We start from the raw sequence: 117642 nt of genomic DNA, 5'->3' as shown, positions 1-117642 counted from the left end.
GATTGGAGGGTGTACCTTACGAGAATAGGTTGAGTGTATTTGGCCTTTTCTCCTTGGAGCGACAGAGGATCAGACGTGACCTGATAGAGGTGTGTAAGATGATGAGGGGCATTGATCATGTGGAGGGCCAGAGGATTTTCCCAGGGCTGAAATGGCTAATACAAGGGGGCATAATTTTAAGGTGTTTGGAAATCTGTACCAAGGGGACGTGGAGGGTGGAGACATCAGGGGTAAGTTTTTTACACAGAGGGTTGTGAGTGCCTGGAATGACTTGCCAGGGATGGTGGTGGAGGCTAAAACATTATGGGTATTTAAGAGTCTCTTGGACAGGCGCGTGGATGAAAGAAAAATAGTGGGTTATGGGGTAGTGTGGGTTTAGTACTTTTTTTAAGGATTATATGGGTCAGCACAACATGGAGGGCTGAAGGGCCTGTACTGTGCTGTAGTGTTCTATGGTTCTATGGGATGTCGGGTAAGTTTTTCATTCAGAGAGTGGTGGGTGCTTGGAATACACTGCCGGCAGCGGTGGTGGAAGCAGATATAATAGGATCTTTTAAGAGCCTCTTCGATAGGTATGTGGAGCTTAGAAAAATAGAGGGCTATGCGCTAGGGAAATTCTAGGCAGTTTCTAGAGTAGGTTACATGGTTAGCAACACATTGTGAGCAGAAAGGCCTGTAATGTGCTGTAAATTTCTATGTTCTAATAATCAAGTGCAATGCCCACACTGGTGCCACAGATCCCATAACACGTGGCAATGCACAGGAGATACAGCAGCCAAGCAGGCTGCTGCAGGAGATGTGCATCTACATGTTCCTGTCCAAGCTGTGTGTAAAATTACACCTCTCACATGGCCTACCCTACAGGACCTAATATTGGCCCAAAGATCTGCCCGACTACAGGAAAAACTTATATGGGGCAAGGTCAAATGTGTTCTCAACTCCAAAAGTGGGTAGTGGCACAATGATGGGCATCTGGTTTGCCCCCAGAGTCTCCTACATGCCCTTGTTGGCATAAGTCACGGAAGGGGGCATGTAGGAAAAGGAGGTATCAAAGATCAAGTCACAAACAATGGTTTGCACCACATTTAATGGCACTGGACAAGGTTGTCAAATTTACCTAACGCATAATAGAGGGAAATCACCTGCTACATTTGACCATCAAGCCCCGGCAGAGGCTCCTTCTGCCAACCTACAGGTTGACTTTGTGCACATGCCAGCTAGTGGAGGGTTTAATATTTGTTAAAGTTAAAATCTGTCCTGAGCCTTATAGGCTCACCAGGCCAGTGCTTATGCCGGTTTTTGTGGCATGAAGCGATTGAGAGTACAAAACTCCACCCCAGATAGGTCGTCAGTCTATTGTGAGGTTATCCCCCAGCATTTTGCTGGTACCCATTTTTAGTTGGGTGGACTGGAGCAAAGTGTGGTTAAATGCCTTGCTCAAGGATACAACACGCTGCCTCGGCTGGGGTTCAAACTCATGACCTTCAGATCGCTAGTCCAACGCCTTAACCACATGCGCCACACTTCAATATTTGTTAGTAATAGTTAATATGTTTTCAAAGTGGGTGGAGGCCTTTCCGGATCAAAAGGATGATACCATAGTTAGATTGGTTGATTGGTAGGAGACAGTGAGTGGGAATAAAAGGTTCCTTTCCTGGGTGGCTGCAACTAACTTTGGTGTTCCACAGGGGTCGGTGTTGGGACCACTTCTTCTTATGCTGTTGTTACAAAACTGTAACTTTTTAGAAATGAACCAGCAGCAAGAGATTTCATGCTGAGTCAGATTTTAATGTTAAAACCACTATCTTTATTAGCATCTACTTATAATATAGTAACTTAAAGTAAACAAAAGTTAATGATGTTATGCATGTATATGTGTAATCATCAAGCTTAGGAATAGTTATTAAAGTCTTAAAATGGTAAAGTAGAAAAGTTCAGTAATCCATGAAATAAGTGAGCGAGGGGAGTGAGTAGGCAATTACAAAGTCTTTTTCAATATTTTTATTAATTACTTGCATAGACTAATACAAAATACATTATGATATTATGGAAACAGAAACAAGGTTGATACTATATCTATGTATAGTAAGTTAATCATAATATTGAAAAGGTATATTTTATTCTAATCTAAAGCAAACTCAAAACCCCATAACAAAAAAAAGAGAAAAAAACAGCTGTTTGGTTAAAAGAAAAGAAAAAAAAATCTTGGACATATAGTCGTAAATTCAAACATATAGTAGCCATCATCATTGTTGAACAAGTCGAAGATTGTGAAAGTAGTTCCAAAAAGGTCCCCATAATGTGAAAAAATCGTCTCTAGGTATAGAAATAGAACACCTAATCTTCTCTAGATTTAAACATGACATAACATCAATCAACCAATGAGCATGAGTAGGTGGAGCAGCATCTTTCAATTTAAGCAACAAAATTCTTCTGGCTAAAAGAGAAATAAAAGCCAAAATATGCAAATCATTTGGTTTAAGAGTAAAATAATTTCCTCCAATAATGCCAAACAAGGCCATCAGAGGATTGAGTTTAAAATTTACTTTAAAAAGCTCTGAGAAAGTTTGAAATACTTCTATTCCAAAATTTATCAAGCTGCGGGCAGGACCAAAACATATGAATTAGAGAGACCTCTTTGACATTACACCTATTACAGTATAGAGAAAAATCTGAGTAAAAATGAGAGAGCTTATCTTTAGTCACATAGGCTCTATGAACCACTTTAAATTGTAAAAGAGAGTGACGTGCATATAACGGAGAGGTGTGAACAAGTTTAAAAATTTCATTCTAAGTATCCTCATCAATTGAAATCTGTAGGTCTTGTTCCCAGAGATTTTTAATTTTGTCTAATGGAATGTTTCTCATTGCCAACAACATACTATAAATATTAGAAATAGATCCATTATGAAAAGGTTTCAGAGTAAAAATTGTATCAATTAAATTCTTATCTGGACATTTAGGAAATGTATGAAGTTGAGAACGCAAGTCTCTAATTTGTAAATATCTAAAAAAGTGAGCTTTACGTAGATTATATTTAATAAATAGTTGATCAAATGAGGAAAGACTATCTCCAACAGATCCTGAAAAGATTTAATACCTAGTCTATTCCACTCTTTAAAAACTACATCAGTCAAAGAAGGTTTAAAAAAATAATTTGAAAATATGGGACTAGAGAGTGAAAAACCAAATATCCCAAAGAGGTTTCTAAATTGTAACCAAATCCTGAAAGAATGTTTAACTACATAATTAACAGTTAAATTACTTAAGGATAGAAGAACTGAAGAACCAAGAAAAGAAATAATAGAAAATTTATTAACTGAATTAACTTGTGAAGAGACCCAAACCAGACAGTCGTCACGATTAATATAATATAACCAAAACGTAAGGTAGCATATGTTGACTGCCCAGTAGTAAAACCTAAAATTGGGTAGGGCTAATCCCCCATTCTTTTTCAGCTTTCTGAAGGTGAACTTTGTTTAATCGGGGGGTTTTATTCTTCTATAAATAAGAAGGTATAATTGAGTCTAAAGAGTCAAAAAGGATTTAGGAATAAAAGCAGGTAGGGCTTGAAATAAATATAAAAATTTAGGCAAAATATTCATTTTAATTGAATTGATATGTCCAATCAGCAATAAAGAAAGAGGAGACCAGTTTGATAGTACCTTCTTAACATATTCCAAAAGAGTGATAAACTTTCTTTAAAAAGAAATTTATAATTCCTAGTGATTGTTATACCCAAGTAAGTAAATTGATTTCTTACAAATTTAAAAAGGAAGGTCAGAGTTGACTGATACCAAATTATTCAAAGGAAAAAGTTAACTCTTATGAAAATTAAGTTTATATCCTGAGAACTGACTAAATTCAGAAAGAAAAGAAAGTACTGAGGGTAGAGAGGACTCCACATTAGAAATGTAGAGCAAGTCAGAGCTCGACAATGTCAATCAAAAAATAGCGGTGGCAGAGACTCAAATTGAGAAGGTGGAAGATCACATTCAAAACGTGGAATGGATGCTGAGTAAGACAATAAAAATATTAAATCACCAAGAAGGTAAACTGCTTGACCTGGAGGGAGGATCACGGTGGAAAAATATCAGAATCTACAACATTCCCGAAGGAGCAAAGGGCTCGTCTGTGAAAGTTTGTCAGAAAGTTACTGCAGGACGCGCTGGATCTTCCCTCGGCTATGGAGCTGGAAGTCGAAAGAGCCCACCACGCGTTAGTCCCGAAGTCTACCCAAGATAAGCCACGCTCAATAATAATTAAATTCCTTCGGTACAACACCAAGGCGGAGATTCTACGAAGGGCCTGGGGTAAGAAGAGAATGTTTTTAGATGATAAATTAATATATTTTGTCCAAGATTATCCCCCTGCGGTCCTGCAGAAATGCAAAGAATACTCTGAGGTAAAGCGAGTACTAAAGCAAAAAAAGATTAGATTTCAAACTCCGTACTCTGCTAAACTTCGAGTGTTTTATGACAACGGGACGTGGTTGTACCAGACAGTGGAAGAGGTGACTACAGACATGAAGGCCAGAGGGTTGCCCATCAGCGTGACCAAAACAAGGGAAAGCCTGGCTGAGGAATTATACCGCTCCACTTGGGAAATAGTGCGAGAATCGATAAGACAGGAGACGGGAGGAGGCCGAGAGAAATATATCAGGAAAAGACTGGAAGTTTCCCAAAGACAGTCCTCACTCACTTCAGAAGAGCCATAAGGTTTGGGTAACTTTAAAAATGTTGAGAAGCTAAACGGAAGCAAAAGTAGACGGTGATATACCTATCTCGAGAAATACTTATTATAATGTGGATTTGATATTACTTAGTTGTTATCCTTTATTCGCTCACTTGCTCCTTTTTCCCCATCAAAATGAGAATATATATATGTGTGCATATATGTGTATTTATGTAATATATGTGTATGTGTGTATATATAGATATATATAGTGTGTGTGTGTGTTTATATATATATATATGTATATATAGGAGGAGTACACAGGGAAATCTCTTCTGTGTAATGGATTTGTTCACTGACTTTTATGAATACTGCAATGGGTGCCCTCAACTCACGTAGGAGGGGTTATCCCCAACAGCAAGACATTTCCTCTAGCTCAACACAGGGTCATCTACTAGAGACCTCAGCCTTGGAATCACACGTTCATTGCCATTTTTGTTATTATTTGCGTTTCTTGGTTCTTATTTGCTCAGGGAGTAGATCGATTAAGTTTTATTCTAATTTCAATGATACATTGACAGATAAATACAGATGGCTAAGGACAAGGTAAAATTCATTTCTTTTAATGTCAGTGGGCTATTAAATCCAATCCAACATAAGAGAATTTTATCCAAAATGAAAAAAAAGAACAAGCCCATGTAGTATATTTACAGGAAACTCATTTAAGTGATAATGAGCATAAAAAACTAAAGAGAATGGGCTTCACTAATCTGTTTTTCTCCTCATATAAATCAGGACCTAGGAGAGGAGTTGCTATTCTTATCTCAAGTAAGCTAAATTTTGAAAAAGTATTCAAAATGGGAGATAAAGAGGGCAGATATATTCTGGTAAGGGGGAATATAGACGGAAATTCAGTTACTCTATTAAATATATATGCACCCCCGGGAAGTGATACTGGTTTCTTTCAGAAAATTACTGATATTATGGAAATGGAAACAGAAGGTCTCCTGATATGTGGGGGAGACTTAAATTTACAATTACAACCAAACCGAGACTCTTCCAATAGAAAAACCTATGAAACAAAATCTTTGCATAAGAAAGTTAATACACTTTTTGAGGATGTTGGTTTAATTGATATATGGAGGGACCTTTTCCCCAGCAGAAGGGATTACACTCATTATTCGTCTCCCCATTCTGTATATACAAGAATAGACTATTTCATAACATTTGGAAAAGACAAAGACAAAATAAACACCTGTGGAATTGGGACAATAGATGTAAGTGACCATATATTTATCTGTTGATTTTGACCTACAACCAAAGAATACTATTTGGAAACTAAATTCAAGTCTGCTCAATGATCCGTACTTTAAGGAACAAATTAAAAAAGAAATTGTTCTCTACTTAGGATTTAATGATAATGGAGAGGTATCACCTCCCATTTTATGGGATACGCTGAAGGTGGTCTTAAGAGGGAAAATTATAGCGATATCTTCATATAAGAAAAAGATAAGGAATAAAACATCAGAGGAATTACAAAATAGGCTGAAGGAACTAGAGAAAAAACACAAATTGAATTTGGCACAGGATACATTAGGGGAAATTAAAAGAATTAGGAATGAAACAAATAATTTGGCTACGCAAGAAATCAGGAAAAACTTAATGTTTCTGAAACAGAGACATTATGAAAGTGGATCGAAATCTATGATAATACTGGCGTGGAAACTGAAAAAAAAGATAACAGAAAATACAATTCATAGAATTAGGGACCCAAGAACGAAAATGATAAAAAATAAGCTAAGTGAAATTCAAGAAGCTTTTTAAGTGTTTTACAAAACTCTATATTCCGAAGATCCAGGGGGAAGCATAACCCAAATTGACACCTTCTTGAATTCTCTAGAGTTACCCACTTTAAGCGAAGAACAAAATAGAACGATGACTGCTGACATAACTGAAGTTGAATTAAAAGCTGCAATTAGTAGGCTTAAATTAAGCAAGTCACCAGGATCAGATGGGTATACGGCAGAGTGGTACAAAGAATTTAAAAATGAGTTAATTCCTGTTTTACTTCCCACACTGAACTGGGCTCTAAAAAAGACACAAATGCCACCCAGTTGGAAGGAAGCGATAATCTCAGCTGTACCGAAAGAAGACAAGGATAAAATGGAATGCGGGTCATTTAGACCAATATCCCTTCTTAATGTAGATTATAGGTTATTTACCTCCATCATGGCCAAACAATTAGAGGAGTTTCTACCCATACTGATACATAATGATCAGACAGGTTTTATACGACAACGCCAGACTCAAGACAATATACGAAGGACACCACATTATGGATCATATACAAAAAAATAAAATCGAAGCCATAGTGATAAGCATGGACACTGAAAAAGCATTTGATTTGGTTAATTGGAAGTTTCTTTGCAGAGTTTTACATAGATTTGGCTTCCAAGACATAATTATTAAAACTATACAGACACTATATGACAATCCTACTGCTAGGATTAAAATCAATGGATATTTATCAAATAGTCTTACCCTAGAAAGGGGCACGAGACAGGGTTGTGCATGGTCACCACTACTCTTCGCGTTATATCTGGAACCATTAGCTCAATACATCAGACAAAATGAAGATATCAGGGGAATTACTATTAAAGGGACAGAGCATAAATTGGCTTGTTATGCGGATGACATTTTGATCTATCTAGGGCAACCAACATACTCTTTACCTAAATTGATGCAATCCTTTGAACAATATGGTCAATTATCAGGATACAAGATCAACATAGATAAAACTCAATTACTTTCATATTACTATAGCCCACCAAGAGAAATTGAATGTCGATACCCCTGGGCATGGCACACAGAGTCTTTCAAATATTTGGGCATCATTATGCCAAAAGATTTGGCAAAATTATCAGAATGTAATTATCAGCCTTTATATAAAAAAATTAAGGAAGATGTGGCAAGATGGAACCTGATTCCTTTTTTCAGTCTCAGTTCAAGGATTGAGTCTATTAAAATGAATATACTGCCCAGATTGTTATATCTCTTTCAGACCCTACCAATAGAGATTAATCAAAATCAATTCAATGAATGGAACAAGATGCTATCAAGGTATATTTGGCAGGGTAAAAGGCCTAGAGTCCGTCTCAAAAGTGTGCAATTAGCAAAGGAAAAGGGGGATGGGGTCTACCTTCTCTTAGAGATTATTATTTTGCAGCACAGTTGAGAGCTGTGATATGTTGGTGTAACCCATCATATGACGCTCAATGGAAAAACATTGAGAAGCGAGTACTTCCCATCCCCATACAAGCAATTTTGGCTGATAACAACCTGCAAAGGTACATAAATACTATTGATAACCCATGGGTGAAATTGACTCTTAAAATAAGGAAAACTATTATAAAAGAATATAATCTAGAGGGAGATATTGCAATTCTTAAATGGTGTGCATATGACTCAGATTTTACACCAAACAAATTGGATGCTAGATTTAAGGACTGGACAGCTAAAGGAATAACAGTTCTTTGCAACATAATGAAAAAAGGAACACTGTTCAGTTTTGAAATGCTTAATGAGAAACACTTATTAGAAAAACAAGATTTTTATCGGTATTTACAGATGTGACAATATGTTAGTAAGACGCTTAAAAATGTAACCATGGCAAATACATGCTTGATAGAGCTCTTTAGAAAAGCATATAATTCAGATAATGGTAGTAGAATCATTTCAAGCATGTATAAGGGGTTGTCAAATCTTAAAACACATTCGACTTCATACATTAAATCAAAATGGGAGAAGGAAGGAGGGATAATTATATCTGAGGAAGAATGGACAACAATATTGAGATATCAATGGAAGTGTACCATTTCACAGAAATGGAGGGAGTTTGGATGGAAAAACTTTGATAAAGATATTTTATTACACCCTCTCAGAAATCCCATTATGATAGTAACCTCTCTGTTTGCTGGAGAAATTGTGGAAATCAAAATGCAAATCGTTATCATATTTTTTGGGACTGCCCTGTTATCAAAACCTATTGGAGGGGGATACACAATGCCCTACAAGACATCTTTAAATGTGAAATACCCTTGGAGAGTAAGACCATATATTTTGGATATATACCTCAAGAATGGTTGAAAAGAGATAAATATTTAATGAATATACTGTTGGTGGCTGGTAAAAAGACTCTTACTAGGAAATGGTTATCACAGGAGAGCCCAACTTTAAATACATGGATGGAAATTACAATGGACATTTACAAAATGGAGAAGATAACAGCATCTGTTAATCATAAGCTGGAACAATTTGATTCATACTGGGAAAAATGGTTTAACTACATAATGCCTCATAGGCCTGATTTTATTCTCACAAATCAATGAATCTGTTGTAAAAAAAAAAAGATCACTCCCTACTTGTACATAGTTCTTTCCTTTTGCTTGATTTTTCTTTCCACTCTTTTCTATAAGTGTATACCTCAGATAAATACTTTGTGGAGATCTGTGATATATATGATTATGTGATATATATGTACAATGTCTGAAATACATCTTATGGAAATGTTTGTTTGATGAACTTCAATAAAAAAATAAATTACAAAAAAAAGACACTCCAGGGGGTTGGAAGTATAAAGGGACTGGACATCCATAGTGAAAATGAGAGGATCGGGGCCAGGAAGTTTAAAGTAACTTGGAGTATGTAAGTGTCAAGGATGTAAGAGGAAGGGTCTGAACCAAAGGAAATAATATAGACTCGATATATGCAGACACTAGTTTAGTGGGGCAGAAGCAAAGGGTCTTCCTGGACAGTCACTTTGTTGATCTTAGGTAGGAAGTAGAAATGGGAGGTGCAGGGTAGGGAGATTGGTGACAGTGGATGGAGATCTCCAGAGTCCATAAGGTCAGTGATGGTGCAGGAGATAATGGCCTGGTGCTTCTTAGTAGGGTCCTATTCAGAGGGTAATAAATAGGAGGTGTCTGAGTGTTGTTCCCTGGCCTCAGCAAGGTAGAGGTCAGTCCACCAAACTACTACAGTACCCCCTTTATCAGTGGATTTGATGATAGGGTTTGGATTAGTGCAGAGGGAGTGGAGAGCAACACTTTCAGAGGGAGTGAAGTTGGAATTGAAGAGAGGAGTGTTTAATGTCAAGACGGTTGATGTCTCGTCAGCAGTTAACAATAAAAAGATCCAGAGAGGGCAGAAAACCAGAACGTAGTGTCCAGGAGGTTGAAGACAGGAGAAGGGTTCTTTAGTGCAGACTGGAGAGGCCTTGCCAAAAAAGTAAGCCCAGAGACAAACGTGAAGGAAGAAGAGCTTGGCGTAATGGTGGGCGTGGGACTCACTGAGGTGTGGGTACTGGGGGACAAAAGTGAGGCCCTTACTGAGGACAGAAAGTTCTGCCTCAGGGAGGTGAATATCAGTGGAATTGTGAATACCCAGCTCAGATAAGAGCTAGGATCAGAGAGTTACATAGAGTATAGAACATAGAAATCTACAGCACATTACAGGCCCTTTGGCCCATAATGTTGTGACGACCATGTAACCTACTCCAGAAACTGCCTAGAATTTTCCGACCACATAGCCTTCTATTCCACGTTCCTATCTGAAAGTCTCTTAAAAGACCCTATTGTATCGTGCCTCCACCACCGCCACCGGCAGCCCATTCCACACACTCACCACTTTCTGGGTAAAAAAAAATACCTCTGACATCTCCTCTGTACCTACTTCCAAGAACATTAAAACTGTGCCCTCTTGTGTTAGCCATTTCAGCCCTGGGGAAAAAGCCTTTGGCTATCCACACGATCTATGCCTCTCATCATTTTATACACCTCTATCAGGTCACCTCTCATCCTCTGCTGCTCCAAGGAGAAAAGGCCAAGTTCACTCAACCTATTCTCATAAGACATGCTCTCCAATCCAGGCAACATCCTTGTGAATCTCCCCTGCACTCTCTATAGTATTTACATCCTTCCTGTAGTGAGGTGACCAGAACTGAACACAGTACTCCACATGGGGTCTAACTAAGATTTTATATAACTGTAACATTACCTCATGGCTCTTGATCATGAAGGTCAATGAATCATACACCTTCTTAACAACACTGTCAACCTGCGCAGCTGCTTTGAATGTCCTATGGACACAGACCCCAAGATCTCACTGATCCTCCACACTACCAAGAGTCGTACCATTAATATTATATTCTGTCTTCACATTTGAGCTACTGAAATGAACTACTTCACACTTACCTGGGTTGAAGTCCATCTGCCACTTATCAGCCAGTTCTGCATCCGATCGATGTCTTGCTGTAATCTCTGACAACCCTCTGGACTATCCACAATACCCCCAGCCTTTGTGTCATTAGCAAACTTACCAACACACCCTTTTACTTCTTCATCCAGGTCATTTATAAAAATCACAAAGAGGAGGAGTCCCAGAACAGATCCCTACAAAACACCAGTGGTTACCATCCTCCATGCAGAATGCAAACCATCTACAACCACCCTTTGTCCTTTGTGAGCAAGCCAATTTTGGATCCACAAAGCAAGGTCCCTTTTGGATCCCATGCCTCCTTACTTTCTGAATGAGCCTTGCACAGGGAAGGTTATCAATTGCCTTACTGAAATCCATATACACTACATCCACTGCTCTACCTTCATCCATCTGTTTTGTTACATGCTCAAAGAATTCAATTAGGTTCGTAAAGCAAGACCTTCCCTTGACAAAGTCATGCTATCTCTATTCAGATTATGTGTGATCAGGATTGGTTGTGTCTGAGGGTAGAGGAGTGTTGGGGTGTTCCTGGAAGGTGTAGTGGGAGGAAGATGGATGCAAGAACTGACAATGGGGCCTGGAGTCACGGTATTGCAGAATGACAGTGGGGAGAAGGGGAGACCCGGCTTCCAGCGGTAGCACGTAAGGTCTCGGCTTGGATGTACTGTCGGTCATGGTCCAGGCTGGAGTTGGAGTTGGAGGTTACTCAGTTATAAGTATGAAGGTCTGTTCCGGGGTTGTTAGAACCAGCATTGATAGCGATGGAATCCTGGTTCTGAATCCAATAGAGATTGTTGTAATCAGAGTTGGCAGCCTTAGAGTCCAGAGTCGTCAGGGCTGGGAATGGATTCGGAGGGATTCGTAATTTGGGGTGTCTGATGGTATCGATGAAGGGTCTTGGCCCGAAACTTCAATTGTTTACTCTTTTCCATAATGCTGCCTAGCCTGCTGAGTTCCTTCAGCATATTGTGAGTGTTGCTTTGGATTTCCAGCATCTGCAGATTTTCCTGTATTTGTGGTATCAGGCAGCAACACGGATTCTGGTCTGGGAGCGTTCATGGCCACTGGCGTTGGAGACTGGGGATTCTGTGGCATGCAGATGGGATATTTTCCAATCCTTGCTGGACCTGAGGAATGCGAAAAAATGCCGATTGGAAGTGTGGATCAGCGGAGGATAAAGTAGAGAGAATCTTGGTGCTGTGCCAGCAACGCAGACGGGGCCACCAGGTATCTCCTCATGAAAGTGTGGCGCGTAGAATGCAGAAGAGAAGCAGTCAGTTGAATGTGCATAGCTGGGGTAAGGAGAAGCTTGAAAACGGATCTGGAAGCAATGTGGCACAAGATGGTGGTGAAGAAAAGTGTATTTCCTAGCACCAGACCTGAACCAAAGCCGAAACTCCTGCGAAGTGCTGATTTTTATTGCACACTTGCTGACCTGTGTGTGTCAATCTCTGACTGGCCACTGTTCAAATGCCACATAAGAATATTGATTGGTTTTGTGGGATTGACAGAGGGGAACTAGTTGCTTGGTAAGTATTGGTAAGTAGTCCTGCTTCTTTTTACACTTATAACTTTAAAAGTATTGTTAAATAGTGTGATAGTTAGCTGTATTGGGGCAAAGAGTTCTTGCATAACTAATACTAGTACATTAAATTAACTATATAGCATGGAGCAGGTGATGTGTTACTGCTGCGAGATGTGGGAACCGGTGGACCCCATTGAGGGACACGGCGACTACATTTGCAGCAAGTGTTTGTTGCTCGAGGAACTCCAGCTTCATATTGATGAGCTGCAGTCCGAGCTTCAGACACTGCGACACATCAGGGAGGGGGAGAGTTACCTGGACTCTGTGTACCAGGAGATAGCCACACCTAATAGATTAACTAATGTAGATTGCAGTCAAGCACAGGATGGTGTGGCTATGAGTGAGGCAAGTAGGGGAATCCAGGAGGTAGGGCTGGAGGAGATGCAGGCCTCGCTCTTGTCCAACAGATTCGAGGCTTTAACTCCCTGTGAGGGCAGGAGCGGGGACTGTGGGGAGGATGAGCAACCTGCCCGTAGCACCGTGGGGTGGGGGGCCATTCCAGAGGGGGGAGTCAATAGAAATGTTGTAGTGATAGGGGACAGTATCGTCAGGGGGATAGATAGGGTTCTCTGCAACCGAGAGCGAGAGTCCCGAAGGCTATGTTGCCTGCCTGGTGCCAGGGTTAAGGACATCTCTTCTGGGCTGGAGAGAAACTTGCAGTGGGAGGGGGAGGATCCAGTTGTCTTAGTACACGTCGGTACTAATGACATAGATAGGAGAAGGAAGAAGGTTCTGTTACAGGAATATGAGCAGCTAGGGGTCAAATTAAAAAACAGAACCTCAAGGGTAATAATCTCTGGATTATTACCTGAGCCACGAGCAAATTTGGCTAGGTTAAATAAAATTAGGGAGTTAAACACGTGGCTCAAAGTCTGGTGTGGGAGAAGTGGGTTTTGCTTCTTGGGACACTGGCACCAGTACTGGGACAGGAGAGAACTGTTCCGGAGGGACGGGCTTCACCTGAACCGGGCTGGGGTTAGTGTCCTGGCGAATCATATAACTAAGGCTGCAGAGAGGTCTTTAAACTAACTAGTGGGGGGGGGAGGATTCTAGAGAGCAAATAATTAAAAAGACAATGGAGAAGGTAATGGATGTAGGTAAAAGTGGAGGAATAAAAAGACAGAGTGTGTCAGGAGGGGAAAGAATGTACGGAGATAAGCGTAAAGTTGTACAAAAGGAAAAGGTAGGAAATAAGTGTCAAACATATTTGAAAGTCCTTTATTTAAATGCACGTAGTATTAGGAATAAAATTGATGAGTTGACGGTACAAATAATTACGTATGGTTATGATATTGTCGCAATTACGGAAACATGGCTGCAGGGTGACCAGGACTGGGAATTAAACATACAAGGGTATTCGACAATTAGGAGAGACAGGCAAGAAGGAAAAGGAGGTGGGGTGGCTATGTTAATAAAGCAAGAAATCACTGCAATAAAGCGAAATGATATTGCCTCAAAGGATCAGGATAACGAAACAATTTGGGTAGAAATAAGAAATAGTAAAGGGAAAAAAGCAGTGGTGGGAGTAGTCTATAGGCTTCCAAACAGCTGTAACTCAGTTGGTTGCAGCATAAATCAGGAAATAGTTGGGGCTTGTAATAAGGGAACAGCTATAATTATGGGGGATTTTAACTTTCATATTGACTGGACTAATCAAGTCGGACACGGCAGCCTTGAAGAAGAGTTTATTGAGTGTATTCGGGATGGGTTCCTTGAACAATACGTTACTGAGCCGACAAGGGGGCAAGCAGTCTTAGATCTGGTCCTGTGTAATGAGACAGGACTAATAAAAAATGTCCTAGTAAAGGATCCCCTTGGAATGAGTGACCATAACATGGTCGAATTCCATATTCAATTAGAGGATGAGAGGGTTGGATCTCAAACAAGCGTACTGAGCTTAAATAAAGGAGACTATGATGGTATGAGAGCGGAATTGCTTAAGATGGATTGGGAAAATAGATTAAAGGGTAGATCGGTAGGCGCTCCGAAGATGAAATAATTGGTTACTTGGGGAAAGAAATAAATATATATACTAAAGTTATTACGAACTCCGTGGAGCATGTGGGGATCTTCTAATATCCAGGCATTCCTTTTTTTTTCTTTCTTTCTTTTTTCTTTCAATAGGGATGTTAGGGGGGAGGGGGGATGGGTAACACATATTTTCTTTTTCACACACTTTTATTCTGTAACTATTTGAAAACACAATAAAAAAAGTTTTAAAAAAAGGGTAGATTGGTACTTGATCAGTGGTGTATATTTAAGGAGTTATTTTACAACTATCAAGAAAAATATATTCCACTGAAGAAAAAAGGGTGTAAAAGAAAAAATAGTTATCCGTGGCTAAGTAAAGAAATAAAGCAAAGTATATGACTAAAAAGAAAGTTATATAAGGTAGCTAAATCTAGTGGGAAGATTGAAGATCGAGAAGCTTTTAAAGATCAGCAGCAAATAACAAAAAGATTGATTAAGAAGGGGAAGATAGATTATGAAAGTAAATTGGCGAAAAACATAAAAGCAGATAGTAAGAGTTTTTATAGTTACATAAAAAGAAAAAGGGTGGCTAAAGTAAATGTTGGTCCCCTAGAAGATGAGACTGGGAAATTAATGGTAGGGGACATGGAGATGGCGGAAACGCTGAACAAATATTTTGTATCAGTTTTTACAGTAGAGGACACTCAAAATATCCCAACACTGGATAAACAGGGGGCTCTAGGGGGAGAGAAGCTAACTACGATTCAAATCACCAAGGAAATGGTACTTGATAAATTAATGGGACTGAAGGTGGATAAATCCCCTGGACTGGATGGCTTGCATCCTAGGGTCTTAAGGGAAGTGGCGGTCGGGATTGTGGATGCATTAGTGATAATTTTTCAAAACTCGCTGGACTCGGCAATGGTCCCGGCAGATTGGAAAAATGCTAATGTAACTCCTTTATTTAAAAAGGGCAATAGACAGAAGGCTGGGAATTATAGGCCAGTTAGCCTAACATCTGTGGTTGGCAAAATGTTGGAATCGATAATTAAGGAAACAGTAACAGGGCATTTGGATAAACATAGCTTAATAGGACAAAGTCAGCATGGCTTTACAAAAGGTAAGTCATGTTTGACAAATTTGTTGGAGTTCTTTGAGGACATAACATATAGGGTAGATAAAGGGGAACCAGTGGATGTGGTGTATTTGGACTTCCAAAAGGCATTTGACAAGGTGCCACACCAAAGATTATTACTTAAGGTAAAAAATCATGGGATAGGGGATAATATTCTGGCATGGGTGGAGGATTGGCTTTCTAACAGAAGACAGAGAGTTGGGATAAATGGTTTATTCTCAGACTGGCAGTTGGTGACTAGTGGTGTTCTGCAGGGGTCGGTGTTGGGACCCCAACTCTTTACAATCTATATTAATGATTTGGAGAAAGGGACTAAGTGCAATGTATCGAAGTTTGCTGATGACACAAAGATGGGAGGGAGTGTAATGAGTGCGGAGGACATTGAAACCCTGCAGGGGGACATAGATAGGCTGAGTGATTGGGCAGACATTTGGCAGATAAAATATAATACTGACAAGTGTGAGGTCTTGCACTTTGGCAGGAAAAATAATAGAGCAAGTTATTATCTAAATGGAGAGAAACTGGAAAGGGATCTGGGGGTCCTGGTGCAGGAAACACAAAAAGTTAGTATGCAAGTGCAGCAGGTGGTCAAGAAGGCCAATGGAAAGCTGGCTTTTATTGCTAGGGGGATGGAGTATAAGAACAGGGAGGTCTTACTGCAGTTGTACCGGGTATTGGTGAGACCACACCTGGAGTACTGCGTACAGTTCTGGTGTCCATATTTAAGAAAGGACATACTGGCTCTCGAGGCAGTGCAGAGAAGGTTCACTAGGTTAATTCCGGGGATGGGTGGGTTGATATATGATGAGAGGTTGAGTAGATTGGGACTCTACTCATTGGAGTTCCGAAGAATGAGAGGCGATCTTATTGAAACATATAAGATTGTGAAGGGGCTTGATCAGGTGGATGCGGGGAGAATGTTCCCAATGATGGGTGAAACTAGGACTAGGGGGCATAATCTTAAAATAAGGGGATGCCGTTCCAGGACTGAGATGCGGAGAAATTTCTTCACTCAGAGGGTAGTGGGGCTGTGGAATTTGCTGCCCCAGAGAGCTGTGGAAGCTACTACACTCAATAAATTCAAAACGGAGATAGACATTTTCCTGGATAAAAATGGCATTAGGGGATACGGTGAGCGAGCAGGTAAGTGGACATGAGGCTAGGTTTAGATCAGCCATGTGATCTCCTAGACCAGTTTTCGATAGCCTGGATGGGTCGGAGAGGAATTTTCCAGATTTTTTCCCCGGGTTTTTTTTCCCCAGGTGATCACATAGGTTTGGGCGGGATGAATAATAAAATAAAATGGGCGGCATGGTGCCCTGTTGGTTGGCACTGTTGCCTTGTGGGATTCGGTGAAAACTAGAGTTAAGATTAGATCAGCCATGATCTTGTTGAATGGCGGAGCAGGCTTGAGGGGCCGATTGGCCTACTCCTGCTCCTATCTCTTATGTTCTTATGTTATGAACTAGTGCTTGCAAACATGCGGAATCTTATCCATTTATACTGTAATGCCCTGGTTCATATTTTTACTGTTATAGAAACAAAGCAGAACACAGAAAACCTACAGCACAATACAAGCCCTTTGGCCCACAATGCTGCACCTTTCCTCATTCCCTGTCACGCCCACTGTTGAACTTGAATGCACGCGAGGTCATTACGCACATAAAGTCATTACCCACGCGAGGTCATCAGTCGCCTAAACGCAGTGATACCCTCGCGCCAGGGATCATTGGTTGGCCTCAGGTAACCGGCGGCCTCGCGCGGGCAGCGAGAAGTGCTGTTGCTACTGGGCAAGAGCGTGGACAGATGAGCGCCACCTCTAAACCTGTTTACCACACCGAATGTTCGTGGGGAACCTGGTGCTAAAATATTCACCGAATTTAGGCTCAGGGTTTCGTAAGTAGCAGAACAGCTACCTCGCTGCGATCTACTGAAAGTCATCCCTCGAGCCAAACTTTTGTCAGCCGATAGATCCTACCTACCTACAAGGGGGTGGGCACACGTCCTGTCGCACTCCTCGCTCGGTCGGTCACTTTCTCTAGACTGCGACCGTGGCAGCCCCAGTACGGGGACCTCCGGCCTTTACCTTGTCCTCTCACTGGTGTGTTGCAATGAATTTATATGTTCATAAGAGGAAAATATGCACTGTGTGTTTAATATCCAAACATTACTTAAAATGTTATGATGCTACTGACTTATAAGTGAGTTATAATTGACTTATCACTATATTTATGCGAGGAAATATGCGCTGTGTGTTTAAAATTAAATTCATTAGATAATCCCTTTTAGAAACGAAATTGAGTGTATTAGCCACTTATAACTGACTTGTAGTTGACTAATCACCTACATTCCGGTCGTGATTAACACCCCCACCCCAACCCCATCGGCCAGTCCGCAAGAATGTTATCAATATTAAACCGGTCCGCAGTACAAAAAAGGTTGGTGACCCCTGCTCCACACTACCAAGAGTCTTACCATTAATACTATATTCTGCCATCATATAGTGACCTACCAAAATGAACCACCTCACACTCACCTGGGTTGAACTTCATCTGCCACTTCTCAGACCAGTTTTGCATCCTATCGATGTCCCACTGTAACCTCTGACAGCCCTCCACACTATCCACAACACCTCCAACCTTTGTGTCATTAGCAAATTTACTAACCCGTCCCTCTACTTCCTCATCCAGGTCATTTGTAAACATCACGAAGAGTAGGGGGTCCCAGAACAGATCTCTGAGGCACACCACTGGTCACCAACCTCCATGCAGAATATAACCCGTTTACAACCATTCATTGCCTTCTGTAAGCAAGCCAGTTCTGCATCCACAAAGCAATGTCCCCTTGGATCCTATGCCTCCTTACTTTCTCAATAAACATTGCATGAAGTACCTTATCAAATGACTTGCTGAAATCCATATACACTACATCTATTGCTCTACCTTCATCAACGTGTCTCGTCACATCCTCAAAAAATTCAATCAGGCTCGTAAGGCACGATCTGCTTTTGACAATGCCATGCTGACTATTCCTAATCATAATATGCCTCTCCAAATGTTCATAAATCCTGCCTCTCAGGATCTTCTCCATTAATTTACCAACCACTGAAGTAAGCATCTGTGGAAGTTGAAGAAAGCTGGGATCATCCCTGAGTCCAGAAACCCTTATGCGTCTCCAATAGTGGTAGCTAGGAAGAAGAATGGGAAGGTACAAATACATGTGGACTATCGGACTGTGAGCAGGTGTATAGTCTCCGACCAGTACATGGTCCTAATAATTGAGGATGTGCTGGCCTGTCTGAGTAGTGGGAACTGGTTCAGTCTGCTGGACTTGAGGAATGGGTATTACCAGATCCCCATGAGTGAGGCTGACAAAGAGAAGAGAACATTCATACGTCCATTGGAATTCTTCCAATTCAAAAGAATGCCCTAAGGCGTATCGGGAGCCCCTGCGACTTCCCAGCGTGTCATGGAGAAGATGGTGGGGGATATGAACTTGCTTGAGGTATTGGTGTACATGGATGATCTCATAATGTTCGAGTGCACCTTGGAGGAACATGAAGCGAGGTTACTGAAAATGCTGGACCGTCTGAAAGCTGAAGGATTAAAACTTTCCACGGACAAGTGCCAGTTCTGCAACACATCTGTCACCCTTTAAATCAGCTTCTATGCAGCTACCCTCCCTTGGGGATGAAAGGAGAGGATGGTAATGATTATTATCGCCCTTCAGAGCTTTTTGGAATGAGATGGCATACAAAGTGTGAAGAGGCCTTTCAGTTGCTGAAGGAGATGTTGCCGAAAGTGCCAGTGCTGGCTTTTACAGACCCCCGATCGCTGTATGTATTGCATACAGATGTAGCAGAGAGGGCTTAGTGTCATGGTCCCGTCTAGCAATCCCCAATCTTGCTATTACCTCCTTAACTGGGCCTTAATCCCTTCATCTGATTTCAAATCATTCCCAGTTCCACTAATTACAGCACACCTGGTTCCCATTAGCGAACATAGGATAAAACTCGGGCATCACAGCTGTGCTTTGCCAGTTCGTTGGTCAACTCTAGTGTGAATAAACCTGATTCCTATTCCTGATTCCTTAGAACTGTCGGTTGTAAGCTCCGCATCATTTCCTGGATACTCTACATAAACCTTGTCTCCGTGTAAAGACTCTCCTGGATACTGGTTCCCAGTTCGTGACGGTGCTAACGTCTTACAACTCTGCCACCGTGCCTGTGTCCTGCACTTGGGTTCATCCTCAGCCTCATCCTTGCAGCAGAATGAACTGGCCAAGAATGAACCCAGTGGACATGGACCCCATGCAACAGGCCCTCGCCAGCCAGGGCTACCTACTGGGCACCCACGACCAACTGCTCAGAGAGGTCACGGAAAACCTTCGTACGCTATCCATGAATGTGAGGAAGATCAGTGAGCAAGTTGTCCAGGTATCGGCTTCCTTTACTCTGTCACTTCCAAGAACCCTGACTGACGAAACCGCGCAGCCTGCTATGGCTACGCCCCTTGGATTGGCAACACAAACCCCTCGAGAGCTGTATGTACCCTAACCAGAACCCTATGCTGGGCCTTCTTATTACAATAGTCTTTGGTCTTTAAGCAACAGCCATGTATGTACACCTCGGACAGATCAAAGATTGCGTACATCATGGGGCTGTTATGAGGGGATGCCTTGGCATGGGCCACCGTGATCTGGGACAACCGACCAGAGGTCTGTTCCTCCTTCCCCTCCTTCATCTCTGAAATGAGGAAGGTCTTCAAACAGCCCATTTGCGGTAAGGACACTGCTAAGCGCTTGCTAACTCTCTGTTAGGGTTTGCGAAGCGTAGCAAAATACTCCATCGAGTTCCAAACATTAGTGGCCGACTCTGGGCGGAATGACAAGGCACTACGAGAAGTGTTCCAACAGGGCCTCTCAGATGAGATAAAAGATGAACTGGCAGCAAGGGATGACGCGGACAGCATTGACTCTCTGATCTCTCTAGCCACCATGCTAGATAATCAACTTCGAGAGCGTCTGAGAGAAAAGACCAGTCACCCCGCTCCTCAGGTCAGTCCACATTGACCTTACCATCTTCAGCCATCCTTTCCCCAGCCGCTCCAAGTATAGCTCCTGCTCCAACCGTCCCCACTACCCTGGAGGAGGAACCAATGCAGCTGGGATGGAAATGTCTCTCCCCTGCTGAATGACTTCGGAGGCAGAGAGCTGGGGATTGTTACTATTACAGCCAGCCGGGACTTTTCCGGGATACCTGTCCCCTGCAACCAAAAAAGGAGGGGATCCTGGTGAGCCAGGCGACACTCCCTTCAGTCCCCCAGACCCAGATACAGATCCCGGCTACCATGAACTATCAACAACAGTCCCTGTCCCTATCCACCTTGGTGGATTCCAATGTCGAGGGATATCTGCTGGATGAGGACATAGCCTCCTGGGCTGGTGTACCTCGGGAGCCATTAAATACCCCTCTGGAGGCCCGGGCACTGGACAGAAAACTGCTGGCTCGGGTTACCCACTGTACGCCACCCCCGACCTTGATTCTGTCCAGAAACCATCGAGAGGAGGTAGGATTTAATCTCATCCATTCTCCACAAGCCCATGTAGTTCTATGATATCCCTGGCTAAACCACCACAACCCCTACATCAACTGGTCTACCGGGAGGGTAGCCAGCTGGAGCCCATTTTGCCACCCCACCTGTCTTCAGTCAGCTCAATCCCCTAAGGAGGCTACCGCAACCTCGCCTGTCTTAAAACCCCTTGACTTGTCCAGAGCCCCCGCAGAATACCATGACCTGGGACAGGTATTCAGCAAACAACGGGTTCATTCCCTGCCTCCGTACTGCCCGTATGATTGCACTATCAACCTTCTCCCCGGGGCCTCGTTACCCACCAGTCGTTTTTGTAACTTATCCCAACCAGAGAGAGAGGACAGGGAGAAATACATTAGTGAGTCCCTCACAGCGGGCATTATTTGACCTTCATCCTCCCTAATAGGCGCTGGTTTCTTCTTTGTAGAGAAGAAGGATGGGTTGCTTCATCCCTGTATTGATTACCGAGGCCTAAACAATATAACAGTTAAAAATAAGTACCCACTACCCCTCATTAACTCGGCATTTGAACCACTTCACGGAGCCACCATCTTCTCAAAGCTGGACCTTCATAGCACCTACCATCTAGTCAGGATCAGTGAGGGAGACGAGTGGAAGACGGCCTTTCATACAGCTTTGGGCCTCTTCAAATACTTGGTCATGCCATTTGGCATCACCAATGCCCCTGCCATTTTTCAAGCCCTAATCAATGATGTGCTGAGGGATTTTATTAATCGCTTTGTATTCATCTACCTAGATGATATCTTCTAGGTAGACAAATATTTTCTAGCAGCCCCCAGAAACACATTCACCATGTCCGTCTAGTCCTCCAGAGACTGTGGGAGAACAAGTTATTTGTGAAGGCGGAGAAATATGATTCTACGTCCCTTTGGTCAGCTTCCTGGGCTACATCATCGAGAGTGGGCAGGTGAGGGCAGACCCCGAGAAGATCCAGGTGGTGGAAGAATGGCCTAGACCCATGACTGGCAAGCAACTTCAGCGTTTTTTGCAAACTTTTATCACTGATTTATCAGGGATTACAGTCAGGTGGCGGTGCCCCTTACCCGACTTACCTCGCCTACAATACCTTTTTGTTGGGATTCTGAGGCTGATTCGACATTCACTGACTTGAAGAGATGGTTCACAACCGCTCCCATCCTGGTCCAACTGAACCCCTCCCGTCAATTCATTGTTGAAGTTGATGCCTCCAACTCCAGGGTAGGAGCAGTTCTGTCCTAACAATCAAATCCAGATGAAAAGCTTCATCCCTGTGCCTTTTTTTCTCGCCGACAGTCCCCCGCCGAGCAGAATTATGATGTGGGGAATCGGGAACTACTGGCAGTCAAGCTAGCATTGAAGGTGTGGAGACACTGGCTGGAGGGGGCGGAACGCCCATTTATTGTTTGGACTGATCATAAGAATTAGGATATATTCAGACCACCAAATGTTTGAACTCTCGCCAGGCCCATTGGGCATTATTTTCAGGACAGTTCAAGTTTTCCCTCACATACAGTCCAGGGTCCAAGAACAGGAAGCCAGATGTGCACTCCTGTGAATACGACTCCAGGGAGGACACTTCCAGCCCAGAGACTATCCTCCCACCATCCTGTGTGGTGACAACCCTCACTTGGGAGATTGAGTCCATAGTAAAGGAAGCCCAACGGGATGACCCTGACCCCTGACGCCGGCAATGGACCCACCGATCGCCTTTTTGTGTCTGATTTCGTCAGATCTCAGGTTCTCCAGTGGGGGCACACATCTTGGTCGTCTGCCAGGAGTGATTGGACACTGGCTCTCCTGACAAGACACTTTTGGTGGCCTTCCGTGGAGGCGGATACCCGTTCCTATGTCTCTGAATGTTCCGTCTGTGCCCGTGGAAAAGCCTCCCATCAGCCACCTGTGGGATTACTTCATCCCCTACCTATCTCTGGTCTTCCTTGGTCACACATCGCCCTAGACTTCATCATCGGTCTACTCCCTTCACACAATAACACCACCGTACTCACCGTGGTAGACAGTACACTTTGTAGCCCTCCCTAAATTCCCTTCTGCTCAGGAAACCGCAAACCTTCTCGTCCGCCAGGTCTTCCGCCTCCACGGAATCCCCGTGGACATTATCTCCGATCGAGGTCCCCAATTCATCTCGCAGGTATGGAAGGCCTTTTGTCAAGTCTTAGGTGCCTCGCTCAACCTGTCATCCGGCTTCCATCCCCAGACGAAAGGGCAAACGGAACGGATCAACCAGGACTTGGAGGCGAAGCTACATTGTATAACAACCAAAAACCCGTCTGATTGAGGTGCCATCTGTTCAGGCCCATATCGATCGGTGCCACGAGGTTTGGGAGGACACATGCATGGCCCTGCTCAGATCAGCCAATCGCAATAGGAGGATTGCCGATCAACACCGGACCCCTGCGCCTGAATATCGACCTGGGCAGATGGTGTGACTTTCATCCAAAGACATCCCTCACAAAAACGAGCCTAAGAAACTCACCCCTCGCTTCCTGGGACCTTTCAAGGTCGAAACTATCATCAACCCTACAGCAGTCCAACTTAAACTACCAAGATCTATGCATATCCACCCTACATTTCATGTTTCCCAATTAAAATCACTTTCCGTCAGCCCCTTGTGTCCTCCAGCTGAAACCCCTCCACCCGCTCTGATCATCGACAACTATCTGGCATACACCCTCCGGCGGCAACTGGATGTGCGCCATCGGGGCAGGGACCTCCAATACCTAGTCGACTGGGAAGGGTATGGCTCAGAGGAGCGTTCCTGGGTTTTCCGCTCCTTCATCCTGGACCCCTCCCTCATCCAAGACTTCCATCGGGATCATCCGGACAAGCCTGGAGGATCACCAAGAGGCTCCCATTGGGTGGGAGGGGTACTGTCATGGTCCCATCTGGCAGTTCCTCATCTTGATATTACCTCCTTAATTGGGCCTTAATCCCCTCATCTGATTTCCAATCATTCCCAGTGCCACTAATTACAACACACCTGTTTCCCGTTAGCAAACAAAGGATAAAACTCGGTCATCACATCCATGCTTTGCCTGTTTGTTGGTTGACTCTAGAGTGAGTAAACCTTGTTTCCTGATTCCTAAGGACTGTCAGTTCTAAGCTCAGCATCATTTCCTGGATACTCTATGTAAATGATGTCTTTGTGTAAAGACTCTGCTGGATAAGAGCCCATGGAATTACAGGAAAGTTACATATGTGGATAGAGTGTTGGTTGATTGGCAGGAAACAGAGAGTAGGAATAAAAGGATCCCATTCTGGTTGGCTGCTGGTTATCAGTGGTGTTCTGCAGGGGTCCGTGTTGGGGCCACATCTTTTTATGTTATATATCAACGATTTGGATTATGGAATAGATGGCTTTGTGGCTAAGTTTGCTGATGATACAAAGATAGGTGGAGGGGCTGGTGGTGCTAAGGAAACAGAGTCTGCAGAGAGACTTGGATAGATTGGGGGAATGGGCAAAGAAGTGGCAAATGAATTACAATGTTGGAAAGTGTATGGTCATGAACTTTGGTAGAAGAAATAAACGGGCAGACTATTATTTAAATGGTGAGAGAATTCAAAGTTCTGAGATGCAACAGGATTTGGGAGTTCTCGTGCAGGATACCCTTAAGGTTAACCTTCAGGTTGAGTTGGTGGTGAAGGCAAATGCAATGTTGGCATTCATTTCTAGAGGAATAAAGTATAGGAGCAGGGATGTGATGTTGAGGCTCTATAAGGCACTGGCAATACCTCACTTGGAATACTGTGTGCAATTTTGGGCTCCTTATTTAAGAAAGGATGTGCTGATGTTGGAGAGGGTTCAGAGAAGATTCACTAGAATGATTCTGGGAATGAGAGGATTAACATATGAGGAATGTTTGATTGCTCTTGGACTGTACTTTTTGGAGTTTAGAAGAATGAGGGGCAACCTCATAGAAACATTTTGAATGTTGAAAGGCATGGACAGAGTGGATGTAGCAAAGTTGTTTCCCATGGTGGGGGAGTGTAGTACGAGAGGACATGACTTGAGGATTGCAGGGCGCCCATTCAGAACAGAGATGCGGAAAAATTTTTTTAGCCAGAGGGTGGTGAATCTGTGGAATTTGTTGCCACAGGTGGCAGTGGAGGCTGGGTCATTGGGTGTATTTAAGGCAGAGATTGATAGGTATCTGAGTAGTCAGGGCATCGAAGGTTATGGTGAGAAGGCAGGGGAATGGGACTAAAAGGGAGATTGGATCAGCTCATGATGAAATGGCAGAGCAGACTTGATGGGCCGAATGGCCGACTTCTGCTCCTTTGTCTTGTGATACCACTTCCCCATTTGCAACAGTGCTAACGCCTCACAGCTCTGCCTCCATGCCTGTGTCCTGCACTTGGGTTCGTCCTCAGCCTCGTCCTTGCAACACTTAGGAGGTGCCATGTATCAGGATCAGGACACATGGTTGAGACCTGTCATGTTTGTCAGCTGGTCTCTGTCACCCTCTGAGTGAAATACCCCACTCACAAATTGGAGATTGTGGCATTGAAATGGGCTGTGGTGGATAAGAAGATTGGCTATCAATATGGTGCCAAATTTGAGGTGAGGATGGGCAACAACCCATTAACTTGTATCCTGACCTCAGTGAAATTGGATGCCATAGGCCATTGGTGGTTGGTGGCATTGTCTGCCTATGATTTCAGCCTGAAGTACTGGCCAGGGAGTTGTAACATTGATGCCAATGCATTGTCCTGACATGCACATAAAAGACTGGACAGGGACAGACAGTAGGAGGGTACTCCTGCTCCTGGAGTCAAAGCTATGTACCAGCTTTCCATCATAGGAAAGGCAAAGACAGAATTGACAGGTATATCATTTGGGAGATTCTGTTGTTGCCATTCCACAAGCTCACTGCAACCTGACTGCTCTGAAGACAAAGTATTTGCCGAATTGAGTCCAAGGGAAGTGGCAGCCGCTCGGTGAGATGACCCATGTATTGGTACTGTTTGGTCAGTGGTTGCAAAAGGGGACAGGCCCAAGCAGACAATATGAAACACTCTGCAGTGTCTCTACTACTGAGAGAACGGCTCAGATTGGAGTTGAGGAAACAGATCCTACATCGGATGATATCACCTCCAGACCAGCCTCAGCGTTCCCAGCTGGTTCTGCCTGAGAAGGGTCGGAGGATTGTGTTGAAGTCACTTCATGATGATTCTGGACATTTTGGGGGTTGAAAAGACATATGGATTGCTCAAAGATCAGTTCTACTGTGTGATGAGATCTGAAGGATTATTCAATATGGACTATTCCTTTAAAGAGAGAGAGCAATGAAAGCCTGTGAGTTGCCTTGGAAATGGCAAGGCGGAACTATGTGATGGACAGCTGATGCTCAGCAGTTGTGGAATATATACAAGGGCAACTGGCTTCGTAATCAGACACACACCAGACACACGCGGAAGACACTGACGAAACTGACACTGGTTGAGCTTTGTGTGCCCACGCCAAAGGTAGGGTTTTTGCTCACAGTGTGGACAAAGGGGTGACCGGTGGAAAGCTATCAGTGTGTTTAACCCTTGCCTGGGTTGATAGCTTTACCAAGTGAAAAAGGCACTCTCTTTTGTGTGGTCACAGTCGGTGACTTGAATAAGTTTCAGGAGCAGGAGGACGATGTGGAAGATTCAACAGCATCGGCACTGGGAAGATAAAACATCTCTCTCTGCCCCTCTGCCTCTCACACTCTCTCTTCAACCTACTCAATTCAACATCCAGAACTGAACTGACTTCATACCTATACTGTCATAAGACTGTATCATTTATCACCTGACCTGGGAGAAGTTTGGGAACTTTATTTACTCACTTATATATGCACATACTCTGCTAACCTGTTTGCCTTATCTTGTTTTATATTACTTTATCACTTAGTTACTAATAAAATAGTGTTTATGACAGAAGACTCAGACTCCAGGTGTGTCCATTTCTGCTGGTCCTTTTTAACCTGTTACGGAGTACGTAACAACAGGCCCCAAATGAAGCTGGAGGTCGAAGAGTACTGCAAGTCATGCATTCAATGTACACAGAGGAAGTCACTGCCTACGAGGGCCGCTCCATTGTACCACCTGCACAGTGCGGGGCCACTTGATCTGGTGTGTATGGATTTCCTGTCAATAGAGCCTGATGCCAGCAACACAGTGAATGTCTTACTCATTACTGATAACTACACTAGATATGCACAAGCCTTCCCTACCAAGGATCAAAGGGTGTCCACTATGGCCAAAGTGTCATGGAAGAAGTATTTCATTTATTATGGCCACCCCAGGTGGATACATTACGATTAGGGACGGAATTTCGAGAGTAGGCTCATATGATGTTGTGGCTATCACTAAATTGCAGCTGAAGGATGGTTATAATTGGGAGCTGATTGTCCAAGGTTACAAGTGGTATCAGAGGGATAGGAAGGTAGGCAGAGGGGGAGTCGTGGCTCTACTGGTAAAGAATGGCATTGAATCAGTAGAAAGACGTGACAGGATCAGAAGATGTGGGTTGAGTTAAGAAACTGCAAAGGTAAAAGGACCCTGATGGCAGTTAATTGCAGGCCTCGCAACTGTGGCTGGGAGGTGGACCACAGATTACAACAGGAAATAGAAAAGACATGTCAAAGGGGCAATGTTATGATGGTCACGGGAGATTTTAGCTTGCAGGATGATTAGGAAAATCAGGTTGGTAATGGACCTCAAGAATGTGAGTTTGTTGAATGCCTAAGAGATGGCTTTTTAGAGCAGTTATGGACATTGCTGGTGTTCCTTTCCAATTGGGGCCAGTGGCACTTGATATTCAGTCAGACTTTTGTGTTTGTTGTGGATCTATCAGAGCTGGAATTTATGCTCCAGATTCTGTACAGTTGCACTCACACTTCCATTTAAACCATGACTCACAAAAATATAGGTCAGAGGGCATGTAAACAGGGCCGCAAAAGTCACATTTAATTAAATAATAGAAACTGAAAAATTGGCAGAATCAGTATTCAGTCCTGATTTAATCATCTCTCTATGTTTCTGTACAACTCAGTCAGCCTGTGGCCTGAATGATTAAATAATCTGTATGAATATTAACAGTGATATGTAAACAGGATAAAACCCACCATCAAAATGCTGGAGGAACTCAGCAGGCCAGGCAACATCTATGGAAAAAAGTACAGTCTACATTTCAGGCCAAAACCCTTCAGCAGGACTGGAGAAAAGAAGCTGAAGAGTAGATTTGAAAGGAGGGGGGAGGAGAGAGAGAAAAGCCAGGAAATAGGTGAAACTAATTTCCCATCCCCTTGTCCCTCTCTCATGTTATCTCCTTGCCTGCCCATCACCTCCCTCATACCCCTCTTATCCTTTCTTCCATGGCCTTCTGGATCTTTCACCAATAATCTTCTTCGCTCTTTGAGTCTGACCCTGTGGTGCAGAAGGATGGGACGGAGAAGAGGAGAACTGTCGTCATTGGAGACTCTATAGTCAGGGGAGCAGACAGGAGATTTTGTGGACATGAGAAGGACACCTGCATGGTTTGTTGCCTCCTGGGTGCCAGGGTCTGGGATGTCTCTGACCGGGTGCATGACATCCTGGTACGAGAGGGAAAGCAACCAGAAGTCGTGATACATGTTGGGACCAATGACATAGGCAGGAAGAGGGATGAGGTCCTGAAGTGTGAGTTTCAGGAACTAGGCAGAAGAATGAAGAACAGGACCTCAAGGGTGGCATTCTCAGGATTGCTGCCAGTGCTACGTGATAGTAAGAATTGGAGGAGATAGTAGCTGAGTGCGTGGCTGAGGAGTTGGTGAAGGGGGCAGGGTTTTTAGATTTTTGGATCATTGGGATCTCTTCTGGGGAAGGTGGGACCTGTACAGATTGGATCAGTTGCACCTGAACTCGAGAGGGAGCAATATCCTTGCAGGTAGGTTTGCTAGCATGGTTCAGGAGGGTTTAAACTAATTTGCAAGGGGGATGGGACCCGGAGCGATAGAGCAGTGAAAGAAGTGCATGGAGTAAAGCCAGATCTAACATATAGAGAGACTTTGAGGAAAGAGAAACAGAATAAAGGGTGTAAAGGTAGTAAGGTAGAAGGGCTAAAGTGTGTGTACTTCAATGCAAGAAGCATCAGGAACAAAGGTGATGAACTGAGGGCTTGGAATTATGATGTAGTGGCCATTACAGAGACTTGGCTGGCACCAGGGCAAAAAGGATTCTCAATATTCCTGGATTTCAGTGCTTTAATAGGGATAGAGAGGGGGGAAAAGAGGAGGAGGGGTGGCATTACTGGTCAGGGATACTATTACAGCTGCAGAAAGGATGGGTAATGTAGCAGGATCCTCTTTTGAGTCAGTATGGGTGGAAGTCAGGAACAGGAAGGGAGCAGTAACTCTACTGGGGGTATTCTATAGGCCACCTGGTAGCAGCAGAGATACCGAGGAGCAGATTGGGAGGCAGATTTTGGAAAGGTGCAAAAATAACAGGGTTGTTATCATGGGTGACTTTAACTTCCCTAATATTGATTGGCACTTGATTAGTTCCAAGGGTTTAGATGGGGCAGAGTTTGCTAAGAGTGTCCAGGATGGATTCCTGTCACAGTATGTTGTCAGGCTGACTAGGGGGAATGCCATACTAGATCTAGTATTAGGTAACGAGCCGGGTCATGTCACAGATCTGTCAGTGGATGAGCATCTGGGGGACAGTGATCACCGCTCCCTGGCCTTTAGCATTATCATGGAAAAGGATAGAGTCAGAGAGGACAGGAAAATTTTTAATTGGGGAAGGGCAAATTATGAGGCTATAAGGCTAGAACTTGTGGCTGTGAATTGGGATGATGTTTTTGCAGGGAAATGTACTATGGACATGTGGTCGATGTTTAAGGATCTCTTGCAAGATGTAGGGATAAATTTGTCCCGGTGAGGAAAATAAAGAATAGTAGGGTGAAGGAAACATGGGTGACAAGTGAGGTGGAAAATGTAGTCAGGTGGAAGAAGGCAGCATACATGAGGTTTAGGAAGCAAGGATCAGATGGGTCTATTGAGGAATATAAGGTAGCAAGAAAGGAGCTTAAGAAGGGGCTGAGAAGGCCTTGGCGAGTAGGGTAAAGGAAAACCCCAAGGCAATGTTCAATTATGTGAAGAACAAAAGGATGACAGGAGTGAAGGCAGGACCAATTAGAGATAAAAGTGGGAAGATGTGCCTGGAGGCTGTGGAAGTGAGCGAGATCCTCAATGAATACTCCTCTTCGGTATTCACCACTGAGCAGGAACTTGATGACGGTGAGGACAATATGAGTGAGGTTGATGTTCTGGAACATGTTGATATTAAGGGAGAGGAGGTGTTGGAGTTGTTAAAATACATTAGGATGGATAAGTCCCCGGGGTCTGACGGAATATTCCCCAGGCTGCTCCATAAGGTGAGGGAAGGGATTGATGAACCTCTGGCTAGGATCTTTATGTCCTCGTTGTCCACGGGAATGGTACCAGATGATTGGAGGGAGGCCAATGTTGTCCCCTTGTTCAAAAAAGGTAGTAGGGATAGAGATAGGATCTATGGGCATTTAGAAAATCATGGTCTGATCAGGGACAGTCAGCATGGCTTTGTGAAGGGCAGATCGTGCCTAACAAGCTTGATAGAGTTCTTTGAGGAGGTGACCAGGCATATAGATGAGGGTAGTGCAGTGGATGTGATCTACATGGATTTTAGTAAGGCATTTGACAAGTTTCCACATGGTAGGATTATTCAGAAAGTCAGAAGGCATGAGATCCAGGGAAGTTTGGCCAGGTGGAATCAGAATTGGCTTGCCTGCAGAAGGCAGAGGGTCGTGGTGGAGGGAGTGCATTCGGATTGGAGGGTTGAGACTAGTTGTGTCCCACAAGGATCGGTTCTGGGACCTCTACTGTTCTTGATTTTTATTAATGACCTGGATGTGGGAGTAGAAGAGTGGGTTGGCAAGTTTGCAGACGACACAAAGGTTGGCGGTGTTGTAGATAGTGTAGAGGATTGTGGAAAATTGCAGAGAGACATTGATAGGATGCAGAAGTGGGCTGAGAAGCGGCAGATGGATTTCAACCCGGAGAAGTGTGAGGTGGTACACTTTGGAAGGACAAACTCCAAGGCAGAGTACAAAGTAAATGGCAGGATACTTGGTAGTGTGGAGGAGCAGAGGGATCTGGGGGCACATGTCCACAGATCCCTGAAAGTTGCCTCACAGGTAGATAGGGTAGCTAAGAAAGCTTATGGGGTGTTAGTTTTCATAAGTTGAGGGGTAGAGTTTAAGAGATGCAATGTAATGATGCAGCTCTATAAAACTCTAGTTAGGCCACACTTGGAGTACTGTGTCCAGTTCTGGTCGCCTCACTATAGGAAGGATGTGGAAGCATTGGAAAGGGTACAAAGGAGATTTACCAGGATGCTGCCTGGTTTAGAGAGTACGGATTATGATCAGAGATTAAGGGAGCTAGGGCTTTATTCTTTGGAGAGAAGGAGGTTGAGAGGAGACATGATAGAGGTGTACAAGATATTAAGAGGAATAGACAGAGTGGACAGCCAGCGCCTCTATCCCAGGGCACCACTGCTCAGTACAAGAGGACATGGCTTTAAAGTAAGGGGAGGGAAGTTCAAGGGGGATATTAGAGGATGGTTTTTCACTCAGAGAGTGGTTGGTGTGTGGAATGCACTGCCTGAGTCATTGGTGGAGGCAGATACACTAGTGAAGTTTAAGAGACTACTAGACAGGTATATGGAGGAATTTAAGGTGGGGGATTATATGGGAGGCAGGCTTTGAGGGTCGGCACAACATTGTGGGCCGAAGGGCCTGTAATGTGCTGTACTATTCTATGTTCTTTGCTTCATCCCTCCCCATCCAAGTTTCACCTATCATCTGGTGTTACTCTCTCCCCTCCCCCCACCTTTTAAATCTACTCCTCAGCTTTTTTCTCCAGTCCTACCGAAGGGTTTCAGCACGAAACATCGACTGTATTTTTTCCTTGGATGCTGCCTGGCCTGCTGAGTTCCTCCAGCATTTTGTGTGTGTTGCTAGAGATTTCCAGCATCTGCAGATTTTCTCATGTTTGTAAGACCCACCATCAGCGGCTGTGAATATACAGTGCCTATAAAAAGGATTCATGCCCCCCCCCCCTTGGAAGTTTTCATATTTTATTGCTTTACAACATTGAATCAAAGTGGGTTTCACCCCCTATATTAAGCTGTTAGGCAAAACAAGAGTTATAAAAGTAATTACAAACATAAAACACAAAATAATGATTGCATAAGATGGATACAAGAAAATTTTCAAGTCACTGAATATTCCTTGGTGTACAGTTAGAAATCATCAAGAAATGGAAAGAATATGGCACAGCTATAAATCTGCTGAGAGCAGGTCGTTATTAAAAACAGGTGACCGTGTAAGTAGGGGACTGGGGAGTGAGGCCCCAATAGACCTATGACAATTCTGGAGGAGTTACAAGCTTCAATGGCTGAGATAGGAGAGACTACACATACAACAACCGTTGCCTGGGTGTTTCACTAGTCACAGCTTTATGGGAGAGTGGAAAAGAGAAAGCCACTGTTGAAAAAAACACATAAAATTTTGACTAGAGTTTGCCAGAAGCCATGTGGGAGACTCTGAAGAGTTATGAAACCAGAATTGAGCTTTTTGACCATCAGACTAAATGCTATGTTTGGCGTGAACCAAACACTGCTCATCATCAAGAACATACTATCCCTACCGTGAAGCATGGTGGTGGCTGCATCATGCTGTGGGGATCCTTCACTATAGCAGCCCCTGAAAGGTTTGTGAAGGTAGAGGGTAAAATGAATGCAGAAAAATACAGGGAAATCCTGGAGGAAAACCTGATGCAGGCAGCAAGACAATGACCCCAGGCATAAAGCCAAAGCTACACAGGAATGGCTTAAAAACAACAAAGTTAATGTCCTGGAGTATCCAAGTCAGATTCCAGACCTCAATCCAATTGAGAATTTGTGGCTGGACTTGAAAAGGGCTGTTCACTCATGATTCCCCCATGCAATCTGACAGAGCTTGAACAAATTTGTAAAGAAGAATGGGGGGAAATTTCAGTGTCTACATGTGCAAAGCTGATAGAGACCAATCCACACAAACTCAAGGCTGTAATTGCTGCCAATCCAACAATTGATGAAGGCCAATGCACCATATGCTTTCTTAACTGCAGAGTCAACCTGCACAGTAGCTTTGAGTGTCCTGTGGACTCAGATCCCAAGATCCCTCTGATCCTCCACACTGCCAAGAGTCTTACCATTAATACCATATTCTGACGTCATATTTGACCTTCCAAGATGAATCACCTCACACTTATCTGGGTTGAACTCTATCTGCCACTTCTCAGCCCAGTTTTGCATCCTATCAATATCATGCTGTAACCTCTGACAGCCCTCCACACTATCCACAACACCTCCAACCTTTGTGTAATCAGCAAATTTACTAACCCATCTCTCCACTTCTTCATCTAGGTCATTTTTAAACATCACGAAGAGCAGGGGGTCCCAGAACAGATCCCTGAGGCACACAGCCAGTTGTGAAACCTCAAGAATACGTCCCATTCCCACAAAGAACTGTAGTCAGCCTGTAACTTCAGGTCAGGGTCCTCAAAAGAACCCAGAAAGGGATAAATAGAGATATTAAAGATGGAAATAGAGATGTTTTTGAAGATGCAAGCAACGGAGTCCCCTTTAAGTGCCATTTACCCTTCTAAGCTCCGCCTTCTATCCTTGGGAGTCCTTGTGCAGGATACCCTTAAGGCCAACCTGCAGGATGAGCCAGTGGTGAAGAAAGCAAATGTAATGTTGGCATTCATTTCAAGGGGTATAGAGTATAAGAGCAGGGATGTGATGTTGAGGCGATATAAGGGATTTGTGAGACTACACTTGGAGTATTTTGTGCAGTTTTAGGCTGTTTATTTTAGAAAGGATATACTGACATTGGAGAGGGTTCAGAGAAGATTCACAAAAATGATTCCAAGAATGAAAGGGTAGCTGTAGTAGGAACGTCTGGCAGCTCTTGGGCTGTATTCTCCGGAGTTCAGGAGAATGAGGGGGAAGCTCATAGAAACATTCCAAATGTTAAAAGGCTGGAACAGATTAGATATGGCAAAGTTATTTCCCATGGTAGGGGAGTCTAGTACAAGAGGGCATGACTTCAGGATTGAAGGACGTCCATTTAGAACTGAGATGCGGACAAATTACTTCAGTCAGAGAGTTGTAAATCTGTGGAATTTGCTGCCATGAGAGGCTGTGGAGGCCAATTCATTGGGTGTTTTTAAGGCAGAGATAGATAGGTTCTTGATTAGCCAGGCATTAAAGGGTATGGGGAGAAAGCAGGGGAGTGGGGATGACTTGAAGAAATGGATCAGCCCATGAAATAAATGGTGGAGCAGACTCTTTGACAGACAGACAGACATACTTTATTGATCCCAAGGGAAATTGGGTTTGTTACAGTTGCACCAACCAAGAATAGTGTAGAAATATAGCAATATAAAACAATAAACAATTAAATAATAATAAGTAAATTATTCCAAGTGGAAATAAGTCCAGGACCAGCCTATTGGCTCAGGGTGTCTGACACTCCGAGGGAGGAGTTGTGAAGTTTGATGGCCACAGGCAGAATGACTTCCTATGACGCTCAGTGTTACATCTCGGTGGAATGAGTCTCTGGCTGAATGTACTCCTGTGCCTAACCAGTACATTATGGAGTGGATGGGAGACATTGTCCAAGATGGCATGCAACTTGGACAGCATCCTCTTTTCAGACACCACTGTCAGAGAGTCCAGTTACACCCTCACAACATCACTGGCCTTACGAATGAGTTTATTGATTCTGTTGGTGTCTGCTACCCTCAGCAGCCTGCTGTCCCAGCACACAACAGCAAACATGATAGCACTGGCCACCACAGACTCGTAGAACATCCTCAGCATCGTCCGGCAGATGTTAAAGGACCTCAGTCTCCTCAGGAAGTAGAGACAGCTCTGACCCTTCTTGTAGACAGCCTCAGTGTTCTTTGACCAGTCAAGTCAAGTCAAGTCAAGTCAACTTTTATTGTAGTTTCGACCATAACTGCTGGTACAGTGCATAGTAAAAATGAGACAACATTTTTCAGGACCATGCTTTACATGACACAGTACAAAAAACTAGACTGAACTACGTAATAAAAAAAACACAGAGAAAGCTATACTAGACTACAGACTTACACTGGACTGCATAAAGTGCACAAAAACAGTGCAGGCATTACAATAAATAATAAACAGGACAGTAGGGCAAGGTGTCAGTCCAGGCTTCGGGTGTTGAGGGTTAGGGTTAGGGTAACCCTAACCCTTCGGGTATTGAGGAGTCTGATAGCTTGGGGGAAGAAACTGTTATATAGTCTGGTCATGAGAGCCCGAATGCTTGGGAGCCTTTTCCCAGATGGCAGGAGGGAGAAGAGGTTGTATGAGGGGTGCATGGGGTCCTTCATAATGCTGTTTCCTTTGCGGATGCAGCGTGTAATGTAACAGTCCAATTTATTGTCAATTCGTTTCCCCAGGTATTTGTAATCCTCCACCATGTCCACACTGACCCCTTGGATGGAAACAGGGGTCACCGGTGCCTTAGCCGTCCTCAGGTCCACCACCAGCTCCTTAGTCTTTTTCACATTAAGCTGCGGATGATTCTGCTCACACCATGTGACAAAGTTTCCCACCGTAGCCCTGTACTCCGCCTCATCTCCCTTGATGATGCATCCAACTATGGCAGAGTCATCAAAAGTTCTGAAGATGGCAAGACTCTGTGCAGTAGGTGAAGTCCGAGGTGTAGATGGTGAAGAGAAAGGGAGACAGGACAGTCCCCTGTGGAGCCCCAGTGCTGCTGACCACTCAGTCTGACGCACAGTGTTGCAAGCGCACGTACTGTGGTCTGAATGGCCTACTCTTGCTCCTATATCTTATGGTCTTAAGTTCAAGATGAGCTCCAACTTGTGCACATTTGAGTGTTTATATAACATGGGTCCTTTTTGTTTTTCTTTATTAACCCTTTAGTTAAGATTCATAAATGTAATTCCTTTAATCGTATGCAGCGTACTGTCTGTTAATTCGTGGCAATAATTTGTAACAGGGTAGCAAATTACACAGCATCCACTCAAACCGGGCTTTGGGGCGGGAGAGCCATCTCACTCACAAGAGTTTGGTGGGACCTGAGAGTGTTTTCCCAAGACTTACGCAGCCAAGGAAACTTGCGGGTTTCAATTCTTACTGTGGAATGGAAATGACATTAAACAATATTGATTTTGTACCTTGAATGTGTTGTGTTTGACTAGATGTACTGGGTTTTGTACTTTGGGATCCTTAGAGAAGCGAGGTTTCATTTAGCTGTACAGATGTGGACGGTTGAAAAACTGTGAACATGCTTGAATGGTATCTTGGGTACCCAGACTACTCCGCGCTTTAGAAATCGTCGTGAGTAACTCTGCGATCAAGTGCGCAGAAGCTACTTGTCGCAGGTCGCAGATTGCGCATGCGGTCCGCTCACTTCCTGAGGCTCTGCTGTGGTAGGCTGTACATCTTGCTTTTTTTTAAACATTCCTATGAGTTATGAACTGTTCCAAATTTTATCAATGAGGGCTATCTTATAATGCTTATAAGACATATGTCTATAAGAAGCAATAACGGGAAGTGACATGTGTTTGTATGAGCCGTATGAGTAGTGCTTGTTACAGAGATCTTTGTGTGCGCGCCAACGTTATGCTGATTGGCATCAAGCTTTAGTATGATTTCAGTTACAAGGTGGTGAACTTTATAGTTCTGAAAATATTTTTCAGTCGAAGTTCTGTGCAAGGCAGTCTTTGGCTTACACTTGGCTTCGTGGGAGAAGACAGAGTAGTAGTAGGGGGTTGGCTGTTACTGGAGGCCTGTGACTAGTGTGCGCAGGGATTGGGGCTAGGCGTTGTTGTTTGTCATTTACGTCAACTGTCTGGATGATAATGTGGTTAATGGATCAGCAAATTTGCGGATAACACCAAGGTTGGGGGTGTAGTTCACAGTGAGGAGGGCTGTCATGGCTTGCAAAGGGATCTACATCAGCTTAAAAAAAATGGACTGAAATGGTAGATGGAATTTAATGCAGTTTGGTTTTGTACTTCAAAACAGAGGTTTCGCACTTCGTGGTAGGACCAACCAGGTTAGGTCTTACACAGTGAACAGTAGGGTACTGAGAAGTGTGATAGAACAAAGGGATCTTTGCTCCATAATTCTTTGAAAATGGTGTCACAGGTAGATAGGATGGTAAAGAAAGCTCTTGGCACATTGGCCTTCATAAATCCATGTAGTTGAGTACAGGAGATGGGATGTTATGTTGATGTTGTATAAGACGTTGGTGAGGCCTAATTTGAAACATTGTGCAGTTTTGGTCACCTACCAACAGGAAAAATGTAAACAAGGTTGAAAGAGTACAGAGAAAATTTACAAGGATGTAGCTGGGTCTGGAGGACCTGAGTTATGAAAGATTGACTAAGTTAGGATAGTATTCTTTAGAACATAGAAGATTAACATGAGATTTGATAGAGTTATAGAAAATTATGATGGGTATAGACAGGGTAAATGCGAGCAGGCTTTTTCCACTGAGGTGGGGGGGACTGCAACCAGAGGTCATGGGTTAAGGGTGAAAGTAAGAAGGGCTGTGAGAGTGTGGAATGAGCTGCTAGTGCAAGTGGTGCATGCAAGCTCAATTTCAACGTGTAAAAAAAGTTTGGATGGGTATATGGATAGACCATAAGACACAGGAGCAGAATTAGGCCATTCAGCTCCTTGAGTCTGCACCACCATTCATTCATTCATGGCTGATCCCAGATTGCACTCAACCCCATACACCTGCCTTCTCACCATATCCTTTGATGCCCTGATTGATCAGGAAACTATCAACTTCTGCCTTAAATATACACATGGACTTGACCTCCACCACAGTCTGTAGCAGAGCATTACCCAGATTCACTACTCTCAGGCTAAAAAGATTCCTTCTTACCTCTGTTCTAAAGGGTTGCCCCTTAATTTTGAGGCTGTTCCCTCTAGTTCGAGATAACCCCACCATTGAGTGGATGTGGGGAGGATGTTTCCTATCTAATCCTTTCAACAGTTGGTAGGTTTCAGTGAGGTTCCCTCGCATTCTTCTAAATTACGGTAAGTACAGGTCCAAAACTGCCAAATGCTCCTCATATGTTACCCCTTCATTCCCAGTATCATCCTCATGAACCTCCTCTGGACTCTCTCCAATGTCAACACATTGTTTCTGAAATATGGGGCTGAAAACTGTTGACAATACTCCAAATGCAGCCTGACTAGTGTCTTATAAAGGCTCAGCATTATCTCCTTGCTTTTATATTATATTCCTCTTGAAATAAATGTCAACATTGCATTTGCCTTCTTTACCACAGACTCAACCTGTGAATTAACCTTCTGGGAGTCTTGCACGAGGACTCCCAAGTCTCTCTGCACCTCTGATGTTCGAGACTTCTCCCCATTTAGATAACAATCGGCATTATTATTCCTTTTAGAATATAGAACAATACAGCACAGTTCAGGCCCTTCAGCCCACAATGTTGTGCTGACCCTTAAACCCTGCCTCCCATATAACCCCCCACCTTAAATTCCTCCATTCATCTGTCTAGTAGTTTATTAAATTTCACTTGTGTATATGCCTCCACCACTGACTCAGGCAGTGCATTCCACGCACCAACCACTCTTTGAGTAAAAAAACCTTCCTCTAATATACCCCTAGAATTTTCCACCCCTTACCTTAAAGCCATGTCCTCTTGTATTGAGCAGTGGTGCCCTGGGGAAGAAGCACTGGCTGTCCACTCTGTCTATTCCTCGTAATATCTTGTATACCTCTATCATGTCTCCTCTCATCCTCCTTCTCTCCAGAGAGTAAAGCCCTAGCTCCCTTAATCTCTGATCATAATGCATACTCTCTAAACCAGGCAGCATCCTGGTGAATCTCCTCTGTACCCTTTGCAGTGCTTCCACATCCTTCCTATAGTGAGGCAACCAGAACTGGCCACAGTACTCCAAGTGTGGCCTAACCAGAGTTTTATAGAGCTGCATCATTACCCTGCGACTTTTAAACTCTATCCCTCGACTTAGGAAAGCTAACACTCCATAAGGTTTCCTAACTACCCTATCTACCTGTGAGGCAATTTTGAGGGAATCTGTGGACATGTACCCCCTTCTGTACTTAGACTCTCCCACAAAAGGAAACACCCTTTCCACGTTCACTCCATCAAGGCCTTTCATCATTCAATAGGTTTCAATGAGGTCAACCCTTGTTCTTCTGAATTCCAGTGAATACAGGCCCAGAGCCGTCGAATGTTCTTCACATTACAAGCCATTCAATCCTGGAATCATTTTTGTGAATTCAAAGGCAACACGAGTGAATCTGCAGATGCTGGAAATAAATAAAAACACAAAATGCTGGCAGAACTCAGCAGGCCAGACAGCATCTATGGGAGGAGGTAGTGATGACGTTTCGGGCCAAAACCCATCATCAGGACCATTTCCCTTCAGCCTATCACTTCCCAGCTCTCTACTTCATCCCTCCCCCCACTTCTTATACCCTCCTCGACCATCCCATGTTACTTCACTCCTGATGAAGGGTTTCGGCCTGAAATGTCGTCACTACCTCCTCCCATAGATGCTGTCTGGCCTGCTGAGTTCTGCCAGCATTTTGTGTTTTTAATAATTTTTGTGAACCTCTTTTGAAACTTACAGTTTCAGCACATCCTTTCTAAGATGAGGGGCCCAAAACTGTTCTCAGTACCCCAACTGAAGTCTTTCTAGTGCTTTATAGTCTCAACATAACATTCTTGCTTTTATATTCTAGTTCTCTTGAAATTCTACATAAAGTCCACAATCTTCAAAGGGATTCTAGCACTAAACACAGCCTTCCACCCACCCCACTCTCCACTTTCAGTGGGGATCACTCTCTCCAAGATTCCCTTGTCCATTCATCCCTCCCCACTGATCTCACTGCTGGCACATCCCTGTAATTGGAACATGTGCTACACCTGCTCCTGCACCACCATTCAGAAACCCAAACAGTCCGTCCAGGAGAAGTAAAACTTCACCTGCAAGCCTGTTGAGATCATCACCTGTATCTGGACAACACATACAAAATGCTGGAGGAACTCAGCAGGCCAGGCAGCATCTATGGAAAAGAGTACAGTCAATGTTTCGGGCTAAGACCCTTCATCAGAACTGGAGAAAAAAAGATGAGTAGTCAGAGTTAGAAAGTGAGGGGAAGGGGTAGGGTAGGTGATAGGTAAAACTGTGAGGGGGGTGGGTGAAGTAAAGAGCTTGGAAGTTGATTGGTGAAAGAGATACAGGGTTAGAGAAGGGGGAATCTAGTAAGAGTGGACAGAAAGCTATGGAAGAATGAAAATGGGAAGAACACCAGAGGAAGGTGATGGGCAGGTAAGAAGATAATGTGAGATGGAAAAGGGAACAGGGAATGGTGAAAGAGGCATGGGGCATTACCGGCATTTAGAGAAATTGAAGTTCACGTCATCAAGTTGTCAGCTACCCAGATGGAATATAACGTGTTGCTCCTTCAACCCGAGTGTGGCCTCATCACCACATTGGAAAAGGCCATGGAATGACATGTCAATTGACTGTATCCAGCGCTCGCTGTGTGGCCTCCTCCACATTTGGCAATGAATTCCACAGATTCATGACACTCTGGCTGAAGAAATGTCTTTTCATATCTGTTCTGAAGGGACATCCTATTTGGAATGTGTGTCATCTGGTTCTGGTGCTGGACTAACCCACGACAGGAAACATCCTCTCCACATTCACTCAAGAGATTATAATGCAATTGTCTCCTCATTCTTCTAAACTCCAGCAAGTACAGGCCTGGTGCCGTCAAATGCACCTCATATGTTAACCTTTTCATTCCATAAGACCATAAGACAAAGGAGAAGAAGTCGGCCATTCAGCCCATCGAGTCTGCTCCACCGTTTTATCATGAGCTGATCCAATCTCCCCTTTAGTCCCATTCCCCCGCCTTCTCACCATAACCTTTGATGCCCTGACTACTCAGATACCTATCAATCTCTGCCTTAAATACACCCAATGACCTGGCCTCCACTGCCACCCATGGCAACAAATTCCACAGATAGAAACATAGAAAATAGGTGCAGGAGTAGGCCATTCGGCCCTTTGAGCCTGCACCGCCATTCAGTATGATCATGGCTGATCATCCAACTCAGAACCCTGTACCTGCTTTCTCTCCATACCCCCGATCCCTTTAGCCACAAGGGCCATATCTAACTTCCTCTTAAATATAGCCAATGAACCGGCCTCAACTGTTTCCTGTGGCAGAGAATTCCACAGATTCGCCACTCTCTGTGTGAAGAAGTTTTTCCTCATCTCAGTCCTAAAAGGCTTCCCTTTTATCCTTAAACTATGACCCCTCGTTCTGGACTTCCCAACATCGGAAACAATCTTGCTGCATCTAGCCTGTCCAATCCCTTTAGAATTTTATACGTTTCAATAAGATCCCCCCTAAATCTTCTAAATTCCAGTGAGTATAAGCCTAGTCAATCCAGTCTTTCTTCATATGAAAGTCCTGCCATCCCAGGAATCAATCTGGTGATCCTTCTCTGTACTCCCTCTATGGCAAGAATGTCTTTCCTCAGATTAGGGGACCAAAACTGCACACAATATTCTAGGTGCGGTCTCACCAAGGCCTTGTACAACTGCAGTAGAACCTCCCTGCTTCTGTACTCAAATCCTTTTGCTATGAATGCCAACATACCATTTGCCTTTTTCACCGCCTGCTGTACCTGCATGCCCACCTTCAATGACTGGTGTACAATGACACCCAGGTCTGGTTGCATCTCCCCTTTTGCTAATTGGCCACCGTTCAGATAATAATCTGTTTTCCTGTTCTTGCAACCAAAGTGGATAACCTCACATTTATCCACATTAAATTGCATCTGCCATGAATTTGCCCACTCACCTAACCTATCCAAGTCACCCTGCATCCTCTTAGCATCCTCCTCACAGCTAACACCGCCGCCCAGCTTCGTGTCATCCGCAAACTTGTAGATGCTGCATTTAATTCCCTCGTCTAAATCATTAATATATATTGTAAACAACTGGGGTCCCAGCACTGAGCCTTGCGGTACCCCACTAGTCACTGCCTGCCATTCTGAAAAGGTCCCGTTTACTCCCACTCTTTGCTTCCTGTCCGCCAACCAGTTCTCTATCCTCATCAATACCATACCCCCAATACCATGTGCTTTAAGTTTGCACACTAATCTCCTGTGTGGGACCTTGTCAAAAGCCTTTTGAAAATCTAAATATACCACATCCACTGGCTCTCCCCTATCCACTCTACTAGTTACATCTTCAAAAAATTCTATAAGATTCGTCAGACATGATTTTCCTTTCACAAATCCATGCTGACTTTGTCCGATGATTTCACCTCTTTCCAAATGTGCTGTTATCACATCTTTGATAACCGACTCTAGCATTTTCCCCACAACCAATGTCAGACTAACCGGTCTATAATTCCCCGCTTTCTCTCTCCCTCCTTTTTTAAAAAGTGGGGTTACATTAGCCACCCTCCAATCCTCAGGAACTAATCCAGAATCTAAGGAGTTTTGAAAAATTATCACTAATGCATCCACTATTTCTTGGGCTACTTCCTTAAGCACTCTGGGATGCAGACCATCTGGCCCTGGGGATTTATCTGCCTTTAATCCCTTCAATTTACCTAACACCACTTCCCTACTAACATGTATTTCCCTCAGTTCCTCCATCTCACTAGACCCTCGGTCCCTTACTATTTCCGGAAGATTATTTATGTCCTCCTTAGTGAAGACAGGACCAAAGTAGTTATTCAATTGGTCTGCCATGTCTTTGTTCCCTATGATCAATTCACCTGTTTCTGACTGTAAAGGACCTACCGGTAGATTTGTCTTGACCAATCTTTTTCTTTTCACGTATCTATAAAAGCTTTTACAGTCAGTTTTTATGTTCCCTGCCAGCTTTCTCTCATAATCTTTTTTCCCTTTCCTAATTAAGCCCTTTGTCCTTCTCTGCTGATCTCTGAATTTCTCCCAGTCCTCAGGTGTGCTGCTTTTTTTTTGCTAATTTATATGTTTCTTCTTTGGACTTGATACTATCTCTAATTTCCCTTGTTAGCCACGGGTACACTACCTTCCCTGGTTTATTCTTTTGCCAAACTGGGATGAACAATTGTTGTAGTTCATCCATGTGATCTTTAAATGCTTGCCATTGCATATCCACCGTCAAACCTTTAAGTATCATTTGCCAGACTATCTTAGCTAATTCACGTCTCATACCTTCAAAGTTACCCTTCTTTAAGTTCAGAACCTTTGTTTCTGAATAAACTGTCACTCTCCATCTTAATGAAGAATTCCACCATATTATGGTCACTCTTACCCAAGCGGCCTCGCACGACAAGATTGCTAACTAACCCATCCTCATTGCTCAATACCCAATCTAGAATGGCCTGCTCTCTAGTTGGTTCCTCGACATGTTGGTTCAGAAAACCATCCCGCATACATTCCAAGAAATCCTCTTCCTCAGCACCCTTACCAATTTGGTTCACCCAATCTATATGTAGATTGAAGTCACCCATTATAACTACTGTTCCTTTATTGCACGCATTTCTAATTTCCTGTATAATGCCATTCCCAACCTCACTACTACTGTTAGGTGGCCTGTACACAACTCTCTCCAGCGTTTTCTGCCCCTTAGTGTTATGCAGCTCTACCCATATCGATTCCACATCCTCCAGGCTAATGTCCTTCCTTTCTATTGCGTTAATCTCCTCTCTAACCAGCAATGCTACCCCACCTCCTTTTCTTTCCTGTCTATCCTTCCTGAATATTGAATATCCCTGGATGTTGAGCTCCCATCCTTGGTCACCCTGGAGCCATGTCTCTGTGGTCCCAACTATATCATATTCATTAATAACTATCTGCACATTCAATTCATCCATCTTGTTACGAATGCTCCTCGCATTGACACTCAAAGCCTTCAGGCTTGTTTTTACAACACTCTTAGCCCTTATACAATTGTGTTGAAAAGTGGCTCTTTTTGCTTTTTGCCCTGGATTTGCTTGCCTGCCACTTTTACTTTTCACCTTACTACTTTTTGCTTCTACCCTCATTTTACACCCCTCTGTCTCTCTGCAGTTGTTCCCATCCCCCTGCCACATTAGTTTAAATCCTCCTGAACAGCAGTAGCAAACGCTCCCCCTAGGGCATTGGTTCCAGTCCAGCCCAGGTGTAGACCGTCCTGTTTATACCGGTCCCACCTCCCCCAGAACTGTTTCCAATGCCCCAGAAATTTGAATCCCTCCCCCTTGCACCATTTTTCAAGCCACATATTCATCTGAAATATCCTCCTATTTCTACTCTGACTAGCACGTGGATTCACCACCCTCTGGCTAAAAATTTTTTTCACATCTCCGTTCTGAATGGGCGCCCTGCAATCCTCAAGTCATGTCCTCTCGTACTACATTCCCCCACCATGGGAAACAACTTTGCCACATCCACTCTATCCATGCCTTTCGACATTCGAAATGTTTCTATGAGGTCCCCCCTCATTCTTCTAAACTCCAAGGAGTACAGTCCAAGAGCGGTCAAACGTTCCTCATATGTTAACCCTCTCATTCCCAGAATCAATCTAGTGAATCTTCTCTGAACCCTCTCCAATGTCCCGGGATCATTCTCGGTAACCTGCTCTGGACCCACTCCAATGCAAATACATCATTCCTTGGATAAAGGGCCCAGCATTGTTCACAGTACTCCTTGCAGACTGACAATGTCTTACAAAGCCTTCTGTTCGTTTTTAAATTTGTGATATATAAATTCACCAGGGTTATTGATAGGATGAATGGAAACATTTTTAGCAAAGAGGAATCAAATATGAAGGGCATAGATTTAAGGTGAGAGGGGAAAGATTTAAAACATGAAGGGAAGGTCAAACATTTTCACCCTGAGGGTGGTGGGGATATGGAACAAGCAGACAGTGGAATTGGTTGAGGCTTGTACAGTAACAGAATGTAAAATGACACATGGACAGGTATGTGGATTGTAAAGGGTGAGAGGGATGTGGGACAAAGGTGGCCAGATGGGATCAACTTAGAAGATCTTGGTCAGCATGGACAAATGGGCCCCCTGTTTTCACATTTCTGAGAAAAAAGTAATAGTTTTCATTCTTATATTTTGCTGATTTTAATGTAATCTTCTCCCTCAGTTGTAATTTCTATTTCCCTTCCACGGTGAAGGGTTTTGCATTCAAAGTCAACAACATTACCTCCGCAATCACCATCAACACTGGTGCACCAGAAGGCTGTGTGCTTGGTCCACTACTCTATTCACTTTATACCTGTGATTGTGCAGCTAAGTACAACTCCAATGACATATTTAAGTTTGCAGATGACACCACTGTTATTAGATGAATCGAAGGTGGTGACAAATTTGCCTTCAGGAGGGAGATGGACCATCTGGTTGAATGGTGCTACAACAACAAGCTCTCACTCAACATCTGCAAAACCAAAGAATTGATCACTGACCACAGGGGCGAGAAACCGGAGGTCCATGAGCCAGTCATCATCAGGGAAATGGAGGTGGAAAGAGTCAGTAACATTAAATTTCTTAGCATTATCATTTCAGAAGGTCTGTCCTGGGACTAGCAGTAAGTGCCATTATAAAGAAGACTTGGCTTCGACTCTACCTGCGTAGAATGAGCATGACATCTAGAAGTTTGACATATATAGATGCACAGTGGAGAGTAACCTGACTGGTTGCATCATGGCCTGATATGGAAACACAATGATCAGAAATGGAAAGGAAAGGTCTACAAGATCTTTGTGGAGATGTCAGGGGCAAGTTTTTTTTTTACGCAGCACATGGTGAATGCGTGGAATAGGCTGCCGGCAACAGTGATGGAGGCAGATACGATAGAGTTTTAAGAGTCTCCTGGATTGGTATATGGTGCTTAGAAAAATAGAGGGCTATGGGTAATGCCAGGTAATTTCTAAAATAAGCACAAGTTTGGCAGGGCATCGTGGGCCAAAGGGCCTGTATTGTGCTGTAGGTTTTCTATGAATGCTAACATTGTATTTGTCCTCACCACAAGCTCAACCTGCAAATTAGGGAACCCTGCACGTGGACTCCTAAGTCCCTTTGTGCCCCAGTTATTTTTTTGTATATACTCTCCATTTAGAAGATAGTCAACCCTTTCATACCTTCTACCAAAGTGCATGACCATATACTTCCCATCACTATATTCCATTTGCCACTTCTTTGCCCCATTCTCCTAATTGCCTAAGTCCTTCTGTAGCCTCTCTATTTCCTCAAAACTACCTGCCCCTCCACCTGTCTTTGTATCATTTGCAAACTTGACAACAAAGCCATCAATTCCATCATTCAAATCATTGGCATACAACGTAAAAAGAATCAGTTCCAACACAGACCCCTGTGGAACACAACTAGTCACCAGCAGCCAACCAGGAAAGGCTCTCTTTGTTCCCACTCTTTGCCTCCTGCCAATCAGCCACTGCTTTAACCATGCTGGAATCTTTCCTGCAGTACCCTCTGGCTTGTAGCTTGTTAAGCAGCCTCATGTGAAAGGCCTTCTTAAAACCTAAATACACAACTGTTTCTCCTTTCTCTATCCTGCTTGTTATTTCTTCAAAGGATTCCACAGATTTATCAGGCAAGATTTTCCCTTGAGGAATCCATGCTAACTGGCCTAATTTATCATGTGCCTTGAAGTACCCTTAAACTTCATCTTTACTAATCGATTCCAACATCTTCCCAACCACTGAGGTCAGATTATCTTGCTTATAGTTTCCTTTGCCTCTCTGCCTTCTTGAAGAGTGGAGTGCAATTTTCCAGGCTTCCAGAACCATCCCAGAATCGTTTTTGAAAGATCATTACCAATGCCTCCAAGATCTCTTCAGCCACCTCTTTCAGAACCGCGGGGTATACACCATCTGGTCCAGGTGACTTATCTACCTTCATAACTTTCAGTTTGCCAAGAACCATCTGTCTAGTTATGGTAACCAAGCACTTAATGACTTCTGACACCTGAAACTTTCACCGTACAGCTAGAGTCTTCCACAGCGAAGTCTGATAAAAAAATAGTTATTCAGTTTGTCTGCCATTTCATTGTCCTCCATTATTACCTTTTCAGCATCACTTTCCAATAGTCTGATATCCACTCTTGGCTCTCTTTTATATTTTATATATCTGAAGAAGGTTTGATATTCTCTTTAATACTATTGGCTAGCTGACTTTCGTATTTCATCTTTAATGACTTGTTTAGTTTCCTTCTGTTGAGTTTTAAAAGCTTCCCAATCCTCTCACTTCCCACTAATTTTTGCTCTATTATTTTGCCTCCTGGGTGCCAGGGTTCTGGGTATCTGGGATTGAGTCCTTTGCATTAGGGCTAGGAAGATTGTACAGTTCTAATATGTGGCTAAGGAGTTGGTGTAGGAGGGTGGGCATAAGATTTTTGAATCATTGGTCTCCCTTCCAGGGAAGATGGGACCTATACAGAAAGGACAGTTTGCTCTTGAAATGGAGAGGGTCTAATATCTTAGCAGGAAAGTTTGTTAATGCTGCACAGTGGGGTTTAAACTGGGTATACAGGGGTATGGGAATCAGAGTGGCAGTACAGTTAGTAGAGAGCTTGTTGAGGCAGATGTTGACCTCAGACAAAGTTAGGAATCAAAAGGTTGAACACAGTGAGCCATCGCTGCTCTGCCATCATCCCTGCCAACATTCTTTTCTAATCAATTCTGTCCAATTCCAAGTGGAAAGCGGCCAGTGAAGGAGTGGAGATTTGAGGCTTTGACTCGAGAGATTCTGGCAGTTGGACTGTGCAATCAAGTCAATCAAGATTTGAATAGCTCAGACTCAGCAGAAAGCAGCTGATTGGGCAATCAAGGTCAGGTGACCAAGCAGTTTGAAAAGCTCAAACAAACAAATAGAGGGTTACCTCAAGCGGAGCGGCCTGTGGAAAGTGGCCAGTGAGTGAGTGGGCCAGTGAAGGAGTGGAGATTTGAGGCTTTGACTTGAGAGATACTGGCAGTTTTGGCAGTTGGACTGTTCAATCAAGTTAATCAAGATTTGAATAGCTCAGCAGAAAGCCGTTGATTAGACAATCAAAATTTGAATAGCTCAGACTCAGCAGAAAGCAGCTGATTGGGCAATCAAGGTCAGGTGACCAAGCAGTTTGAAAAGCTCAAACAAATAAATAGAGGGTTACCTCAAGCGGAGTGGCCTGTGAGTGAGTGGGCCAGTGAAGGAGTGGAGATTTGAGGCTTTGACACGAGAGGCTTCAACAAGAAGAGACGGAGGATGAGCTTGTTCCCAGTTAGTCTTTACAATGCCTCCTGAGACAGTGATGTGCCTCTCCTGTGAGATGTGGCAGTCTTGGGGGAACTCCCCTCTCCTGCAGAGTCACATCTGCCAGAAGTGCTTGTGGCTGGGCGATCTGGAAAACTGTGTGAGGAATCTGGAGCAGCAGCTGGATGACCTTCGACTCATAAGGGAGAATGAGGCAGTCCTAGATGAGAGCTAGAGGGAGGTAGTCACACCTAGGCTGCTGGAAGCAGGTCATTGGGTGACAGTCCGAGGGGGGAAAGCGAAGGAGAGTAGACAGGTAGTGCAGAGCACCCCTGTAGCCATTCCCCTGAATAATAAGTTTACCATCCTGGATGCTGTTGGTGAGGACGACCGACCAGGTGTGAGCCACGGTGGCAGGGACTCTAGCACTGAGTCTGACCCTGTGGTGCAGAAGGATGGGACAGAGAAGAGGAGAGCTGTCGTCATTGGAGACTCTGTAGTCAGGGGAGCAGACAGGAGATTTTGTGGACGCGAGAAGGAAACCCGCATGGTTTGTTGCCTGCAGGGTGCCAAGGTCGGGATGTCTCTGACCGGGTGCATGACATCCTGGTACGAGAGGGAAAACAACCAGAAGTCGTGATACATGTTGGGACCAACGACATAGGCAGGAAGAGGGATGAGGTCCTGAAGTGTGAGTTTCGGGAACTAGGCAGAAGGCTGAAGAACAGGACCTCAAGGATGGCGTTCTCAGGATTGCTGCCAGTACCACGTGATAGTGATGGTAAGAATTGGAGGAGATGGCAGTTGAATGCGTGGCTGAGGAGTTGGTGCAGGGGGCAGGTTTTTAGATTTTTGGACCGTTGGGATCTCTTCTGGGGAAGGTGGGACCTGTACAGATTGGAATGGTTGCATCTGAACTCGAGAGGGAGCAATATCCTTGCTTGTAAGTTTGCTAGCATGGTTCGGGAGGGTTTAAACTAATTTGCAAGGGAGATGGGACCCAGAGCGATAGAGCAGTGAAAGAAGTGCATGGAGTAAAGCCAGATCTAACATATAGAGAGTCTTTGAGGAAAGAGCAGCAGAATAAAGGTAGTAAGGTAGAAGGGCTAAAGTGTGTGTACTTCAATGCAAGAAGCATCAGGAACAAAGGTGATGAACTGAGAGCTTGGATACATACATGGAATTATGATGTAGTGGCCATTATGGAGACTTGGCTGGCACCAGGGCAGGAATGGATTCTCAATATTCCTGGATTTCAGTGCTTTAAAAGGGATAGAGAGGTGGGGGAAAGGGGAGGAGGGGTGGCATTACCGGTCAGGGATACTATTACAGCTGCAGAAAGAGTGTGTAATGTAGCAGTATCCTCTTTTGAGTCAGTATGGGTGGAAGTCAGGAACAGGAAGGGAGCAGTTACTCTACTGGGGATATTCTATAGGCCCCCTGGTAGCAGCAGAGATACTGAAGAGCAGATTGGGAGGCAGATTTTGGAAAGGTGCAAAAATAACAGGGTTGTTATCATGGGTGACTTTAACTTCCCTAATATTGATTGGCACTTGATCAGTTCCAAGGGTTTAGATGGGGCAGAGTTTGTTAAGTGTGTCCAGGATGGATTCCTGTCACAGTATGTTGACAGGCCGACTAGGGGGAATGCCATACTAGATCTAGTATTAGGTAATGAACCGGGTCAGGTCACAGATCTGTCAGTGGGTGAGCATCTGGGGGACAGTGATCACCACTCCCTGACCTTCAGCATTATCATGGAAAAGGATAGAATCAGAGAGGACAGGAAAATTTTTAATTGGTGAAGGGCAAATTATGAGGCTACAAGGCTAGAACTTGCGGGTGTGAATTGGGATTAAGTTTTTGCAGGGAAATGTACTATGGACATGTGATCGATGTTTAAGGATCTCTTGCAGGATGTTAGGGATAAATTTGTCCAGGTGAGGAAGATAAAGAATGGTAGGGTGAAGGAACCATGGGTGACAAGTGAGGTGGAAAATCTAGTCAGGTGGAAGAAGGCAGCATACACGAGGTTTAGGAAGCAAGGATCAGATGGGTCTATTGAGGAATATAGGGTAGCAAGAAAGGAACTTAAGAAGGGGCTGAGAAAAGCAAGAAGGGGGCATGAGAAGGCCATGGCGAGTAGGGTAAAGGAAAACCCCAAGGCATTGTTCAATTATGTGAAGAACAAAAGGATGACAGGAGTGAAGGTAGGACCGATTAGAGATAAAAGTGGGAAGATGTGCCTGGAGGCTGAGGAAGTGAGCGAGGTCCTCAATGAATACTTCTCTTCGGTATTCACCACTGAGAGGGAACTTGATGATGGTGAGGACAATATGAGTGAGGTTGATGTTCTGGAGCATGTTAATATTAAGGGAGAGGAGGTGTTGGAGTTGTTAAAATACATTAGGACGGATAAGTCCCTGGGACCTGATGGAATATTCCCCAGGCTGCTCCACGAGGCAAGGAAGAGATTGCTGAGCCTCTGGCTAGGATCTTTATGTCCTCGTTGTCCACGGGAATGGTACCAGAGGATTGGAGGGAGGCGAATGTTGTCCCCTTGTTCAAAAAAGGTAGTAGGGATAGTCCAGGTAATTATAGACCAGTCAGCCTTACGTCTATGGTAGGAAAGCTGTTGGAGAAGATTCTTAGAGATAGGATCTATGGGCATTTAGAGAATCATGGTCTGATCAGGGTCAGTCAGCATGGCTTTGTGAAGGGCAGATCGTGCCTAACAAGCCTGATAGAGTTCTTTGAGGTGACCAGGCATATAGATGAGGGTAGTGCAGTGGATGTGATCTACATGGATTTTAGTAAGGCATTTGACAAGGTTCCACACGGTAGGCTTATTCAGAAAGTCAGAAGACATGGGATCCAGAGAAGTTTGGCCAGGTGGATTCAGAATTGGCTTGCCTGCAGAAGGCAGAGGGTCGTGGTGGAGGGAGTACATTCAGATTGGAGGGTTGTGACTAGTGGTGTCCCACAAGGATCTGTTCTGGGGCCTCTACTTATTGTGATTTTTATTAACAACCTGGATGAAGGGGGTAGAAGGGTGGGTTGGCAAGTTTGCAGATGACACAAAGGTTGGTGGTGTTGTAGATAGTGTAGAGAATTGTCGAAGATTGCAGAGAGACATTGATAGGATGCAGAAGTGGGCTGAGAAGTGGCAGATGGAGTTCAACCTGGAGAAGTGTGAGGTGGTACACTTTGGTACACTCTCCAAGGCAGAGTACAAAGTAAATGGCAGGATACTTGGTAGTGTGGAGGAGCAGAGGGATCTGGGGGTACATGTCCACAGATCCCTGAAAGTTGCCTCACAGGTAGATAGGGTAGTTAAGAAAGTTTACAGGGTGTTAGCTTTCATAAGTCGAGGGGTAGAGTTTAAGAGACGCGATGCAATGATGCAGCTCTATAAAACTCTAGTTAGGCCACACTTGGAGTACTGTGTCCAGTTCTGGTCGCCTCACTATAGGAAGGATGTGAAGGATTGGAAAGGGTACAGAGGAGATTCACCAGGATGCTGCCTGGTTTAGAGAGTATGGATTATGATCAGAGATTAAGGGAGCTAGGGCTTTACTCTTTGGAAAGAGGGAGGATGAGAGGAGACATGATAGAGGTGTACAAGATATTAAGAGGAATAGACAGAGTGGACAGCCAGCACCTCTTCCCCAGGGCACCACTGCTCAGTACAAGAGAACATGGCTTTAAGGTAAGGGGAAGGAAGTTCAAGGGGGATATTAGAGGAAGGTTTTTCAGTCAGAGAGTGGTTGGTGCGTAGAATGCACTGCCTGAGTCAGTGGTGGAGGCAGATACACTAGTGAAGTTTAAGAGATTACTAGACAGGTATATGGAGGAATTTAAGGTGGGGGATTATATGGGAGGCAGGGTTTGAGGGTCGGTACAACATTGTGGGCCAACGGGCCTGTAATGTGCTGTACTGTTATATGTTCAATTCTCCTCTCATGCCTCTGCAATTCCCTTTACTCCACTGTAATTCCGATACATCTGGCTTTTGCATCTCCTTCTCAAACTCCAGGGTGAATTCAATCATATTATGATCATTTTCCCCTAAGGGTTGTTTTACCTTAAGCTTTCTAATCAATTCTAGTTCTTTGCATAACACCTAATACAGAATAGATGATATGACAGGTATTTCTGGGAATAATGCAGAAGATGCAGGATCAGTTCATTCCAAAGAGGAAGAAAGATCCTAAGGGGAGTAAGGGGCGGCCGTGGCTGACGAGGGAAGTAAAGGGCAGTATAAAAATAAAAGAGAAGAAGTATAACATAGCAAAGATGAGCGGGAAACCGGAGGATTGGGAAGCTTTTAAAGAGCAACAGAAGATAACAAAAAAGGCAATACGCCAAGAAAAAATGAGGTACGAAGGTAAACTAGCCAAGAATATAAAGGAGGATAGTAAAAGCTTCTTTAGGTATGTGAATAGCAAAAAAATAGTTAAGACCAAAATTGGGCCATTGAAGACAGAAACGGGTGAATTTATTATGGGGAACAAGGAAATGGCAGATGAGTTGAACAGGTACTTTGGATCTGTCTTCACTAGGGAAGACACAAACAATCTCCCAGATGTAATAGTGGTCAAAGGAACTAGGGTAAAGGATGAACTGAAGGAAATTTATATTAGGCAAGAAACAGTGTTGGATAGACTGTTGAGTCTGAAGGCTGATAAGTCCCCGGGACCTGATGGTCTGCATCCCAGGGTACTTAAAGAGGTGCCTCTAGAAATCATGGACGCATTGGTAATCATTTTCCAATGTTCTATAGATTCAGGAACAGTTCCTGCTGATTGGAGGGTGGCTAATGTTGTCCCACTTTTCAAGAAAGGAGGGAGAGAGAAAACAGGGAATTATAGACCGGTTAGCCTGATGTCAGTGGTGGGAAAGATGCTGGAGTCAATTATAAAAGAGGAAATTATGACACATTTGGATAGCAGTAGAAAGATCAGTCCAAGTCAGCATGGATTTATGAAGGGAAAATCATGCTTGACTAATCTTCTGGAGTTTTTTGAGGATGTAACTATGAAAATGGACAAGGGAGAGCCAGTGGATGTAGTGTACCTGGACTTCCAGAAAGCTTTTGATAAAGTCCCACATAGGAGATTAGTGGGCAAAATTAGGGCACATGGTATTGGGGGCAGAGTACTGACATGGATTGAAAATTGGCTGGCTGACAGGAAACAAAGAGTAGTGATTAACGGATCCCTTTCGGAATGGCAGGCTGTGACCAGTGGGGTACCGCAAGGTTCGGTGCTGGGACCGTAGCTGTTTACAATATACATTAATGATTTAGATGAAGGGATTAAAAGTAACATTAGCAAATTTGCTGATGACACAAAGCTGGGTGGCAGTGTGAAATGTCAGGAGGATGTTATGAGAATGCAGGGTGACATGGACAGGTTGGGTGAGTGGGCAAATGTATGGCAGATGCAGTTTAATGTGGATAAATGTGAGGTTATCCACTTTGGTGGCAAGAACAGGAAGGCAGATTACTATCTAAATGGAGTCAAGTTAGGAAAAGGGGAAGTACAACGAGATCTAGGTGTTCTTGTACATCAGTCAATGAAAGTAAGCATGCAGGTACAGCAGGCAGTGAAGAAAGCTAATGGCATGCTGGCTTTTATAACAAGAGGAATTGAGTATAGGAGTAAAGAGGTCCTTCTGCAGCTGTACAGGGCCCTGGTGAGACCCCACCTGGAGTATTGTGTGCAGTTTTGGTCTCCAAATTTGAGGAAGGACATTCTTGCTATTGAGGGAGTGCAGCGTAGGTTCACCAGGTTAATTCCCGGAATGACGGGACTGTCATATGTTGAAAGATTGGAGCGACTGGGCTTGTATACACTGGAATTTAGAAGGATGAGAGGGGATCTGATTGAAACATATAAGATTATTAAGGGATTGGACACACTGGAGGCAGGAAGCATGTTCCCGCTGATGGGTGAGTCCAGAACTAGAAGCCACAGTTTAAGAATGAGGGGTAGGCCATTTAGAACAGAGATGCAGAAAAACTTTTTCACCCAGAGAGTGGGGAATATGTGGAAAGCTCTGCCCCAGAAGGCAGTGGAGGCCAAGTCTCTGGATGCATTCAAGAGAGAGTTAGATAGAGCTCATAGATAGCGGGGTCAAGGGATATGGGGAGAGGGCAGGAACGGGGTATTGATTGTGTATGATCAGCCATGATCACAGTGAATGGCGGTGCTGGCTAGAAGGGCCGAATGGCCTACTCCTGCACCTACTGTCTATTGATATCATGAGCTGCTCTAAAAAGTTATCTCGTAGGTACTCCAGAAATTCCCCATCCTGTAAACCAGCACCAACCTGATTTTCCCAATCTACCTGCATATTGAAATCCCTCCAGGACAACGGTAACATTGCCATTTTGACATGCATTTTCTTTCCATCTCTTTCTATTTTTTGTAGGCCATGTGCTTCCTACTGTTTGGGTGTCTGTGTACAACTCCCATCACTGTATTTTTACCCTTGCAGTTCCTTAGCTCTATCTACAAGGGTTCAACACCTTTTGACCCTATGTCATCCCTTTCTAATGATTTGGTTTTATTTTACCAACAGAGCAATGTCATCCCCTCTGTCTTCTTGCCTGTCCTTTTAATACAATGTATATCCTTGGATATTAAGCTCCCAGCTATAATCTTCTTTCAGCCATGATTCAGTGATGCCTACTACATCGTACTTTCCAATCTGAAACTGTGCTGCGTTCATCTATCTTATTCCGTATTCTGCATGCATTCAAATATAACGCCTTCAGTCCTGTTCACCTTTTTTTAATTTTGTTCACCTTCTACTTTGCAACTCATCCTGTGGTTTGCAATTTTGCCCCATCAACAGCCTGTCCTCACGTTGCCTCTATTTGTAAACCAACTACCTCATCTTCAGCACTATCATCCACCTTTCCGACAATAATTCTTGCATTGAAATATAGGCAGCTCAGGACATTAGTTGCTCAACCTTTTCATTCCTAACTTTGTCTGAAGTGTTACCAACATCTGCCTCCACCACCTCTCCACTAACTCTTAGAAACATCTAAAACCTACAGCACAATATAGACCCTGTGGTGCACAATGCTGTGCCGAACATGTACTTACTTGAGAAATTACCTAGGGTTACCCATAGCCCTCTATTTTTCTATGCTCCATGTACCTATCCAAGAGTCTCTTAAAAGATCCTACCGTATCCGCCTCCACCACCATCGCCGGCAACCCATTCCACGCACTCATCACTCTCTGTGTGTTTTTAAAAAAAAACACTTACCTCTGATGTCTCCTCTGTACCGACTTCCAAGCACCTTAAAACCGTGCCCTTTCATGTTAAGCCATTTCAGCCCCGGGAAAAAGCCTCTGACTGTCCACATGATCAATGCCTCTCATCATCTTATACAACTCTATCAGGTCATCTCTCATTCTTCGTCGCTCCAAGGAGAAAAGGCCATGTTCACTCAACCTATTCTCATAAGGCATACTACCCAATCCAGGCAACATCCTTGTAAATCTCCTCTGCACCCTTCCTATGGCTTCCACATCCTTCCTGTAGTGAGGTGACCAGAACTGAGCACAGTACTCCAAGTGTGGTCTGACCAGGGTCCTGTATAGCTGTAACATTACCTCTTGGCTCTTAAACTCAAACCCATGGTTGATGAAGGCCAATGCACTGTATGCCTTCTCAACCACACAATCAACTTGCATAGCAGCTTTGAGCGTTCTATGGACTCAGACCCCAAGATCCCTCTGATCCTCCACACTGCCAAGAGTCTTACCATTGATACTATATTCTGCCATCATATTTGACCTACCAAAATGAACCACCTCACAATTATTTGGGTTGAACACCCTCTGCCACTTCTCAGCCCAGTTTTGCATCCTATCAATATCTCACTGTAGCCTCTGAAAGCCCTCCACACTATTCACAACACCCCCAAACTTTGTGTCATCAGCAAATTTACTAACCCATCCCTCCACTTGCTCATCCAGGTCATTTATAAACATCACAAAGAGAAGGGGTCCCAGAACAGATCCCTGAGGCATACCACTGGTGACCAACCTCTATGCAGAATATGACCTGTCTACAACCACTCTTTGCCTTCTGTGAGCAAGCCAATTCTGGATCCACAAAGCAAGGTCCCTTGGATCCCATCCCTCCTTAATTTCTTAATAAGCCTTAGATCCCGTGCCTCTCAGGATCTTCTCCATCAACTTACCAACCACTGAGGTAAGACTCACTGGTCTACAATTTCCTGGACAATCTCTACTCCCTTTCTTGAATAAGGGAAAAACATTTGCAACCCTCCAATCCTCCGGAACCTCTCCCATCCCCATTGATGATGCAAAGATAATTGCCAGAGGCTCAGCAATCTCATCCCTCGCCTCCCACAGTAGCCTGGGGTACTTATCGTTCAGTACAGGTGACTTATAGAACGTAGAACAATATAGCACAGTACAGGCCCTTCAGCCCACAATGTTGTGCCGACCCTTAAACCCTGCCTCCCATATAACCCCCACCTTAAATTCCTCCATATACCTATCTGGTAGTCTCTTAAATTTCACTAATGTATCTGCCACCACCACTGACTCAGGCAGTGCATTCCACGCACCAACCACTCTCTGAGTGAAAAACCTTCCTCTAATATCCCCCTTGAACTTCCCTCCCCTTACCTTAAAGCCATGTCCTCTTGTACTGAGCAGTGGTGCCCTGGGGAAGAGGCGCTGGCTGTCCACTCTATCTATTCCTCTTAATATCTTAAATACCTCTATCATGTCTCCTCTCATCCTCCTCCTTTCCAGAGAGTAAAGCCCTCGCTCCCTTAATCTCTGATCATAATGCATACTCTCTAAGCCAGGCAGCATCCTGGTAAATCTCCTCTGTACCCTTTCCAATCCTTCACATCCTTCCTATAGTGAGGCGACCAGAAATGGACACAGTACTCCAAGTGTGGCCTAACTAGAGTTTTATAGAGCTGCATCATTACCCTGCGACTTTTAAACTCTATCCCTTGACTTATGAAAGCTAACAATCCATAAGCTTTCTTAACTACCCTATCTACCTGTGAAGGAACTTTCAGGGATCTGTGGACATGTACCCCCAGATCCCTCTGCTCCTCCACACTACCAAGTATCCTGCCATTTACTTTGTACTCTGCCTTGGAGTTTTATCCTTCCAAAGTGTACCACCTCACACTTCTCTGGGTTGAACTCCATCTGCCACTTCTCAGCCCACTTCTACATCCTATCAATGTCCCTCTGCAATCTTCAACAATCCTCAACACTGTCCACAACACCACCAACTTTTGTGTCGTCTGCAAACTTGCCAACCCACCCCTCTACCCCCACATCCAGGTCGTTAATAAAAATCACGAAAAGTAGAGGTCCCAGTACTGGTCCTTGTGGGACACCACTAGTCACAACCCTCCAATCCAAATGTACTCCCTCCACCACGACCCTCTGCTTTCTGTAGGCAAGCCAATTCTGAATCCACCTGGCTAAACTTCCCTGGATCCCATGCCTTCTGACTTTCTGAATAAACCCACCGTGTGGTACCTTATCAACTTTGTGTACTTATCCAACTTGATCCTTTCTAAAGATCATCTTCTTTCTTAATGTCTGTATGCTCAAGCTTTTCAGTCTATGGTAAGTCATCCCTACAATCGCCAATGTCCTTTTCCATTCCCCCCCCAATATTCGTTCATGCCCTGACCAATCAATAATCTGTCAACCTCTTCCTTAAATATACTTAAAGACTTGACCTCCACAATTGCTTGTGGCAAAGAATTCCACAGATTCAGCACTCTTAGGCTAAAGAAATTCCTCCTCATCTCCATTCTAAAAGGACAGGCCTTGATTTTAAGGCTGTGTCCTCTGGTCTTAGACTCTCCCACCATAGGAAACGTCGACTCCACATCCACTCTATCAAGGCCTTTCACCATTCAATAGGTTTCAATTAGGTCACCTAAAATGCTTCTAAATTCCAGTGAATTCAGGCACAGAGCCATTAAACTCCCTTGATATGACAAGCTGTTTAATCCTGGAATCATTTTCATGAACCTCCTTTGAACCCTCTCCAATTTTAGCCAATCACTTCTAAGATAAGGGCCCAGAACTACACACAATACTTAACAGAGGCCTTAACAGTGCTTTATAAATCTCAACATTACATCCTTGCTTTTATATTCTAGTCCTCTTGAAGTGAATGCTAACATCGTATTTGCCTGCCTCACCACAGACTCAACCTGCAAATTAATGTTTAGAGAATCTTGTACAAGGACTCCCAAATCCCTTTGCACCTCAGATTTTTGCATTTTCTCTCCATTGTGAAATAGTCAATCCTTTCATTTCTTCTACCAAAGTGCGTGACCATACACTTCTTGATACAGGATTCTATCTTCCACTTCTTTGTCTATTCTCCCTATCTGTCTACGTCCTTCTGTAGCCTCCCTATTTCCTCAAAACTATCTGTCCCTTCACCTATCTTCATATCGCCTGCAAACTTTGCAACAAAGCCATCAATTCCATCATCCAAATCATTGACATGCAACATAAAAAGATACAGTCCCAACACAGACCCCTGTGAAACACCACTAGTCACCAGCAGCCAACCAGAAAAGGCTCCTTTTATTTCCACTCTTTCCCTTCTGCCAAACAGCCACTGCTTTATCCATGCTAGAATCTTTCCTGTAATACCATTGGCTTGTAGCATGTTAAGCAACCTTATGTATGGCACCTGTTTAAATACACAACATCAGCTGATTCTCCTTTCTTTATCTTGCTTGTTATTTCTTCAAAAAATTCCAACAGATTTATCAGGCAAGATTTTCCCTTGAGGAAACCACACTGACTACAACCTATTTTCTCATATGCTTCCATGTACCCCTGAGAATGTGAAGAGGGTAAGGGGTACGTGTAAGAGGGGTGGGCGAGGGGTAAGTGTAGCAAAATATGTAGACAGGACCAGGGAGAGGATACGTCATTGGGGAAGTAGCTAAAATAAAATGCCAGACAGCATGTGGCAACCACAAAGAAGAGGACCCTTACGACCACAAGACAATGTGTTCGGCAAAGTATTTTGAGCTATATACCTATTTCGAGTGTTTTGCTTGCGTCCATACCCATTCCAAGTATTACACTTGCGTCTATGCTTATTCCGAGTATTTCACGTGCTTAGCTATGCAATAGCCAATCAATTGATGAATTCGAATCGGTAACCATATTTGTGAATGTAGTAACCTGCTTTTGGGTATAAGTATGACCTTTGTAAACTGACAAATTGGGAGTTGGCTACCTTACGCCCGAAGTGCATGGGGCTGCGAACTCCTCTCTGAATAAAAACCGTTTCAGAGGTAATTTCGTGTCTCTGGTGTTTTTCCTCAACTGAGCAGGTTAATAATTTCAGGTTAACAATTTGATCATGAAATGATCACTCCCCAAACCACATCCTTAACAATTGACTCGAACACCTTCCTAACCACTGAGATCAGACTAACTGCCCTTTAACTTTCTTTCTTGTGCCTCTCTCTGTTCTTGAAGAGTGGAGTGGCATTTGCAATTTTGCAGTCTACCAGAACCGTTCCAGAATCTAGTGATTCTTGAAAGATAATTACTAATGCCTCCACTGTCTCTTCAGTCACCTCTTTCAGAACCCTGGAGTGTATATCATCTGGTCCAGATGACTTATCTACCTTCAGACCGTTCAGTTTCCTTAGTAATGGTAACTTCACACACTTCATGAACCTAGACACCTGGAAATTCCACCATACAGCTAGTGTCTTCCACAGTGAAGACTGATGCAAAATACTTATTCAGTTCATCCGCCATTTTGTTGCCCCCATTACCTCCTCCCCAGCATCATTTTCCAGCTGTTTGATATCAACATTTGCCTGTCTTTTACACTTTATTGAGAACAAAGAAGCTTTTGGTATCCTCTTTAATATTATTGGCTAGCTTACTTTAGTAATCTATCTCTACCTTTTTAATGACCTTTTTAGTTGCCTTCTGTTGCTGTTTAAAAGCTTCCCAATCCCCTAACTTCCCACCAACTTTTGCTCTATGATATGCCCTCTTATATGCGAGGAGAATCTCACCTGGTCCCTCAACACCAGCTCCATAGCAAAGAAAGCCCAGCAGTGTCTCTACTTTTTGCGAAGGCTGAGGAAGGTCCATCTCCCACCCCACCATCCTCATCACATTCTACAGGAGTTGTATTGAGAGCATCCTGAGCAGCTGTATCACTGCCTGTATCTCGGTTCACAAGACCCTGCAGCAGATAGTGAGGTCAGCTGAGAAGATCATCGGGATCTCTCTTCCTGCCATCACAGACATTTACACCACACGCTGCATCCGCAAAGCAAACAGCATTATGAAGGACCCCACGCACACGTCATACAAACTCTTCTCCCTCCTGCCATCTGGGAAAAGGCACCGAAGCATTCGGGCTCTCATGACCAGACTATGTAACAGTTTCTTCTCCCAAGCCATCAGGCTCCTCAATACCCAGAGTCTGGACTGACACCAACTTACTGCCCTCTACTGTGCCTATGGTCTTGTTTATTATTTATTGTAATGCCTGCACTGTTTTGTGCACTTTATGCAGTCCTGGGCAGGTTTGTCGTCTAGTGTAGTTTTTTCTGTGTTGTTTTTACATAGTTCAGTCTAGTTTTTGTACTGTTTCATGTAACACCATGGTCCTGAAAAATGTCTAGTTTTGCTGTGTACTGTACCAGCAGTTTTGGTTGAAATGACAATAAAAAGTGACTTGACTTTGACTTTAATATTGGCTTTGACTTCCCTTGTTTACCATGGCTGTGTCACCTTGCCTTTTGAATATTTCTTCTTCTTTAGGATGTATCTATCCTGTGCCTTCCAAATTGCTTCCAGGAATGCCAGCCATTGCTGCTCTGCTGTCATCCTTGCCAGTGTTCTTTTCCAATCAATTCTGGCCACTTCCTCTCTCACACCTCTGTAATTTCCTTTATTCCACTGTAATACTGATACATCTGACTCTAGCTGCTTCTTCTCAAATTTCAGGGTGAATTCAATTACCGGTATGATCATTTTCCCTTAGGGTTCTTTTACCTTAAGTTCACTAATTAATTCCGGTTCATTGCACAATACCGAATCCTAAATAGCTGATCTCCTAGTGTGCTCAACCACCAGCTGCTCTAAAAAGCCATTTCATAGGCCTTCTAGAAATTCTCCCTATTGGAATCCCACACCAATCACCCTTTGCCCCCTTTTCCACCTATCACTGTGTGGACGGGGGGCGTGGGGGGTGGAAGGTGTGGTCAGTGTAATTAGAAAGTCTCGAGGAGCAGCCATGTAATATGTGCTCTTTGTAGCACAGTGCGACATAACCAGAACTTGGAATAATACTAATTGTCACAGGCAGACTGAGCCATCACAATATGAAGACAGGCAAAAGTGGCCCATTCTAATACAGACAGATAAATAGAGAATTTGATGATCACTCCAGATGCCTGATCTGTGCCCAGTTCGAAGATGAGGTTTTGTTCCTCCAACTTGTGTTGAACCTTGCTGTAATGGTTTGTTGTCAGAGATTACCAAAGGGCCTAAAATTATCTTATCTGAAATGTTGTCCTCCACCCATTAATGTCTTTTGTAAATCTTTTTACAGGTTAGAAATGGCAAAGGATCTTTGCATGGAAATATCAAAAGCAACAATGCATCAATTCTGCAGTGTCTGTTAGTTCACAAGCACTCAAATGCCACCGATCCTTGAATGTGCAGGAGATGTTTGAAAAGAGAGCATGCCAGTCATGGCAAAGAAAACTGAAACAAGTGGTCATTATAGGGGTGAGATTTGGATGAACCATCTGGACATAAACCTTGTAAATTGTCTTCAAGTTATTGAAAGAGTGACTAGATTGTTATATCAAAATTACTGTTGCTGATCCTTGGAGATGAAGGTGTATCTCATTCCAGCTGGAAAAGTGCTTTGTGTCTGAAATTAAATTTTCTATTGGAACTCAATGAAATCCACTGGAACTGGGATGCTGTGAGCACACAGCATTTGTGCATTGGAGATCAGTTATTCAACTGCAATAGTTATGCGAGGGATTCAACACATCTGCTACATCTGACACCTGATTTGATGAATTGCCTGAGAGTTGTTAGTAGTGAGATATCATTCTCCTTCTTGCAGTGTGGGAAGGGATTCATTCTCTCAGCCAACCCACAGACACACTAGTGAGTTCACACTGGGGAAAGGCTATTCACTTGTTCTGTGTGTGGGAGGTGATCTACTCAGTCATCCAGCCTGAAGATAAATCAACAAGTTCACACCATAGAGATATAGTTCATTATTCTGACTGTGGGAAGTGATTCATTCTGCATTTCGAGCTAAATATATATTAGAAAATTCACAGCAGTGAGAGGCAATTCACTTGCTCCATCTATGGGAAGAGTTTCACTCAGTCATTTGATCTGCAGACACGAGTCAATTTGGGAGAGGCCATTCACCTGCACAGATTGTGGAAAGGGATTCACCTAGTTATTTGACCTGATGGAACACTAGTCAATTTACACTGGGGAGATGCGGTTCATCTGCTCAGATTGTGGGAAGGGATTCACTCAGTCATCCCACCTACAGACGCACCAGCGAGTTCACACTGGGGAAAAGCCATTCACCTGCTCAGATTGTGGGATGGGATTTACTCAGTCTTTCCACTTGCTGAGACACAAGCAAATTCATACTGGGGAGAGACCATTCATCTGCTCAGACTGTGGGAAGGGATTCATTGGTTCATCTGATCTACTGATACACCAGTCAGTTCACACTGGGGAGAGACCATTCATCTGCTCAGATTGTCGGAAGGGATTTATTTGCTCATCTGACCTGCAAACACATCAGCGAGTTCACACTGGGGAGAGGCCATTCACCTGCTCAGACTGTGGGAAGAGATTCATACGTTCATCTGATCTATTGATACACCAGTCAGTTCACACTGGAGAGAGGCCATTCACCTGCTCTGAATGTGGGAAGAGATTCACTCGGTCATCTCAACTGAATGAACATCAGCGAGTTCACACTGGGGAGAGGCCATTCGCCTGCTCAGACTGTGGGAAGAGATTCACTCGGTCATCTCAACTGAAGGAACATCAGCGAGTTCACACTGGGGAGAGACCATTCACCTGCTCAGACTGTGGGAAGGGATTCACTCGGTCATCTCAACTGAAGGTACATCAGCGAGTTCACACTGGGGAGTGGCCATTCAGCTGCTCTGAATGTGAGAAGAGATTCCTTTGTTTAACCAGTCTACAGAGACACCAGCGTGTTCACACTGGGGAGAGGCCATTCATCTGCTCAGACTGTGGGAAGGGATTCATACGTTCATCTGATCTACTGACACACCAAGCAATTCACACTGTGGATAGGCCGTTCATCTGCTCTGAATGTGGGAAGGGATTTCCTCTGTTATCCCATCTGCAGAGACATCAGCGTGTTCACACTGGGAGAGAAAGGCCATTCATCTGCTCCGACTGTGGGAAAGGATTCATTCAGTCGTCTCACCTACTGGCACATCAACGAGTTCATACTGGGGAGAGACCATTTGTCTGTTCAGTTTGTGGGAAGGGATTCACTCGATCATCTCACCTACAGACACACCAGCGAGTTCACACGGGAGAAAGGCCATTCACCTGCTCAGACTGTGGGAAAGGATTTCCTCGGTCATCTCAACTGAAGGTGCATCAACGAGTTCACACAGGGGAGAGGCCATTCATCTGCTCTCAATGTGGGAAGGGATTCACTCAGTCATCCCATCTTGTGACGCACTACCGGGTTCATACTGGGGAAAACGTTTAAATCAGCTGCATGCTAAATAAAATAATAATAGGGGAGGTTAAGGGAGATCAGAAAACGGTAACCAAAAACACAAACACAAAGGAAAACCTCTTTTTATATATTTTTTTTGTAGATGGTTCTTCACCTGTACAGGATGGTGAAAGTAGAGCGAACTGTGGGATATATGTAAGGGTAAAATAACATAGTCATAAAGATGGAAGCTCACATCAAGTATCTCATGGAGAATAATAGTTTTTAGGTCTAATTACTTAGGTAATGATGGCCATAGTAATATTGCAGTTGTGTGGGATCACACTTGTGAATATTGAGCGGAACAGTGATTCACTCAAGGTATATCAATTGAGGCGATTACAGCCAAGTATTTTCCAATGGATGCTTTGATAATTAATAACTGTGCACAAGAGAACATTGTACAGGGGGAAGTAGAGTGAAAAGTTGCACAATGTTGGCAAATATTGTGAGAATATCTGGATATCCTTGTCACCCACTAACACATGCTATTGTTATGAATGGTACCAGGAAAGACCACTGGTCTTGAAGAAATAACAGAGCAGAAACTTATAAACTGTGGTTTCAGTACTTAGAAACATAGAAAGCCAAACATGTACTTATTTTTAAAAATTACATAGGGTTACCCACAGCCCTCTATTTTTCTAAGCTTCATGTACCTATCCAGGAGTCTATTAAAATACCCATCGTATCCGCCTCCACCACTACTTATGATCATTCTTTGTTGTCTATTTTGCCTGTGAATAATTAGTCTTTTTAACAATATGCATTGGCAAGACAAACTTATTATATAGTAATAGCAGCCACGAGTTATACCGAGGGATAGAAATAATGTCCTATGGAAAGTCACAATGCCGCAATTGGGAATGTGACTTTTGATCTGGCCATTGGAAGACAAGCTTTGGATCAGCCAACAGATGACGCAGTAATGAAGGAGAACCTCAAGATCCAATAAACTGATATCTGTGGGACAATGTTGTTACTGAGTTGCCACCAAACTGTCACTTGACTACAGACTGAACACGTGTTGTTTAGGAGGAAGGAAGATAATTCATCAATGGACTAAACACACTAAAGTAATTGAAACATATGCTGGTAAGCAAATGAAATATTGATTGACTCTAGCTTTTGAAGTACCTTTTGGAATTGGGGAACAAATGATGAAATACATCCATGGGTGAGAATAGTATTTGCTGTAATACAAATTTATGTACCCGATAATTGTATTGCTTAATGTATTATCAACATAGAAGACAGAAGGTTGAAATAATGCAAAAATTAGAGTATGACACCTTTATGAAACAGCAGAGATGATTGTCAGTATAAAGTGTGTGAATTTAGTAAGTAAATATTAGCATTAGAATCAGAATCAGGTTTAGTATCACCAGCATATGTTGTTAATTGTGTTAACTTTGCAACAGCAGTACAATGTAATATGTAATAATAGAGAGAGAAAAACTGAATTACAAGAAATAGATATTGTTTAAATTGAATAAGTACTGCAAAAGCTAAAAATAAAAAAGTACTGAGGTAGTGTTAATGTATTCAATGTCCATTAAGAAATTGGATCACAGAGGAGAAGAAGCTGTTCCTGAATTGTTGAGTGTGTGCCTTCACACTTCTGTACCTCCTACCTGATGGTAGCAATGAGAAGACTGCATGTCCTGTGTGGTGGGGGTCCTTAATGATGGACGATTGCCTTTTTGAGGCACCACACCTTGAAGGTGTCTGGAATACTATGGGGGCTAGTGCCTGTGATATAGCTGACTAATTTAACAACACTCTGCAGCTTACTTTGATCTTGTGCAGTAGTCACTCCCCCACCCCCATACCAGACAGTGATGCAGCCAGTTTGAATGCTTCCCAAAGTACATCTGCAGAAATTTGCATGTTTTCTAGGTGACATACCAAATCTCCTCAAACTCTTAATGAAATATAGCCACTATCTTGTCTTCTTTATAGCTGCATCAACATGTTGGGCCCTCTAGAGATATTCACACCCAGGAACTTGAAATTGCTCACTCTCTCCACTTCTGATCCCTCTATGAGGACTGGTGTGTGTTCGCTTGTCTTCTCCCTTCTGAAGTCCACAGTTCTTTGGTCTTACTGATGTTGAGTACAAGATTGTTGCTAGCTGGTCAATTTTGCTCCTGTATGCCCCCTCATCACTCTCTGAGATTCTGCCAATACTGGTTGTGTATCATCAGCAAATTTATAGATGGCATTTGATCTATGTCAAGCCACACAGTCATGGGTGTTGAGAGAGTCGAGCAGCTGACTAAGCACACATCCCTGAGCTGCACCAGTGTTGACTGACAGCGAGGTGGATATGTTGTTTCCAATCCACACAAATTGTGGTTTTTGGTATAGGAAGTTGAGGATCCAGTTGGAGAATGAGGAATAGAGGCCCAGGTTCTGGAGCTTTTCAGTCAGAACTGTAGGAACGATGGTGTTATACGCTGAGCTGCAGTCAATAAACAGCATCCTGACAGAGATATTTTGTATTGTCCAGGTGATCCAAGGCCTCGTGGGGAGCCACCCACTGAGATAATTATTTATACAATATAAGTGTTGCACATCTGCTGGGGTTCCAATAACAGTCCTGTGGGCAGTCAACAGAAGGAGAGTAGGATAATGATTCAGATATCTTTGCATCAAGCGGAAGGAAATGCGGGCCAGAAAGAATCCAGGAAAGGATTTGGCCATTTTGTGACACTCTCTGCTGCTGCCATTTTGTGAACCTTTTGATGAACTGATTCTTGCTTTGGGATAACTTAATTAGAGCAATTGAATGTGAACACAAGGTAGAAAGTCGAGAAGCAGGACCTCTCAGGTAGTAATTTCTGGATTGCTGCCTGTGCCACGTGCCAGTAAGGGTAGAAGCAGGATAATCTGGCAGGTAAATATGTGGCTGAGAAGCTGGAGCAGGGGGCAGGGCTTCAGTTTCTTGGATAATTCGGATCTCTTCTGGGAGATGTATGACCTGTTCAAAAGTGACAGATTGCACCTGAACCCGAGGGGTCAAATATTCTCATGGGCAGGTTTGTTAGAGCTGTTGGGGAGGGTTTAAACTAACTTGGCAGGGGGGTGGGAACTGGAGTGAAGGAATTCAGGATAGGACGGATGGTAAAAAAGTAAAATAGAAACCTAGAAAACCTACAGCACAATATAGGCCCTTCATACCACAATTCTGTGCTGAATATGTACTTAATTTAGAAATTACCTAGGGTTATCCATAGCCCTCTATTTTCCTAAGCTCCATGTACCTATCCAGGAGTCTCTTAAAAGACCCTATTGTATCTGCCTCCACCACAGTCACCAGCAGCCAATTCCACACACTCACCACTCTCTGCGTTTTTAAAAAAAAACTTTTCCCTGACATCCCCTCTGTACCTACTTCTAAGCACTTTAAAACTGTGCCCTCTCATGTTAGCCATTTCAGCACTGGGAAAAAGCCTCTGACTATCCACGCAATCAATGGCTCTCATCATCTTATACACCTCTATCAGGTCACCTCTCATCCTTCGTTACTCCAAGGAGAAAAGGCCACATTCACTCAACCTATTCTCATAAGGCATGCTCCCCTATCCAGCTAACATCCCTGTAAATCTCTGCACCCTTTCCATGCCTTCCACATCCTTCCTGTAGTGAGGCGACCAGAACTGAGCACAGTACTCCAAGTGGGGTCTGACCAGGGTCCTGAAAGCTGCAACATTACCTCTTGGCTCCTAAATTCAATTCCACAACTAATGAAGGCCAATACACTGTACACCTTCCTTAACCACACAGGGTCAACCTGCGCAGCTGCTTTGAGCGTCTTATGAACTTGGACCCCAAGATCCCTCTGATCCTTCACACTTTCAAGAGTCTTACCATTAATACTATATTCTGTCATCATATTTGAACTACCAAAATGAACCACTTCACACTTATCTGGGTTGAACTCCATCTGCCACTTCTCAGCCCAGTTTTGCAATCTATCAATGTCCCACTGTAACCTCTGACAGCCATCCACTCTATCCACAATACCTCCAACGTTTGTGTCATCAACAAACTTACTAACCCATCCCTCCACTTCCTCATCAAAATCATTTATAAAATTCATGAAGAATAAGGGTCCCAGAACAGGTCCCTGACGCATTCCACTGGTGATCGACCTCCATGCAGAATATGACCCATCTACAACCACTCTTTGCCTTCTGTGGGCAAGCCAGTTCTGGATCCACAAAGCAATGTCCCCTTGGATCCTATGCCTCTTTACTTTCTCAATAAGCCTTGCATGGGGTACCTTATTAAATGCCTTGCTAAAATCCATATACATCTACCGCTCTTCATAAATGTGTTTAGTCACATCCTCAAAAAATTCAATCAGGCTCGTAAGGCACAACCTGCCCTTGACAAATCATGCTAACTATTCCTAATTATATTATACTTCTCCAAATGTTCTTAAATCCTGCCTCTCAGGATCTTCTCCATCAACTTACCAACCACTGAGGTAAGACTCACTGGTCTATAACTTCCTGGGCTATCTCTACTCACTTTCTTGAATAAAGGAACAACATCCGCAACCCTCCAATCCTCTGGAACCTCTCCCATCCCCATTGATGATGCAAAGATCGCCAGAGGCTCACCAATCTCCTCTCTCACCTCCCACAGTAGCCTGGGGTACATCTCATCTGGTCCCTGCGACTTATCCAACTTGATGCTTTCCAAAAGCTCCAGCACATCCTCTTTCTTAATATCTGCATGCTCAAGCTTCTCAGTCTACTGCAAGTCATCACTACAGTCACCAAGATCCTTTTCTGTAGTGAATACTGAAGTAAAGTATTCATTAAGTACCTCCACTATTTCCTCCGGTTCCATGCACACTTTCCCGCTGTCACACTTGATAGGTCCTATTCTTTCACATCTTATCCTCTTGCTCTTCACATGCTTGTAGAATGCCTTGGGGTTTTCCTTAATCCTGCCCACCAAGGCCTTCTCATGGCCCCTTCTGGCTCTCCTAATAATTTCCTTCTTAAGCTCCTTCCTATTAGCGTTATAATCTTCTAGATCTCTAACATTACCTAGCTCTCTGACCCTTTTGTAAGCTTTTCTTTTCTTCTTGACTAGATTTACTCCAGCCTTTGTACACCACGATTCCTGTACCCTACCATAACTTCCCTGTCTCATTGGAACGTACTTATGCAGAACGCCACACAAATATCCCCTGAACATTTGCCACATTTCTTCTGTACTTTTCCCTGAGAACATCTGTTTCCAATTTAAGCTTCCAATTTCTTGCCTGAGAGCCTCATAATTCCCCTTACTCTAATTAAACGCTTCTCTAACTTGTCTGTTCCTATCTCTCCAATGTATTGTAAAAGAGATAGAATTATGATCACTATCTCCAAAATGCTCTCCCACTGAGAGACCAGGTTCATTTCCGAATACCAAATCAAGTACAGCCTCTCATCTTTTAGGCTTATCTACATATTGTGTCAATAAACCTTCCTGCACACACTTAACAAACTCCACCCCATCTAAACCCTTTGCTCTAGGGAGATGCCAATTGATATTTGGGAAATTAAAATCTCCCATGATGACAACTCTTATTATTACACTTTTCCAGGATATGTTTCCGTATCTGCTCCTCGATATCTCTGTTACTATTGGGCAGCCTATAAAAAAACATACAGTAAAGTTATTGACCCCTTCCTGTTCCTAATGTCCACCCACAGAGACTCACGTCAACAATCCCTCCATGGCATTCACCTTTTCTGCAACCGTGACACTATCTCTGATCAACAGTGCTTTGCCCCCACCTCTTTTGCCTCCCTCCCTGTCCTTTATGAAACATCTGAAACCCAGCACTTGAAGTAACCATTCCTGTCCCTGAGCCATCCAAGTCTCTGTAATGGCCACCACATCATAGCTCCAAGTACTGATCCACACTCGAAGCTCATCCGCTTTGTTCACAACACTGCTTGCGTTAAAATAGACACATCTCAAACCTTCGGTCTGAGTGCGTCCCTTCTCTATCACCTGCCTGTCCTCCCTCTCGCACTGTCTACAAGCTTTCTCTATTTGTGAGCCAACCTCCTCTTCCCCAGTCTCTTCAGTTCAGTTCCCACTCCCCAACAATTCTAGATTTAACTCTCCCCAGTAGCCTTAGCAAACCTCCCCGCCAGGATATTGGGCCCCCTGGGATTCAAGTGCAACCCATCCTTTTTGTACAGGTCACATCTGCCCCTAAAGAGATCCGAATGATCCAGAAATCTGAATCCCTGCCCCCTGCTCCAATCCCTCAGCCATGTATTTATTCTCCACCTCATTCTATTCCTATTGTCACTGTCGTGTGGCACAGGCAGTAATCTCAAAATTACTATCTTTGCAGTCCTGCTTCTCAACTTCCTTCCTAACTCCCTGTAGTCTTTTTTCAGGACCTCTTCCCTTTTCCTACCTATGTTGGTACCAATATATACCACGACTTCTGGCTGTTCTCCCTCCCACTGCAGGATATCTTGGATGCGATCTGAAACATCCCGGATCCTAACATCTGGGAGGCAAACTACGATTGAGTTTCTTTCCCATGTCTACAAAATCGCCTGTCTGACCCCCTAACTATAGAGTCCCCTATCACTACTGCCTTCCTCTTCCTTTTCCTACCCTTCTGAGCCACAGGGCCAGACTCTGTGCCAGAGGCAAGGCCACTGTTGCTTCCCCCAGGTACGCTGTCTCCCCACCCCAACAGTACTCAAACAGGAGTACTTATTGTTAAGGGGTACAGCCACAGGGGGGTACTCTCTAGTACCTGACTCTTCCCCTTCCCCCTCCTGACTGCAACCCACTTGTCTGTCTCCCATGGTCCCGGAGTGACCACCTGCCTATAACTCCTTTCTATCACCTCCTCGCTCTCCCTGACCAGGCGAAGGTCATTGAGCTGCATCTCCAGTTCCCTAACTCAGTCCCTTAGCTGGAGCTCGACACACCTGGTGCAGGACTCCAGGACCTCCCACATCTGAATAAAATCCTAAACTATTGAATTTTTCCTTATAACTTAGGTCCTCCAAACCTAACAAAATCCTTGTAAATTTTCTGTTTATTTTTTCAATCTTATTTACTTACTGTATATCTTTCCTATAGGAAAGTGACCAAAACTTCACAAAATACTCCAAATTAGACTTCAGCAACATTTTATACAACTGCAACGTAACATCTACCTCCTGTATTCAAATAACACACACAAAATGTTGGAGGAATTCAGCAGGCCAGACAGCATCTATGGAAAAGAGTACAATTGACATTTCAGGCCGAGACGCTTGATTTGCCTCAAGATAGTAAACACCTCCTCTTCTATACAGGTTCCATGAAGTTGATGCCACTTTGCCTCACTTCTGTAGAATCTGTGTCTGTCTCCTGAGTAAATACAAATGCAAAAATACATATAATTTAAGATCTCCACCATTTATTTTGACTCCACGCATGATCTCCATTCTGATCTTCAAGAGGACCAATTCTGTCCCTTGCTCTTAATATATTTGTTGAATCCCCTAGGATTCTCCTTCTCCTACTCCATGCCCTGTTTTAGGCCTCCTAATTTCTTTCTTAAGTGTCCTCTTGTATTTCTTATACTCCATATGCACTTCATTTGTTCCTACTTGCTTACACTTGCAATGTACCACCTTCTTCTCTTAACCAGATCATCAATATGTGCCAGTGGTCCATGAGTGTCAGGGAACAGGACTGAGTGCCATTGCTATTACAGAGTAAAAAGTGCTAGGCAAACTCAAAGGTCTTAAGGTGGATAAGTCACTTGGGCCAGATGGACTACAGAGGTCCTGAGAGAGGTTGCTGAAGAGATAACAGATACATTGGTCATGAACTTACAAGAATCACTTGATTCTGGCATTGCCTCAGAGTACTGTAAGATTGCAAATGTCACTCCACTCCTTAAGAAGGGAAGAAATCAAAAGAAAAGAAATTATAGGCCAGTTAGGCAAACCTCAGTGCTCAGGAAAGTGTTGGTGTCTATTATTAAGGATGAGGTTTTGAGGTCGTTGGAGACTAATGATAAAATAACTCCATGTCAAATGGTTTTCTATGACAGGAAATCTTGCCTGACAAACCTGTGAGAATTCTTCAAGGAAGTAACAAGCAGGGTGGACAAAGGAAAGGCAGTGGATGTCATTTACTTGGATTTTCTGAAGGAATTTGATAAGATGCCACACATGAGGCTGTTTAACAAGATAAAATCCTGTGGTGTTACAGGAAAGATACTGGCATGGATCTGACAGGCAGGAGTCAGCAAGTGGGAATAAAAGAGGCCTTTTCTGGTTGGCTGCCAGTGACTACTGGTATTCCTCAGTGTCAGTATTGGCACCGGTACTTTTCCCATTATCTGTCAGTGATTTAGATAATGGAATTGCTGGCTTTGTGGCAAAGTTTTCAGATGATACAAAGATAGATGTAGGGGTAGGTAGTGCTGAGGAAACAATGTGATTGCTGCAGGACTTAGATTGGAAGAATGGACAAAAAAACTAACAGGAAGAGAGTTTTGAGAAATTTATGATAATGCATTTTGATAGAAGGAACAATGGTGTGGACTATTATCTAAATAGAACCATAGAACATTACAGCACAGAAACAGGCCTTTTGGCCCTTCTTGGCTGTGCTGAACCATTTTTCTGCCTAGTCCCACTGACCTGCACCTAGACAATATCCCTCCATACCCCTCTCATCCATGTTACCTGTCCAAGTTTTTCTTAAATATGAAATGTGAGCCTGCATTCACCACTTCAGCTGGCAGCTCATTCCACACTTCCACTACTCTGTGTGAAGAAGCTCCCCCTAATGTTCCCTTTAAACTTCTACCTTTTCACCCTTAATCCATGTCCTCTGGTTTATTTCTCCTCCTAGCCTCAGTGGGAAAAGCCTGCTTGCATTCACTCTATCTATACCCATAATAATTTTATACACCTCTATCAAATCTCCCCTCATTCTTCTACGTTCCAGGGAACAAAGTCCTAACCTATTCAACCTTTCTCTCTACTCTTTCAACCTTATTAATATTCTTCCTGTAATTAGGTGACCAAAACTGCACACAGTACTCCAAATTCAGCCTCACCAATGTCTGATACAACCTCACCATAATATTCCAACTCTTATACTCAATACTTTGATTTATAAAAGCCAATGTGCCAAAAAGCTCTCTTTACGACCCTATCTACCTGTGATGCCACTTTTAGGGAATTATGTATCTGTATTCCCAGATCCTTCTGTTCTACTACACTCCTCAGTGTCCTACCATTTACCTTGTATGTTCTACCTTGGTTTGTCCTTCGGAAGTGCAATACCTGACACTTGTCTACATGAAACCCCATCTGCCATTTGTCAGCCCATTTTTCCAGCTGGTCCAAATCCCTCTGCAAGCTTTGAAAACCTTCCTCACTGTCCACTACACCTCCAATTTTTGTATCATCAGCAAATTTGCTGATCCAATTTACCACATTATCATCCAGATCATTGATACAAATGACAAATAACAATGGACCCAGCACTGATCCCTGTGGCATACAACTAGTCACAGGCCTCCACTCAGAAAAGTAATCTTCCACTACCTTACCATGTATACCTAGCGACTGAATCTTCCTAACTAACCTCCCATGTGGGACCTTGTCAAAGGCCTTACTGAAGTCCATGTAGACAACATCCACTGCCTTCCCTTCATCCACTTCCCGTCTAACCTCCTCAAAAAACTCTAATAGATTTGTTAAACATGACCTACCATGCACAAAGCCATGTTGACTCTCCCTAACAAGTCCCTGTCTATCCAAGTACTTATAGGTCCTATCTCATAGTACTCCTTCCAATAACTTACCTACTATTGACGTCAAACGTACCGGCCTATAATTTCCCAGATTAGTTTTAGAGCCTTTTTTTAAACAACAGAACAAAATGAGCTATCTTCCAATCCTCCGGCACCTCACCTGTGGATACCGACATTTTAAATATATCTGCCAAGGCCCCTGCAATTTCAACACTAGTCTCCTTCAAGGTCCAAGGGAATACTCTGTCAGGTCCTGGGGATTTATCTACTCTGATTTGCCTCAAGACAGCAAGCACCTCCACCTCTTTAATTTGTATAGGTTCCATGACCTCACTACTTGTTTGCCTTAATTCCATAGACTCCTTGCCAGTTTCCTTAGTAAATACAGATGCAAAAAAACCATTTAAGATCTCCCCCATTTCTTTTGGTTCCATACATAGCCAACCACTCTGATCTTCAAGAGGACCAATTGTATCCCTTACTATCCTTTTGCTCTTAGTATACCTGTAGAAGCTCTTAGGATTATCCTTCACCTTGACTGCCAAAGCAACCTCATGTCTTCTTTTAGTCCATCTGATTTCTTTCTTAAGTATTTTCTTGCACTTTCTATACTCCTCAAGCACCTCTTTTGCTCCTTGTTACCTATACCTGTCATACATCTCTCTTCTTCTTTATCAGATTTCCAATATCCCTCGAAAACCAAGGTTCCTTATTCTTATTCACTTTGCCTTTAATCCTGACAGGAATATACAAACTCTGCACTCTCAAAATTTCTCCTTTGAAGGCCTCCCACTTAACAATACATCCTTGCCAGAGAACACCAACACCAGCTCCATAGCAAAGAAAGACCAACAGCGTCTCTACTTTCTGCGAAGGCTGAGGTAAGTCCATCTCCCACCCCCCCATCCTCATCACATTCTACAGGGGTTGTATTGAGAGCATCCTGAACAGCTCCATCACTGCCTGGTTGGGAGATTGCACCATCTCAAATCGCAAGACCCTGCAGTAGATAGTGAGGTCAGCTGAGAAGATCATCGGGGTCTTTCTTCCCGCCATCACGGACAATTTACACTACACGCTGCATCCGCAATGCAAACAGTGTTATGACAGACCCCACACACCCCTCATACAATCTCTTCTCCCTCCTGCCGTCTGGGAAAAGGCACCAAAGCATTTGGGCTCTCACGACCAGACTATGTAACAGTTTCTTCCCCCAAGCTAGCAGACTCCTCAATACCCAGAGCCTGGACTGACACCTTACTGCCCTGTTGTCCTGTTTATTATTTATTGTAATGCCTGCACTGTTTTGTGCACTTTATGCAGTCCTGGGTAGGTCTGTAGTCTAGTGTAGTTGTGTGGGGTTTTTTTCCCTGTGTTTTTTACGTAGTTCAGTCTAGTTTTTGTACTGTGTCATGTAACACCATGGTCCTGAAAAACGTTGTCTCATTTTTACTAAGTACTGTGCCAGCAGTTATGGTCGAAATGACAATAAAAGTGACTTGACTTGACTTGAACAACCTGTCCCAATCACGCTTTTTAGATCCTTTCTTATTTCTTCAAATTTGGCCTTTTTCCAGTTTAGTACCTCAACCTGAGGACTAGATCTATATTTATCCATGACCAAGTTGAAACTAATGGCATTATGATCACTAGACCCAAAGTGTTCCCCTACGCACACTTCCGTCACTTGTCCTAACTCGCTTCTTAATAAGAGATCTAATATTGCATCCTCTCTAGTTGGTACCTCTATATATTGATTTTGAAAACTTTCCAGAACACATTTTACAAACTCTAACCCATCTAGACCTTTAACAGTATGGGAGTCCCAATCAGTATGTGGAAAAATAAAATCCCCTACTATCACAACTTTATGTTTCCTGCATTTGTCTGCTATCTCTCTGCAGATTTGCTCCTCCAATTCTCGCTGACTGTTGGGTGGTCTATAATACAACGCCTTTAATGTGGTCATACCTTTCCTGTTTCTCAGCTCCACCCATATGGCCTCAGTAGACAAGCCCTCTAATCTGTCCTGCCTGAGCACTGCTGTAACATTTTCCCTGACTGGCGATGTCACCGCCCCACCTCCGCCCTTCATCCCTCAGCCTCTATCACATCTGAAACATCGGAACCCTGGAACATTAAGCTGCCAGTCCTGCCCCTCCTGTAGCGAAATTTCACTAGTGGCTATAATGTCATAATTCCATGGGTCAATCCATGCCCTCAGCTCGTCTGCCTTCCCCATGATACTCCTCACATTGAAATAGACACATCTCAGAAGATTATTACCACCATACACAACCCTTCTATTTCTGACTTTGCATGAATTTTTAACATCAATTTATTTTCATCCCTGCTCCACTATCTGTTCAGCCACTCTGGTTCCCATCCCCTTGCAAATCTAGTTTAAACCAATAGCACTAGCAAACCTCCCTGCAAGGATATTGGTCCCCCTGTAGTTCAGATGTAACCCGTCTCTCTTGTACAGGTCCCACCTGCTCCAGAAGAGTCCCAGTGATCCTGAAATCTGAAACCCTGCCCCCTACACCAGTTCCTCAGCCATATGTTCATCCTCCAGAGCATCTTACACTTACCCTCACTGGCACATGGCACAGGTAGCAATCCTGAGATTACTACCCTTGAGGTCCTGTTTTTTTAACTTCCTACCAAGCTCTCTATACTCATTCTTCAGGACCTCCTCACTCTTTCTTCCTATGCCATTGGTACCGATGTGTACCATGACATCTGGCTATTCCCACTTCAGAATGCTGTGCACTCGATCAGAGACATCCCTGATCCTGGCACCCGGGAGGCAACAAACCATCTGGGAGTCTCTGTCACGACCACAGAACCTCCTGTCTGTACCTCTGACTATCGAGTCCCCTATCACTACCACTTTCCTCTTCTTCCACTCTCCCTTCTGCACTGCAGAAGCAGACTCAGTGCCAGAGATCTGGCTGCCGCAGCTTGTCCCAGGTAAGTCATCCCCCCCCCCCCCCCCCAACAGTATCCAAATCAGTATACTTGTTGAAGGGAATGGCCACCGAGGAACCCAGCTCTGCCTGCCCTTTCTCCTTCTCTTGCCTGATGGTAACCCAATTACCTGTGCCCTACTACTTTGGTGCAGCTACCTCCCTGAAACTGCTATCTATAAACTCCTCATTCTCCCGAATGATCCGGAGGTCATCCAGCTCCTGCTCCAGTTGCCTAATGCGGTTTGTTAGGAGCTACAGCTGGATGCACTTCTTGCAGGTGTCATTGTCTGGGACACCAGAGGGCTCCCTGACTTCCCACATCCGCATTCTCTCTAAACTTACTAGTTAAAAAAGAAATCAAATGAGAAAAAAAACAAGAACTTACCGGAACCTACCCTCACCTCTGTCTGTTCACGCCAAAGCCTGTTGAGCCAAAGCCGTTCCACTCTGACTCAGTCCACTCCGATAGCCGCTTCGCTAGATGAAACGTTTTATAGTGTGCTAGCTGACCGGCTGTCTTCAGCAATTCTGCTCCCAATTGGTTGGCCGTTTTAAAAAAAATTGAAAAAGCCCGCAAATCCTCTCCTTCTCAAGCTCTGACGAGAATGGGGAGAAGGTTCAAACATCAGAGGTGTAGAGGGACTTAGGAGTCCTTGTGCAAGACTCCCAGAAGGTTAATTTACAGGTTTAATCTGTGGTAAAGAAGGCAACTGCAATGTTTGCATTTATTTCAAGAGGAATAGAATATAAAAGCAAGGAGATCTTGCTGAGCCTTTATAAGACAGTATTCAGGTGTCACTTGGAGTATTGTTAACAGATTTGGGCCCCACGTCTCAAAGGATGCGTAATCATTGGAGAGTCAAGTCAACTTTTATTGTCATTTTGACCATAACTGCTGGTACAGTGCATAGTAAAAATGAGACAATGTTTTTCAGGACCATGGTGTTACATGACACAGTACACAAAACTAGACTGAACTATGTAATAAAAAAAAACAGAGAAAGCTACACTAGACTACAGACCTACACTGGACTGCATAAAGTACACAAAAACAGTGCAGACATTACAATAAATAATAAACAGGACAGTAGGGCAAGGTGTCAGTCCAGGCTTCGGGTTTTGAGGAGTCTGATAGCTTGGGGGAAGAAACTGTTACATAGTCTGGTTGTGAGAGCTTCGGAGACTTTTCCCAGATGGCAGGAGGGAGAAGAGATTGTATGAGGGGTGCATGGGGTCCTTCATAATGCTGTTTCCTTTGCAGATGCAGCGTATAGTGTAAATGTCCGTGATGGCAGGAAGAGAAACCCGGATGATCTTCTCAGCTGACCTCACTATCCGCTGTAGGGTCTTGCAATCCGAGATGGTGTAATTTCTGAACCAGGCAGTGATGCAGCTGCTCAGGATGCTCTCAATACAACCCCTGTAGAATGTGATGAGGATGGGGGGGGGGGGGGATTGGGTGGGAGATGGACTTCCCTCGGCCTTCGCAAAAAGTAGAGACACTGCTGGGTTTTCTTTGCTATGGAGCTGGTGTTGAGGGACCAGGTGAGATTCTCCGTCAGGTGAACACCAAGAAATTTGGTGCTCTTTACAAACTCTACCAAGGAGCCATCGATGTTCAGCGGGGAGTGGTCACTCCGTACCCTCCTGAAGTCAACAACCATCTCTTTTGTTTTGTTCACATTAAGAGACAGGTTGTTGGCTCTGCACCAGTCCATTAGCCACTGCACCTCCTCTCTGTAAGCTGACATTATCTTGCTGATGAGACCCACCACGGTCGTGTCATTGGTGAACTTGATGATATGGTTCGAGCTGTGTGTTGCAGCACAGTCATGGGATGATTCCAGGAATGAAGGGGTTAGCATGTGAGGAGTGCATTTGGCAACTTTGGGCTGGTACTCACAGGAATTTAGAAGAATTAGGATTCTTAGAAGAATGCAGGGAGATCTCATTGAAACCTACTGAATGTTGAAAGGACTAGATAGGGCAGATGTGGAGAGGATATTTCCTATGGTGAGGGTATCCAGAACTAGAGAGCACAGCCTCAAAATTGACAGGTGACCCTTTAGAACAGAGTTAAGAAAAAAATATCATCCACAGAGTAGTAAACCTGTGGAATGCTCTGCCACAGACTTCAGTTAAGGCGGAAGTTAATAGTTTTCTGATTCGTCAGAGCATCAAAGGATATGGTGAGAAGGCGGGTGTTTGGGGTTGAATGCGATCTGGAATCAGTCTTTATGGAATGGTGGAGCAGACTTGGCTGAATGGCCTAATTCTGCTCCTATGTCCTATGGTTTTGTCTAATATTTCTTGAAAAACAAGTTTCCCTACAAATGTTATTTTTACCTTTTATTCTGATAGGCACATACAAACTTTGTACTCTCAAAGTTTGGCTTTTGAAGGCAACCAACTTACAAATTACACCTTTGCCAGAAAAAAGCCCATCCCAATCCACACTTGCCCAATCATTTCTGATACTGTAGTGATGTGCTACACACAGCGCTGAAATAACGACATGCAGTCGGTAAGTTGTTTCGAGACAAGTTTATTCAAACTTCGCGGTGCTGGTATTTAAATCTCTAGCGCCTGCCCTCTCCGGGCGGAAATGATGTTGGAGGTGCATTACCAAAGTCTCCCCCCCGCGCGCTGGCTATTTGTGAGCGGGTTCACCTGCGCAGAAAGTGGGTCGCCACAATACCATCAAAATCAGCTTTCTCCAATTTAGAAAGTCAAACTGCGGACCTGATCTATCTTTTTGCACATTTACTTTAAAAACAATGGCAATATGATCAGTGGATGGAAACTGTTCCCCAACACCAACTTCTGTCACCTGACCTGTTTCAATCCCTATAGCAGATCCATTTTCACACTTCTAGGTACTGATTAAGGAAACTTTCCTGAACACATTTTTACAAACTGTGTCCCATAACTAAATGAATATTTTGCATCAGCCTTCACTGTGTAAGACACTAGCAGTGTGCCAGGTGTTGAAGGGTGTGAGGGAAGAGAAGTGGGTGCAGTTACTATTACAAGGGAGAAGGTGCTCAAAAAAGCTGAAAGACCTAAATGTATGTAAGTCATCCAGACCAGATGTACTGCACACTAGAGTTCTGAAAGAGGTAGTGGTAGAGATTGTGGAGGCATCAATAATGACCTTTCAAGAATTATTGGGCTCTGGCATGTTTCTGGAGGACTGGAAAATTGCAAATGTCACTCCACTCTTTAAGAAAGGTGTGAAGCAGCAGAAAGGAAATTATAGGCCAGTTAGCTTGACATCAGTGTTTGGGAAGATGTTGGAGTGAATTGTTAAGAATGAGGTTATGGATAACCTGGTGACACAGGGCAAGATAGGACAAAAGCAACATGGTTTCCTTCAGGGGAAATTTACCCGAAAAACCTGTTGGAATTCTTTGAGGAGATTGCAAGTAGGATAGATAAAGTTTATGTAGTTTACCTCCAAAACTTCAGCCACCTCCAATGGGATCCCACCACCAAGCAACATCTTTCTCTCCCCAACCCCACTTTCTACTTTCAGCAGGGATTGCTCCCTACATGAGTCCCTTGTCCATTCATCCTTCCCCACTGATCTCCCTCCTGGCACTTACCTTTGCAAACAGAACAAGTGCTACACTGCCCCTACATCTCCTCCCTCGCTACCATTCAGGGCCCCAAACAGTCCTTCCAGGTGAGGTGACACTTCACCTGTGAGTCTGTTGGGGTCATATACTGTATTTGGTGCCTCTGGTGTGGCCTCCTGCATATCAGTGAGACCCAACGTAGATTGGGAGACCGCTTCACTGAACATCTACGGGTATGCTCCATCCAACAGAAAAAACGGGATCTCTCAGTGGCCACCTATTTTAATTCCACTTTGAATTCCCATTCCAATAGATAGATAGATACTTTATTCATCCCCATGGGGAAATTCAACATTTTTTCCAATGTCCCACACACTTGTTCAGGCAAAACTAATTACATACAGTACTTAACTCAATAAAAATATGATATGCATCTAAATCACTCTCTCAAAAAGCATTAATAATAGCTTTTAAAAAATATATCTATCCATGCCCTCTGTCATGATGAGGCCACACTCAGGATGGAGGAACAACACCTTATATTCTATTTGGATAGCCTCCAACCTGATGGCATGAACATCAATTTCTCAAACTTCCCATAATGCCTCCTACCAACACTCCCCCTTCACCATTTCCCATCCCCTTTCCCTGCCCTCACCTCACAGAGTCGACTGTACTTCCTTAGAAGGTTGGCGTCATTCAATGTTTGTAGTGAGATGCTGAAGATGTTCTATAGGTCAGTTGTGGAGAGTGCCCTCTTCTTTGTGGTGGCGTGTTGGGGAGGCAGCATTAAGAAGAGGGACGCCTCACGTCTTAATAAGCTGGTAAGGAAGGCGGGCTCTATTGTGGGCAAAGTACTGGAGAGTATAACATCTGTAGCTGAGTGAAGGGCGCTGAGTAGGCTACGGTCAATTATGGAAAACCCTGAACATCCTCTACATAGCACCATCCAGAGACAGAGAAGCAGTTTCAGCGACAGGTTGCTATCGATGCAATGCTCCTCAGACAGGATGAAGAGGTCAATACTCCCCAATGCCATTAGGCTTTACAATTCAACTGCCAGGAGTAAGATATGTTAAAGTGCCGGGGTTGATTATTAATGTATTTAAGTAAACTACTTAAGAACTTTTTAAAAGCTATTATTAATGCTTTTTGAGAGAGTGATTTAGATGCATATCATATTTTTACAGAGTTAAGTATTGTATGTAATTAGTTTTGCTACAACAAGTGTATGGGACATTGGAAAAAGTGTTGAATTTCCCCATGGGGATGAATAAAGTATCTATCTATCTATCTATCTATTTCCTTGCCTGCCCATCGCCTCCCTCTGGTGCTCCTCCCCCTTTTTCTTTCTTCCATGGCCTTTTGTCTCTTTCACCAATCAACTTCCCAGCTCTTTACTTTATCCCTCCCCCTCCAAATTTCAACTCTCTCTCTCCCCACCCCCCCACTTTTTAAATCTATTCAGCATTTTTTCTCTGGTCCTGCCGATACATCAACTGTACTGTTTTTCATAGATGCTGCCTGGCCTGCTGAGTTCCTCCAGCATTTTGTGTGTGTTGCTCGGATTTCCAGCATCTGCAGATTTTCTCTTGTTTGTATACTTGGACTTTCAGAAGGCCTTTGACGAGGTGCCACATATGAGGTTGCTTATGAAGTAAAGAGTCTGGTATTACAGGAAAGTTACTAGTATATGTGGAGCATTGACTGATTGGTAAGAGGCAGCGAGTGGGAATAAAGGGATTGTAGCAGTGTCAACTAATGTACACTAACACAAATGGCGATGTCATATATATTATATATATATATTTAAAAAATCAGAAAAAACACGCCCCAACATGTAATGACATACAACATAACACAAAACACACGGCAAAATTAACCCTTAATTTCTGGGTGAACTCTGTCTAATGAAATTAAGGAGTCCCAATAGGATCCTTTTCTGGTTGGCTACCAGTGATGTTGGTGTTCCGCAGGGGTCGTGTTGGGATTGCTTCTTTTTCTGCTGTATATGAATGATTTAGATGATGGAATAGATGGCTTTGTTACCAAGTCTGCAGATTATACAAAGATTAGTGGAGGAGCAGATAGTGTTGAGAAAACAGGAAGTTTTACTGAAGGATTTAGACAGATTAAGAGAATGAGCAAGAATGTGGCAAATGAAATACAATATTGGAAAATGCATAGTCATACACTTTGGTAGAAGAAATGATTGTGCAAACTATTTTCTAAATGGGAAGAAAGTCCAAAACTCTGAGAACGAGAACTTTGAAGGCTGAAGTGGAGAAGGGTTCCATGTGAACAGCAGTTGAACATGGGTCAGTCAGTCCTAAGAAGGGCGAACGCCGTTCTGAAGGAACGGGCAATGGCCTCCGTTGCCCTGGGCCGATAGAAAGGGAATCGGGTTCAGATCCCCGAATCCAGAGTGGCGGAGACGGGCGCTTCGCAGCGTACAGTACAGTAATGCAAACGATCCCGGAGAAGCCGGTGGGAGCCCCGGGAAGAGTTCTCTTTTCTTTGTGAAGGGCAGGGCGCCCTGGAATGGGTTCGTCCCGAGAGAGGGACCCGTGCCCTGGAAAGCGTCGCGGTTCCGGCGGCGTCCGGTGAACTCTCGCTGCCCCTGAAAATCTGGGGGAGCTAGTGTAAGTCTCACGCCGGGCCGTACCCATATCTGCAGCAGGTCTCCAAGGTGAACAGCCTCTGGTATGTTGGAACAATGTAGGTCAGGGAAGTCGGCAAGCCAGATCCGTAACTTCGGGATAAGGATTGGCTCTAAGGGCTGGGGTGCGAAGCGGGACTGGGCAATTTGTTAACCAACCCGGAACAGGAATTTCGATAACCAGCCGGGTCCGGTCCCAACAATTCGCTGACCATGCAGACCCAGACAAAGCCTTAACCAGCCCGGCCCGGACAATTCTTTAGGTCACCGGTCCTGACAATTCGGTAACCAACCACATCAAGACAAATCCTTAACCTGTAGTATTGATGTGACTCGGACACCGCAGTAGATTGAACAACCACATTTATTCAACAGACCTCCATTTTCTTTAACCCCCGTTCTGACATCATACGCACTCTGACCTACGAATACTCACACAGTTTATTACATCCCCCTTCTCAAGATTTTCTTTTACAACACTGTGAATTACCAAAACAATGCCTTTCTTACATTGCAACAGCCATGACATAAACTTAAAAAAATCTTAACTTCTTATACTGTATTCTACATTGTATCTTACAATACTAACAGTAGTATATTTTCTTTTACTAATATAGATTAATAAACGTTTTATTTCACACCTTGGAACTTGTAACATGTGTGACTTTGCCTCAAACTGTGTGAGACTGACTGTAGGTAGATCTAGTCTCTGTATTTAGCTGGAAGTTTGACTTGTCTCCCAGACCGTGTGCGATACAACTGTGACTGTGCTTGTCCTTCATCAGTGTCAGTCTCTCGAGTGACCTCTGTGTCTTTGTGGTCTTCATTCCCACCTCAGTTGGCCTGCGTCGAACCTTCACCTTCATTGCGTCATGGGGTTTCGTCACGCCCCTCACTCTTGGTGTCGTTTGTTTCCATGTCTGTATCTGTGGAAATGTCCTGTGCATCTGTACATGGAAACTCCCTCTCGCCTGTCTTCAGCAGATGCTTCCTGTTCCTCCTGTAGACTCTTCCATCCGGCGTGCGAACTATGAAAGATCTTGGTTGCTGATGTTTGTTCACAACCACAGCTGGTTGCCAAGTGTCTCCTCTCTGTATTCTGACATTTTCATCTGTATGCCGATCTGGCAACTGTCTTGTATGTTTGTCATAGTAGCTCTTTTGTTTTATTTGCTTGTACTTTTGCTTGTCATGTACTTGAAGATTACCTTCAGGAGTCAGTTGAGTTGTGGATGTTGGCAGTTTGGACCAGACGATGTCCCATCAACAGCTGCACAGGAGAGAACCCGACACCCTCAATCGGTGTGTTGTGGTATTCAAGCAGAGCAATGTAAGGGTCACCGTTGCTGCTTTGTGCCTTCTTGAGCATGTTCTTGATAGTTTGTACAGTTATCTCTGCTTGTCCATTAGACTGAGCGTGCCCTGGACTGGAAGTAACATGTTGAAATTCCCAGCTTTCTGAGAACCCTCTAAACTCACCACTGGCACATTGTGGACCATTGTCACTAATGACAATATCTGGAATACCATGTCTTGCAAATGTCGACTTCATTGAGGTAATGACACCTTGACTGGATGTGTCACTTAACTTGGTGATCTCTGGATATTTTGAATAGTAGTCCACACAAAGCAGGTATTCTGCACTATTGTAGTGAAAGAGATCTGTGCCAATCTTCTCCCATGGTCTTCCTGGTAGTGGATGGGGAAGTAAAGGCTCTCTTGGATTGTTGTTTTTGTTTTCATTACAGACAGCACACTGAGACACAATGTTCTCTATCTGAGTTGACATACCTGGCCAATAGAGAATGTCCCTTGCTCTTTCTTTACATTTCACTATCCCCAGGTGTGACTCATGAATTCTGTTGAGCATTTCCTGTCTCATTTGGTTTGGTACGATGAGCTTTGCCGCTTTGAACATTAGTCCTGATGCATAGCTGATTTCCTCTTTAAATGTCCAGTATTTCTGTATTACTTTTGGAACATCTTTTCCTTATGTTGGCCATCCATTCATTGTAATGTCTATTAGCATTTGCATTTCAGGATCATCTGCAGTTGCTTTCCTGAACATGTTCAACTTCTCCTCAGAGATGGGTAGCTGAGGTGTAACCCAGTTGACCTCCAGCTCTCTTCCTAGCAACTCTTCCTTTTGCTCTTTGAGGTAAGCACGACTCAAAGCATCAACGGTGTACAGTTCTTCTCCTGGCTTATAGGTAACTGTGAGAGTGTAGTCTGAGAAGCATCCTTTGCAGCCTCATAGGAGCTTGGTGAAGTGGCTTTTTGAAGATGCTCTCTAGTGGTTTGTGATCACTCTCAATCTGGATTTTTTTGCCATATACATATTGGTGGAACAGATGCTAGAAATCAGAACAATACACACAAAATGCTGGAGGAACTCAGCAGGCCAGGCAGCATCTATGGAAAAAAAACACAGTCGATGTTTCTAGCCGAAACCCTTCGGCAGGACTGGAGGGAAAAAGCTGAGTAGATTTGAAAGGTAGGGAGAGGGGAGAGAGAAACGCAAGGTGATAGGTGAAACTTGGAGGGGAAGGGATGAAGCAAAGAGCTAGGAAGTTGGTGAGATGAGGTGAGAGAGGCAAGATGGGAAATGGAGGGAGGGTATGGTGTTCTGGTGTTTGGAGATCCCACTTGTTATGGCTTGATTTCCCAGTGGCCACCCATATTAATTCCACTTCCCATTCCCATTCCGATATGTCCATCCATGGCCTCGTCCACTGACAGGATAAGGCCACACTTAGGTTGGAGGAACAACACCTTATATTCCCTTTGGGTAGCCTCCAATCTGATGGCATGAACATCAATTTCTCAAACTTCCAGTAATGCCTCCACCACCCGCCCCACTTCACCATTTCCCATCCCCTTGTCCCTCTCACATGTTATCTCATAACCCACCCATCACCTTCCTCTGGTGCTCCTAGACCCCATCCCCTTATTTTTTCTTCCATGGCCTTCTGTCTCTTTCACCAATCAATTTCCTAGCCCTTTGCTTCATCCCTCCCTCTCCGTTTCACCTGTCGCTTGGCATTTCTCTCTCTCCCCACCCCTCAAATCTACTCCTCAGCATTTTTTCTCCTGTCTTGCAGAAGGGTTTCAGCTCAAACATCAACACTACTTTTTTCTATAGATGCTGCCTGGCCTGCTGAGTTTCTCCAGAATTTTGAGTGTGTTGAATAATTTGTAAATACCTGGAAGTAATTTGAAAATCCATGCCACTTTCCTTCCCAAGGCCTAGTTTAAATACCAACTCAGACAAACTGAGGGAAAATTTAAAGTAAATAGATTTTATTATCCTTTACTTACTCAATGAGCACTTTTCAAGCATGTGGCTACTATTTCTTCCTATTAATGTCAACATTGATTGAAATACAGCTTTTTCTTCTGGTGCACCAGTACCTGAACCACTGCAAGCACTGAATGTAGTTTTATCTAGAATCAACTAATCATCATTCTTTACTAATTATAATACAGACACCCCCAGGTTACACCAAGTTTCCACTCCTGAGACCTGTCAGTAAGCCAATTTCTCATTGTCAAAATCATCTGCTTTCCATCGTAGCCCATACAGCGTTGCTCTAAATATACTTGCCATAATTCATTTCATTGAATAATCACCCTAATTCTACCCATAATTAAACTAATGGAATGCACTGTATCCAGTCACTCATGAATAGATTACATTACTATCTTGTAAAATGCTTGATAGGATTTGCGTGAAGTCAGTCACTTCTAAGCATAGTTGATGATTATACACACACAAGACATGGAATGTATCAAAGGATCACATGGCATAGGTGCGAAATTAGGCCATTCATCCCACTGAGTCAGTTCCACCATTCAAGAATGATTTATTATCCCTCTCAACTCCATTTGCCTGCCTTCTCCCTGTAAATTTTGACACCTTTACAAATCAAGAAACTAGCAACCTTCACTTTAAATATAACCAGTGACTTAGCCTCCACAGCTGTCTGTGGCAATGAATTCCACAGATTCATTGCCCTCTGGATAAAGAAAGTACTCCTTATTTCTGTTCTAAATGGATGTCCTTGTATTCAGAGGCTGTGCCTTCTGGTCCTGGACTGTCACACTATAGGAAACAAGCTCTCCACATCCAAACATAGCATACTGTACATATTTCAGCCTATTCCCTTCTTACTGCTTAATGAATGGCTTAGCAAGAACCTATCTGCATCAGTAAGATAGAGCAGATAGCTGATGCTTTCCATTACACAATGTCAGAACAATAATCCTCTGTCATCTGTTTCCATTTCTAGATATGCAGAGCACCTGAAATTTGATTTATTATTTCCAGATACACTGTGGTAAATCATAAGTGGATTATTCACTTGCTATCAATTACACTCTAACTATAGAACCAATTTGAGCTATTTTCTCACCTGATTTGTGGTGGCGTTGATGCACTGCAGTAGCATTCTTCTGCACTTATATAAGCTGCATATTCTTTTATTCCACACTCCCTGTAAATACACTCAGTGACCACAGTACTGGGTACCTCATGGTCTTCTGCTGCAATAGCTCATCCACTTCAAGATCCAAGTGCTGTGTGTTCTTGCTCTTCTGCACACCACTGTTGTAATGTGTGGTTATTTTGAATTACTGTCACCTTCCTGTCAGCTTGAACCAGTCCAGCCATTCTTCTCTAAGCTCCCATTAAAAAGTCATGTTTGCCAACAGAACTGATGGTCACTGGATTTTTTTTTTGTTTCTTGGCATTTCTCTGTAAACTCTAGATTCTGTTGTGCTTGAAAATCTCAGAAGATCAGAAGGTTCCGAGAAGCTCAAACCACACTGTCTGACACCAACAATCAAAGTAACTTAAAAAACAAGAGATCTGCAGATGCTGGAAATCCAAGCAACACACATAAAATGCTGAAGAAACTCAGCAGGCCAGGCAGCATCTATAGAAAGAGTTGAGTATAGGAGCAAAGAGGTCTTTCTGCAGTTGTACAGGGCCCTGGTGAGACCACACCTGGAGTATTGTGTTCAGTTTTGGTCTCCAAATTTGAGAAAGGACATTCTTGCTATTGAGGGAGTACAGCGTAGGTTCACGAGGTTGATTCCTGGGATAGCGGGACTGTCATATGTTGAAAGATTGGAGCAACTGGCTTGTATACACTGGAATTTAGGATGAGAGGGGATCTGATTGAAACATATAAGATTATTAAGGGATTGGACACGCTAAAGACAGGAAACATGTTCCCGATGTTGGGGGATCCAGAACCAGAGGCCACAGTTTAAGAATAAGGGGTAGGCCATTTAGAATGGAGTTGAGGAAAAACTTTTTTACCCAGAGAGTTGTGGATCTATGGAATGCTCTGCCTCAGAAGGCAGTGGAGGCCAATTCTCTGGATGCTTTCAAGAAAGAGTTAGATAGCGGAGTCAAGTGTTATGGGGAGAAGGCAGGAACAGGGTACTGATTGTGGATGATCAGCCATGATCACATTGAATGGCAGTGCTGGCTCGAAGGGCCAAAGGGCCTACTCCTGCACCTATTGTCTATTGTCTATTGTAAAGACTACAGTCGACATTTCCGGCCGAGTCCCTTCAGCAGGATTGGAGAAAAAGAGCTGAGGAGTAGATTTAAAAGGTGGGATGAGAGGAGAGAGAAACACAATGCGATAGGTGAAAACTGAAAGGGGAGGGATGAAATAAAGAGCTGGGAAGTTGATTGGTGAAAGGGATACAGAGTTGGAGAAGGGGAATTCTGATAGAAGAGGACAGAAGGCCATGGAAGGAAAAGGGGGAAGGAGCACTAGAGGGAGGCAATGGGCAGGCATGAGGATAACGTGAGAGAGGGAAAAGGGGATACAGAATGGTGAATGGGGGTGGGGGGGGGTGCATTACCAGAAGTTGGAGAAATCAATGTTCATGCATCAGGTTGGAGGCTACCCAGACAGAATATAAGGTGTTGTTCCTCCAACCCAGATGTGGCCTCATCACGACAGTGGAGGAAGCCATGGATAGACATTTTGGAATGGGAATGGAAAGTGCAATTAAAATGGGTGGCCACTGGGAGATCCCACCTTTACTGGCATATGGAGCGTAGGTGCTTACCAAAGCATTGTCTCCCAATCTACGTCAGAACTCACCGATACATAGGAGGCCAATTCGCTTCACAGAATTGTTTTTATATGTGCCCAAGACTATTGCACAGTACTGTATACAGTGATATGTATGTGCTCTTATAATAAACTTAAATTTAAACTTTGAACTTCAGAACTGAAGGGTGACTGGTTCTGATAAAATGACTTCAGAAATGATAAACTAATTACTGGAGATCTTATCTTTTCCACCAGCCTCAGAAGTGATCTGATTTCACTTATGAGCACTTAATTCCAAATAATTGAAATCACTTCACATTTAAGAGTTTATGCATGGGAAATGTATTGGAAATGAACTGATTATGAGATGCTTGCGAGGTTCCTGGCAGACTAGCAATAAATATCTTCTAATGTGGTTGAGTTGGTGGCACAGTTCTACACAGGTACACATTTATGTGCATTCAGTTCATTGTATATTAACGATCAATGGCATGAATATAAATAACTCCTGATTGCATCAATAGCCCAGGAAACTGCCTTGCAGCAAAGACATTCCTTGCATTAATTCAAATCTCTGTAAGCTCCCATGCCTAGCCATTGCTTGTCCAAAATTCCCACTGCACAAATTTATTCAATTGCCACTTTATTAGGTACCTCCTGAAATGGCCACTGAGTGTATGTTTGTGGACTTGTGCTGTTGTAGCCCATCCACTTCAAGGTTTGGTGTGTTGTGCATTCAGAGATACTCTTATGCACACTACTGTTGTAACGCACGGTTATGTGAGTTACTGTTACCTTACTAACAGCTTGAATCAGTGTGGCCATTCTCCTCTGACCGCTCTCATTAACAAGGTGTTTTTCTTTTCCCCCACAGAACTGCTGCACACTGGATGTATTTTATTTTTCACACCATTCTCTGTAAACTCTAGACAATGTTGTCTGTGAAAATCCCAGAAGATCAGCGGTTTCTGAGATACTCAACCACCCTGTCTGGCACCAACAATCATTCCAGGGTCAAAGTCACTTAGATCATATTTCTTCCCCATTCTAATGTTTGGTCTGAACAACAACTGAACCTCTTGACCATGTCTGCAAGCTTTTATGCATTGAGTTGCTGCCACATGTTGGCTGATCAGATATTTGCATTAACAAGCAGATGTGCAGGAGAACGTAATAAAGAGGACACTGAGTGCATACCAGTGGGTGATCTTTTATCTCTTTTTGTAGTCCTACACCAGTAGTTATCTATCATTTCCAATGCCTTTATAATTTGGAAGATGTTCTTATGTCAGAACCAAACTTTTCCTTTACTTTAGAGAGGGTGTAGAAGGGATTTGCCAGGATGCTACCTAGATTAGAGAACACATTTTATGAGGATACATTGAGTAAGCTAGGTCTTTTCTCTTTGATGTGAAGGAGGATGAGATGTTATTTTGCAGAAGTGTATAAGATTATGAGAGGCATAGATAGAGTGAAAAGTCAGTACCTTTCTCCTAGGGCAGCAAAGGCCAATAACAAAAGACAACTGCTTAGTATGAGTGTGGGATCGTTTAGGGGAGATGTCTGAGAATTTTTTTTTTAAATAACAGTAAATGCCTGGAACATACTGCCAGGAGTGGTGGTAGAGGCTGATACAATAGGGACGTTTAAGGAATTTTAGACAGGCAAATGGATATTTATTGGAATAAACTACCAGAGGAAGTGGTAGAGGGGTAAATAATTATAGCTTTTAAAAGAAATTTGGACAGATATGTTGATACAAAGGCCATGATGTATATGGGTCAAACATAAGGGCATGGAGGTCTACAGTCCAGGTGAAGGTTAATGGGACTAGGCAGAATGATAGTTTGGCATGGACTAGCTAGGCCAAAATGGCCTATTTCTATGACTATTACAGGCAAATGGGACTAGTTCAGATAGATACCTGGATGGCATGGATGTGTTGAGCTGAAAGACATACTTTCATGCTGTGCTACTCTATGACTTGATAATTCTGGGCGAGATGGTGGATGAAGCATCCTTGTATGTGGTGGTTAGTGCAAATTCAGCTGTGGCTTTCAAAAGAGACTGAGTTAAGATCATAACAGAACTAAAGAGACTCATGGGGACAGGGCATGTTGCAGGAAGAGAGTACAATGGTGTAAAGGGAGCACAGAGGAAACATCCATAATCCTACTACCACATGAGAGCACAGACATTTCAATGTCACCATACACAATCAGGGGTCACATAGCATTAAAGATAGATTAGAAATTGCCCAACAATTAATCTCTGAATCTCAGACTTCTTCTTGCCACATTTTCCAGCCAATTTGTGCTTGGCAGGCAAGTGCAAATTTTCAAATGAAGCAGATTGGTATCTAAATTCTGGATTTCCATCATCCTTTCTGAAGAAAAGGATGTAATGTTGAGGCTTTATAAGTCATTAGTCAGACCAAACATGAAGTAGTGTGAGGAGATTTGGGCCCCTTATCTATGAAAAAGATCTGCTGGCTTTGGAGAGGCAGCAGAGGAGGTCCAGGAGAATTATCCCAGCTCGAACCATATCATCAAGTTCGCCGATGACACGACCGTGGTGGGTATCATCAGCAAGAATGACAAGTCAGCTTACAGAGAGGAGGTGCAGCGGCTAATGGACTGGTGCAGAACTAACAACCTGTCTCTTAATGTGAACAAAACAAAAGAGATGGTTGTTGACTTCAGGAGGGCACAGAGCACCACTCCCCGCTGAACATCGACAGCTCCTCGGTAGAGATCGTAAAGAGCACCCAATTTCTTGGTGTTCACCAGACGGAGAATCTCACCTTGTCCCTCAACACCAGCTCCATAGCAAAGAAAGCTCAGCAGCGTCTCTACTTTCTACGAAGGCTGAGGAAAGTCCGTCTCCCACCCCCCATCCTCATTACATTCTACAGGGGTTGTATTGAGAGCATCCTGAGCAGCTGCATCACTGCCTGGTTCGGAAATTGCACCATCTCGGATCGCAAGACCCTACAGCTGATAGTGAGGTCAGCTGAGAAGATCATCGGGGTCTCTCTTCCCACCATCACGGACATTTACACTACATGCTGCATCTGCAAAGGAAACAGCATTATGAAGGACCCTATGCACCTCTCATACAATCTCTTCTCCCTCCTGCCGTCTGGGAAAAGGCTCCAAAGCATTTGGGTTCTCACGACCAGACTATGTAACAGTTTCTTCCCCCAAGCTATCAGACTCCTCAATACCCAAAGCCTGGACTGGCACCTTGCCCTATTGTCCTGTTTATTATTTATTGTAATGCCTGCACTGTTTTTGTGCACTTTATGTAGTCCTGGGTAGGTCTGTATTTTTCCTGTGTTTTTTTTTTAACGTAGTTCAGTCTAGTTTTTATACTGTGTCATGTAACACCAAGGTCCTGAAAAACATCGTCTCATTTTTACTATGTACTGTACCAGCAGTTATGGTCGAAATGACAATAAAAGTGACTTGACTTGACTTGAATGGAAGGGTTAACACATGTTTGTTGGCTCTGGGCCTGTACTTGCTGGAGTTTAGAAGAATGAGAGGGGATCTCTTTGAAACCTATTGAATATCGAATGGCCTAGATAGCGGATGTGGAGAGGACATTTCCTATAGTGGGGGAGTCTAGGACCAGAAGGCACAGCCTCAGAATAGAGGGATGTCCATTTAGATGAGAAGGAATTTCTTTCACCAGAGAGTGGTGAATCTGTTGAATTCATTACCATAGATGGCTGGAGAATGGGGCTGAGAGAAGTAATAAATCAGCCATGATGGAATGGCGAGGCAGACTCCATTGGCTGAATGGCCTAATACTGCTCTACGTCTAATGGCCTAAACACACCCATTCCATTATTTTAAGTCGCATATGTCAATTTTGCTTGACTGATCAATCACATTACAGCAAGATGTCTTATACAGTAATTGCTTCTCATTGCACATTTATTACCAATGCTAAACTTTAACTTGAGTTCATGTGCAAATGTGAATATCTATCAACATGAAAATCCTAGGAGGTACTACAGCATGCAAAAGGGTTTAAATATCGCCATTTTGGCAGTAAAGCCTGTTGTATTAAGTATGGAAGAAAGAAAGATAATTAATAGGTTCTTACATCTTGTGGGCAAAATGCTTTATAATCATTGTCACTTGGAAAACTGCATTTTTCCTACCACTTTCACTTGAGTGTTGTTGGGATATGGCAATATTAAGAATTGCCTGACACCATAATGTCACACGTAGTACTGCTTTCACACAGATCCAGCCATTCCTTCCTTGCCCATGTGCATTCCCCCCCCCTCCTTTGATCTGCTTTCCTCCCACATCCCAACTCTTGCAAATTGCCACAGATGTACCGTGGAGAACATTCTAACTGGTTGCAACACCATCTGGTATGGAAGTCCAATGTACAGGGTCAGAAAAAGCTACAGAGGGTTGTAAACTCAACCAGCTCACCATGAATGCTAACCCCACCTACTCCCACCACAGACGACATCTTCAAAAGACAATGACTTAAGAAAGTGCAATCAATCATGAAGGACCTTCACCATCCAGGACATGTCTTCTTCTCATTACTGCCATCAAGGATGTGGTACAGAAGCCTCAAGATGCTTTTTCAATGTTTTATGAACAGCTTCTTCCCCTCCACCATCAAATTTCTTGGGTAGCGGGATCGAGATATGTCTCTACTAATGGAGGTGTTAAGGTGCTCCTTCCCTCTGCTAGCCTGCTGGTGACGTTTGGACATGTAGCACCTACTTAGCCACCCGATCAGGGTCACATGAAGCCACTGAAGCAGGTTATGGAGGATCGTGTGATATCACAGTGCCAGTGCATATCACAAGTCCTGGTTATGTGACCACTAATGCCAGGCAGACAATCTCTGAAGAGTATTGATAGTGGCTGGTGTCATCTATCTTGTAAAGACGCTGCCAAGAAGGCAGCAATGGCAAACCACTTCTGTAGATAAAATTTGCCAAGAGCACTCCTGGCCATGGAACAACCACAATCAGCCACGTCATAAGACACATCACATAACGGCGGAACATCAGATTTCTGAACAGTCCACGAGTCATGAACATGACCTCACAATTTTTCACTAAATACTTTTATTGTAACATGGTATTTTTTATGTTTTGCACTGTACGGCAGTCACCAAATTTCATATGTCAGTGCTAATAAACCTGTTTCTGATAGGTTAATTGACCACTGTAAATTACCTTTACTGTTGTTAAGGGATCTGGAAAATAAGCTATAGGGAAATAAGCAGGCTGTCCTGTCATAAATCCTATGAACTTTCCAATGTCAAGGGAATAAACAGTGGAACTTAATGTTGCTAGAATATTTGTGAATACAAAGCATAACCAGAGAAGTGAGCAGCCAAGGTACAGGGATCAAAGGAAAGGTCATCAACCTGTTTTTCCCTCCACAAGTGCAGTCTGAGCTGCTGAGGACTTCTGGCATTTCCTGTTTTTATTTCAGTTCAAAGTAAATTTATTATGAAAGTACATACATACTGAGTAGTCACTTTAGTAAGTACAGGAGTGGAACCTGGTGTAGTCTCTTACTGCTGTAGTCCATCCATCAAGGATTGACTTCTGCATCCGGAGATACTCTTCTGCACACCAGTGTTGTATTGCGTGCTCATTTGAGTCACTGTCAGCTGGAACCAGTCTGGTTGTTCTTCTTTAACCTCTCTCATTAACAAGATGTTTTCACTCACAGCACTGCCGCTCGCTGCATATTTTTTTCTCTCTCACACCATTCTCTATAAACCCTAGCAATTGTTGAGTATGAAAATCCCAAGAGATCAGCAGGTTCTGAGATATTCAAAATAGCACCCTGTCTAGCAGCAACAATTATTCCATGGTCAAAGTCACTTAGATCATATTTCTTCCCCATTCTGATGTTTCCCCAATCTGCCATTAGATTTCAGAACAGACAATGAACCTATGAAAATTATTTTTTCTTCCTCTTTTTACTTGCACTACTTTTAAAAATGTGTTTTTAATATACAGTATACTGTCACATACCCAGTGACAGGGTTACCAAACCAGCAGAAGTGGAATAATACGTTGGAGTCTGGTGGTACTGTAACTAAAAGTGTTTATTAGTAAACTAAGTAATACAGTACAATAAAATGCAAATATACATATAAAACAGGTTAGCAATGATATATATAGAAGTGTGGAAATAGGAATCAAAACAAAGCTCTATCGACATCTGGGGGTAAATGAATAGTCTTAGGATGGTGCAGAGTTCAGTTCAGTTTAGTTTAAGTCGAGGTAGTTGCTGTGGTACTGTTGGAGAGAGAGAGAGAGAGAGAGAGCGAGAGGTGAGCAGTTGCAGCAGGCAAATCTTCCGTTGTCTTCTTGTCCTGTTGTACTGTTGTGGTCACTGACTGTGACCCCTTCATTCCCAGCCAGACCATTCTTCCGTGGTGTGCCCGTCACCCAGGCGAGGGTGGACACACACACAAGCCCCCACTGGTCTGCCTTCACACACTGTGAGCCTCTGATTGATTACCCCCCCCCCCGAATTGATCCTCCAAACCCTCACCTTCCTATGGGTGCACCATGCTCCTTCTGTGTCCCGTGGCGTGTCTGCCTGTGTCTCAGCAGGCTCACTTTTTATCTCCCCTGCTGGGGTACAAGCCATCCATCACATGTCCATCACCTGGCATCGCTTTGCTGTCTCAGCAAGAATGCTCACAAACAGGCAAAGTCCTTGAAAGTAAACAATTATGGAAGAAGTCATAATACTAAATCATCTCTCAATCTCTCTCATTATCAGCATCTGCAGCAGGAGGCCTCCCCCCTCTTCTCTCTCCCTCGTTAGCAGCATAGTTTACAGGGGGGTCAACTCTGGACCCCATCTCCACCTGGCTTGCTCATCACACATCACAATATGAATATTGTAATTTAGTTTTTATGATTATGTATTGCAATATACTGCTTCCACAAAACAACAAATTTCACAACATATGCCAGTGAAATTAAACCTGATTCTAATCTGAACAACTGAACTGGGTAGGGGCTAGTGTTAATAGTGGAGCTGGTTAAGGCAACAACGCTCTGCAGCTTTTTCTGACCCTGGGCATTGGTGCTTCCAAAGCGGATGGTGATCCAACCAGTCAGAATATCCTCTATGATACTTATGTAGAAATTTATGAGCTGGGATGTGGGAAGACAGCTGAACAACTAAGGAAATTGGACATGGACATGGGAGGAATATCTAGATTGGATCCGGATTGCTGGATTTGTTTGACAGCAGCACTAACTATGACACCATGATGTCACATAGTTCCTAATATTCCCATGTCCCAACAACACTCAAGTGAAAGTGGTGACCATGTCTGCATGATTTTATGAACTGAGTTGCTGTCACATTGGCTGATTTGAAAAATGCATTAACGAGCAGTCGTACCTAATAAAGTGGCTACTGAGTGCATGCTACCCTGAAATACATTTCCTTGCAGGCATTCACAGTAGAACAAAGAAAGGCAATAAAATCAATTAAAAACTACACACAAGCAAAGTCTGACAAACAACTACTGTACAAAAGATGTGCAGTCTCCTTAACTAGCTTTCCCACTAGACAATAGTTCAAAATTTGTTGATTTTTATTGGATTTATTCACTAGATGTATGAAAATACAAATCAATTTGCCTTCTATGTTCTATTTGCTATTCTATGTTCTATGTTCTATGTTCTATGTTAAGATTTGGATAATTTTGCACTCTCAGCACCTTATGGGATTTCTCTCTGTCTAAAATGGTTGGCATTTCAAAAGGTAACCACACATCTAACAGCTTTGAATTTATTTCAAGACCCTTAAATTAAAATCAATTTTAAAGACATTCATTTGGCCCATTAGGTTTTAATACTACGTCTGCATTTTGGTTATAGTGTCCCAGACCTTATGCGGTCTAATTAACAGAAAGAGCAGCCACTGTAGCAAACAATGTAGAACTGTGTAACAAGACCATCATGCAATGATATCAGACATCCATTTACCACCGTTCAGGGAAGAATAACTATGTGAACAGTACAAGTACTAACATTAGTACACTATTGCCTCATTAGTTACAACAGCAAAAGTAGTTTAGTCACATTATCACATTAATATTAGTAAGGTACATGAGAGAGAGATTTCATTACATGGTGACTTGAGATTCAAAGTTTGGACTTCTTTTGGCAAAAAAAGGTTAAGAGACATCTTAGCTGGAGTTTTTCAAAATCCTGAAGGCTTTTGATGAAGTAGGCAGAAACTCTCTCTCAGTCCAGAAGGGTCAACAACCAAGGGATGCAGATTTAAAATAATGAGATTTAAGAGAAATGCACTTGGAAAAATTTTTAAATAATTTCAATGGGTTATTATGACCCGGGACAGACTGGTGAAGAATGAGGAGAGGATATTTCTTATAGTGACGAAATTTAGGACCAGAGGGCACAGCTTCAAAATAAGGGTGCCCCTTTTGAACATAGAGCAAAAGGAGTTTCTTTAGTCAGAGCATGGTGGACCTATGATATTCATTGTCGCAGACGGCTACGGAGGCCAGTTCATTGGGTATCTTTAAAGTGGTCTTTAATAAGTTCTTAATTAGTAAGAGTGTCAAAGGTTATAGGGAGAATGGTGTTAAGAAGAATAAAACAAAATACCATGATAAATTGCGGAGTAGACTCAATGGGTCCACCGCAAATTGAACAACATTAATACCCAAGTGTCCTACGCTGGTGTTAAGATAAAACAGGACACCGGGCCACGTATTAGCCAAATGTCTCATCGGTCAGGTAGGTTTTAAAGAGGGAAGCCAAAGAGAGAATAGGGACAGGGTGAGAGCGAGGGATAACTCAGATACAGTAACTGAATTTCGGAGTCCCGAGTCCTACCAGTAAAAGGCACCGCCATACATGACAGTATAATGATAACCACGGAAGTAGAGAAAGCTTTCGGTCTGGTGCAAATTGAGTAGAATACTTCTTCACAGAACATTTACAACATTAGAATAGGCAAACAGTGCAGTGTGGTATTTACGGATAGTTGTTGGCCAGATGAGGCAAAGCAGACCTTCTCTCTGAGTAACTTCGTAAAATCTGTTTGGTAATATTGTAGGTGACCTTTATTCCGATTTAACTTTCTTGATTTCTTACTGCATATCAGATTCACTAGTGTAAAATGTTCGTAGAAGACTCCACCCCCCCCCCCCCCCCAAGGCTTTGTTACCTTTCTATACTCCGGGTGTCCTATAGCAAGAGTTTAACACGCTTCCCTGGAAAGTTGCTCTGTACGGGAAAAGAGGCCACCTCCACTGTTGGACATGAGTAAACATTGCAACCGCATTCATAAATCTCAAATCACATGTATTTCTTTTCAATCCCAGGCCATTAAGCACATCTACACGGAGGCAGCATCCATCATCAAGGAACCCCACCATCCAGGCCATGTTCTCTTCTCGTTGCTGCCATTGGGCAGGAGGTCCATGACCCAAACCACCAAGTCCAGGAATATCTACTACCCTTCAAATCACCAGGCTCTTGAACCAGCGTGGATAACTTCACTCATCTCATCAGTGAACTGATTCCACAAACTACGGACCCACTTTCAAGCTCTCTGCAACTCATGTTATCAGTATCATTAAGGTTTTTTCAGTATTTGCAGTTTGTCCTCTTTTGTCCATTGGTTATTTGTCCGTCTTTGTAAGCAGTTTTTCATTGATTCTTTGTATCTGCTGTGAATGCCCGCAAACATATACGCATTTTGATAATATATTTACTTAGAACTTATTGAGAACGGTGCATTTGAAATACAGTACCATTAAGTGCATGACTTCCTCAGCCATTCATATCCATTTTATTGAATATATCGTGCTTTGGCCGAACTGTTGAATATCAGTAGTGGATTGGGAAAAAAAACGGCGTCTACCGATGTACAAAGTTTGCTCATTCCGAGTGAAGCTCGTTACATCGAAACAAAACACCAGTCAGCTGTCCAACACAACTAATGTTCAACACAACTACTTCCCAATTGTGCCATCAGTTTGAACCAAAAAAAATCTCCAGTTCACCAAATTTCAAAACAACTAATAATAAACACCCAGAAAGCTGAAAGACAAATTAATTGCCAGGTTTAGCAAATCGGACCTAGATGCATTTGTTTTGTTTTTTTCTTTTACAAATATTGCCAAGATGTTTTCCCTTCCTGCTAACGATTCTCAAAAGAGATCTGGTTCATTTCATTCCGAATGATGCAAACTCTAATCCAACAATTACATACACATCCGTACCCAGACTACTTAAATCCATACCACCAAGCACAGCCACTTGATATTTTACAAGGAAATTGGTGTAAAAAAAACAGATTAGTCAGTTGAGTTGACCAACAGTTTTTAAGACCAATTGAGACCCCTCTTGAGGTACTGCATCCACTTTTTCCCGCTTAACCCCGAATCCCCCGACTTTTACCTGGTCTCCGGACTTGTTGGATTTCTCCAATTGCGACCACAGTCCAATATTGGGCAGGAAAACCAGAGGCACGATAATCAGGCCGGTCATTTGCAAGAAGCGCTTCTGTTTTCGCTTCATCCCATCAAGGGGCAACTTTTCTCTGAAAGCACCCAATTTCTGTTAGCCGAAGGACCCCACGACCCCTAGATCACAAGGGAAAGAGATCTGTAAATAAAGACAAATGCACTACTTTAAAAAAAGCCTCGCTCACATTAGGGCTCTCTCTCTCTCCCCTCCCCCTCCCTCCCTCCCCCCTATACTGATAGCACTAGCAGGAGCAAGTCTGTGATCAGGGCTCAAGAATTCTAGGCACAAATTGATTTTTTTTTTAACAAAGGAAACTGGAAGAGGGATCTAATAGAAGTGTATAAATTTATAGAGTGAATAAACAAAGGATTTTGTGGGCCTAGAAGACCTGAGTTATTATGAAAGATTGAATAGATTAGGACTGTACTCTTTAGAATGTAGATGATTTGGAGGAGATTTGATAGAGGCATACACAATTATGCGGGGTATAGAAATGGTAAACACAAGCAGCCTTTTTCCATTGAGTGTGGGTGGGACTACAACCAGAGGTCACGTGTTAAGGGAGAAAGGTGAGAAATTTAAGGGGAACATCAGAGATAAATTTCTTCACTCAGAGGATTATGCGAATGTGGAATGAACTGCCAGCACAAGTAATCCATGCGGGCATGATTTCAGTGTTTAAGAGAAGTTTGGATAGGTACATGAATAGTAGGAATGTGGACGGCTATGGTCCTGGCCAAGGTCGATGGAACTAGGCAGTTTAAATGGCTTTGGCATAGACTAGATGGGCCAAAAGGCCTCTTTCCACGCTGTACTACTACATGACTACGACTCTAGTAAGCTCTCTGGGTGATAAACTAAATAAGCACTTGGAAAACTGAAGAGTTAATGGCCAATACTCAGTTTATATGTGCACATATTTCTTTTATTAGAGATGTCTATTAGTACCAGAATAGCTCACAGTTTAACCTCTTGAACTTGCAAAGGCTTAAATGAGGCAGCATGGTAGTATAGTGGTTAGCTCTGTTACAGTGCCAGTGACCTGAGTTCAATTCCACCACTGTTTGTAAGGAGCCTGTACACTCTCCCCTTGACTGCAAGGGTTACAGGTTGGTAGGGTAATTTGTCTGATAGATGTAATTGGGTGGCATCAGATCCTTGGGCCAGAAAGGCCTGTTGACACGCTGTATCTCTAAATAAAAATAACATTTTAAAAATCAATATAAGAGCATAATCATTAACTATTTAAATTTGTGCACTATTCAGAACAGGCTGGATGAGCTAAGAGAGTAGAAGAGGTTCAGACTGATCCAGTTCACCAATGCTCAGAGCTGAATACTAGAGGGTACTTGATGCTTAGGCAACATGGAAGAGGATAAGTGCTAGTACCAAGAATAAGGTCAAAACCAATACAAAGGAGAGAAATTATCTTAAATCAGCTGACGTAGAATCAGAATTTGTTTAGTGGAACTAACAAAGAGCAGAAAACATGAGTGAGATTTATAGGGTATTACATAATAGTTCCTGAATGTTGTTAGACCTGGGTGTGATAATGGGGATAAGCTCCCACTGCCTATTATTGCCCCCATGGCGTGCATCTCAAATAACCTCTGACAAGCAAGTCCAGCTCCTGGCCACCAAGCCTGGTGGGACAGTTTCTGCTGACAGGAGAAAAGGCAGAAGTGAGTTACTGGCACCCTAAAACTAGTAGCTTTGGGCAGATAGGGCTCGGCAGCCATGTTTGGCAGCTCATCTAGAAGGAAAACTCTGATCTCAAACCTCTACTGCCTTTCGGTTATACCCACCCATGGGGAAGGCTTCTGGATTAAACCCAGAGGAAAAATCCAGAGCTGGAGTCCCTAAGTTAGTCTGACATTGAATTTAATAGACAATAGACAGTAGGTGCAGGAGTAGGCCATTCGGCCCTTCTAGCCAGCACCACCATTCACTGTGATCATGGCTGATCATACACAATCAGTACCCCGTTCCTGCCCTCTCCCCATATCCCTTGACCCCGCTATCTATAAGAGCTCTATCTAACTCTCTCTTGAATGCATCCAGAGACTTGGCCTCCACTGCCTTCTGGGGCAGAGCATTCCACATATCCACCACTGTCTGGGTGAAAAAGTTTTTCCGCATCTCTGTTCTAAATGGCCTACCCCTTATTCTTAAACTGTGGCCTCTAGTTCTGGACTCACCCATCAGCAGGAACATGCTTCCTGCCTCCAGTGTGTCCAATCCCTTAATAATCTTATATGTTTCAATCAGATCCCCTCTCATCCTTCTAAATTCCAGTGTATACAAGCCCAGTCGCTCCAATCTTTCAACATATGACAGTCCCGTCATTCCGGGAATTAACCTGGTGAACCTACGCTGCACTCCCTCAATAGCAAGAATGTCCTTCCTCAAATTTGGATACCAAAACTGCACACAATACTCCAGGTGGGGTCTCACCAGGGCCCTGTACAGCTGCAGAAGGACCTCTTTACTCCTATACTCAATTCCTCTTGTTATAAAAGCCAGCATGCCATTAGCTTTCTTCACTGCCTGCTGTACCTGCATGCTTACTTTCATTGACTGATGTACAAGAACACTTAGATCTCGTTGTACTTCCCCTTTTCTTAACTTGACTCCATTTAGATAGTAATCTGCCTTCCTGTTCTTGCCACCAAAGTGGATAACCTCACATTTATCCACATTAAACTGCATCTGCCATACATTTGCCCATTCACCCAACCTGTCCAAGTCACCCTGCATTCTCATAACATCCTCCTGACATTTCACACTGCCACCCAGCTTTGTGTCATCAGCAAATTTGCTAATGTTACTTTTAATCCCTTCATCTAAATCATTAATGTATATTGTAAACAGCTGCGGTCCCAGCACCGAACCTTGCGGTACCCCACTGGTCACAGCCTGCCATTCTAAAAGGGACCCATTAATCACTACTCTTTGTTTCCTGTCAGCCAGCCAATTTTCAATCCATGTCAGTACTCTGCCCCCAATACCATGTGCCCTAATTTTGCCCACTAATCTCCTATGTGGGACTTTGTCAAAAGCTTTCTGAAAGTCCAGGTACACTACATCCACTGGCTCTCCCTTGTCCATTTTCATAGTTACGTCCTCAAAAAACTCCAGAAGATTAGTCAAGCATGATTTTCCCTTCATAAATCCATGCTGACTCGGACTGATCCTTCTACTGCTATCCAAATGTGTCATAATTTCCTCTTTTATAATTGACTCCAGCATCTTTCCCACCACTGACATCAGGCTAACCGGTCTATAATTCCCTGTTTTCTCTCTCCCTCCTTTCTTGAAAAGTGGGACAACATTAGCCACCCTCCAATCAGCAGGAACTGTTCCTGAATCTATAGAACATTGGAAAATGATTACCAACGCGTCCACGATTTCTAGAGGCACCTCTTTAAGTACCCTGGGATGCAGACCATCAGGTCCCAGGGACTTATCAGCCTTCAGACTCAACAGTCTATCCAACACCGTTTCTTGCCTAATATAAATTTCCTTCAGTTCATTCTTTACCCTAGTTCCTTTGGCCACTATTATATCTGGGAGATTGTTTGTGTCTTCCCTAGTGAAGACAGATCCAAAGTACCTGTTCAACTCATCTGCCATTTCCTTGTTCCCCATAATAAATTCACCTGTTTCTGTCTTCAATGACCCAATTTTGGTCTTAACTATTTTTTTGCTATTCACATACCTAAAGAAGCTTTTACTATCCTCCTTTATATTCTTGGCTAGTTTACCTTCGTACCTCATTTTTTCTTGGCGTATTGCCTTTTTTGTTATCTTCTGTTGCTCCTTAAAAGCTTCCCAGTCCTCCGGTTTCCCGCTCATCTTTGCTATGTTATACTTCTCTTTTATTCTTATACTGCCCTTTACTTCCCTCGTCAGCCACGGCCGCCCCTTACTCCCCTTAGGATCTTTCTGCCTCTTTGGAATGAACCAATCCTGCACCTTCTGCATTATTCCCATAAATACCTGCCATTTTTGTTCCACTGTCTTCCCTGCTAGGGTATTGTTCCATTGAACTTTGGCCAGCTCCTCCCTCATAGCTCCATAGTTCCCTTTGTTCAACTGTATGACTGACACATCCGATTTTCCCTTCTCCTTCTCAAATTGTAGGTTAAAACATATCATATTATGCTGACTGAGAACTCCTGCGATGCCACTAGTGCCAAACTGCATTGGTCTCTGCTGGTACTTTGGATTCATCGGCTACGTGGAGAGAGAGAGCCTGCTACATGGGCAGTAGCTTGTCATCCATATCGTACAGGCCTGGCCGTCATATCACATAGACAGCTAGGATGCAATATCCATTGACAATTCAGGAAAACTGAGGGCCTCGAGAACAGTTGTTGTGATGTAGAATTGTACAGCATGGAAGTAGGTTATTTGGCACAGCTAATCAATGCAGACCAGTAGGTACCCTCCCCTGTGAATCCCATAACCCAGCCCTTGGCCCACAACACTATGCTCAACTGATTAATGTGTACATTGAAATGCTTAAATGCTGTCAGAAAATCCAGTTTCAACTCCTCTCAGGCAAGGCATTTAGTTGCTCATTTCGCTGCCTGGAGGTCCTCTGAGATCCTCCCTAAATCTTTCTCCTTACCCCAAATCTGTGCCTCCTCATTGAGGAAGCAACAGGTGAAAAGTTATTATTACTGGTGGGAATGGTGGGAATGGTGAAATATCTGAAGGTAGATATGTCACCTGAATCAGATAAACGAGGGTTCTGAAGGAAGTAGCTGAAGAGAATGTAGCAACACAAGTAACGATCTTTCAAGAATCACTGAATTCCAGAATGGTTCCAAAGGACATTGTCAATGTCATTCCACTCTTTAAGAAGGGGGAGAGGCAGAAGAAAGGATTATTGGTCAGTTAGTCTGACTTCAAAGGTTGGAAATATGTTGAAGTCTATTATTAAGGATGAGGTTGAGTTACTTGGAGGCTCATGATAAAATAGGTCAAAGTCAGCATGGTTTCCTTAAGGGGAAATCTTACCTGATAAATCATTTGGAATCCTTTGAGGAAATAACTGGCGGAGGATAGACAAAAGAGAGCTGGCGGATGTTGTTTACTTGGATTTTCAGAAAGCCTTTGACAAAATACCATACATGAGGCTGCTTAACAAGCCAAGAGCCCACAATATTATAGGAAAGATACTAGCATGGATAGAAGATTGACTGACTGGCAGGAGGCAAAGAATAAGAATAAATGAGGTCATTTTTCTGGTTGACTTCCGGAGACTAGTGACGTTTTACAGAGGTCAGTGATGGGGCCACTTCTTTTCACATTATATGTCAATAATCTGGATGACTGAATTCATAGCTTTGTGGCCACGTTTTTGAATAAAATGAAGATAGGTGGAGGGGCAGGTAGTGTTGAGCAAGCATGGAGTCTGCAGAAAGACTTAGACAGATTGGGGGAATTGGCAGATGGAATATAGTGTAGGGAACTGTATGATAATGCATGTAAAGCAAAAAAGGCATAGACTATTTTCTAAATGGGGAGAAAATTCAAAAATCAGAGGTGCAAAGCAGCTTGGGAGTCCTTGTGCAAGATTCCCTAAAGTTTAACTTGCAGCTTAAGTTTGTGATAAGGAAAATATTAGCATTCATTTTGAGACGGTTGAGTATTTAATATTTGAATATATATACACACACACAATCATACCTAGCTCATGGGCAATTAGCTTATGTATACCGAGCTATTGGAAAAGTATTTTGAAGCAGATGAAATAGCCAGTGAGAAGCAACTGCCAGTTTTGCAGAATGCATTGGGTTTAAAGGCATACAGTTTGCTTCAAAGTTTGGTCCAACCAAGCTATTGGGAACACTTAGAACCAATGCATTGTTGATTATGAATCGCTTTAGGTTTCAAAAGCAGAATCAAAAAATGGGTGAGTCCATTCCAGCATATGAGGCTGAATAGAAGAAATTGGCTCTACATTGTCAGCTCAGTAATGGGCTTGAGGGATCTTCTGGTTTGTGGAATTTTACAAGAAAGCATTCAAAAGCAGCTCCTAGCTGAAGCACATCTTACATTTAAAAGATCAATGGAAATCGCTGTTTCAATGAAATCCACAGACAGAGATGCATTTCGGTTGCAGTCAGGAATCAAACTGAATGTGAACAAAATTGCATTGTCCATAGAGAAACTGGCTTGGCCAAATAAATTGTGTTGCCATTGTGCCAGGGACTCACATGCACCAAACAAATACAGATTTAAATGTGAAACTTGCAGAAAATACAATAAAGTAGGAAGCATATAAAGAGCATGTTGTACAGATAAAAATAAATGACCTGCACAAGGCAGAGAAAATGCTAAAAAGTCAAGTTGCAGTTTCAAAAGAGCACTAATCTGCATGCTGTTGATGAAAAATCTGATTATGATGAGAGTGGCACAGAACTGTGTAGCCTTGGAATTAACAATGTGAAAATTAGCAATAGATGAGCAATATAACTTTCACCAAAAGTAAATGTCAAATTAATTAAAATGGAATTAGACACTGGTTCAGCTGCTTCAGTCATACCACAAAATGAGTTTGAACAGCATTTAAAATATACTGAACAGAAGTCTGAAGATAGCCAACTAAGAACTTCTACTGGAGATAAGATAACTCCTGTGGGAATGACATGTGACTGTGAAATACAACAACCAACAAGCTTTGTTGAGCTTGTATGAGGTAAAAATTACAGAAGGACCAGCCTTGTGGGGGCTTGATTGGCTGAGACAATTGCAACTTGATTGGAGATCCATCCACCATCTGCTTGTCACATTCCCTGCAATGAAGCCAACGGAAAGAGAATTAAGAAAGGTACTGGATGATGCCACAACTGTCTCCATGTTGAACACCATGAATCATTGCCCAACAGAGGACAAATAAGTGTTGGTGCCAATCTCTGTGCCTGATTGAAAAGTATCTTGAAATAAGGAAGGACTATGCTGCTCAGAGGAAGTGTAAAAGTGACAAAAGAAGTGGTCCAACTACAGGAGTTTTCATTGGCAATGCATTTTGAGAAAGCTTCTGATATGTTAATCAGTCAGTTACTTGCAAAAGGTGGCTTGGTTTTAAGCTGAGAGGAAGTTCAAGGAGCTTCAGGAAAGTTGCAAGCATTCAGCTTTTGTGAGTATAAAGAACCAGAATCTATTCTGCATGCATTAAGGTAATTGAGTGAAATTCAAGAGGGAGACAAAATTCTCCTTGTAAAAGTAGATGGAAAGACCAAAGCCCAGCTGGATGAATGGGATGCCAAAAAGAAAGGCATCAATGGAGATAAAGACAGAGCATCCATCAGATGATGTTGTGGATGCAGAAGCCAATAGGAGAGATCAGATCATAAAGGGGGCAAAAGAAGAATTAGTAAGAGATTACTCCAGTGAACTAAATGGACCTTCCCAAGGTCAAGATGCTCAAAAAGGAAAAAGGAAATAAGAGATGGAGAGAAGAAATGAGAAAGAAGAAGAAAGGGATCAAAGTAGATCCAGAGAGAGAAAAGGTGAAAAGGAGTGTCCAGAGCTGTCAGAACTACTTCCTGTAGTCTCAGAGTCAACTTTTACAACTGTCACGGAGGAGGCCCCAAAAGCTGAGCTTATTTTCACAGCCACTAAGGCCAGGATCTGGACTTAGTTGTGTTACGTACCCCGAAACTGGGTGTCTAAACAGCAAAGATAGAAGAATCCATTGGAGTCTGGTGGTACTATTTTTGAACAGTGTTTATTAGTAAAATACACAAATCAATATCAATAATGCAAATTTATAGATAATACATGTTAGTAATAATAAACCTAAAAATGTGGGTATAATAATAATCAATAATAAACAAGCTCTATCGATGTCTAGGGGATAATGAATTGTCATTTATAAGTATAAAGTTCAGTTCAGTTCATACGTGCTGAGGTAGATGTTGGTTGTTGTGTTGTAAGTGTTGGAGAGAGAGAGAGAGAGAGAGAGAGAGAGAGAGAGAGAGAGAGAGCAAGCAAGCTGTAACAGCTACAGGCAGGCAAACCTTCCTTTACGTTCTTGATCCGTCGATGTGTTGTGGCCATTCAGGTATGACCCCTCTGTCCTTCAGCTGGACCGTTCTTCTGTGGTGGACTCGTCAGCCAGGCAAGGGCGGACACACACACAAGTCCCCACCGGCCCTGCTATAACACTGTGAGTTAAACTGACCAATCCTTTGTTCGGTCTCCGATGCCCCACACCTTCACGTGGGTTTCAACACTCAAGCAGTGCTCAATAGTGTGTCTCCTGGTGTGTCTGAGGGGTGTCTCCCCAGACCTCACTTTTATCCCTACTCAGTTGTCCATCAATTTTGAATGGCTTTGTCCATCAAACCAGCCCACTCCGGCTGTCCACTGAGGAATTTTAATGAACAGAATGGTTTGAGATAAATAACCCTCTCAGAAGCCATAAGTCTTTCAGAAGTCATAATATGGTGAATCAACAAGTCTCTCTCCACTGCTTTATCTCTCTCTTATCTGTAGCAGATGTTCTGGCATGTTTTTGTTCCATCTCTCTCTCTCATTAGCAGCGTAGCAGCAGTAACAGTTTGTGATTCTCCCGGGGGGGGGGGGGGACATGGGCAACTCTGCACCCTTCTGCCCATCAGAGCTGTTCATCCTTCGTAACGGTTGTCAGAGGCTATTTGAAGCACACGCCATTGGGAGCATTTAATGGATCGTGGGAGCATTTATTGGGTGGTGGGAGTTTATCTCCACTACTCCCCCCCCCCCAGCTATGACAAACTTAAGGAAAAAAAATGTACTTAAACTTAGTATTATGTATTTAAAGCAGTGCCAAATTGGATGGTTTGAGGTTATTGGTTAAGGGTGATATCCTGAGATTTATGCACAACAGTCTCTAGAGTTTATAGAGCATGGTGCAAAAATCAAAAATGCAGGCAGTTCTGTGTGTGAAAATGCCTTGTTAAAGAGAGAGGTCAGAGGAAAATGGCCAGACTGGTTCAAGCTGACAGGAAGGCAACAGTAACTCAAATAACCGTGCATTAGAGTGATGTGCAGAAGGGTAACTCTGAATGCACAGCATGTAAAACCTTGAAGTGGCTGGCTACTACAGCAAAAGATCATGAACATATACTCAGTGGCCACTTTATTAGCTACAGGAGGTACCTAATAAAGTGGACACAGAGTATATATGAATGGCAAAAAAAAATCAATTCCCTTATAATAGCCACATAAATCCAATGGGAAAAAAGAACTATCTTTGGTCAACAGGGGATAAAAAGAGATGCTATAGCACTAAATCCACTGAAAAGGCTTCTAACATTGCCAGAAATAGCATTGGACCTGACAATCAAGAGCATTTTAGAAATCAAAGACATAGAAATGGGGAAAAAAAGATCATTAAAGCTTATACTGATATGCAAAAAAGTAAAAGACAAGTAAAAGGCAAAGTGAGAACTTAAAGACAGACAGGAGAATTAATAATGGAGAATGTAAAAGTAGTAGAGAAATTAAATTAATGTTTTGCATCTGTCTTCAAAGAAAAGAACAAAGTGCTAGTAAACCAAGAGTCTAGCTAGATTAGGGAACAGAAAGAATTTAGGATGAGGTTTTTTTTTTAAAAAGAGATATTATGAAGTTGAAAGCTGACAAATCCCACAATCTTCATCTCAAAATTCTCAAAGTCTGCTCTGGAGCTATTGAATGCATTTACTACCTTTTTTTTTACAAACCTCTACAGAGTCTGGAATGGTTATTGGAGCAAATCAGAGAGAGAGAGAGAGTAAAAGCAAAATTACTTACAGGTACCACAGTAATGTAGCAGAAAGCAAAACTCTACTGAAGCACCTGCAAACCAGGCTCAATTCCATAGACGTCTAAGGAGTTTGTACCTTCTCCCCTTAACTGCAAGGGATTCTCGCGGGTGCTCCAGTTTTCTCCCATATTCCAAAGACACACTGGTTAGGTTAATTGATCACATGGGCGTAACTACTCCTCAACTGTCAGGTTCTTGAACCAGAGGGGATAACTTCACTTGCCTCATCATGGAAATGCTCCCACAATCTATAGACTCATTCTGTGTTCTCGATATTTATTGCTTATTTATTATTATTTCTTCTTTTTGTACACGTTTGTATTTGTACAGTTTGTTGTCTTCAGCACTCTGGTTGAACATCCTAGTTGGGCGTTCTTTCATTGATTCTGTTATGGTTATTATTCTATAGATTTATTAAGTATGACCACAAGAAAATGAATCTCAGGGTAATATATGGTGACATATATGTACTTTGATAATAAATTTTCTTTGAACTGGGTAGTGTGGACTCAATAAGTTGAAACTCACTGTTACCATGTTGCATCTCCGAATAAATCAATAAATCAACAATACACTATTAATGATCTAGTATTAGTGCACACGCTTGAGTCGAGTATGATGGTCTCCCAAGAGGTCGTATGTTAGCGTAGATTCCCTTAGTGGAGAAAGCCTCTGAGTCACTTTGCTTAACGTGGGGAGGCTGATGCACAGACAACTATCACATCGTCCTTGACACTGTATGTTCTGTGACATGGAATGCAAGATGACTGGAGACCCTTCACTGCTGCAGCCTTACTCGGCCTTCACTGCCATTGTGATGTGTTGTCATCTTACACCAGCTGCACTGTTGAGGTCTTGGTTGGATCGCTGTTTGTCTGGAAACCTCCTATTGGCATTATTGGGTGACTCCACCAGAAACTGTTCACCAATTGCCTAACTTCCCGATGACAGTGTTCTCAGAATCTGAGGAACTCACGACAAGGTGATGATCATCAGAGAAGTTCAATATATCCCAAGTAGGTACAGGATTGTAGGATGATTGGTCACTAAATGCCACTAGTATGACATCAAATGGCAGAAATGGTGGGGAGCTGTTGAGGACGTGTGGAGAATTGGTTATTGGGAAACCTGATTGGGTGGGGAAAACAGTGTAATTGCTTTGAGAGCCAGAACAGATTCAAGGGGTGAATGGCCTAAGTTGTAAGGAATTATATGATGACTGAGTAGATATTTGGTGTAAAGAAAGAGGATAATTTTTGTGGTTAGAGATGATCATACCTAAAACTCAGTTTGAGGTTAAGCAATGCAGGTGCTGGCAGCCAGAGTCTACCTAACACCTTGAAAGAGTTTTGGGGCCTTATGGAAACCATAAAGAGAATTGATGACTTTGATCTCCCTGATATTCAATCAGAGTGCATCACTGGACAGTCGTGTAGTACAACAGGTTGTGCTACTGCTTCAATTCCAACTGTTCAGCTTCAATCCTGACTTCTACTGCTGTTTATGTGGAGTTTGAGAGCCTACGTAGTTGTGTGGATCTCCGCAGTGCTCAACTTGCCTTTCGGCCAAAAAAGATTTAATTTGAATTGGCATCAATATTGTGAGACAAAGAGCTGTACAGTCCCATCTGACCATAAGACACAAGAGCAGAATTAGGCCATTCAGCCCATCGAGTTCACTCCACTGTTCCATCATGGATGTAATGCCGAGGTTTTATTATCCTCCTTAATCCTGTTCTCCATCCTTCCCTCCACATCCGTTGACACCCTTACTAATCACGAACCTATCAACCTCTGCTTTAAATATACCCAGTGACTTGTTCCCCACAGCCATCAGTGACAATGAATTCCAGAGATTCACAACTCTCTGGCTAAAGAAATTTCTCATCTGTTTTAAATGGATGTCCGTCAGTTCAGAGGTTGTGCCTTCTGACACTAATCCTCAGCATTACATCCTATCTTTTATATTCTAGTCCTTTTGAAAGGAATGCATTGCATTTACCTTTTTTACCACTGACTCAAACTCCCTTATGGGAGCTTATAACAGCTATGAAAAGGATTGATGATTTTGACCTCCCTGGTACTCAGTCAGAGAATGTGTCATTGGGAAGCCATGTAGTATAACAGGTAGTGCTGCAGCTTCAATCCTTTCTTTTGGTGCTGTCTATGTGGAGTTTGCACACTTCTCCTCTGAGTGCTCAGGTCTCCTGTACTGTCCCATGTAGGAGCTGTTACATGGAGAGGACGCCACGGAGAAAATGATATGGTAATGGGACAAGAAACAAAGGACTAATCCAAATTTTTTTAAGTGAAGGCAGGATATATGCAGCATGGTAGCCTAGTGGTTAGTACAACATTTTACAGTGCAGGTGATCCAGGTTCAATTCCTGCTGCTGCCCGCAAGAAGCTTGTATGTTTTCCCCATGACCGTGTGGGCTTCCTCTAGGTGCTCCAGTTTCCTCCCACAGTTCAAAGACGTACCAGTTGGTAGGTTGGTAGGGTTAGTCCTGACGAAGGGTCTTGGCCCAAAATGTCGGCTGTACTTCTTCCTATAGATGCTGACTGGCCTGCTGTGTTCCACCAGCATTTTGTGTGTGTTGCCAGTTGGTAGGCTAATTGGTCATTGTAAACTGTCCCATGAATCGCCCACCATTAAATCAGGGGATTATTGGGTGGAATGGCTTGAAAGGCTGAAGGGCCTATTCTGCACTGTACCTCAATTAAAATAAATTCAAAATCTAAAACCCATCATTGATGAGATGCTAACTGCATGTCCCATCTCAATTGCTACCTGGCCAGCTGTGTGTAGAATCAGTCATACAGCACACTCTGCACAAGATCACAAGCAATCAGAGAGTTACGGACACATCACAGCACATCGCAGGAAGCAGCCTCCTCTCTATGTATTCTGTCCACATTTCTTGCTGCCTCAGTAAAGCAGCCGGCATAATTAAAGACCCCACCTGCCACATGAGCTCTCTCCTTTCCTCTCCCACCGGGCAGAAGGTACAAAAACCTGAAAGCATGTACAACCTGGGTCTAGGACAGCTTCCACCTCACTGTTATCAGACTTATGGACAGAAGACCTCTCGTACGATAAATTGGACTCTTGGCCTCGAAGTGTGCCTGATTATGATCTTGTATTTCATTTACCTGCACTGCACTCTTACAGTAGCTTTTACACTGCATTCTGCAATCTTATTGGTTGACGTTATTCCAGCCCAATGCACTGCGAAATGATATAAACAGCATGCAAGACAAGTTTTTCAGGTTTATTACTACATGTGATATAATGAACCAATAACTATTCAACCCACTATTTATAAGACAAAGTTTAAGTGTGTTTGTTTAAGACATGTGTCTATTTAAACTTCCGGTTCAAGATAGCGTTACTGAAGCTGGTATGCGAGGGTTAGGGTTAGGTTGGAATTATGCGGGCAGTGGGTGAACCAGCCCTCTTGTGCTTTTTGATCTCATCACTTGAGATTCAGTTTCACGCAAACTTGCCACTTTGATCTGGCCCATGCCTTCATTAACCAGGTCCAACACTTGCCTTGTTGGATCTTGCCCCTCCTGACACAGCACATCGGGTTTGTGGGGGTTTGACCAGGGTTAATCAGGGTGTGCTTAGGGTTTGTGGGGTGGTGGCTTTCATTATTGTGGTCTGACACCACTTGGTTCAACGAACCGGGTGTGCACTGGGACACATCGTCAGTAATGCATCCTCCGATCGTCAGGTGTTTCGGGCCTTTCATCATTAGATACTCTCCCAGAGGTGGCCCAGCCAGGGCTTGCTCAGACCCGGCTTGTGTTTTTCCCATGGACCAGGATAATGAGAGGCATGTAATTCAGAGGATAATTATATTTTTAAATGTCATTACCTGGCATCTGTATGCCTGGGATTGCATGGGTTTAATTGATAGTGTTTACTGGGCATTCAGCATAACTGCACCTGAATTTAGCACTGACTTGTTTTCTGAGCCCCATCTTGGGTTTAATTTACTGGTTCTCTCTTGCCTTCTGGGTATCTGGGCTTTCTTATTGGCCTTTCGTGGGCCGGGAGAATGAAGAGCGTGTCACTGTGAGGTTAGGTTGAGAGTATGCAGGCAGTGAGCGAATCAGCCCTATTGTGCTTTTTGATCTCGTCACTTGAGATTCAGTTTCACGCGACCCTGCCACTTTGATCTAGCCCATGCCTTCATTAACCAAGTCCAGCACTTGCCTTTGTTGAATCTTGCCCCTCCTGACATAGGACATCGGGTTTGTGGGGGTTTAGCAAGGGTTAATCGGGGTGTGTTTAGGGTTTGTGGGGCTGAAGCCAGGGTTAATCGGAAAATGCCAAGGGTTTGAGGGGGTGTGTGCCTCTTTTGGACTTTAGAATTAGGTTTGAGGGTTGGGCTGGTGGATGAATATGTGTGGCTGGAAGAGGTAAAGCTGCTGAGTTTTGAGTGGTGAGGTATGAGGTGCTATGGTGGAAAAACTCATGAGGAGAAGCCAGGTTAATCTGGCCCGTGCCTTTCATTATCGTGGACCGACACCACTTGGTTCAACGAACCGGGTGTGTACTGGGACACATCGTCAGTATTGTAACCTCGGATCTTCAGGTGTTTCGGGCCTTTAATCACTAGACATCCGCCCCGAGGTGGCCCAGCCAGAGTTGATCAGACCCGGCTTCTGTTTTTCCCATGGACCGGGATAATGACAGGCATGTAATTCTGTGGGTAATGATATCTTTAAACATCACTACCTAGCATCTGTCTGCCTGGGATTGCATGGCTTAAATTGACAGTGTTTACTAGGCATTCAGCATAACTGCACCTGAGTTTAGTACTGACTTGTTTTCTGAGCCCCATCTTGGGTATAATTTACTGGTTCTCTCTTGCCTTGCGGGTATCTGGGCTTTCTTATTGGCATTTCGTGGGCCAGGAGAATGAAGAGTGTGTCACTGTAAGGTTAGATTGAGAGTATGCGGGCAGTGTGCGAATCAGCCCTCTTGTGCTTTTTGATCTCGTCACTTGAGATTCAGTTTCACATGACCCTGCCACTATGATCTGGCCCATGCCTTCATTAACCAGGTCCAACACTTGCCTTTGTTGGATCTGGCCCCTCCTGACATAGCATATCGCATTAGGGTTAGGGTTAGGTTGCGGAACTGTCATTGCAACAGGACACCACCAGGTGGGAGTGCTGTCCTCACCGGAGCTGTCATTGTGACAGGACACCACCAGATGGGAGTGTTGTCCTCACCGGAGCTGTCATTCTGATAGGGCACCACCAGGTGGGAGTATTGTCCACAACTGATCTGTCATTGTGGCAGGACACCAGAAGATGGGAGTGTTGTTTACAACAGATCAGTCCTTTTGGCAGGATGCCAGCAGCTGCGAGTGTTGTACACGGGGCATTTCAATACGACAGAATACCACCAGGTCGGAGTGTTGTGAAACAGCAGAACTGTCATTGCGAAAGGTTGACACTTTGATCTGGCCCACGCCTTCATTAACCAAGTCCAGTACTTGCCTTTCTTGAATTTTGCCCCTCCTGACATAGGACATAGGGTTTCTGGGGGTTTAGCAAGGGTTAATCGGGCTGTGCTTTGGGTCAGTGTGGCTGAAGCCAGGGTTAATTGGGACATGCCTAGGGTTTGTGGGGGTGAGTGCCCCTTTTAGACTTCAGGATTAGGTTTGAGTGTTGGGCTGGTGGATTTATATGTTCGGCTGGGAGAGGTAAGGCTGCAGAGTTTTGAGTGGTGATGCATGAGGTGCTATGGCGGATAGGCTCATATGGTGAAGCCAGGTTAATCTGGCCCATGTCTTTCATTATAGTGGTCCGACACCACTTGGTTAAACGAACCGGGTGTGCACTGGGGCACATCATCAGTAATGCATTCTCGGATCGTCGAGTGTTTTGGGCCTTTCATCATTAGATATCCTCCCCGAGATGGCCCAGCAGGGTCTGCTCAGACCCTGCGTGTGTTTTTCCCATACACCAGGATAATCAGAGGTATGTAGTTCTGTGGGTAATGATATCTTTAAACATCACTACCTAGTATCTGTCTGCCTGGGATTGCATGGCTTAAATTGACAGTGTTTACTAGGCATTCAGCATAACTGCACCTGAGTTTAGTACTAACTTGTTTTCTGTAGACCCTTCTTGGGTTTCACTTACTGGTTCTCTCTCGCCTTGTTGGTATCTGGGCTTTCTTATTGGCATTCCGTGGACCGGGAGAATGAAGAGCGTGTCACTGTAAGGTTAGTTTGAGAGTATGCGGGCAGTGGGCGAATCAGCCCTCTTGTGCTTTTTGATCGCATCACTTTAGTTTCAGTTTCACATGACCCTGCCACTATGATCTGGCCCACGCCGTCATTAACCAGGTCCAACACTTGCCTTTGTTGGATCTTGCCCCTCCTGACATAGGACATCTGGTTTGTGGGGGTTTGTCAAGGGTTAATTGGGCTGTGCTTAGGGTCAGTGTGGCTGAAGCCAGGGTTAATTGGGACATGCCCAGGGTTTGTGGGGATGTGTGCCCATATTGCATGTTAGGATTAGGTTTAACTATCGGACCGGTGGATGTATATGTGTGGTAGGCAGAGGTAAGGCTCCAGAGTTTTGAGTGGTGATGTATGAACTGCTATGGCAGATAGGCTCGCATTAGGATTAGGGTTAGGTTGAGAGTATGCGCATTAGGATTAGATTTAGGGTTAGGGTTAGGTTGCGGAACTGTCATTGCGACAGGTCACCACCAGGTGGGATTTCTGTCCTCACCGGACCTTTCATTGTGACAGGACACCACCAGATGGGGGTGTTGTCCGCAGTGGAACTGTCATTGTGGCAAGGCACCACTAGCAGGGAGTGTTGTCCACATCTAATCTGTTGTTATGGCAGGACACCACCAGATGGGAGTATTGTCCACATCTGATCTGTCATTGTGGCAGGACACCAGCAGGTGGGAGTGTTGTACACAGGGGGCATCTCAATACGGCAGAACACCACCAGGTCGGAGTGTTGTGGACAGCGGAACTGTCATTGCGACAGGTCACCACCAGGTGGGAGTCATGTCCACACTGGAACTGTCATTAAGGCAGGACAGCACCAGTGGAAGTGTTGTCCACACCAAAACTGACATTGTGGCAGGACACCACCAGGTGATAAGGTTATACACAGTGCAGATGTCATTGCAGTACTACACCACTGGGTGGGAGTGTTGTCGAGCTCTAACCTGTCGTTACAGCCGGACACCACCAGGTGGAAGTATTGTCCACAGTGGATCTGCTGTTACAGTAGGACACCACAAGGTGGGAGTGTTGCCTACAAGGGATCAGTCCTTGCGGCAGGACACCTGTAGGTGGAAGTGTTGGACACAGCAAAACTGACAACGCGGCAGGACACTACCGGTGTGAATGTTATACACAATGCAGATGTCATTGCGGTAGGACACCACTGGGTGGGAGTGTTTTCCACATCTAACCTGTCGTTACAGCATGACACCACCAGGTTGGAGTATTGTCCACACCTGATCTGCCATTGTGGCAGGACAACAGCAGGTGGGATGTTGTCCACAGGGGGCATCTCATTACGGCAGAACACCACCAGGTCAGAGTGTTGTCAACAGCGGAATTGACATTGCGACACGACACCACCAGGTTGGAGTGTTGTCCACATCTGATCTGTCTTTATGGCTGGACAACACCAGGTGGGAGTGTTGTCCACACCAAAACTGACATAGCAGCAGGACAGTACCAGGGGGGAATGTTA

The 117642-nt window shown here is 43.5% G+C and overlaps 1 protein-coding gene across 4 annotated transcripts; it reads left to right on the top strand.

The window, feature by feature from the left end:
* The first annotated feature begins 36727 nt into the window (after positions 1 to 36727).
* LOC140728615 (uncharacterized) lies at positions 36728 to 99204 on the top strand. Of its 4 annotated transcripts, XR_012099120.1 has the most exons (4): positions 36728 to 36777; positions 62263 to 65556; positions 85519 to 85636; positions 90430 to 90749. XR_012099120.1 is itself a non-coding variant. In XM_073047616.1 (2 exons), the coding sequence occupies exon 2, from the start codon at positions 63181 to 63183 to the stop codon at positions 64450 to 64452; it is 1272 nt and encodes a 423-aa protein (XP_072903717.1). In that variant the 5' UTR covers positions 36728 to 36777; positions 62263 to 63180; the 3' UTR covers positions 64453 to 65997. The 4 variants fall into 4 exon arrangements, 1 of the variants encoding a protein (XP_072903717.1); XR_012099122.1 differs by lacking the exons at positions 85519 to 85636; positions 90430 to 90749 and adding an exon at positions 98937 to 99204; XR_012099121.1 differs by lacking the exon at positions 85519 to 85636.
* The last annotated feature ends 18438 nt before the right edge of the window (positions 99205 to 117642 follow it).

Source organism: Hemitrygon akajei, chromosome 5 (genome assembly GCF_048418815.1).
Source record: "Hemitrygon akajei chromosome 5, sHemAka1.3, whole genome shotgun sequence".
NCBI classification, from domain to species: domain Eukaryota; kingdom Metazoa; phylum Chordata; class Chondrichthyes; order Myliobatiformes; family Dasyatidae; genus Hemitrygon; species Hemitrygon akajei.
Note: the sequence above shows the minus strand (reverse complement) of the source record. Positions and strands in the feature narration are given on the sequence as shown.

Coding starts and splice junctions, on each gene's coding strand:
- LOC140728615 (XM_073047616.1), top strand. CDS start 63,181: ATGCGGTTCATCTGCTCAGATTGTGGGAAGGGATTCACTCAGTCATCC.